At 38.8% G+C, this 121,896-nt stretch overlaps 7 protein-coding genes across 9 annotated transcripts in view; 4 read left to right on the top strand and 3 right to left on the bottom strand.

Moving 5' to 3' along the window:
• The first annotated feature begins 4,481 nt into the window (after positions 1–4,481).
• On the top strand, positions 4,482–12,095 carry tmem33 (transmembrane protein 33). Of its 2 annotated transcripts, none has more exons than XM_034690592.1 (8): positions 4,482–4,591; positions 5,568–5,638; positions 8,205–8,299; positions 8,410–8,597; positions 9,084–9,151; positions 10,114–10,247; positions 10,461–10,544; positions 11,017–12,095. In XM_034690592.1, exons 2-8 carry the CDS (start codon positions 5,588–5,590, stop codon positions 11,144–11,146), a joined length of 750 nt encoding a protein of 249 aa, XP_034546483.1. In that variant the 5' UTR covers positions 4,482–4,591; positions 5,568–5,587; the 3' UTR covers positions 11,147–12,095. The 2 variants fall into 2 exon arrangements, with proteins under 2 accessions (XP_034546483.1, XP_034546484.1); XM_034690593.1 differs by lacking the exon at positions 4,482–4,591 and adding an exon at positions 4,595–4,698.
• Positions 12,096–14,231: 2,136 nt separating this feature from the next.
• bbs7 (Bardet-Biedl syndrome 7) lies at positions 14,232–21,569 on the top strand. 2 transcript variants are annotated; one of them, XM_034690926.1, is made up of 20 exons: positions 14,232–14,379; positions 14,514–14,691; positions 16,335–16,400; positions 16,535–16,597; positions 16,689–16,864; positions 16,969–17,155; positions 17,275–17,347; positions 17,430–17,537; positions 17,732–17,862; positions 18,092–18,176; positions 18,366–18,468; positions 18,599–18,791; positions 18,909–18,983; positions 19,083–19,151; positions 19,301–19,440; positions 19,826–19,990; positions 20,157–20,266; positions 20,358–20,461; positions 20,602–20,725; positions 20,921–21,569. In XM_034690926.1, the coding sequence occupies exons 2-20, from the start codon at positions 14,656–14,658 to the stop codon at positions 21,052–21,054; spliced, it is 2,142 nt and encodes a 713-aa protein (XP_034546817.1). In that variant the 5' UTR covers positions 14,232–14,379; positions 14,514–14,655; the 3' UTR covers positions 21,055–21,569. The 2 variants fall into 2 exon arrangements, with proteins under 2 accessions (XP_034546817.1, XP_034546818.1); XM_034690927.1 differs by having other exon boundaries at positions 14,232–14,691; positions 19,086–19,151.
• A 2,112-nt stretch (positions 21,570–23,681) lies between these two features.
• On the top strand, positions 23,682–27,218 carry ccna2 (cyclin A2). The gene is made up of 8 exons (XM_034690919.1): positions 23,682–24,226; positions 24,954–25,215; positions 25,344–25,450; positions 25,569–25,792; positions 25,897–26,101; positions 26,256–26,369; positions 26,494–26,627; positions 26,716–27,218. The coding sequence occupies exons 1-8, from the start codon at positions 24,005–24,007 to the stop codon at positions 26,765–26,767; spliced, it is 1,320 nt and encodes a 439-aa protein (XP_034546810.1). The 5' UTR covers positions 23,682–24,004; the 3' UTR covers positions 26,768–27,218.
• An 8,945-nt stretch (positions 27,219–36,163) lies between these two features.
• anxa5a (annexin A5a) lies at positions 36,164–68,446 on the top strand. Its single transcript, XM_034690920.1, has 15 exons — positions 36,164–36,338; positions 36,504–36,714; positions 39,713–39,909; positions 40,041–40,087; positions 45,351–45,435; positions 48,410–48,504; positions 52,949–53,062; positions 57,193–57,283; positions 59,155–59,234; positions 59,546–59,596; positions 61,382–61,475; positions 63,493–63,588; positions 63,765–63,823; positions 64,899–65,021; positions 68,070–68,446. Exons 3-15 carry the CDS (start codon positions 39,786–39,788, stop codon positions 68,127–68,129), a joined length of 1,119 nt encoding a protein of 372 aa, XP_034546811.1. The 5' UTR covers positions 36,164–36,338; positions 36,504–36,714; positions 39,713–39,785; the 3' UTR covers positions 68,130–68,446.
• An 8,382-nt stretch (positions 68,447–76,828) lies between these two features.
• On the bottom strand, positions 76,829–78,324 carry fgfbp1a (fibroblast growth factor binding protein 1a). The gene is made up of 2 exons (XM_034690561.1): positions 78,247–78,324; positions 76,829–77,543 (listed from the first exon to the last, which is right to left on the bottom strand). The coding sequence occupies exon 2, from the start codon at positions 77,522–77,524 to the stop codon at positions 76,892–76,894; it is 633 nt and encodes a 210-aa protein (XP_034546452.1). The 5' UTR covers positions 77,525–77,543; positions 78,247–78,324; the 3' UTR covers positions 76,829–76,891.
• Positions 78,325–79,147: 823 nt separating this feature from the next.
• fgfbp2a (fibroblast growth factor binding protein 2a) lies at positions 79,148–80,622 on the bottom strand. Its single transcript, XM_034690572.1, has 2 exons — positions 79,899–80,622; positions 79,148–79,675 (listed from the first exon to the last, which is right to left on the bottom strand). Exon 1 carries the CDS (start codon positions 80,615–80,617, stop codon positions 79,907–79,909), a length of 711 nt encoding a protein of 236 aa, XP_034546463.1. The 5' UTR covers positions 80,618–80,622; the 3' UTR covers positions 79,148–79,675; positions 79,899–79,906.
• A 2,308-nt stretch (positions 80,623–82,930) lies between these two features.
• Positions 82,931–121,896, bottom strand: part of prom1a (prominin 1a) — a 99,039-nt gene continuing 60,073 nt past the window's right edge. The window contains exons 5-28 of the mRNA XM_034690692.1: positions 111,490–111,610; positions 110,781–110,844; positions 110,461–110,550; positions 107,880–108,109; positions 107,500–107,574; positions 107,222–107,285; positions 106,885–107,044; positions 106,473–106,625; positions 105,873–105,996; positions 105,638–105,741; positions 104,790–104,874; positions 101,665–101,811; positions 100,422–100,493; positions 98,974–99,066; positions 96,876–96,929; positions 96,707–96,787; positions 96,559–96,627; positions 95,952–96,041; positions 95,199–95,314; positions 93,907–93,930; positions 93,423–93,491; positions 91,232–91,334; positions 89,978–90,010; positions 82,931–87,096 (exon numbers count right to left, since the gene is read on the bottom strand). Coding sequence (XP_034546583.1) covers positions 91,265–91,334; positions 93,423–93,491; positions 93,907–93,930; positions 95,199–95,314; positions 95,952–96,041; positions 96,559–96,627; positions 96,707–96,787; positions 96,876–96,929; positions 98,974–99,066; positions 100,422–100,493; positions 101,665–101,811; positions 104,790–104,874; positions 105,638–105,741; positions 105,873–105,996; positions 106,473–106,625; positions 106,885–107,044; positions 107,222–107,285; positions 107,500–107,574; positions 107,880–108,109; positions 110,461–110,550; positions 110,781–110,844; positions 111,490–111,610 — 2,155 coding nt within the window. The 3' untranslated portion in view covers positions 82,931–87,096; positions 89,978–90,010; positions 91,232–91,264. The remainder of the gene's footprint in view (positions 87,097–89,977; positions 90,011–91,231; positions 91,335–93,422; positions 93,492–93,906; positions 93,931–95,198; positions 95,315–95,951; positions 96,042–96,558; positions 96,628–96,706; positions 96,788–96,875; positions 96,930–98,973; positions 99,067–100,421; positions 100,494–101,664; positions 101,812–104,789; positions 104,875–105,637; positions 105,742–105,872; positions 105,997–106,472; positions 106,626–106,884; positions 107,045–107,221; positions 107,286–107,499; positions 107,575–107,879; positions 108,110–110,460; positions 110,551–110,780; positions 110,845–111,489; positions 111,611–121,896) is intronic.

Genomic DNA, 121,896 nt, shown 5'->3' with positions numbered 1-121,896 from the left:
ATAATTGTTTCACTAAAGTAAAGGAAATGATGGACTCTTCATTTGCTGCTGTAGAGCAAGCTGCAGAGTGCTCATCCTCAGATCTGCAGAAAACATACACATGGCTTTTGATTATTAGAGGATCTCATGCGATTTATGGTGACTTTGGCTTGCTTTGCAAACATGTGCTCACTTCAAATGTATTAACACAGAAAATCTGTATATTTTGTTACGTGCTCAAAAGAACACCAATTATTCTATTTTTCATTCGTATTTTTTTCAACCCACTCAAAGCAGTAAAATAGATTTTTAAATGTAGCTTAACTCCTGATACCCTTTGAAGTTTCCTATAAATCACAGAGACTTTATTCCCACTGCAGCTCATCATGAAACAATCATCCTGTGACTCTTGTGAAACGCCTCCAAAGATCAGCTTACAAAGACATAAAAGGAGGAGAAGTCTGTTGATAACTCGCTTTTTGTGACTTTAACCATTTAGAGTGAAATGCACCGTGTCCTTCTTTTCCTCCCCATCAAACCCGACTCTTTCTTCCCGTCGTCTTCCTCGCTTGTCCTGATTTCCCTGCCTCACCACACCCTGTTTGTTTTAGCGAATGGATCCAGGGAGTGAGATGAAGCGATTACATGCGCATCCTTTCAGATACAGCACGGTTTATTTCTTTTAGAAAGTCTGACTTTACTCTGTCACTCACTCCCTGCTCTTTGTTTCTTTCTTTAGAAACAGTCCATACAGAAGCTGTGACACATTATAGAGTGTAAAGGAATAAAATGCGCGCAGGTTGGACATGTCTCTGTTTACGCATTGGAGACAGGAGTCAGAGAATCAAATATTACAAGTGTTATTCTGCGCATTGCTTTAATAATTGTATCAGTACTTTTGCTGCATGTTTTAGTGTCCTAACAGTACTACTTTTAAATTAAATATAAGGACAGAGAGCTCACATCAGATTCAACTCATTTTAATTTGCAGCAGCTCACATAAGCTATAGAAATAAAAATATCTAATTTCGATTATTCTTTAAAAAATATTAAAAAGAATTCCTCTTTATGCTGTTGGCTAACTTATAAAGTGTTTTATTGTACCTGTTATTTGTTCTGTGCATTGTCCTGTTACAATGTAAGTTGCAGTGACCCGTCTCTACTGTATAACTTCACCGACGCAGGGTTTTTTTTTATTGCGCATGATTAAAAAATGCTGGAAATTCCCAGAGTGCCATTGTCTCAAAGACGAGTAGTTGTTCCTCTAGAGAAATCTCTAATCAAATAAAACAAAACCTACAGATATTGTTAGATAATTAAAAAACCTGGATGCACTTCTTCATGTTTATTGTTAAATAATCTGCTTTTATTGTGAATATGGATCATTTCAAAGGACTAAGAACGAGATTTTCTTAACAAAGAGGTAAGTGATTTTCCTATAGTATTTTTTCCTTGTACTAAATATGACTCTGATAACCATCTGCACCAACGCTGACTGCATCAATGTAGCCTTACCTCCTTTAAAAAAGGCCTAATCATAATAATAATTACAATACACGTATTAGACTAAATCAATGCCCTGTTTGATGTGGTAGGCATGAATTTTTTATCTCAACATATGTACCTCAGGGTCTGCTCAGAAGCCTGCTCGAATTAAAAGTCAGGCAGAAAACGTGTCTCATTGAAATTCTCAGCTTCAGCTCTCTGGTGACTGCAGATGGTCCGAGAGGAGCTGACGCTTAAAAAATCATCAAGGTCTGTATCTCACTGCACCGTTTACTAAACTCTGCCATGCCCGATGCATTACAAGACATTATAAGGAGAAAGAAACAGATATATTTTTGCAGCAGTTAAAGCATGAATGAAAGATATAAAATACATGCACGACAGGACGCTGCAGCCTTACTTACTCTGTGCTGTGCTGAGTCTCCGCAGTTTAATTACCAGCCCTAATTTCCAAACGCAGATAGTGTCAAAAAACTGCGACTATTTCTCAGAGATTCCCTTTAACAAGTGGAAACTTAGTGTCCTCCTGCACCATTTTATACATGATGAGCCGTCAGTAATGGGATTATTAAACAAAAACGTTTCAGGCGCTGGCGTTAACCTTTTTTAATGCCTAATTAGGTTTTGCAAAGAAATAATTAGATTCTACAGTGCTTACACTGCCTATATTTTCAAATGGCATCTCCAGCAAACACATCATCCTGCGACACTCGTGCCAATAATCTGCGGATATATGAGCAACAGTAGCAGTCAGATGTAAGATTTTAAAACATGTTGGGACCAAATAAGGTGCACTTAAAGCTAAAATAATTATCCAACACAGGCTATAGGCCAACCGGCAGGAGCATGTATAGTTTGGTGCAGTGCGCCCTCTTGTGGCAGCAGCTCTTCAAATAACATTTATGGTACTTGCAAGTCAGGAGGAGCTCACCCGGCTAAAATGTGTTCATGAAAATACACTGTTTTAAATAACAGAAACATCACTGCTCCTTATCTAAGGTTTTCCTTATTGTATGGTTGCTTGATGTAAAAAATACAAATAAAAAGATGGAGTCTGTCTCTTGCTCCAGAATGTGGGCGTCAACCTTAGCGCATGCGCACTGCAGTTCTCTCTGTGGTTCTGTCCCTGTAGGATGCTTAAAACATACTCAGCAGCAGTGCAGCTCTGTTGGTGTCCACAAAACATGAAGAGTCACATAACATGACATTTCAATCATACTTCTTGAGTAAATACATTTCCAAAAGTTGCTTCAATAATGTTAGAATGGGTTTGATTTATTTTCTCGCTCGACATCACAATCAGCTTTATTGGCCAGGTATGTTTGAACACACAAGGAATTTGACTTTGGTAAACTGTGCTCTCTTTGTACAAGGCATACAAATAAACATAAATATATAGTAAAAATAAAAATGTAATAATAATAATAACAATAACATCAGCTATAAATACAAAGAACAACAAATAGGCATGACTAATATGTACAGACTAAAATAATATGATAATAGTGCAGTGGTGAATAGCAGAGGTAGTTTCACATTTAAAAAAAAAGTATACATGAGTGATAGTTAAATAACCCACATATACTTTTCTTTAAATGTTAAACTATCTCTGCTCACTATCTTATTGAAGGTTTTGTTGCATTTAAGTGAAAGTAGGCTATTATGTTATTTTGTGAGTTGTATTATTTCACCGGCTTGTGTTGTTTTCTGGGACCTCGCAATTACAAATATATGATTAAAGATACAGCTTGAAACACAAATCATTTAAAGCTAGGTTTGGAAAATAAAGTTTCTTATTCCATGATGAGCTTTCCAAAAACTGTGCAATGTGTTCTGTAAAGTTGCTCATTTATTTTTGTCTGGATGGTCCTTCTTGAAATCACTGTCAGAGATATGGCATGTTTAAATAAATACGGAATAAAATTAGCTTAAACCAGAAGATATTTTAGCATATCCATAACTCAACAACCATGTTGAAATGATGCTTGAATGAACACGTATTTAAGTATTGCAGGGATTTGATGTTGTGCATTACTTACACACAGTGGAAACCTCTGAGAGAGGAAGATGTGTAAACAGTTAAACAACATTAGAGAAACAAAGATTAAAAAAACATTAAAATTAGGCTGTTATCCACAAGTAGGCTGTACATAAATGGTTTAAATACAGATAACTTTATTACTGAACTTATATATTGAAACACAAATAGTGTGAGGGTCCAAAACCAGGCTGCATAGAGATAGTAAATTACTCAATTCACACACATTACATGGTTCATGTTCAGTGAATGCACTCATTTATACAACTTTTAGATGTTAATTGTTTGTTTGACATGCTGCAGGGAATGTTTCCATATGTGGCATTAACTTTGGGGTTAAGAAATGTAAAGTGTAACATACCTACATCTGGTTGTTTGATTTTGACTACCTAAAATGTATGTAGGCCTATAGTCTATGAGGCCTCTTTCCGCTATATCCTCTGCATATGTGGCGCATGCTGAAACCACTACGCCATCAGCACCCTGCATATATCCTTTTTTTTAAAAATTATATTATCTGGATATTCAATGGGATAGCTGAAGAGGGACAGGGCATGTGGGAAGTAGAAAGTGGGGGAAAGACATGCAGCAAAATGGTTGAGGCCTGGAGTTGGACCTGCAACCGCTGCGACGTGAACTAAAGGCGGCTAGACCAGCAGCACCCTGCAGACATATCCTTTAGGGATACACAATGTGTAGGCCCACTAAAATGTATGTAGGCCGACTCTTTCCACCTTTGCCACAGGCCCTGCTTGTTTTGAGTGCAATAGATTTGTGGAACCTAGTCCACTGCCCTGAAACTACTTAAATAAGAAATTAAGTAAAGTACTTTATTTATGTATTTATTTATTTATTATTTCCTTGTACTCTCTTGCTTTACATCTATAATTGAACGTTCATTGTAGTCCTCGTTTTGACCACTAGAGGGCAGTATGACTTTGAAGGCATCGTTCCGAAATATCGCGAGATTTGCCCTATTGCTTCAGAGGTCAGCTGATCATCAGTAATTCAGTGTAGTGACACCAGCGGCTTGTCACTTTCACACAGCACGCTGACTCGGTACCTCTGGTAAGCTGTAGCATTTTTACTATCACATAATTAACCAACCAGCGGAATCTATTTTAAACTAGCTGTGTCATTCCTCCTGGAGCTCGAAGGCTTCTCAGTGTAACAAGGTAAAAACACATTCTGGAGCTAGGGGAGCAGCTAACGTTAGCTCACATGCTAGTAACGATGGTAACAGAATATTCTAGAGCCACTTGCTGCTAGCTGTAGCATCACGGGCTTCAGAAGTCTTTCTTTATTAATTCCCCATAAACATGTAGGCTCATTGTGTCATGTAAAGAGTTATTTTCTTTGTTTTTACATTAGCCCACTAATCAAGTGTAATAACGAAGCTATTAAAGTGGAGCGGATGCTAGCTGAGCTAATGCTGCCTCATTTTCCTCTTCATGTAGAGCAGATGATAAAGAAAACATCTCCTTAGTTATTGTGCTGGCTTCTCTTTTAAATGTATTCATAAAGAGATTAACTATTACACGTGTGGATTATTATCTGGCAGCTGGGTTTGTAAAATCAAAATGCTGTAAAAAGAAGTCCTTCATCTGTAGGTCTCGTCACCCCTTCAGCTACATTAAGCATTACAATGAAGAAAAGGTCACAAAGACACTCAGAAACCTGATTCTGTCAAATCATATGATATGCTTGATTTTTGCACCAGAAGTGATGTTATGTTAATGAGAGGTTATCCAGATTGTATTTGTTGATGATACATGAGTTAATGTGAAGTAATTATCACATCACGAGACAAAGGTAATCTCATTCCATGTAAATACATGTGTGGTGTTTTCTGTTCTTGTGTCAGATATCACATGTTGGTCATTTCAATATGTTTTGATTTTACACATTAATACAGAAATATTTTGATTATGTATTTTGGGATGTTATTGTGTGAAATGGAACAGAAACTAAGAGTAGGCTGTTTGCTATTCTTGTAAGTATGACTGCTCAGTTTGCTTCATGATGTAATTTTTTCTCTCATTAGAACAACCCATACTCCCAAAGATGGCTGACACAAACCAACAAACGCCTCCCCCACCCCAACTTGGGCCTGTGGTGAGTAATTTTAACGTGCACAGTGTTCACAGAACTGTACAATTACACCTCACGACTATTTCACACCTTCTGCATACAAAGTTACATGTCTCAAATATTACTACTCAACACACATAAATGATGTGCGTACTGACTCTGTCGTCAGAACGACTTCAGAATGTCTCAGACATTCTGTTTATCTTGCGAGACTAAGTGAACCAGTGATACCATATATTTACAATGGATGAATGTGGTTTCTCTACTGTTGTCATTCATACCTGAAAATGTGTCGTGCAATACTCAAGTTTATTGCGGATACATCAAGTGGCAACCCCAGGTCTTAAAATATGAGTACAATGTGGAAGTGCTAAAAACTGCAGTTCATTGAGGATCCGCTTGAGGCTGGCTCCTGAAGTACCGGAAACTACATAATAATAATAATAATAATAATAATACATTTTATTTATATAGCGCTTCTCAAAAACTCAAAGACACTGTACAATTGTTCAAATCAATACAAGCAAAAAACAAATAACACAGATCAAACAAATCAAAAGTACAATCACAAATGAAAAGCTAACTTAAAAAGGTGAGTTTTTAAAAGAGATTTGAATGCTGAAGGGTCAGAGCAGCTTTGGATATGGGAGGGGAGTGAGTTCCAGAGGGTGGGGGTGGCTACTGCGAAGGCTCTGTCCCCCCCAGGTTCGGTGCTTGGTTCTGTGAGGTAGGGGCAGGAGGTTGGCATGTGAGGAACGCAGGTTACGGGAAGGTGTGTGATGGTCGAGGAGGTCAGTGAGATAGGAAGGGGCCTGGTGGTGGAGGGCTTTGTGGGTGAGGAGGAGGATTTTAAACTGTATGCGGTATGGGGACGGGGAGCCAATGAAGATGTTGGAGGACGGGGGTGATGTGGTCACGGGAATGGGTGCATACACACATACACACCAATTCAAAAAAGCCGATCTTTACAGCAGAAATAAACATGTTTACAGCCTGGTACAAAAGACGAGTGTAGTCTGGATAGCTCATTTCTCAATCGGCACACACTGTAAGGGGGTGAATTTTTTTCTAACGCTGCAATTTCAAAGAGATTGAGATTACGGGTCTTCCAATGAGAGGCTGAGTGACTTGATTGACAGGTGGGAACACTGTAGCTGTTGGCTAGGAGGCTCAAAGCCCGCCTCTTTACGTCACAATCGCTCGACAGCAGCAACATGGCGGCAGCCGACGATTGGCCTCAAAACAGCGCTTCAGAAACAGATGGGTGACGTCCATATACGTCCATATTTTATACAGTCTATGGACTCAACCCATATAAATTATGTGTGTAATGATTCCGTCGTCAGAACGACTTCAGAAAATGTCAGACATTCTGTTTACCCTGCGAGACTAAGTGAACCAGTAAATACACGTACAATGGATGAATGTGTTTTCTCTACTGTTGCCATTCATGCCTGAAAATGTGTCGTGTAATACTCAAATATAATGCGAATACATGTAATTTTTTTAAAGGTGTTTTCACCTACATTGGATAAGACAGCTGAAGAGGGACAGGCAATGTAGAGGAAGACAAGCATGAGCCGAACCAGCATCCAGATTAGCCTCTGTATATGTGGCGCACGCTGAAACCACTAGGCCATCAGCACCCTGCATATAACCTTTTTTTTAAATTATAATATCTGGATATTTGTTTGGATAGCTGAAGAGGGACAGAAAATGTGGGGAGTAGAAAGTGGGGGAAGACATGCAGAAAAATGGTTGAGGCCGGGAGTTGAACACACTAGCTCGCCAAAAGTTTTGTTTAACATTTCCAATATGGCTGCCGCCGCCGATTGGCCTTAAAACAGCGCTCAGGAACAGATGGGTGACGTCACAGATACTACGTCCATTATTTATACAGTCTATGGTAATAAAGAGCGTTGTCACGATGCAGAATATAAAACAGTTTTTCAGATTAACGAGCCCGTCTATTTATAAACAATGGAAACAAAAAGGTGGTGATACTCTGAAGTAAGGACACCCTTCAGGAACATGAGATGTTTCACATAAAGAGGATGTTTTAAACTCTTTATTATACAGTCTCAGACATGACTCTTGAATTTTGCGATGGTCATTTTCCAGAATTTATAAAAGACATTTGGAGCAAGATTTTAATTGAGACATTATTTGCTTCAAACTCTGAACCAAAGGAGTCAGTCTCAGTTACAGGAGGGGTTTACTTGGCAGATAACAGAGTAAAGGTATTTCACTGGATACAGCTGCATGTTGTCTCCAGACGTTTGATTGGGGGTTGCTAGAACTAACCGGCAGATTGAATTAAGTTGTTTTTTAGTTTGGTCTGTTTATTTGGACTGTTGAGAGAACATGACCTGAAGTCTGTCCCTTCTGACGACCAATGTTTCAGTACATACAAGACAGAACACTCAGAAACATGACATTTCCTCAGTGCTAAAAACTAAATCAACCTACTTACAGGTGTTCAGTACTATGGTAAATCTTTCACCCATGATATGTTATTATAGAGCCAGTTCAGCATGTATCAACCTTTTCTCCCTGAAGTACTAACTCTGTTCTTTCCTTTCCTCCACAGCAATTTTTAATGAGTAACAAGCTGGAAACTGCAATGTGGCTTTCCCGTCTCTTCACAGTCTACTGCTCTGTAATGTTTATTCTTCCAATTTTGGGGTGAGTTTACTCAGTCCCTCTGAGGACCAATAGCTAAGCTGCCTTGTCCATCTCATTATCTCCCTGTCTGAACATGGGTCAGAAAATGTGTTACTGTTTGTGTCTTTCAGACCTTATGCTGCAGCTAACTTCTATCAGAGAGCCTTGTTAGCGAACGCCCTCACCAGTGCCCTTCGCCTGCATCAAAGGCTTCCACGCTTTCAGCTGAGCAGAGCTTTCCTGGCCCAGGCTCTTCAGGAGGACAGCTGCCATTACCTGCTCTACTCACTCATACTGGTTAACTCCTACCCCATCACGAGTATCCTTCCACCTCAGATTGTACATCATGATCCGATGGATAGTTCTGTGCATCTAGTTAAAATATATAAACAACATTCACTTTTTGTGTTCGTGATGATATTTCCATTGAGATTCCAGTGAATCTGCTTCTCTTTTTTCTGAACAGGCCGTTTTTCTTACTTTTAAGATGCTTATTTTTTATCATTCCCACAGTCCATGTAGAGTTTGTTCTCCGTTTGTGTCTTTTCGGCTTCATGACTGCCGTCTATGCTCTCAGCTGTTCTGATAAGTATCACATGAAAGTACACGATGTGCTGCACTGGGGCTTTTTAGAGGATTTAATACATAACAAGTTCCCCCGTGTAACCAAACCCCATGATTTTCATCATGAAAAATTGGATAACGTCTCATCATCTCTGTATTTGCCACTTTGATAGCTTTTACCTGATGAGTTGTGTAACATCTCTTCAGCCTTTTAAAGTTGATCCTTAACAGCTGTACTTAGTGAGCATCTTTCCAGTCTTCCTCTTCTCCCTGCTTCACGCAACTACGTACACAAAGAAAGTCCTTGATGTGAGTATACGCAGCAGCTGTCCTCTTTTACTTTAAATGCTGTAAGTTTCATATTCATGCTTAAAACTAGGGATGTCAACAATTAATCGAGTATCGATTAATAGATTGATAAGAACCTACTCGAACACATTTTTTTGTTTCCATTTATATCACTTGGAACAAACATCATATGGTCTTTTATTTCGTTGAGCTATCAGGGAGGTGTTTTAAGTTTAAAGCATGTTTCGATGTGAATCAGCTGGCTGACGCTCAGCTGGGGGCTGCGGCCGAGTGACAGGTCTCACGAGTGCTTTTTTTCTCCGCCGCCAGACTGATTATGACCCTGTTGCACTCCTGACTGACACCTGACCATGTTCATGTGCTTCATTTTCTCAATAAGAATGAGTAGACAGGAAACTGGACACTGAGTCTAAAATATGATCCTGTTCAGTTGTCCTGTTGCAGTAATTCCACATGTTGTAGTCTGAGCCTTCACTTTTATGACTGTGTGTCTGCAGAGATTATGAGCCTGCTCCACATGTTGATATTCAGTGTGTTTAACATTTTGAACACCTCAATATGATCCGAAGCTATTCAACGCCGTCAGTTATATACATTGTGTCGTAAAGGAAAATTGTATTCAGCGGAAAATATGCATTTGGTATTATTTTTGACAAGGAAAACGTTTTTTTTAAATGATTAATCGATTCTTGATCGTTAACATTTCCAAAGATCAATCACGGAAAATACTTGAAATTTACATCCCTAATTAAAACCCATTTGCTAAACTTCTTCTTTTACCTCCAAATAAAAAGTGATATAACTGTAACATCTGCTAATCTTAGATAAGCGTCTACGTCAGCTAAAATATAAACTACTGCTCATCTCAGATTTATTTATTTATTTCCTCCACTTTTTTATTTCTGTTGAATTTTTGTTGTGTTTGTCAGCTTCTGATTTCCTCTGTGGCTCTCTCTTTGCAGTCAATGGGCCCCAGCAGCCTGATGTTCATCAGAAACCTACTTGATAAACTCACAACCAATCAGCAAAACATCCTCAAGTTCATCGCCTGCAATGAGATCTTCTTGATGCCAGCTACTGCTTTTATGCTCTTCAGGTAAGTGGACCTGCCTTTATGGTTCAGAGACAGTTCAGAGTCTTACAGTGGACACAGCGGTCTTGATTTTGTTTCAGTAAAACTGAATACAGTGTTTTAAAAGTGCAAACCAAAGACATTTTCTTCCCAATGTTATGGCATGTTATCAGAGTAATGTAAAGTCTTTATTTCTTTTATATATTTTAACATATTCATATCATTTATATCCCATAGTGGCCAGGGGAGCTTGCTGCTGCCTTTCATTTACTACAGATTCCTCACTCTCCGCTACACATCCAGAAGAAACCCATACTGCCGGTAAGATGTTAAACAATACTGTGACAAAGTGTCAGGTATTTACTATTTTAATAATCATATAAAGCAAGTATTTTATACTCCAGAATCAGATTTGAATAAATCTTGTCACATTTGTCAAATATCAATTAAAGCTTATAACCCAGCATGACTAATATTGTTGCCCAATAGCATCTTGTACCAGATAGAGAACAGCAGTAGAGGTATAAATTGGTCGAAAATTTGGATTTCCAAAGATTCTGGCATAAAAAACTAGACTAAACAAAGAAAAAACACTAAAAATAAGGAAAAGTGGGTTATCTCAAATATAGTTTAGATATACCTGTGATCAAAAATGTTGTAGACATTGGGAAGGAGTTCATTAAGGAGTAACATGATCTTATTACCTTAGTGTTCTGCTGTCCCGATATGAAAAATCTCAGAAAGTCTCAACCTGGCCATCAGGGTGCAGTAATGTATTTGTTTTCCACCACAGCACCTTGTTCACAGAGCTGCGGATCCTTTTGGAGCACTTCATCATGAAGCCCGCCTGCCCCGCCTTCTTCAGGAAGATGTGCCTCAGCAGTATCGCCTTCATCAGCCGTCTCGCCCCCACGGGGGTCTGATTACTCCGTAAACGTTTCTTTTCTTTATGTTTTGTTTTTCCAGCATTTAGGATGTGACTTACACTTTGGTGGGAACAGACATTGCCATCAACAGAAGGAACTGTTTTTTGAATGTCAACTTTTCAGTCCGTGCTCCGACTTCTCTGTATGTTTGAGTACAGGTGAAGAGCAGCCAGTAATGCACTGAAGTCTCACGCTGATAGTTTCTTCCCCATCTTCTTAATGTGACCTCATTGAAGCAGTGGACACTCCTCACTTTATGTTCACTGAGCAGAGCATAGCAGACATCAGCTGTGTCTTGTTTTTATCAGCTGTTATTTTTTCCTTCTATGACCTTATTTATTCATGAAATTGCATATTCTATGATGAAACATTAACATTCTGAGATTAGTTTCCTTAATAAAAATGTGATTATTGCGTATGCTCTTGATTTTCAGTAATGATCTCAAGATTGGATAGATGGAAGATGGGGTTTGTTTGCTGTTTCTACATTGTCCAGTTAGTTTTTTTATGTGTGAGGCACGTGATGCTCTGATTTGTCTAAATGCCTAACTATAACTGTATTCTATTAATGCCATGAACTCACTCTTAACAACTTGCATATTCTATGAAGGTATGACATCCTGGGTGATGGAACTGAGAGACAAGATTTCTGCTGTTTTTTATAGAATATTTAAAGGTACCCAATATGTTGCAGTAGGATTCATTTTTTAAATGAGTTGCTCAACGCATGTCATGTTTCTGTATGCATTCAGACTTTCTTTCTGGGTTTGAATGCTGTTTTGGGTATCTAATTCATTTGTGCTATGTAGCTTCCTTGCTTGATGCATGCTATGATTTTATTTTCATGTCCAATGTGTTTATTTGCCTACAAACAAACCACATTTTATATGATATGATTAAAATGATCTCTTAATTAAACCAATAAATAATAAAGAACAAATAAGAATTAACAACAGTATCTTCTTTTCAGAGAGGAAATATGCATCTATTTATATCCTGACACGACTTTTTCAACACAGTTAAAGCCCTAACTTGATGTAATGTACTTCAATTTAGTGTCGTTACCAGTGGTGCACAAAGTACACCGCTTCATCGACGCACAAGTATGTGGTGCTCATGTCCGCGTCGCTTACTGAAGTCAAAGCATAGATACCCCATTTCAAATACTACTCCAATACAAGTGAAAGTTGTTCTGTCAAATTATTACTTGAGTTAAAGTACTGGAGTACTTGCTTTTCAAAATACTTCAATATTCAAAGTACTTCTTTAAAATATCTCTAAACTTTGTATTTTCACAATACATAAATACAGTCAAGAATACATAGGAGTACATTCTCTTACATTCTGTTTCTCTAGAAACCATTACTTGAAATCTCTAAAACTATACCATGTAATAAAAACAGAAACTAAGTTACTCCATCATAGACCACTTAGTTTGAAATTTTCATCTGGAATGAAAGAAATGTTACATAGTACGCTTTCTCAGGATGGACTGTGAATTTTTGTATGTTTCTGCAGAGTGGGAAACAGGGAGAACATTTCAAAGATTTTAAAAACCTCTAACACGGGCTGAAGATATGACCATGGGTGCTCTGGTGGAGAATTATAGCCATCAATAACACCTCTAAATGAACTGCCTGTTCTGAGTGAAATTTTCTGTGTTTGCTCCACGTTCAACCATGGAGACACATGATATACAGGTACGACTAAACCACTGAGACAACACATTTTACTGTCTTAGGGATCAGATTTCAGAAAAGAGAAGGAAACTCATGATCTGACTTCAAAGCAAAAGTAGTGAGTAACTAGAGTACTGATAGAAATGTAGTGGAGTCAAAAGTACAATAATTATCTTCTAAATGTAGTGGAGTAAAAAGTACAATAATTATCTTCTAAATGTAGTGGAGTAAAAGTAATAAGTTCGCCAAAAAATAATACTCAAGTTAAGTACAGATACTCTACAGAAATGTACTAGAAATGTACTTTAGTATAGTACTCAAGTAAATTTACTCTGTAACTGTCCACCACTGGTGGTAACAAACAGACATCCATTAAAACTAGTAGTTTTCTTTATTTGACTACAGGGTTCCCACACATCCTGAAAAACCTGGAAAACAGTTGACCAAATTTCCAGTACTGGAAAACACCTGAAAAATGGGAGAAAAAGTCAAATGTCCTGGAAAATCACAGATTGTCCTGGAAAATTACTCCAACATGACTGCGTGCGACCTGAGACGGTTAAAAAAACACATCCCCTTTCAACATTTGTGGCCATTTTTGTCATTCACTTCTATTTAGGTCAATGTATGCACTGATTATTATTTATTTATTTCAGTAAGGTAGATTCCTTTGCTGGCTCTTTTGTTTTTTACTTATATAATTTTATATTTTTTGACAAAAGAGAAAGCTGAGATGAGAGTTGGACATCATTGTTACTTGGTTGCACTAATAAAGTGCTTTACATCTGTGGTTGCATTGTTCAATTAATTTGCCATAATTTTTAAGCATGTAAGAGATGATTTCATGGATAGCCATAGACTGCACGTCTTTCAATGTAGACTTCCACTGAGAGGAACATATTAGACTATTTAGGAACTAAATTAGGAACTAAATTTAGACTGTCATACCAGCTTGGTCATCACTGAAAATGTCCTTGAAATGTCCTGGAAAATGATCTCTGGAAAAAAGTGGGAACCCTGTGACTAGCTTCAATATACAATAATGTGTTACAGCTGTACAATTCAATCAAATTAAACACATCTGCTTAGTCATAAAGTCTGCTGTAATAAGGCTTGTACAGTTGTTTCTACCCCTTAAGCCAGGAGCCTGTTAAACAATGTTACATTAAGACTTAACAGCATCAATTGTGGTGGAACTGTTGCATATTGTAGTTGTATTTATAAGTGTACTCAATGGCCTGACTGCTGAAGTAATCAGCATGTATGGAAACAAGCACTACATGCTGAATTTAAAACAGTCTACATATATTGAGTTCCTTTCAACCAATCAATGCACAGCTTCAACTTCTTTCATTCAGCTACATCCAATGGCATTGCAGCTTATTACGACATCACTGCGTTGCTATTGGCAACAGACACTGCGTTCTTCCGGTTTCCAAACGCTGCACAGACCGTGTTGAGTCCAGCACTTGTTATAGAACTGTTCAGAGTTTAGTCCCGGGTCACATCAGACACAGAAGACGGTTTACTCGAGGTGTTTTATTAAAAAAGGTGATCAAATATACATGAATCAGAGAATACAGCTGGCGTGGGGATAAACCGTGTTAGCCAATTAGCCTGCTAGCTAACGTTAGCACGTAAAGCTGATCTCCTTACTCTAGATGGTTAATCTCTTTTCGACACAGTTATCGTCTCACATCTCGAGTGGAAATGTTGCCAACAAGCTGCGAATAACTCAAAGTGGACTACAACTACCGATCCCTGCGGTTTGTGGAAGATCTCACACTTTAATCTCTGCTAAGATAAGACAACCTGTGGAGAGAGAAGATGGACATTCAGCTGAACCGAGTTGATTATATTCAGGTAAAGCTGCTGTTACAGTCTGTGTGGTTCAGTGGGTTTATGTCTTCCTTTTAAGATCCTTGTACTCTGGCATGTGATTTTTAAACTCCTGTCTAATCAAGTCACCTTAAGTCACTTTCTGTTCTCAGAATCTGATTTATTGCCAACCAGCTTTACACACATAAATAATTTGTCTTAATGTTTTTGATGCAAGAAACACAAAGGTAGAATGAGTAAGTAGAAAGTTATTTTAAAGCAGCTCCCCTAAAACTACAGTAATATCACACTGACTTGTTCCACACAGTTGTCTTAAGGCTGGTGCTAAATATCTGTAATATCTAAATATCCTACATATTCAATCACCCTCTCACCCCTTTTGGCCTCCTCACGGTGGCGCTAAAGATCAACCCTGTACTGAACCTTTATCAATGTATCACTCTATTGTGATATCATTGTTATTGAGGGCAGGTATCATCTCCTGAATCAGTGGCCTCATGTCCAAAAGAAAATAGCTTTCTCAGTGGAAAATGCAAGACATAGGGCCCCTAAAATGTATAAGACACGAAAAAGTGCCCTCTAGATGCCGCTCTAATGTATAAAACGCAACAAAAATGCCCTCTGGACGCCATTAAGTGCCGTCTTCCTGCCCTTTAAATGTATAAAAACTCGAAAAAGTGCTCCTTGGATGTCCCTAAAATGTGTAAAACATGAAAAAGTGTTCTCTGCCTGCCGCTCAAATGTATAAGAAGTCAAAAATGTGCCCTCTGGATATCCCTAAAATGAATACAACCAAAAAAAATTGCCCTCTAGATGCCGCTCTAATGTATAAAACACAAAAAAATGCCCTCTGGACACCACCAAGTGCCCTCTGCCTGCCCTTTAAATATATAAAAACTGGAAAAAGTGCTCCCTGGATGCCCCTAAAATGTGTAAAACTAAAAAAAAGTGTCCTCTGGCTGCCCCTCAAATGTATAAGAAGTCAAAAAAGTGCCCTCTGGATATCCCTAAAATGTATACAACAAATAAAGTGCCCTCTAGATGCTGCTCAAATGTATAAAACATAAAAAGTGCCCTCTGGCTGCCCCTCAAATGTATAAAACATTACAAAAAAAGTGCCCTTAAGCTGCCCCTCAAATGTATAAAACACAAAAAAGTGTCCTCTGGCTGCCCCTCAAGTGTATTAAATGTACAAAAGTACCTTCTTTTAACAGAATAAAAGTTAAAAGTAAAGGGAAGGACAGGAATATAAAAAGCAGTCAAAATATGAACAAAATAAAAGCTTTACAGTTGTGCAGGAATGCGCAAGATAATGTTGAGTGCAACACGAAAAGCAATGCAAACAGATAATACTTGAGACCGGTGTGTGTTAATGTTATGCTTGAGGTCTAATTTAGTCATAGTATTAATGTAATGTTGATTGACAGTCATCATTGATAAGGCTGGCAGCAGAGGGAAAGAAGTTGCTCACATGATGTAAGTGTTGGTCCTGCTTTTTGCCTAAAGGGAGACCAGGGTCTGTCAGTCTGTGTCTGAGGTGAGAGAGGTGGCATCAGTCTAACTTACATGCCTCAGGGTGCCAGAGGTTTACAAGTTCTGAATCAGATCAATGGATTTAAATAACGCTTGTTCAAGCTCTGACTTATTCACCTGCTTCGTCCTCACAGGTTGGTGTGACATCACAGAAAACCATGAAGCTGCTTCCATCGTTGGGGAAAAAGGCAACACAAAAGGTATTTCAATCTCTAAGAAAGATGTCTGTAATCATTAACAGAGTAATACAAGTGTTTTTAGCAGTCGATTGTGTATTAAGTTAATTGTGTAATATTACAGCAACATGATTTTGGTCGTCTTCTGTTTGTTTCAGGTTGCCATCGCAGATCATGATGGAATACTGACATGTTTTGGGATGAAGAAAGGAGAAGCGGTGGTGTGTGTCCTGGTTAAGTTTTTAAGATTATCATCCTTCATCCTTCAATCCGGGTATGTCTAATGGCCTTCATTTTTTCTCTCTGTTTCAGCCTGTGTTTAAAACACTCCCAGGGCAGAAAATATCCAGAATGGACCTTGGTGGAGCTGAAGGAACCCCACAGGAGAAGATCTTTGTTTGTTCTGGTTCTCAAGTCAGAGGATTCACTAAGAAAGGCAAACAGTTTCTCACCTTTGAAGCCAACCTCACTGAGAGCATTAATGCCATGTAGGAACCATTTCTTCCCTTTACGATTGACTCATACATAATGTTGACTCATTCAGAACCCTGTGATTTCTTTGTACTGAGCTTTATTTGTCTTCTTCTTTCAGGCATGTTGCAGGTGCAGACCTGTTTGTGTGTGCCAGTTACATCTACAACCACTACTGTGACTGCAAGGACCAGGACTACTACCTCTCTGGAGACAAGATCAATGATATTACATGTTTGTCCTCAGAGAACCTGAGCCGCATTGTCCCAGTCCTGGCGTGCCAAGATCGAGTTCTCAGAGTCCTGCAGGTTCACCAACATTATATTTCACTTCTTGATTTCTTCTTCTTATTTTTTGATACAATAAGGTGTTCTGCTTCAAATATATCATACTAAGTTTATTTTTCTATGTTGTTTTTGCACTGCAGGGGTCAGAGCTTGCCTATGACATCGAAGTCCCTGGTCCTCCATCTGTCTTGGAACTATACAACAAAGATGGAGGCAAGTCAACACCAATATATTTAAAACACATTGTTGCTTCATGCAGGACTAGAATCTATTAACATCAAAGATTTCTCTACAGGTGAGGAAGTCCTCTATGGAACTACAGATGGCAAAATAGGATTGGTCCACATCGGTAAGCGATCGGCTGCGACCAAATGGGAGATCGATAATGACAAAAAGAAAGGAGGTATGTTGTTTGCATGACCACACCATGAACTGGCCTATTTGAGTTACATCTAACATTTAACACATTGCAGGAAATGACTTTGCACGAGGTTAGGACCTCGTACAATTTACCTCTACGTCTTCTTTCGCAAACTTTGACTGTTTTGACATATACCATATAACATCCCAGCTTCATCATTTCCTGTGTCCCTTCAGGAATCCTGTGCATTGACACTTATGACATTATTGGAGACGGAGTGAATGACGTCCTGGTGGGCAGAGATGATGGGACAGTCGAGATCTATGGTTTTGAAAGCACCAATGAGCCCACATTACGCTTTGAGCATGTGAGTTTAATATTAACACAACTCATCAAATGTGGAGAGCTTAGGTACCCCAATGAATCTAATGTTTCCAAACTGCAGAAAACTCTAGAGAAACAGTGTCTACTCTATTTGTTGTAACTTTTTCACAGGTTTAAGGCATAAAGGTTATATTTTTCTCTGACCTTTTACAGCAGTGTGAGCCAATTTGCATTGACAGTTAATAACAGAATCCTGTCTTTCCTGCCTTCAGGTGTTGTCAGAGAGCGTGACTTCCATTCAGGGTGGCTGTGTAGGGAAGGAGTCTTATGATGAAATCCTGACTGCTACATACACAGGTTGGATTAAAGAAACTGTTGAGTTTTCCCAAATTGTCCATCAAGTTGTCTATTCAGTATAATGTCCTCCCTGTTTGACTATTTGCCTGGTTACTTCAGTCTTCTTTTTTCTCATAAGATGGTGAAGTTGTAAAAGGAGATCTGAAATGTTCAGCATTTTATATATTTTTCTGCCTTTACCTCTTTTAGGATGGGTGACTGGTTTGACCACGGAGCCACAGAAGGCTGAAGCTGGCCCGGGAGACGAGGTTAGGATGAGTAAGGAGAACCAGTCCAAAGTAGAAGCCCTCAGGTACCAGTAAATTTATGTTTTATTTCTCATTATACACTGTCACCTTTATCTCTTTAATGAGGTTGAGTAAAAGTTCAGGTCGATTTTGAAACATATCAGTTTATCAGTGCGTCATCTCATCCCCTTCCAGGGCCGAGCTGGAGCAGCTGCAGGTCAAAGTCCTGCAGGGCCGAGAGCAGTACCAGCAGACATCTCAGTCCAGCACAGCCGTCTCCGCTGTTCCCATCTTCAGCATCAATGACAAGTTCACCCTCTGCCAGGATGATGCCAGCTACAGCCTCACTCTGGAGGTGCAGACTGCCATCGACAATCTGCTGCTGCAGGTCTGCTTCTTTATACAAAGAAACTTCTACCTTCAGACTCAGCTCATAATGAATAAGTGATACTCTGGATGCTGCAGAAAATGAAAAATGTAACTGAAAGATGAATCTTCTCTGCAGAGTGACGTCCCCATTGACCTGCTGGATGTGGATAAGAACTCAGCTGTTGTCAGTTTCAGTGAATGTGATTCAGAGGTGAGCTGCGCAAACTGTTTTAACACAAGACAGACATTCAAATAAAATCATTACCTTGTTGCTTTTTCTGAAGGTTTGACTCACATATTCTGTTTTTAGCAGCCTAATGGGAACTTTCTCCTGGCCACGTACAGATGCCAGGCTAACACTACCAGACTGGAGCTCAAGGTAACACACACATCACAGCTCTTTATTTGTGTATTAATGTATGCCTTGATGTCAGTGACAGTTCTCATCTTTGTGTGTCAATCTCTTTCTGAATGTAGAAATAACTCTGTTACATGATTTAGTTGTTAAATGTACAAACTTTGTCCTAGGTGAGGTCAATTGAGGGACAGTATGGGACCCTGCAGGCTTACATTACCCCAAGACTGCAACCCAAGACATGCCAGGTCCGCAAGTATCAGATCAAACCTCTGTCCCTCCACCAGCGGACACACAGCATCGACCAAGAGAGGTAAAAACTTCAGCTTAAATATTTAAGATAAATTTATACTGGAATCAGTCTGGAAAGGAGATTTTTGGGGTTTGTTCAGATGGCTTATTGATGGCCAAATATTAAGTTAATGCAAATCCAGATGGAACGGCAGCCTGGTTTGACTCCTGAATAGCTCCACACCTCCGATTTGTTTCGAATGAAAGGACAATCACAAGTTTGATTGTGACGATACTGGAAATATGGATTCAGGGTCTACTTGAAAGCATACAAATCTTATAAGACGGCCAATAAAACATGGCGTTATATGAATAGTAGTATTTACTACTATATATAATAATAACACTGGTTTCCATCTCATGATTTGTTGATCTGCTGTTCCTCTGCCCCTTTGTCTGTCACACAGGCCCATGAACAGGCTCAGTCTGGTGGGACAATTCAGCTTTGCAGAGATCCACTCCTGGGTGGTCTTCTGTTTGCCGGAGGTGCCAGAGAAAACACCAGCGGGAGAGAACATTACCTTTTATTTTAGTAACACATTTCTTGGAACACAGCTTGAAGCTACTTACTGGTAAGTAAAAACAAAAAAATAACAGCTGCTCAGTTCACTGCGAACTAATCTGCTGAGTTGTTAATGACAATTAACAAAGTGTATTATGATTTCAAATCTTGTACAGTGCCCCTAAAATGTTTTAATAACTTCTTAATGTATTCCCATGGTTTGTAATTAATTTTAGCAAAGGGGAGGGTCACTTCAGGTCAGACAACATCTCTACCATCTCCATACTGAGTGATGTTCTCTCTAAGGAAGCTACCAAGAGGAAAATCAATCTGAACATTTCATACGGTACATGTTTTATTTTTCAGTATCTGCTCACATTAGTTAAATGCAAAGTATTTTCTTCTAAATTAAATTTTTTTGTTTGTTAATCTTCCAGATATCAATGATGACTCTGTGAGCCACACTCTGAAAATGATACATCCAAAGCTGGAGTACCAGTTGCTGTTGGCGAGAAAAGTTCAGCTTATTGATGCACTTAAAGTCAGTATCTCTCAAATGTACCAGAAGCCATTTCAATATGTATCCTAAGTGCAAAAACAAACTCCACACTGGTTTGGAAAATGCTTATGTTCATAACTTCCTTACAGCCCTCTCATTTCTCTGATTTCTCTGACTGGTAGGAGCTTCAGGTTCATGAGGGAAACGCTGACTTCCTAATCCCAGAGTATCGCAGCATCTTGGATGAATCCGCTAATCTCCTTGAGGAGTATAAGAAGCAGCCTGCACACCTGGAGAGGCTTTATGGTACAGTGTTTTGCATTTCACACTCTTATTCTGATAAGAACTGAATTTCATACTTTCTTTCTGTGTGTTATTCGCTGGTCAAGACTGCTCCTTTAGCCCCCACATTTAAAACTGTACTATACGAGCATCAATAACAAAGAAGTGCTGGTTGGAGACGGCTGACTATAACATATATTTTTCTTTCTCTTCCCGTAGGAATGATCACTGACCTGTTCATCGACAAATTTAAGTTCAAAGGCCAGAATGTGAAAACCAAAGTGTCTTCATTGCTGGAGATACTTGATAGTTATGACTTAAATTCTCTGTTGAACTTTTTCACTGAGGTATAATGTGATATAGATCAGAGAGTATTTATTTACTTATATGTAACTGTCTGTATTTGTGCTATTTTTGTATTGTAAATGCTAAAGGGTTGTTTTATGATAGATACTAGCATTGGAGAGATGTCAATGTCGTGTCATACCATCCTGTAGATAATATGTGTCTTGACTTTGTTATTTATAATGTCTATTAAATAGCATTTTAAAAAAGGGTGGTTAAAGATAAACCACCATAATATTGCCATTGTAATGAAGGAGTGTAGGTGGCTAAGCTTTGGATGATGTTGAAAGTTTCAGTGACCAAATATAAGACCGCCAAAAGCGCACAGATTTATTTATACTTTTCCTAACATCATAACACTGTGACTTATCTCCTTGAAATGTGAGTTTTAAGGGGAATAAAATAAATACAACTTAATTCTACAGGAAGAAGTACAGTAGCTTTATGTGACGATGTTAGATAACTTGTTCTACATTATGCTCATACCTCATTCATTATCATTAAACTCAGCTTCTAAACCAAATGTTTTGTCACTGTGTCTATTAGAATAGAATATCTTTATTGTCATTGTCACAAGCACAACGAAATTAAGTGCAATATTGTTTCAGTGCAAATAGATAATATAAAAAATAAGTGCTAAGAAAACAGAGAAACCCACAAGACAGACAAACCCACACATACATCTACATTGTACATTCATTGCACAACTCCCTTAGGCAAGATATAGATGTCACAGTAAGTACTGAATTTATGTTTTAGCAACATTCAGTGCAGTGATGGCTGGGGGGTAGAAATGGTTTTTCAGTCTATTTGTCCTACTTTTCATGCACCTGTACTTCCTACCCTTAATAGTTTTATGTTGTATTGACATGATCATGTGTTATCTTCTGAATACTCCTCTTCTTACTTATTTATAAAAGATTAAATCATATAAGATAGATAAAGAGTCTTTAGTTCTTTGAGTTTGAGTAGTGCTGAATAAATCAAACACCTCATTTTAAAAGAAATCCTGCAGGTTTTGCAAAATATACTTCAATATGACCAGTTGCCAGTATAATAGTTTTGTTCAAAACAGCTATATCCGGGGACTTCAACCATTTATTTTCAACATAGCTTATTCTGTCTTCTGTATATACTTGTATTATAATTACAGGGTTCCCACTCTTTTTCAGAGATCATTTTCCAGGACATTTCAAGGACATTTTCAGTGATGATCAATCTGGTATGACAGTCTAAATTGAGTTCCTAATTTAGTTCCTAAATAGTCTAAAATGTTTCTCTCAGTGGAAGTCTACGTTGAAGACATGTAGTCTATGGCTATCCATGAAATCATCTCTTACATGCTTAAAAATGATGGCAAATTGATTATAGAATAATGCAACCACAGATGGACAGCACTTCATTAGTGCAACCAAGTAACAATGATGGGCAACTCTCATCTCAGCGTTCTCTTTTCTCAAAAATTATAAAATTAGCTAAGTAAAAAACAAAAGAGCCAGCAAAGGAATCTGGAAGCTGCCTTACTGAAATAAATTGATAATAATAATAATCAGAGGATCAGTGCATAAATTGACCTAAATAGATCTGAATGACAAAAATGGCCACACATGTTGAATGGGGATGTGTTTTTTTAACCTTGTTAAATTGCATGCAGTCATGTTGGAATAATATCCAAGGACAATCTGTGATTTTCCAGTACATTTGACTTTTTCTCCCATTTTTCAGGTGTTTTCCAGTACTGGAAAACTGGTCAACTGTTTTCCAGGTTTTCCAGTTTTTCCAGGATGCGTGGGAACCCTGAATTATTTGCATTCTATTTGTATTTGTATCTTGTTAATTACTTCTTCTATTAATATTATTCTTAATTATTGTGTATGGGAGAAACTCTGATGACTGAATTTCCCCCAGGGATAAATCAAATATTTCTGTATATGAACCATGAAGCACATATTTGTATAAAAGACGCATCCCGAACTGACTCTCTTGACTGCTGCTGGCATTATAATGCATAATATACTGTATTTTAATTATCTTTGCCATATTATATCATGTTGTATTACATTATTATTGTAACTGCAACTCATGGTCATATTACATACCCATATTTATTTTTATTTATTGCTTAATTTGTCATTACCAACCATAATCACTCCATGTCAACCTGTCACTACTGAAACATTTTTAATACTACCTGTAATTACTTCTATTTAATCTAAATTCCATTGTAACATTGTGTATATCTAAATTATTTTCTAGCTTTATTTATCTATTTTTATTTTATTTTATTTTATTTTATTTTACTTTACTTATGTCTGGGTTGCTGTAACAACTGAATTTCCCCCCGGGATCAAGTAATATCTTATCTTATCTTATTTGCAAGTATATAACTATGAAGTATTGGTAAACATTAACTCGCAGCTGTTCCTTCTTCATCATATTATTCTTCTCTCATTTTTTTGGGTAACGTCTGTCTTTGTGCGACTTTTCCTTTCAAATGTGTCAAACCGGTTTTGAATTTGTAATCAAGCGACAATTGTCCTCCGTCGGCTTCCGTACAACCTAAGACGTCACAATCCGAGTGCTCTGTGATTGGTCCGTTTCAATCCTCGCGGGCTACTTGAACTGAGAGAAAGCAACATCTCTGCATGAATCTGGGTCAGTGGACCGGGGCTAGATAGCGTGTTTGCAGGTTGGTTGTTTCGAAACTTGGATGGTATGGCGACTTAATACGCGTTTAGCTCATTGTAGATCTTTTGTTTTTATCTGCTCTGCACTTCGAGTGTCTTTGCCATCTCTACAGCCTAATCTCCAATCTTAAACCTTCCTAAGCTAATGCTAGCCTCGACATAATCGTCCATTTGTGATCTTTTGCAACCTATCTATTTTTGGAGACCAGGACCACGTCTACCTTGTCCTATCTTTGTGAGCTTTGAGGGCTTTTTTTGTTTGAGAGCAACCATGTCAGGAGCTAACAGGGGGCAGGGAAGCGCGGCTACTGAGCATCACAACCAAGAAAACATGCTGTCAAGACTGAGAGGGTCGTTAAAGTCAAGAGCTCCTGCAAACGAGAACCAAGAAAATCTTCCACCCAAACAAGCTGCAGCCAACAGAACCGTGCTGGGAGCCCTGCAGAACAACCAGAGGAGCAAAACCCTGAACCAGCGCGGCGGATCCAAACAGGTTAGTCTGGGTCAAGATGCTAAGTAGCTCCCCCCAGCTCATGCTAGTGTTTGCTAATGATGACTGCAATCAGGAGGGGCCATTGTAGGTTTTGGAGGCAACTAATCTAAGTTAAAACAATGCTTAGTCAAAGTGCACCTTCCTCTTCTATTAGATTACATTACGTTGTTAATGTCGTTGTTTTTCTGCAACATTTGAAGTTGTATTTAAATTTAAACCCATATGTGATCCAGGTTGTCCGCCATTTTAATTTCAAATGGATACACGTACATTTAATGCTCTATTCACTGTTTTTAATTCAGAAATCATTTCTATTTTGTGCACGAAGTAGCTTCTTGAGTTTTGATTATTTTGTGCTCATTGTAAGACTTCAGGTTGCTTAAATTGTGCACCAAGTTTGTCTCTTGGTATAAATGCTCCAGTCCTAATACAAAATAAACTGCCTCTTGATTCCCCACACAAATTACTTCTTTATTTCCCTAAACAGCTATTAATTTTTATCACATGAACCTGTGTTGCGCTAGCACTTTATGCCTTAATTATCACATGAAGCTGTGTTGCACTTTATCTTTTCTCATGTAAGGGTTTTATGCAACAAAGTCTGAACTGGTGGTTGTGAGGTTGCATGGGTGTTTATGTTTCTCCATTGAAGTAAGCTTAAACAGACTATGTTGACAATTTTCCTTGCTAAGGACAATACAGATTAACAGCTGTTTTATTCTTCCAGGATTCATCGCAGCCCCTATCCTGTAAAAATGAAGATTTCAGCAAAAGCTGCTTTGAAAAACCCTCTGCCAAGCAGCCCGCTTTCCAGATCCACCTGGATGAGCCTGATGGCGCCTGTGCCAAGAAGCCACAGCCTGTGGTTGAAGCTGTCAAAGCAGAGTCCATCACCGAAGAGTCGCCCTTCGCCATTAACAATGCAGTGGCACGGCTCCGACAGCCCCTGGCCACTATTGATATTCCATCAGCGATGGATGTCAGCTTCGGTGGGTTGGGAGCAAAATTTAAATTTTACCATCACATTCAAACTTTAAAACACAAATCATTTACTGCCTAAAATGTTGCTTTCATGAGAATTTGACTCATTTAAATGTAACTGTTTGTCTTTGATCAGACTCCCCCATGGACATGTCTGTGGTGGAAGGAGAGGAGAAACCAGTCAATGTAAATGAGGTTCCTGAATATGCTGCTGAAATCCACACCTACCTGCGGGAGATGGAGGTGAGCAGTTCAGCAGATTCTTTCCCCCTAGCTTTTTTAAAAACTACTTTTACCTGAGATGACTGAGCTGTGTTCTGAGTTGCAAAGTACCTGCTTCAATAACACTGGATGTTTGTAGGTAAAAACCAGACCTAAGGCTGGCTACATGAAGAAACAACCTGACATCACTAACAGCATGAGGGCCATCTTGGTGGACTGGCTGGTTGAGGTTGGAGAAGAGTACAAACTCCAGAACGAGACACTTTACCTGGCAGTAAACTACATCGATCGATTCCTGTCCTCCATGTCTGTGTTGAGGGGGAAGCTTCAGCTAGTTGGGACAGCTGCTATGCTCTTGGCATCGTATGTATCCAACATTTTAATCTTCATTTGGCTTGTCAGATTAAAGTTCATCAAACCTGGTTTGCTTTCTTTGTGAATGACTCAATTTGAATATTCAAATGCAGGAAATTTGAGGAGATCTACCCTCCTGAGGTGGCAGAGTTTGTTTACATCACAGATGACACCTACACCAAGAAGCAAGTGTTAAGAATGGAGCATCTGGTGCTTAAAGTGCTCTCCTTTGATCTGGCAGCACCAACGATCAACCAATTTCTCACCCACTACTTCCTCCACCAGTCGGTCAACAAACAGGTGGAGAGTCTGTCAATGGTGCGTCTGCTGCAAATATCCAAGTGCTTCGATTTATTTTGGACATCCTGTGTCAAAGCATTTAACTGCCAAATTAAACCATCTGATCTTTTAACTAAGTCTATCAACATCAATTTGATTTCAGCTTGGTAATCTGTATTTTCCCTCCCCACAGTTCCTCAGCGAGCTCAGTTTGATTGACTCGGATCCCTTCTTGAAGTACCTGCCATCACATACGGCTGCTGCAGCCTACACTCTTGCCAACAACACAGTGACTGGAGGCTCATGGGTAAGCTTTAATGTCAGACTTTCCTCGGATTCAGAGGATGTGCTTGAAAAAATTTGGGTCCTTTTTTTTTTTTTTTTTTTTTAATTTGTGCAAACATGCAATTTGATTGTTCACTCTTCTTCAGCCCAAGTCCTTAGCAGAGATGACCGGCTACTCCCTGGAGGATCTGATGCCATGCGTTGAGGATCTACACAAAATTTACCTCAATGCTGCTCAGCACGCCCAGCAGTCTGTACGGGAGAAATACAAGACTACAAAGTGAGTAGTCTGCTCATAAACATGATTTTACCCAGTTACATTTCATTATTGGTGCTTCAGATTGATCCAACACTTATTTCTCCTCCAGGTACTCCGAAGTTTCCCTCATCGACCCTCCAACTAAATTGCAGCTGAACTGACCTCTCCCCTCTCCCCCTGTCCATGTAGAGTTGTTACCCTGTTGGTCTTAATTTTTTTTTTTATGATGTGTGCCCCGATTTATGTCCTGGCCTGCTCTTGTTGGAGTAGCGCTAGCTGTTCAAAGTTTTTAATAGTGTTTTTATACATTCTTACAGATGCTACAGTTTTGGTTAATCAGACAGTTTAAATGGTTTGACTTTTAAACAGTATAGAGGACCAATCACCACTTTAAACATCCAGCTTTTGATGTACAGAGTCTCAGACGTTAAGCAGTAAGTGCTGATGGTTCACCTTGAGGTGTAACATTTACCCATTGGCCTCATCAGATGGCAATTAAAGTGTATTTCATCTGTCATGGAGTCAGCTGTGTCACTTCACTGATGTCTTTTCAAGACATCCGTCTGCACTGTAAAATATAGCTCTTGTAAATAAAAATCATTTAAAGTAAGACTTAACGTCTACATGTTTATGGTCACACATGACTCATGGGGGCAGCAGAGGACCAGTTTTGGGTCTGAAGGGTACCATCGCACACATGGGGACATATATTTTTTTTATTACAGTAATGATTTGTTGTGACTGTCAAGTTCTGACTTTCATAAAAGGGGTAAACATGGGTCTGAATATTTCACCTTAAATGCAGTCTGGTGCTTTATTGATCTATGGTGCTGAGCTTTCTATGCATTTTTTTTTTTTTTTTGCCTAAGGCTTGAACACAAACTGTAGCTGAATATTAAAAAGGACATTGGATTATCTCCTTGACTGCCCAAGTGTTAAGGAGCTATTCTATTGGCCTTAAACAAATGCAGTTCTTGTGCTCTCTCATTTTAGTTTTCTAGAGATCAGCAGTCTGAAGTTTCACCAAAATAGTCTAATAGGTTTTCGGGTAGTATGGAAGAAAATTAGATTTTGAGAACATCTGATAAGTTTGCTAGAAAGAGGTTAAGATTTATTAATGGTAGCTTTTATAGTGTGTTTAGAAAGTAAAATAAATTGTTCCAGTCCTAAATACTGGCAAAATACATGACAAACAAGACTTTAAAAAAAGGATCAATCTTAAAATCTCTGGAGAGTTTAGAAACATTTAATAAAAATGTGAAGACATAACTAAAACATTGTAGATTAGAATCCATGACAATAACTGTTTGTGCTTTGAGATATTGGGATATATTAAATACACCAAACGTGGCGTAAACAAAACTTGCCCCCCTCTCAGCATGTTACTTTTAGTAAATGACAGAACAGGCTTGACATTCATCTGTGATTTGATTTACTCTGAGAGACAGCCAGAGGTGTTGGGAGGTATCCCTCTCTCTCTTCTCTCTCTCACTCCCTCACGATAAATTGGGAGGCTGGCTTTGTGCGAGGAGTCTGACAGGAGATGAGAAGGAAAACAGACCAGCTGCAGACAGATTTCAACCATTTCAATAAGGAGGAGCTCAGAGACCATGCTTGCACTCTCAACAGGTTTGCTTTGTTACTGACAGCACTAACTAGAGGATTAAACCATGGGACCAGATGGGAATTCTATAACATAGCCAAACCAGTTGGATACCTGTTTTTGAACAATGGCTCCTACAGCTGCAGCACAGCATCTGCCTAACCCCTGAGAAGATCCAAGTCTGGGGAACGAGTGCTTTCTTGAAGAGGTGGGGTGGCGGGTTGCTGCCTAACCTGATGCCTGCCCCTAGAAAATTTCTGGTGGCGTCCACCTCGCTGCCCCTGGCTCTGGGCTGGGGCTGGAACCTGACCCTGTATGTGGGGTTGCTCCTCGGACTCCTGATGCTGATGCTGCTCCTTCTCTGGATGCTCCTTAGGCAGCTGAGCAACTCAGTGGGAAAATCTGTGCTTCAGCCTGTGCGCTCTTTCAGACAGCCTCGCTTTGAACACAGGTTTCAGCATGTGTTGTGAGAGGAGACGGGGACAGTTTTGCCAAGACACTGCAAGGACTGAGGCTTGCTGGAGTGCTTGAATGTGCCTTTGCAGATTCATGTAAGAAAATGACTTTGGAAAATGATTTATGGACTGGAGCAATTATATTATCTCACAAAAAAATAAATCTCTTCATGTTCTTCATAGAACCACTGTCCATTCTTTAACCTTTATTATTTTACTATATTATTATTATATCTTTTTCTCAGAGATGCATGATACCGGGAGTTTACAGAGTCTTATCTTTACTCTGAGTAATTAAAAATATTGTTATTCTTGTGCAACATCCAAATCTTTTCAAATGCAGTCAGCAGAGCTCAAACATTTAAATGGCAGAGAAAAAAGCACAAGCCAAGATTAAATCTGCATGCTGATTCATACTAATTAAAGTGATGCATTCAGGAGGGCAATTTGCTCTCCTCTCATCTCATTGGTGAATTGGCAGGAGGGATATTGAGAATATGCCGCAGATGACAAATATGAAAGGAACCATGCAGCACATTGTTTCTCAAGTCCTCAGGAGAACAAAGTAAATGACACCCTTGAGGCAAAAGGCTAATATCAACAACGAAAGGCCACAGGCTGGATACTGTTTGATATTTGTCTGGTATTTAAGAGTGCTAACTTCACACAGGCAGGGGTATTTGACACTTCTTCCTTCTCTCAGGATGACTTGTGTGCTCTAAGTCTTCATGTTTTTGTTTTGTTTTCATTGTACGGCCATTAGTCAGACGTAGCCAGGCTGGGTATTATTGAATACCCTGTGAGGAACCAATAGCCATTAGCCCTGAGGGGAGCATTTTAATTATACACTGTTGATTTCCTTATACAGCAGCTCACTAACACAGCTGGGGTCAGACAGAGTGTTGCTGTGTGAAGCTACAGTGAGGGATGATGTACAGTGAGCTTGTCATTGTTGTATAAATAAGACCTGACCCTGTATAGTTGTACCTCACGGGGTGCTATGCTGACATGTCTCCATGGGGTAAATCAGCTTCAATCAAAACAACAAACAAGATATCTTGATGTCGCTAATCAGGTCATTTAAAGGTTTTCATTTTCAGTTTCACTTCTACAATTTAGGAAACGGTTTCATCTTTTAACTTCTTACAAATCACTGACAAAACATATTTCTGTAAAATAGATGTGAGGTTGGAGCCAGCTACAAGTTAGCTTAGCTTAGCATGAAGAATGATAATTTGGTTAAATACTGACCCAAGCAAACTTTTTCCCATTTCCAGCTCTTTTGCTACGTTTGGGTAGCTATTAGCTTAGCATGAAGACATGAAACAGGGGGAAATAGTCCGTATGGTTCTGTACAAAATTTAATTACCAGTACTTCTAAAGCTTACCATAAATCTCCTTAAATGTGTACAAGAACTAACATTTAGAAATAACAATTTTCAAATCATTTTAGCTTTAAGTTAAAGCTGCTGTTGGTAGGAATGGTATAAAAAAGGTTACTTTTTTTCTACTGGGTTTGGAGAAAAGGTCATAATACCCATCGGTACTCATCTGTAAGTGTAGTAATTTGAGATTATGGCAAAATCTCTGTGTTTTCAGTTGCCTTTGTATCAAGCGATGTCATTATTCCCCTCTTACCTGTTATCACCGACCAATCAGAGCTACTCTCCAACCCTCTGTCGCCCTGATTGGCTGGGAAGCCACTTCTTTCTCATAGAACACGCACAGCAATCTTTTTGAGGGCGGGGTTACGGGAGCAGAGAGGGGAGTGGGAGGTGAGTGAGAGGAAATCTGGTGGGGAGGGGTAGTGTTGACATTCAAAATCTCTCTCTGAACTGATGTTTATTTCACGGCTACCAACAGCAGCTTTGAATTTGCACAAGAACTCAAATGTAAAAATGACAATTTTCAAAAATTTCTATTTTTTGAACTAGCTAGACAATTTAAACTAATGAGCTGCTGACTCTAGTATAACCACCTGCATTTCAGCTTACCTTAGCTAACTTGAAATACCAGTGAACAATTAAATAAGCCAGTTGGGCTCTACCAAAAGATTGCAAAATCCACCTGCCAGTACCTCTATAGCACACTCATTAAGATGTTTTATGGTTTTTGTTTCTATCTGACCAAAAAAACAAGTTTATCACATTTTGTAAAATGTATCTGGCGTTGGACTGAGCCTAGCTGTTACTCCTGTACACAGCTATTGTTCTAAGCTGTGTTGGCTGAAGCTACACTGTAGCTGCACAGCAGTCATGAGCACTACATACTTGTGCATTGGAGTGTCTGTGTTGCAGTATTCTGTCTAAATGCTAGTTGGCAGTGTGAAATGACAATGCCACCTAGCAGACCAATTTCAGGGCTTGCTGTCTGCATTGCATCAACAGGTAGTTACATTTTCTGAAGGGAGGGTATGTGAATTGACTTCTGCTTAGATACAGGGCTATGTATGGTGTCTTGACTGTGTAGATGCCATGTAGATCTATAAACCAGACTAAACCTGCTTAGCTTAGCATGAAATAGCCTACTGGAAACAGGTTTTGATGAGGTAGTTTGTCTCTACCCAAATGTAGTAAAGTCAATTTTCATTGCCTCAAAAGCATTCTGACAAATACTTTGTTCAATTTGTTTCAAAACACATGCACAGTGATGATTGTTGGTTTTCTTGGCTGGTTAAACTTCACAGCTGTTAGCTTTAACAAAACAAAACTTAGTCTCTGAGTGTTAAAAGCCACAAACAACCACTGCCTCAAAAGTGCACATAGTAGATGTTCTAAAACATAAGTGCATGAACCAAAATGTACAAATGTAGATAGCTTTGTACTGTGACATGCTAAAATGTTTTTACCTCTTTGTGCTAAGATGGGCTAGCTTAACTGACCAGCTGCTGGCTTTGGTTAAGCTTTAATTCACTGGAAAGAGTGAGAAACAGCAAGCCTGGCTCCAAAAGGTAGCAAAATCACCTACTGGCAGCTCTAAGCACTCTAAAACCCCCTTATTTATCTGTCATGTGCAAATGATGTTAGCCTCTGATGGATCCCAGCTCAGTGTTTTCACCATTTTCAATTTACGTGCTGAGCAGAGTGTGCAAAGGTAACCAGCTGGCTCTAGCTTCATGTTTAGTTTAGACATGGTTCGGGTATTAAACTTTGCATCTAATTAAAATTTTAAATGAGCTGTCCCTGTAAACAGCGGTCTGTTTGACAAACACTTCACTCTGTCCGCACTATTTCAAAACAAGGAATCTCCAGAGTATTTTCTTCAACAGGTCTGACTCCAGGTTATTTCAAAGTAATGACACTTTGCTTGTCTGCTCCCTTCAGCAAGAGACCCTGCAGATTAATGAGGTCTGACACCACGGATACATCCAATAACTGGGATTTTTTTCCACCTCTGTTCTTGAGCTGAAATAGTCTGTGTCCTTTGGCACTGCGTTGCCATCTGTGGCGTCTCAATCCCCCTCTAATAAACACAGTGCCATTTAGTCTCTGAAAACAGCACACAGGCACATGTCCAACAGAAAAAAAGATCCTTATGAACTCAAACATAAAAAAAGCGATGGCAGTTACTGAGACTGTGCCCTCGGAGTTGTAGGAACTGGCTGGGTTTATCCTGCTGGCAGTAGAGAGGCAGCTTCTGCTCAAGAAAAGATGAGGAGAGATTGTGATGTTGTTTTGTCCTCATACTCTGTGTCCTTTCTTCGAGCCTGTGGTTACACTTTCTTCGAGCCTGTGGTTACACTTTTGAGAGTGAGACCTGTGAAGAAGAGATGAAAACACCTGCTTCAAGTTACTAAAATATAAATCAAGGAGGGCTATGCTTTGAGCAAGAGAGAAAAAGAGAATTGTACAGCATAGATGTTATTCTTGTGCTGTCTGTTGAATATTATAAAAATAAATATATCATTTTATACCAAAGGATTAACAGGATTAACTTTCCGTCATGTTATAATGGAAATCTTTCTGTTATTTCAATTGTATTCCTTGATCGATAAGTTCATTTAATTCCTAGCTAATTAACAAACTAATGAATGAGCCTGAGGCAGAGACTGCTTCGCTGTGATAACATAGCATTCGTCATTTTCTCGCCACTCCTGTCCAAATATGGATACTACTTGCTGGAAAGAACCAAAAAAAGCCAAACCACAAGCACAAAAATGAAAGCTCAAGAACTAATAGGTAACATCACAATGGCTTAACTACAGTCTTGTGTAGTCTGTAGCTGTTTTCACTTATGAACCCCCACCGGACATCATGGCAGAGACTTTGTCCAGACATGCCCTTTTGCCCTAGATTTTCCATGTTAGACGAATTATCAATTACTATAAATACACTGCTTTGTTAAGAGGAGGGGATGGCACCTTGGTACAGGATAATGTCAAGACTTTTTTGACCGAGTGGCCTAACTGGGGGAAAAACATTACCATATATGAATAATGGTTTAACTTTAAATACTGGTTAAAATGATCTTTATGTCCCGATGGCAATCAATACATAATGTGCTCTTAAAAAAGAGTGAAAAAAAGCCGCTACCTACAGCCGGAGTAAACCTGGGAAAACACCAACCAACCCCTGCCATCAGGAGCCAAAATATGAAACCAATCAAATCCCGTCTTGCCGTTCTGCCCGCCTCCTGCAAAGCGTACAATTCATGTTTGTTTTTGTTTGTAACTTTCATTATGATCATGTTTTGGTGTTTTCTTACCGCTGAGTGAGACATGAGTTGACGTAGTGCAAAACACAAATGATGTGCTAAGGACCGGTTTTGAATCAGTCACGATCATATGGTCGCGAATCAGCAGCGCTCGTGCATGTGAGGGGGGGGGGGGCGTTGTTTTGGAGGAGCTCCAAGGGGAGGGGTTAGACGGAGTCCCGTCAAGTTCATGCAAGTTTTCTGTGACTACCAACCCTAGCTTTAAGTTTAACTCTTATAGGACTCCAAAAGAAAGTGTTTGCCCAAAGTAATATTTTAAGACACAATAGAAAATGTGTCACATTGAATTGAAAAGAAAGCATCAAGCAGCCGGTTGGAGCCAAACTTACAGGCAACTGAGGCAAGCAGTAAACAATATGAACTCATATTCTGGGTCCACACATCTACTCACTCCAGTCAAATGGGTTTCGTGTTGGGAGGCTGTGAAGAGAAATTTCATATTTGGTTCAATTGACTCAGCTATTTTGAATGCAGCCCCTCTGGGTGATGTTCAGACATTGTCAGGAGGTCAGGGCATTCAGGGTCGGGTTTAAATGAGCTAACCAGCAGTTTGACAAGCTTTTTAACAGACAGCTAGTTTCACATGGTAGCAATATTCTCAATAAGCCAGGAGTCAATTATGTTTCTGTCTGACAGTGAGAAATGCCTTCAGGAAGTTACCCGCTCATCTCATTTTAAAGATAAGTAGATAAAAGCAGTCACCTGCCAGAAAAGTTAACATTTATCTCAGCCAGAGTCTCGCTAAACGGCCTCAAATATTGCGATATTGTGATATTTGTGGATGCTCTCTTAAGGTCTTCAGGGCCAGGTAATATTTGTTGAAATGAAGCCATGTGCATTGATAACACCTGCCCTCAGCAGAGAGGAAGAGAGCAAACAGAGATCAGCGGTGGCTGGGGAGACCCTTTGATTGATGAGAGAGCTTATTGTGTGTCAGTCAGCGCCTGACAGATTGAGCTGTCCACAGCTCTGTATACCAAGATGTCCCTCGGTGCTCCACTCATGAATAAAAAACCTAACAGAGATTCACTTTGAAAAGTGACAAACCGAGGTTGATAGCACAAAGTGAATGCATCAGTCAGCAGTTTGCAGCCTCACTGATGTTTACGACTGGGATCCAATTGATACCTGCTGCTTTTCTAAATCTAAACAAACACATTTTTATTTAGAGAGTCAAAAGGAGACGTTTTAGAAAATAGTTGAGGCGAAAACTCAACTAAAGGTGCATACAAGAGTTCTTCTGGGCTTTAAATAATATCAAGTCTATCTTCCTCTTGACTTCAGTGTATAGTTATATGTTTACTTTTAAATCATTTTCTCCATCTAACTGTGTCACAGAGATATCTCTCTTTTAGGAAACATCAAATCTGCCTTTCAGAATACATATCATCATGTGACTTTTCAATGAGATGTGTTGCTGAGGCAGAAATTCAGCACACCAGCAGTTGTGATTTGCATGCATGGATTAAGGGCCTGTGTCCACTAAAGGCATCATGTGGACCATTATGTGGTCAACTTAATGAGGCATCAAAATGTTTTGGTAACGGTTGAATGAAATGATGAAATGATTGAACTGCATTCAACAAGTGTAAGACCTGTTTTAAGGGGTGTATGGTAGGTTTTCAAATAAAGCTGAGCATGATGACTGAACTTACTTGCCATTTAAACTAAGATAAGTCAACTTTGACTTTTTGTTTTCTCAGGAACAACACAGGCAGAATCTACAATCAATATTTTCATCACAGTCTTCATGTGAGTCATTTTTTCTTTATAAAATCTGCTCCTCTCACATTTTGCGGCGTTTTTCTTTTTCATCGATGTGAAGGTGTTTTCTTTTATAAAGGTTTCTCGCTTTGACACCGTGTCCTGAGATCACGTCAGGGATGGTGGCAAATTAGAAGCAGAATTTTCTTATACCCTGTCTCTCTCAAGGTAGAGGGATTTGTGCTACAGGTCCCTGCTCTATAATTAACACCACACAGTCCCAGGTTGTACTTACCAGCGCTTTGACGTCTCATTCTGAAGCACTCGTTGTGCATCTCATGGAGACCCACAGGATAACCCTCCACCAGTAATATCTCCCAGGGAACCAATCTCAGATACATAACTTTGAACTTCCACTTACATTCATGTGTGTCTTGAGAATGTACAGCATGATTTGGCTTGTCTTTGGTATCTGTAGTTCACTGTTTTAGAATCCAGTACTAATAATAAACTTTATTATAGAGCACTATTCAAAATGCAAGTTAGAAAGTGCTTTACAAGGGCAGCAAACTAAACAAGCAGGTATTCAAGCCTATGCTGTCATGGGTTGATCTTTAGTTTTGTCTTTTCCTTGTGTTTCATGCCTTGCTTTCTTCCAGTGTTTATGTTATAAGTCATCATTTGTCTTCCTTGTGTTTAGTACTCCATGTCTTGTGTTGTATTCCTTTGTGTATTTTCTTGTGTTTCATAGTTTAGCTTTTTGAAAAATTGTACTTTTAAATTGAGATAGTATTCACATTAACTCTTAGATTTTTTTATACGTCAAAGAATATTCGAGCATTTGAAGATCATGACTCGTCTCTGCCAAGAGGGCTGTTGCAATATAAATAGATCAAATCAAAGCATATAAAATTATCTCAGTATTGAGCAGTCTTCCCACCTGTTTGCATTAAAGAATATTACTTATGACTATATGCACAGTGGATGGTCACACACAGGTGCAGGGGAAACCTTCAGAATATGGTTGTGTAACACTGTCAGTTCTTCTGCTCATCTCTATTCTCCTTCTCCTCTTGCTCTCCTGAAACTTCTTCAGTCACAGCTCCAGATTTCCATCACAATGGAGACACAGACTTCCCCACCTGCCTCAGGTGTAAATCTGCAATACAATGACTGCTTTCAAATCGTCTCCCTATTCTACCCAGCATATTGGAAGTGTGCATAAAATCATAAGGATGGGAACTTCTCTGGTGTGAGGTAACCATCACAGTTCAAACTCTTGTTCATGAAATGTTGATTTTATGGGTTGCAATTTGAACCGGACACTGAAATGAAGTCAGGATGATTCATGTGTACTAAGAGATTATTTAATTGTGACTTTTTATTAGCTGTTTGTGTGCTTGTTTGTTTGTACTCGTATAGGAAACTGTCTCGATGTCAGTCTGGGAGAGTGTGAGATGAAACAGCGAGTGTCCGTAACTGGATAACCTGAAGGACGGTGTCCACGTCTCCTCACAAGTGCTCACTTTAATTAAGGTTAGCAGAGAGGAGGGAAGCCATAATGACATGTGAGCAGCATCCTGGCGCTTTGCTTTGCTGATCTCATCGCTCCCATCAGACATTAACATCTCAGGTTTGTCCCCTGTTTGCCATAACACACACACTATTACATTTAGTAATGTAGATTAATCATGCTTGAAAATGTGTCCTCAGAAATGTTGGGCTGAAAACACAAAGTGATTTATGGAGGTTAAAAGGAGAATGCACCTAATTAAAAATAACATGTTAAATTTTGTATAAATGATTAGTTCTAAAAAGGAACACAAAACAAACTTCTCCTGCAGATTAACATGGACGTTTTGACAGACTTGTTTTCTCATGAACCTCACGCTTTTGTCAAAATGTTGTTTAGGCAGTTAAAGAAAGTATATTCATCTAAGAGGAATTTTAGAAACTTATTCTGTTGCATTTCAGTTTACTTGACACATTTGCTTGATCACAATTCAGACAGATTATTTTCAGATAAGAGTCTTTCATCAAAATCATCAGTAAGAATTTGAGAGTTCCCAAAGTCTCCTAACATCACTCTACTCTTGACCTAAGATAATAGCAGCTCATTCACAGGTAGCAAGTTTGTTTCAAACACGTCTGAAATCCCCAAGTCCACCAATTTCTGGAGTGTAACTGCAAAATTTGCATTTTATATTGTTTTATTGGTGCCTTTTTCTGGCATAGTTGCGATGCTTCACTTGTTTTTTTTAACGATAATGGCATGGCTATATGGATTATTACAGATTTTGTTTATTTATTTTGGCAAGAATATATAAAGAAGTTGGTCATGATTCAGAGGGTTCATTCACATTTACTCATGTCCTTTGTTTTAAGATTAATGTGATTATTCACCTCAGGATCAGACACATAATGACCTTTTAGTAAATGAAGCATTCCTTTATGAGTATTATTTAGATTTTACTACTTAACAGTATAAGATGTAGAATATTAAGGAATGGAAAAATGTATTGTAAGAACATAATGTGGTGTAAAATTTCAAAAGTTGTATAGGAGTATTGAGTATTTTGATGTATTGTGAGGTCAATATTCTTCTTCTGACCTTGACTCAAAAAACTTGCCAGTAGTTAATGGAGGACAATCCCTATTAGCATTTTTTAAATCATACAAATTGTGGCATGAATTTCCCAAACTGTGTTCCTCAGTTTAAAAGTCTCAATTGAAAGTTACATCCAATTAAAAATGAATGTTACTGTCAAATAAGTCACAGTTTGTTGTAACTGTTGGAGAAAAGAAAGTGAAAGTACTTTATTTAAAGAAAATCCCAAGGTTGAATGAGAGGCTGTGTCCACTTATACTGTTTCTATGTCTGTGAAGGTTCTCAGTCATCCAGGTCATGGTAATTCAAAGCTTGATCCAAAAAGGAAACTGGACTTTCTTGTAGACCTTTCACCTCTCCTCCAAAAGGCTTCTTCAGTTTTGATCAGACTGGGGAAAAGGTAGAAAATATAAGCCTCTAACAGTCTTGGGTGTGTTCAGGTAGTCATACCTGGTCCTAAGTAGGGTTTTTATTACATCAAATATCAAAATAATGCAATTTAAAAGAAGGTTATTTGCGTTTGGACTCAATGAGTAGATTTTGAGGTTGAAGGATTTCTGACCTGAACAACACAATGGGGGAAAATCCCCCCATGGTGTCCGGACACTTGAGGTGATGATGGCTGATGACCTGCTCGGACCGGATGGATGATGAATGAAGACTGATGATTCTCTGGAGATGATGGGGAGGTGGAGGGACAGGCATGTAAAGACAGCATGAAGGAACTGAAGCATACTTAAAAGAAGGCAGAATGAAAGTAGGCTAGCAATGAACATGTGTCAATGTTCTATTGGATGAAGAGACTACTGATGAAGCAGCAGATGTGAGTGTGTATGCATGAGTGGGAAAAGTGAGAATTATGCTAGTCTTTCCTATGCATTTAAAAAAAGTCTGCATTCATATGACTTTACGTTTACTACTAAGAGAAGCTGAAGTGTCACATGACTCCCTGTGTAACCTAACAACAGTAAGCACTAGCTAGAAGCGCACTTAAGTTGAGTTCATGCGCCCTACCAGCTCTTCAAACTGTTTGTGGACACAGGCCCTAAATGGTGCAAATCTGCCATTCACTCAAACTTTGAAGAAGCTGTCAGGCTCTTATTGAACACACAAACTGTACTAATTGTCGTACTTTTCTTTTTTTATTTGTCTTAAACCCATTCAATTCTTTATTTATACCCTTATGCTGGAAGTACCAGATGAGCAAAGGAGACAGATGTTCCTTTATGGTTAACACACAACTGGAAGATATTTACTCGTCTTAGACTTACATTGACAAACACGTGCAATTCAGGGGACAATTTAAACTACAAAGATAAATTATTTATCCAAAAACAAAGGGGGATCTAAAGGAGCCACTGGAGAGGGAGGAGTATAGCCTCTAAATTTTTAATATTTCTGAAACGTACAGGGAAGACCTTTTAAGTGGTAATGAATCAGACTGAAATTAATGCTTATTCCTCTATATGTCCTACAAGACAAATGAGACTATAAGAAATAAAAGTCTATTTCTTTATGGTTATTTGAAACGTGCCGAACGACTTGGTGTCAAATGAGGTGATGAACAGCACAGAGCAGAGGTGCCTTTGTTTCCAGTTTACACAGAGACGATTCACAGTGAGGGATATATGTGACAGGTAAGAGACAACAGGATGAAGTGTTACAGTATGGATGTACAGACACAATGCGTACCATCTTATCCTCAGAGATCACCAAAATAACAAAAACAATGAGATCCTGTCAACAGCTTTGAGTAAAAGATCTGAAAAGTCCCTCTGCCATCCTCCAGGCTCAAATATATTGGATGTGTGTGTTTTTTATATTAACTTGATCATATAAGAAAATACAAGTTGATGTTTATATAAGAGAGCTCTAAAATCTTGTTTTCTTGTGATTTGATGTATCAGAAACTCAACTGTAAAGATGAAAACATTATCCCTCTGAGGTGTCTAACACAACTTCTCTGAACACCTCTCTCCTTCACACCAGGCAGAAACTTTAACCCCTTGTCACTTCTCTAAAGGACACACAAAGAAACGGAGCACACAAGGTCATGATCTCCTGTTTGACTGACGGCGAGTGAAACACAACACTGCATGTGGATGAGGAAGTGCAGCTCGACAGCTCTTTCCCCTGTGACGGCGCTGCCTCCACAGATAACAGAGCTTCTACCTGAGCTACAGAGTCACCTGAGAGGAGAGAGAGGACACACTTCTGTCGGTAAGAAAACAGACTGACACTTATTTCTTTGGATTGACGCTTGCACAGCTTTTGAGCAATTGAATTAAAGCTTTTAGACAGTTACATCCTCACTCTGTCAATTAAAATCAGGATTTTGTGGTGTGTTGCAGTTTCTTCTTTAGGTTATATCGGCTGTCTCCCATCAGGAAAAGGAATGGTAAGTGTTTCCTTTCTTTGTCTTATTTTCAGTTTGATGAAATATTGAAGTATGTGAGACTTAAAAACAACCTGAAGATGGATGTGTTGTAGCCACAGCACCAGAAATAACCGAAATGTTTGTGCAATGAAGTGTGTCCTGACTCTTCAAAGGTCAGTGCCTCTTTGAGCCACTCTGAGGCCTGCGCTGCATGATCAGATTTAAACAATAAACATCACAAATAACTGTCAGCACGGACCCCAAATTTGCATGACACCCAAGATACGATGTTTTGCAATAATGTGATTGCTTTTTCGTTTCATTAAAGCCTCATCCTTTTCCAATTTCTTATATGCTGTGAAGACTTGATGCATACAGATATCCTGACTTTTAGATGAGCCCTTATTCCCACAGTGGGTTTTTTGCAGAGATGCGCTCATTAGGAAACCATTAGTGAGACTCACTTGTGCCGTATTCTCACTTTGGCACTAAAAGAGAAGGAGCAGCTTCATTTGATACCCTTGATTTGATTTTATCCTCTCCAGCTTGTAGAGGGACCTCAGACTGTCTGATGAGGCTGAGCTGATTTAAGAAGTAAAGTGATGGCAAGAACTTAGTTTCAGCTGATGACGCCGGTCTAATTTGCACCGTATTGTATTACCACATTCATGGAAGCTGTAGGTGTCATTTGTATCCCCGCTGGGCTACAATTTCATCAAGGCACAGTGGGGAGACAAAGACTTCCTGATGGTGCTCTGACTGAAAGAGGAGCCACTCTGCACCTAAGAAGTTAATAACAGAGCCATTCTTCCAGATTAGCATTTACATTTTTAACATCTAAAGGTCCTGTTCAAGAGGGACGGTTCAAATGATTTGCAAACCCAGTAATGCTGTGTGGGAAGCTGAAATGCTGTTAATTTCATACCGCAGTGCTCAGGCACTCAAGACGTTTGGAAATTATTTCAATTTGCTCCATTTTAGATTTCTCTGAAACCAACAATTACAATCTATCCATTTTCATCTTCATGCATAGTCTGAGTTACAGTGGCAGCAGGTTAGGCAAGTAAGCCCAGACATCCCTCTGCCCAGCAGTGTTTTCCATCATCTTATGGGGGATCCAGAGGTGCACCAAGGTCAGGTGGGGTATGTAATCAGATTAGCAAATGGTGGATCTACCTTGGGATCCCCTCCCTGATGAAGCCAGGAAGCATTCATCCTTATCTGATGCTTGAGTCACCTCAACTTGCTCTTTTCTAGGGCAGCTCTACTACTCAAGGCTGAGCCCAATTACCTCGCACCCTTTCTGCAGTCTCCTTCTTTCAGTCACTACCTTGTGGTCGTAGGTTTACGGGTTGTAACATACAGTAGATCGACAAATTAGGAGCTTTGCATATGCTTTAGCTCCCTTTTCACCAAGACAATCCAGGACAAAGCCAGCTTTACTGCTCACACTGAGCCAACACATCTGTACATCTCATGATTCACATTAACCTCCCTCGTGACGGGACCCTGAAAAGACAATGGAAATCCAGGTTTCAGAGGGACAACATATTTGATAACCAACTAGCTAAAGTTAAACATCAGACTCTAGTCCATGCTTACATGAGTGTTTGATAGTGTTTCACAAAACAATGTGTTTTAAATAAATGTGGTCAATATCGTTTAAGAATTGATTTATACTTTTCCCATCATGTTTCAAATTAATAGTAATGTTATAGTGGTTGAGTGCTAATGTTAGCTGTTGTCTCACAGTAGCTAATGGTTATCAAACATGTTATTTGCCTTAAAATATAACAGATCTTACTCCAGATTTCACCATTTATCATCATTGCATTAACATTTCATTCAGGAAGCAGTAAAATGTCAGATTCTCGATGATGTTACTTGCAACATTAAACCTAACAATATGACATTATTACTGTAATTTAGCTTCCTACCCTGAGTGGGATGTCAGAGGACTTTGACCAACATGTTAATACACTGATTTATGATGCAATGAGTAAATTAAGATTTAGGACCTATTGGGAAACATCTATTCAAAGAGTCTGCCTATTTTTATGTCCCTTAAAAAATATTACCCCGTGTTTAGCAAAGTGGTCAACTTTTTGAGGCTGTCCTAAGCATGTTGGCATGAACACCATTTTCTAATCAGCAGTTAACACAAGGCAAGGCAAGGCAAGGCAGCTTTATTTGTATAGCGCATTTCATACACGAGGGCAACTCAATGTGCTTTACATTAAAACATTAAAAGCATTGGAAACATTCAGACAAGCATAAAAGAACATAATTAAAATGACACATATAATAAAACAGAAAAGAAAAGGAAAATTAGAAATATATCAAAAATTACATTAAAATTTTAATTTAAAGTGGGTTAAAATGAGCTAAGATAGGAAATAAAAAAGTCTTAGTCTTTGATTTAAAAGAGGTGAGAGTTGGAGCAGACCTGCAGCTTTCAGGGAGTGTGTTCCAGATATGTGGTGCATAATGACTAAACGCTGCTTCACCATGTTTCCCTCTGACTCTAGGGACTGAAAGCAGACCAGTACCTGATGATCTCAGAGGTCGAGGTGGTTCATAAAGTAGTAGCAGATCAGCAATGTATTTTGGGCCTAAACCATTCAGTGCTTTATAAACCATCAGCAGGATTTTAAAGTCTATTCTCTGACCGACAGGAAGCCAGTGTAGAGATCTAAGAACTGGAGTGATGTGGTCTACTTTTTTGGTCCTTGTTAGGACTCGAGCAGCAGCATTCTGTATGAGCTGCAGCCGTCTGATGGACTTTTTAGGGAGTCCTGTAAAGACCCCGTTACAGTAGTTTAGTCAGCTAAAGATAAATGCATGGACCAGTTTTTCTGCATCCTGCTGAGACATAAGTCCTTTAATCCTTGATATATTCTTAAGGTGATAGTAGGCGGACTTTGTAATTGTCTCCTTGATGATTGTGCAAGATAAAAAGAGAGAAGACCACAGTATTTTTCTAAGTCTCATCAAAAGCTCATCAAATAGTTGTAAAGACATGTTACCCTCAAAAAGATACTTTAACTTTGTGATGAAAGTAAATACAGCGTAAGAATATTATCCATATGTGTGTAGGGATGGTACTTCAGAAACTAAATGAAGGTTTCCACCAGCTGGCAGCACCATAAAAGATCAGGAGATTAGTAAAGTCATAATGTTTTATCTTCTGGGGACCTTCAGATGTTTTCCGACAGGTCATGATAACTCACCGGATAACTGTGAAGATATTACACCCTCCTTTGAACCATAATGTTGCTGTGCTTAAAACTGCTTTGCTATTTACCTTTTGACAGTTTAACTTTCCATTTGGCTCTTTGCAGAAAACAGATTTTGCAATGAAAGACACAACATTGTATAATAAAATAAAGATGATTCATAGCCCAGCAATGAAAACCGAATTAAAATAATGATGCATTAATCAGTTCCAAAACAGGCATAGAGTTTCAACAGAGAGAAATTGAACCTTTATCAAGCGGGCAGGATCAAGGCTGCGACGGAGACATACTTGATCAACACTTCAAGGTAAAACCTCCTGATCTCTGAAAAGAAGGAAGAGGTTGTTCTCTTGAGTACATCACAGAGCAGCTTCTGTGTGTGAAAACATATGACTGAGAGGATTGGGAAACACTATTGTTCCACTTCCTCCACCTGCGCATGAGTTTGAAACGAGGCTGCAGCTGAGACAGATGTTTTATTGCTTTTCTTCAAATGACATTTTCCCTGCAGAACAATCTCCTACAAGTGAGACCCAGGATGTTTCTGTAAATTAGCATAAAGCAGCAGCCAGACTTGATTTAAATGATACTTCCAGTTCTTGACACAGAGTTTGGTAGACAGCAATCAATCCAAAGTGTGTTTTGATTGCCAGCTGCTAGAATTTTTATAGTTACAACAATCATTAACAGACATATTTGGTATCTTTAAAGGTTTTGTGCCCTAAAATTTAAACATCTTCAGTGTTTCTTTATGGGTTTTATCCTTATTGTGTTGTTGTAAAAGCACTTAAAATCCCTTCTGACCTGCTAGGATGACACAACTCACTCACTGTACATTATCCTTAACTCACACATCTTGTGTGAGTAAGGGACAATGCTTGATTCTAATTGGCTGCAGGGGAGTGTTTAATTCCTAGGGAGGGACACAAAGAAGTTCCAGTGAAATTATATGTCTGCAATTCTAAATCCATGCACTACCAAGACAGTATCAAGATGCATCCAGAATAAGTTACCACTGCAACATTCATTCTAGGTGACATATCATGCAAAATCGACTTTTTAATGGTTCTCTACCTGAAATATGTTTCCCTAACATGTCTACAAACCCCCCGAGAATGAAAAAAATCCATTCTGCCCCTGTTCTGATTTCTCCACCTTTCTGTAAATGTGTGTGAAACGAGCCGTTTCAGGCTTCCGTGTTTTTGTTACGTAACAACAATATCCGGTCTGTCACGGAGTCAGAGCTTGGAGCTTGTTCAGCCCATAGACTGTATAAAATAATACTGAATCCCCCCTCCGTGTTTCATTACCTGCACAAATGTGTGCTAACAAGGAGCTTAGGAGGGAGGCATGCTAGTTGTAGGCTGTCTTAATAAACACAAAGGTCGGTTTTACTCCCCATGTCTGCAGATTTGAAGATGTAGTGGATGATTTTTATTTGTCATGGAAAAGTGCTAGCGCTAGTTAGCATAGCCACATAGCTACATGTCGTAGCTGTAGCTGTGTACCAAGACAAACTTCGACATACTGACAAATAAAACAACAAGAAACACTAAATCTGTGACCAATCGTTCAGAAAGGTCCTGCTGCAGGCACCTCTCCATCAGGATCAGATTCTGGATCAAATTCAGAGGGTTGAAGTAATGCGATCTGTGAGCAGCCGTGTATATTCAGCCAACATGTAAACATTAGATCAACGTGCTGGAGAGCCGAGGACACATCCACTTCCTGAGGGGGCGTGGTCAGAGAGAGAACAGAGCGTTCTGAGAAGGGCTGAAGAAGAGGGCTTTTCAGGCATGCCAAAATCTGATTTCAAAGTGTTTTTTTGAGCATAAACTTGAAAGACATGTTTTGGGGACCTCTTAGACCAATATATATTGATGAAAAAAGCGTGATATGTCACCTTTAATAGATTTATGAAAAGATCAACAAATGATCAAAGTAAAGTGCAAAACATATTGACCTCCACTTTAAAAACACAGGAAAGCAGTGTTGTTGTTGTTTTTTAAATATGTTTTACTTTTATTAAAGTATTTCTCTTCCCACAGGAGCACAGAGGCAGCGTCAGACCTTTTGTCAACTTTAACGCCAAACACGATGCTGAACTCCTCCATAAAGCCATGAAAGGAATCGGTGAGTGAAGTCTCCTACACACACCCAACATATTATCATATAATGTTATAGATTATAACATATTATCATTATTAAGATGTATGTATTTCCAAAGACTTAAATCTGCACACACTGGAATATTTTTCTATTAACCTTGTCGTATAGTTCTGTCTATAAAATGAGGCGGTTCATTGATCATTGAAGCTACACTGGGTTTATTTGCCCACATGTGACAGTGCTGTTCTGTTTGTGTCATTAGCAAAAATAAATACAGAAGAGTTTGCCTCGAAAAAGTACAATCAGCAATGTTTTACCATGCAGTTTATTGCTTATTTTGCTTCTCTCCAAAACCAACAGTGACACAGCTGTCAGGGACGTTTTTTCAGTTTGTTGCCCTCAACAATGAGTTCAGTCCACTGGTGCATGGAGTATAACTTTACTTTCCCAATGCTTTTGGTCTAATTAAAAAAGAATATGAGTTTCAGCGAGTTTAAAACTCAATTTTATACAAATACTCTACAGACGTGTCACAGTATGAAATAATTTCCACAAGAACACGACAGTAATGAGCACTTTCAGTTCTCATTACTGAGACAGTCCAAAACTCTTAAAGATCGCCATATTAAGGTGGGTTATCTACACCTGTGTTACGCCTCCTCTGGGATGTGTGACACAGGCAGGCAGGATGGTGGGGCGAGATCCTTCTGATGATGATCCACCATCTGATGTTTAAAACAGGGGCGTAACAGGGGTAACATACTGGCAAAGTTCATACGATACGATACGGTACGATACTATAAGTTACGATATATGTTATAATTCAATAGGATAGGATACGTAACGAGCATAACTGTTTACTTTAATCAAAGTCACAATGTTTTTTCTCAACCTAACCAGTAGATTGGATGTGGAACCTCCCCAAACTGCAACATGCATCATGTTAGAAACTACAGATTCTAACTATCCAACACAAAACATATAGAATGAGGTTGTATTGTTGGAAATAGGTTGATGCTTTTATTTAAGAAACACTCCTACATTGGATGTATAAGGATTACAAGTACTTCACTGGGACTTAGCAAACTTTTTAAATAATACTTCAAGTAATTTTGTCAGTGCCTTAAACCAAACTTAAAAGGGTCCTTCCACACGAAAAGGATTGCCAACAATTCACATCTTTTGCCATGCGTGGGAAAGCAAAGAATTTGAATGACTACTTTTTTGTGTTTGGAATTTGAATTTAGTTGAATCCAAGGTTTTAACTTGAAACTGTCAAGAGAGAGAATGCTGTTAATGTTGATAACTTTTATAGTGAAGGGTAAACCGTTGTGGAGGGTCTGATAAGTCTTCAGACTGGACTTTCTTATCTCAGGGCTACCTGTAGCAGCACAGCACCTTGTGTGTGTGATTAGGTTTTATCAGTGAATGCATAGAGTGTAGGTCCACATTCAACTCACAGACCAATAAAAACCGGTTTTAGAAGATTTTATTATTTCAACTATATTTCATGAAAAGAACCACTTCTGATTCACTAATAGTTTAAGGTTTTAAAGATACTGAGAAGCGTAAGAATTGTATTATTTACTTGTTTTTTGAAGCCAATATTGACAGAAAAAAAAAATTAATGTATTGTTTAAATCAGCATTGAATCAGCTTTTTGGTGGAGCTTCATTGGTTGAAAATATTTGATGAAAATGTAAAGCACTTGTAAAGTAACAGAATAAGTGCAAATAGTTATGATATAGAGGACCCTGCGTGCAGTACCTTAATTTCCCACCAGGGGCTGCTGCCAAAACTCTAGGAATTACTGGTTTAGATAACTGCTGAACATGAAATTAATAATGAGCCTGGTTCAATTGTAATCGGACTGTGTAAGGGCAAAAACACAAAAAACACAAGTAAAAATTGGTTTCCAGGAGTTACTTGTCAAAGTAAAAGCCTCATTGTTGTCACCCACTGGTTTCCAAAGAGGAGTTAAAAAGCCCAAAGATGGTAGTAAATATTTTGGAAATGCACACTCCATCTAACTTCTAGGCTCCTTAGAAACTGGCAGAAAAGAGGAGTTGTGATGGCTTTGCTACAACATGCCCAGCTGTCAGTCAAATCAGACACACCCCTAATTATTCCCAATTATGCAGAACTCTTAAACTTGATATTATAAAAATGGATGAGTCATTGAGAAGAAAGTACAAAAACATTTTGTACCAGGCTGTAAAATAGGTTTAATTCTGCTTTTGGAGCCAGCACCAAGAACACAAGAACTGAGCTGAACTCTTTTTGCTCTGCTGCACTGGCTTCACTGTTGCAGAGCGGAGGTTGCTGCTTGGTTGAATGGTGTGCAGTCTAATTTGGATTATTTTGTAATAGCTTGACCTTTGACTCTTTTCACTCTCTCATGTAATCGTCTTTTAATTGCCCAGATACAAAACAGGAAATCCAAAAGTGTCTCTACGGTCATTAGAGTAAATCAATGAGCCTGATGATTATCATTAAATTAAAGGTGTACTACAGGAGTGAATGGTGTAACGATTAACCCAAATTTAACCTTACTGAGTGACCACCACTACCTTTTTCTCTTTTATCTAGCTTCCTGTCTGTTTCACAATAAAAGTAATTAGAAAAAGACACTCGGCGAGTAAATGTGGAACCAAAAAGAGCAGCCGAAAGGAGAACCATGATAACCAAACTAGACATTGGTTTATAGGAAAAGCTGTCATTAGAGGTCCTGAGGGGTTTCTGGTATAATTATCCTGGACTAATCTAACATTTTGATCCCTCAGAGGGAATTTCATACACTTCTCTCCATCCTGTTTGTCCTTCTGAGCCTCAGGAGCTATTGATTGTTTGACCATTGGCCTTTCCCAAGCCTTTCAAAAGCTGCTTCATGAGGTTGATTCTTCATTTAGGAGTAAATTGCTGATGCTTAAATCCCATTGTTTTAAAAAGTAAGAAATAAGAGGGGATGTTTTTCTCATGTGTTTGTTTTCTGGCTCAGGTACGGATGAAGACGCCATCCTCATGCTTCTGGCAGCACGTAGCAACGATCAACGCCAGCAAATCAAAGCAGCGTACAAAAAGGCGTACGGAAAGGTGAGGCGAACCTTTGGGAATATATAAAAACAAAGAGCTGGTGACAGTCAGCTGTCACTATGATGGATGGTCACAGGTCAAACCAACCACTGTGACCTCCTCATTCACCAACATCACCTGGGCGTCACTCAATACAGCTACACTTAAAGCACAGATATACCAACATTTTCAGATCTTCTACCACCCATTTATTATTTCCTTATTTTAAAGAGTCAAAGAACAAGGCTGGAAATATTCTGTATTTGTACTTGTTGACAAATCACATCAAGCAACCGAAAACCAACCCAGTGTTAGTCCATCTTCAGACACTTTCCTATTCCTCTCTTTTTGACTCTCTGCGGCCCATCCATTCTTACTGAAGACAACATAAAACAGGGACAGCTAAAAATATATATGTCCAAAGCTGTAATTTTTCCCAACTACTTAAAAAGCATTCATTCATGCATGTTTGGGATAGCTGCAGTTTAAACACAATAGGAAACAAAATTGAGCCTTCAGGCTTGTGCCCTTTCAAAAAAATAAACAACTAGCATTACACAAGATAAAACTCCAGCGATGATTTATGTTTGTTGAGTTGAACTTTGTTGCTGTATACGGGCATGTGTCCACTAAAGGCACCACCACCTCATTTTGCAGTGCCTCTCCTCAGTGCTTACTGTTCCTAGGTTACAAAAGCTGTCTCATGGCTCCTCTGGATGTATCAGCTAAGCCTTTTTAAATTGCTCCTCATGCCTCATATTGGCTGTCATTAAAGCAGATTTTACTTACAAAACATAAAGACTATGAAGGTAAACGTGTCCTAGCAGCACTTGGAAATGGCACCTTGAAAACATGAGTACAGATGCATGAGATAAACTGTGCGAGGAAAAGGCTGAGGGAGTATCACTGTTTGATCAAGAGTTGCAACTACTGTAGGTGATGCTCATTTCAAAAGCTTATTTAATAAATGTAGAACATTTTTGTCTGGTCAAAAATACCTGGGTTGTCAGTTACCACTAGGATCAGTTTCTCCTCCGCCATTGTTGTTGACAAAGTTGATATCAAAAGCCCGCCTCTTTTGATTTTGATCTGTCAGTGAGGGAGAAGTGACATAGCCAAGCTCAGGTGCTACCAGCACTAAAAAATGCTGTTAGTGGACACTCAATCAATCAATCAATCAATCAATCAATCAATCAATCAATCAATCAATCAATCAATCAATCAATCAATCAATCAATCAATCAATCAATCAATCAATCAAACAGTCTTTATTTGTATAGCTCCAAATAACAACAAACGTTATCTCAAGACACTTTTACAGACACAGCAGGTTTAGACCATACTCTATGTCAAATTATGAACAGAGACCCAACACCAAGACAGGATAAGACTCAGTCTTAACCCATCTTAATCCACCATGAGCATTGCACCTCCCAGTATTTAGCAAGTTACAGTGGCGAGGAAAAACTTCCTTTTAACAGGCAGAAACCTCGAGCAGAACCAGGCTCATGTTAGGCACACATCTGCCTCGACCGAGTTGGGTCTGGGAAGAGTGATAGGGGAGGCAGAGGGAGCGGTGATAGTGATGAGTAGTAGTAGCTGTTGCCACTGGAGTCCAGCATGTCTGTATCAGCTGGAGTCTGGAACGTCCACAGCAGGAGGACGAACCTATGAGACAAGGGTGCTCAGGGACTCCAGAAAGGTCTATGGTTAGTAACTTTCAATGGGACCGGTAGAGTTAAAGTAAGGGATGAGGGGTTGTGAGGAAGGGGGTGAGATAGGATCCCAGTGTGTCAGTGCACCAGTTCTCCAGGCAGTCTAAGCCTGTGGCAACATAACCAAGAGCTGGTCAAAGCCTGAGCCAGCTCTAACTATAAGCATTATCAAAAAGGAAAGTTTTAAGGACACAGGTCCTTATATGTTCTAAACCTATCAGATTTGTTTTGACAGGTTGAGAACCAGTAGTTTAAGGTGCCTATGTAGTCCCTATTCCAGCAGCGACAGTAATAAACTGCTATTTACTCAATGATGCATGAGCACTTAAGATCTAATTATAAAATGCATAAAAGTAAAGCAATCTCAGCAGCCCTTTAAATGAAGATGAAGTGCTTTTATTGAAACTTTAACTCACTTTATGCCAAATAATTTTTCTACATTGGTCTGACTTTTTTCCCCACTGGCTGCCTCTGCTACGTTAATGATTATTCAAATGACTCAGCCGTCTGAAACATCAGGATTTCTGTCATTAAGAATCACAGAGACAGAGATGACATTCTGCAGAAAGGTTCAACAATCACTCAAGAGAGAATTAGTCACAGAGGAGATGGAAACACCAGCTTCCTTCAGTTTCCACGGTACAGGGAGTGGTGCTGTTAGTTGTCGAAGGCTGAGCCCATTAACACTTTACTGCCGTCACACTGTCAAGTTACTTTATGACCACCTGTGGATTGAAAGCAGCAAGTTAATTTGCTTTCTGTGTGGGTTTACTGAAAGCAGTCTGACTGTAATTGCTGCCTGAAATAAAAATAGATGAAAAAGCTTTAGAGTAAAGAGGAGACGTCAGAAGAATCAAAGTGTAGTTCATTGAAAATCTGAAAATGATAGTGTTTTATTAAAATCTGCACACAAAGAAGCCTATTGTGCTTTTATCCCTTTTTCAGCTTTTAATATAATATGATTTAAAGCACAGTGATGGCCTCATACTACTTATATGCAATGAACTCTTAAATGAGAACCAGTGCCAGAGCTTTAAGACAGAATCTAACATTTTAACAGTTTCTAAATGCTTGAAGGTTCTATATGCTCTCATTTCTTTACCACATCCTTGACAAAATGTACAGCCTGTCTGCTCTGTAACGCAGCTTTTGACAAAATAATAAGGGGGAATTAATGATAACAGCTCTGAAATGAAATGAAAGTAGCCGTTATGTAAAAAAGGAAAGAATATGTGATCTAGAAATAATGGTTTGTCTGTCACAGGGTTCATATATTGAGCTGTTAAGTAGATGAATGTGTGATCCAGTGGTAGAATGAGGAGAATTCCCTGTGCACACATACAAACACCCAACTTAAAGAAGTCCCGACCCCCTTAGCTGCAGCTACAAAGACATATGTCATTACCGGCTGTTTTCATCGATTCAGGTCATGCTGCCAGCAACGCTCTGATATGTGATTCATTACACACAGAAATCAATGCAGATTAAGTTTGTGAGTAACATTTACTCGTTTAATAAGCTGGTGGTTTAAAAAAAAAAGCCTATGGTTTGTTACAATGATCCCTATGTTCACTTTTTCTGTTAATATGAAGAAGAAATCTTGCTCATTGGCGTAGCTGTCCAGCTGCAAAACATGCACATATTGAATGTATCAGTATATCGTTTCCTGATGATGCATTTGAATTGTTTACCACGGAAATAGGCTCTCTTGTAATACAGAAACAAATCATGTGAACTGCAGCATTATTGAAAGTTTGTGGCAGGCATGGATTTGGCCTAAGGTTTAATTGCGGGCAGCCCGGGTTCGATTTCAGCCTGCAACCCCCTTCCTGCACATCATTCCCCCACTCTCTCTCCCGGTTTCCAGCTCTATCCACTATCCTCTCCTTTCTTATCAAGGTGTAAGAGCAAAAAACATATAACTTAAAAAAAAAAATAAAAGTGTTATGTGTGTAATGTTATGTCCTGTTGAGTGGTGGCTGAGACACAATATGAAAAAAGCCCATTTCCTTTAAATCTCAAGCAGCTGCAGAGTCACTGAGTTCAAAGTTCAGAAAATGAAGTATTTATTTACATAATTTAAATCAACATAGTAATGACTGGACAAATAAGGGTGGCTTAATTGTATGTTAATATGGATGATGGGCCTCCTCCTTCATCTTCTCTTATTATGAGAAGTGAAGCCACAAAACTGCTCAGGTGGGGGCAGACATACTATGTGCTGGTGGAGCAGTGGAAAGGATGTCACACCCCTTCCCCGAACAGAAACCCTTAACAGAAACCACAATTTAACCAAAGAGGTGTTGTTGCATGAGATCTGAACTACACAAGATGATAGTTGAGTAAACTTTCTACATCAATCATCCACCCAAACCACTTCCTGTGACTCAAGCTCAAGACATAAATGCAGTGTTTGGTTTATTCTGAATCAAAGTTGTCAGTGAGCATAATCCAGGCAGCGATAACTCAGTGAAATGGGAACAGTTTGAGGAGACATAATTTTTCTGAAAATGTCAGCAATGCAGTGAAAAGTTGGTAATTCATCTTTGAGATATAAAGAACCTGAGTGCTTGATTTTTTCCCGTCTGATAAACAAAAGTTCAGTAATTAAAGACTAAGAATGGAGTGAAACCACTTTAGAGCTCATATGTTCCATCTTTTAAAGGTTACAGCATTTAAATGCAGCTTAATTTTGTTCAGTACAAACACTGCTGCACTGTTGGCCGTCATTAATCATCTTTTCCCTGCAGGACTTGGTCAGTGCGTTGAAATCGGAGCTTGGTGGGCTGTTTGAGACTCTGATTGTGGCCTTGATGACACCTCCAACTTTATATGATGCAACCCAACTGCACAAGGCTCTGAAGGTAACTGAGGGGAGTGTTTCCTTTAATGTTTCATTTAATCTGTGGGTTAAAAGTCAAATATAGGAATGAGTTCATACACTCAGATGATGCTTTTTATTTGTGTTTTGGGTTGGCATTCATGCTCCTCAACTTCTGATTCTTCTACCACTTTATATAAACCTTCTGCATGGCACTGGATTTGATTTGAACTTTTATTTGAACCTGAAAAAATGAGAGATGATCATACAAACAATCAGACAGAAAAAAGTCATATTTGCATAAAACAAAAAGCAAACACCAAAGAAATTGTCAAGCACTTGATGATTTGATTTACATATCTGAAGAGGAGAAGGAAGAAGTAAAAACTAAACTCCAGTCATGGTGATTAAGTGCTTTTGCAAGAAAAAGGCTTCTTTTTGTATTTTCCTCTGCAAAGATTTAAATGAGTCACACACTTGACTCATTAAATATACCAGGAAGAGATTTTTTACAAAACACTCCTTACAATTGTACAGGACAAACAGTTAGGTGGTGGTTATGCCATAGAATCCCGACTGTGTGAGACAAGACACTGAATATTAAAAATCTCCTTCATGTTGTCGAGCGGTGCTTTTTGGAAAGGAACTTTTTGGGCAGACTACCAACAGGGAGAAGTGAAATCATAAATAGTACACGAGATGTGTTGTAGTTCCTTCCCGCGGATCAGTCTTCCCTAGTGTTGCCTTTGCTATCTAGAATTATTAACTGCAGTCAGAGGGTTTTGACCAATCAGAATCAAGTATCTAACACAGCTGGGTGATTAGTAAGAAAGCCTGGTAACAATCAAAGATACTACTTCATCTTTATGTTTATGTCGATGAAAAATACAAATGTAGAAATAATACAATTATCTTAATCATGCTGACCAGTTATCTTTATGTGAATAATGTATTACTATGTATAATATAAGATTCTTAATTATACATTATTCTTATACACTTCTGTATATGCTTACACACAAGCTTTTGCCTCCAGTCTTTTGGTGCCAGTAAAATCCTGTGTGAATTAATAACAGTAATGAGTTCCTCCTTCTCTTTATGCCATGCCAGTGAGCCGTGAGCCTGCATACACAATAAATGAGCCCCAACACTGGCCCACATAAATGGACCTTGACCATTATTAATGATATCAGTTACACCTGTGATAAACAAGTTCAAATATCTGCCAGGAGAAGAGCCAATTCCAAGTTGATATGCCAGCTGAAACTAATCACACCTACAAATCACAGCACTGTCACATGAGCATCACATTTTCAAATTCACTGCTCTTGTTTAGTCTTTATTTTTACATATATATTCTTAATTGGCTTCTATTTATCCCTTGACATATGTTTTTTACCTTCTCTGTTTATCTAGACTTATTTGAGGTATGAACCTGTAGAGATCCATCCTCCAGCTCTGAGGCTACATCATTATTTTAACTCAATGATTTAAAGTAACAGCAGATGGTAAGAATACAAAGTTTTCACCAAAACCAATAGATACTGAGAAATAGAGTCTCTATTGGATGACTGTCTTGCAAAAAACAATGCAGTAAGTAAAGGGTAATGTATAGTGAGCAGGTGGTTATGTCTGAAAGGGTGAGCAGGACGCCAATGTGAAGCACAACTGTAAAAGTTTAGTAGCTGTTATAACTTCTGGTTTTAATATGGCTTTTAAACAACAATAACTTGATAGCAATTGTGTTACTTTATATACATATTTATAAAGTATCTATATATGTTTTTATGCTGGCATGTGTATAGATTATGTCTGTTCTTGTGCAGCACCTTGGTGCAGAACTTGTGCTTTAAAGGAGCTGTATAAATTGAATGAACTTAAACTTTGTGACGATGATAGAAGTTGTCCTCCAATGAGCTAGCCAAAACAACGCCAGCTAGTGTGTTGTTGTGAAGTTCTTTGACATCCTTGTAGCATAAAGAATGAAATAAAAGTTCATAATTTAATGATCTCATCATTTTGAAGAATTGAGGGAATAATTTTGTTGGCTTTCAACAGATTCAGCTTCAAACTGGGTTTTGAAAGGATGAAAATCCAAATACATAAAAAAAAACTGATTACAAAGGCAAGGACACAAACCAATTAATTTGAAGATTCAATTTTCATTTTGTCGCAGGCTTGAATCTGTTCAGGGATTTGTCTCACAAATCTTTCGTTCAGAATCAGATTGTGTTTATTTGCCATGAGGAACCTGTCTTGATGCAAAAACAATGAACACAAACATATAGCAGTACTACAACTATCAAGTAACCTTAATTAGGATACAGTTATCAAAAACAATGTAAGAATATATAAGCAGAACATGTAAAAAATACAATTCATACAGAAGTTGGGATGGAGAGTTGTACATTTGTGCAGGACGGTACCAGAGTGTGAAATCTATCATTATAAACTGTATATAAATAAGTTTGTGTGAAATGTAGCTGTCACTTTTGAAGTCTGGTGTACTTCAGTGTAATGCAATAAATCATAACGTTACTGTGATGTTAGGTGACTGTATGTCAGGTGGATCATGAGGGTGGGGCTGAGGCTTCGTTCATGAGGCTTATAGCAGCGGGGTAGAAAATCTTCTTGTGGCGAAAGGTTTTGGTTCTGATGGACCTCTTGCTTGAAAGTCTTGAGGAGTCTGGGGTGAGAAGGGTCAACCACAATCTTACCTGCACGCCTCAGGGTCCTTGAGGTCCTGTAGAGTCGACAGATTGCAGCCAATCACCCTCTCTGCAGAGCGGATGGTTCACTGCAGCCTGATCCTGTCCTTGTACGTAGATTTCCCTGTCATTTTTGAACTGTAGTGTGTTTTTTCTTAATGTAGTTTGTCTGGTTTGTACTTTTTTACTCAAGAAAAAACAAAATTGACTGTATTTTAAATGAGGAGTAAATTATACGCTCTGACTGCCACTGAGACCAACATACCAGTTGAGTTAACATCTGCAAGCACAACCATGATTTGTGTCCAAATAGAGAGCAGAGCAGAGCAAATGTCATACAAATAATTTCCTCAGAGGATGTTAAAGGGTTGCAGTAATAAAGAAAACAAGGATAAAACATGGAAAGTCATATATAAGTAAAATGTGTGTTTTGTGACTGCTTTACCACCAATCAATCTGTTTGTTTGTTTGTGCTGGTGGCAGTGACATGCAGCAATATACTCAAATTTAGTCCATGCTTAGTGCGTCGAGTCAATGCAGTTGAAGCCAGGATGCAATTCAACAAACAACATGTAGTTCTTGTTCTGCATGATGAAAATCATACTTCATAGGGTGTTGTTTTCATGAATTAGTCATCCTTGCTTTTCTCTGTGTTTCAGATTTATATGTATTGAATGTAAAAAGGTTAAGGCTGGTGTCTATCAGAGATATAACCCTGACTTTGTATCTTGGGGACTGCCTCCTATCACATATTTTGTCTTGCATTCATGATGATATTTCATTGCCCCTGTAATGTGGCTCAAATGAATAAGGCTGTCACACACAATATAAAGCTTTTACATCAGAGTGCATATAGTCTATTAGCTAATCTGTTTTTATAGCTTAGATATTCAGATTTTTTTGTCTTCAGTCTGGCATACATACCTCGGCAGCTCTTTATGTCCCTCTGACGGCTCATAAAGTTTGAGGGAAGTTTGCCGGAGGAAGAAATGGTTCAGCAAACTCCTCATCCTCTAATAAGCTACAGATGGATTTTATTCTACTTTTATTGCAATTTAATCACATTTACATTTGCAGTGCGAGTGCGAAATAAAATGTTCAATCAAAGTGAAGGCAAAGCATTAAGGACTTGCCCTCGACATTCCCATCACACCTCCAGCTCACTTCAGTTTAGCACATCTGATAAATTTCCCTGGAAGGTTAATTGCAGCAAAGAGAGCTGAATGATCTTTAGAGTAAAGCTGAACCCTGAAGCTAATTCTCTTCCGTAGCCTGAGTTTATTCTCTAATGTCACGCCTTCTTAGTGTGTCATCCATTGCTTTAGAACATTTTTGAGCTTTTGTCTCTTTATCAACCTTCAGATGAATATAATAACAAGAGATAAGATTGCTTTGAGGACGCGCTGCAACACAAAGCCATGTTCGCACATATTGAGTTCATCCACATATTGTGTTTTGTTCCCAGGGCGCAGGGACTGATGACGACGTGCTGATTGAGATACTGGCCTCCAGGACTGGAGAACAGATTAAAGATATCATCAAAGTCTACAAGAAAGGTGACTTTCTCCGCTGTCAAAGAGAGAAACAAAAGTGGAGTGACGTGTTTGCTCAGTGAGGTGTCGATTAGTTATTCTGATTCCTCTTAACGGTTTAAGACAACCAAGTATCTTAAACAGGTTAACAACAGTGAGCCTACTACAGTCCATATGATAATGTTTTACTACCAACCAAAATTACAACATGCACATAAACACCAACACTCTCATCCCTGCATACACACATTCATAAACCCCCTACACAAATCTCTCTTCTCCCTCTCAAGAATAAATCCCATCTCTTCTTGTCTTAATCTTCTCTCCCATTTTTGTTTTTCTCTTTTTTTTCCTTTCTTGTCAATCTAATTTATTAATTGTTCTTCTCCCTTCATTATTAGTCTATTCTTCTGTCTGTTTTGTTTTGTTCACTTTTGTTTTGTGATCCTCTTTTATACTCGAATCTGTTTGTGTAACGCTTATGTAGTCTTTACCTGATAACTTGAATCCATTATTGTTTTCCAACACTACTTTTTATCTTCTTTTATGTTCTGTTCAATGTCTAGCACTTGTACAATATTCACACTCTTGCAATTAAAATAAAAAAAACATAACAATGATAATAAAATGACCAAGTATGACTAAAAACTAGCCTGAACACTTATAAGATTTAACAGTTCCATTTGACCATCCATGACTAAGGTCTACAACCATGCTACTTTGCTAAAGCAGCACCTTGAGTGTATGTGAATGCATGCTTACATGTTGTAATAGTCAAATACTGTGTAGAAATATTGGAAACTAGCCATTTTGACCCATTGGTTAAGGGTTGAGGTCATGGCCATCTTACTAACTGAGCCAGAAATCACCATATTTAGACTTCATGATGTTAAACTCTGTCAAACACATGAATCCATGCCTCATAACAGACACTGAATGGACACGATGCTGTCTTAAAACTATCGACTGAGATCACAAACCGGATCAGAAACATGTTTGCTAATGTATCTTATAAACTAAAGGTTGGTCTCACCCTTTAAAGAAAAGTATGCTACTGTTTGGCTCTGAAGCGGGTGATAATACATGCACCTTTAGTTTTGCAGGTACTTGGTTATGTCATATCATTTTATGTGCAAAGTGAAATATTGCCCTGATGATGGCGCTGGATGGAAAGGAAGAAAATCACAAAGTTAACAAGGGTTTTTATTGGGGGCAATCAATATCTGAGCTTAATCTCATGGTATGCTTCCAACAGTAATTTATATATTTTATTAGAGGGGAAGACGTCGGCTCGCCAAACTTAGTAGAATTTATCTTTCAAAAATCCTCAATGAAGATAGAAACTCCATTTAAATCCATCCAATTGTTCCATATCCAAGATATTCACAAATGCTGTTTGCATTAAGACTCATGATACAATATGTATCACAGTATATGGTTTATGATGAATGCATCACAAAATATATTGCAGTATCCTAAGCAGAAGGATGCGTTACACCATACAAGACTTTGTGATAAACCAATGTTAATCTGGTTTACATTAGGGATATGTTTTTACCACTTCCTGTTTGTCATTGCAGTACAGAATCTATCTTAACATCTGTGTGCATCAGTGCAAGAATGATTCTTACATACCAGTGTTCAAACTGCAACAAACCTCTGTGGAAAATACGCAGGAACACAGTCTCAGAGGGCCAAAGGCGAAGAAACTGCCTTATTTGATCTGGGAAATAGAGAAGGCCATGCTGTCTTTTAGCCCAATAATCAAATATCCGCTGTCGGAGATCCTCCCGCAGAATGGAGGACGGCACAGGAGGGTCGATTGCAACCATTAGAGACTTTTCCGAGCTGGAAATGTAAACAATCTTCTGTCCCTCTTCTCCTCTTTCTCCCAGAGTTCAGCAGCAAGCTGGAGAAAGATATCTGCTGTGACACCTCGGGGCACTATCAGAAACTACTGGTGATCCTCCTGCAGGTATAAGGAGGGGCTTGTGTTTCCTTTCCTGATAATGAGAGCCTCTGGTGATGCCATTACAAAGTCATGAGAGGTTTAGGTGTGCATTGGCAGGGGGGAAAGGAGAGGGGGAGTACTGCTCAAAACACCACACTACCTTTAGAGGCAGAAATATTATCTTTGTGTTTGGGGACACTCAGCAGCTAATGTAATCTTCAGGGGTTAGAGGGTTCAGAGTAGGCCTGAGCTCACCGTGTTTCCAACCACACTGACCTACTTTCTCTCTGTTTGTCAACCTATCCCTCTGTCTTTCTATCTGTCCATCTACGAAGGGGAGCAGAGAGGTGGGAGTGGACGAGGCAAAGATCGAGAAAGACGCTAAGGTAAGACGCGAGGACATGAGTAAAACATATGGCTTTTAAAATGTGCAAAATTCATGCAACTTTTACAATCCAAAGCATATGATACACCCATGTCACAAATAAGATATTGCTCTTACACATTCCCTCTTTTCTTGTGCCACAAATCTGTCATCAGACCAGAGTGATAATGTTGACTTAAATCTGCAAAACACACACACACAAAAAAAATCCCCATTTCCTGGCTATGACCAATGACTTCCAGGAGGTTCAACTGGTTGCCTGATATCTCCTGAGGAATATTTTTAATATTACCCACTATTGAAATGTTGAGTTGTTTTTATGAGAATAACATACAGTACGGTATCTCTATGATAGGGCCTGTGACGTCTAACTGCTTTTTTTTTTTGCTGGCGGGGTCTATTTTTTCTAAAAAACTAAACAGTTCAGTATTTTCAGTGCTCCTTGAAAACAGTCTAAACTTTGAAATACCTTTGTGTACGTGGATGTTACTTCTCCCTCACTAACCAATCAAAATCAAGAAGGGGAAAGGACTCCTGGTACCAACTTTGTTGACAACAGTGACAGAGGCGAAACTATCCAGACATGCTTTTTTGATGGTACAACTTCCAGGTCCAGAGCTGCTGATAATGCCAGGACACAATCCCTTTCCATTGATTTCACAGTCGCAGTGATTGTTCCAAGTGAAGAAGAACATTAAGCACCAATGAAAAGTCCTATGAAATTGAGATCATGGGTGCTACCAGCACAAAAAGTGCTGCAAGTGGACACAGGCCCTTTATTTGAAGTTAACTTGCCCCCCCAAGACTTTCATTTCTAGTGTTTGTCATGATAACCAGAAATAGCTGTACTGATGTAATCTTTAAATTTGTAGTCATTTAATTTTAAAGGTACATCAATTTTAATTACATAGATATTAGCCAAAAATTCTTAATTTCTCATTCTGTAAAAAGAAATTCAACAAATTCATGCAAATGAAAAAGAATCTAAGGCAACGCAGGGAATATAACAAAAAATTTATAATGAAATTGAAGATTAGAGTGTATAGATCCAAAGAACTGTGCATCATCCTGTATTCTGCTACTAAAAAGCGCCAAAAATATATATTTTTTTCAAATCAGGGGGCCTGATTCAAGAAGTGCAACCTCGAGACAGTTCTAAACCACAGTTTTTTCTCATTGTTCACAACTGCTGCAATAATCTGTGAATATGAACATACACAGTTAGGTAATTTGTATATGCACCATACAAACAGAACTGACAAAACCAAATAAAAATAGATGATAGATAATCCTCTGCCACATGTAGATAAACACTGTACAACAGATCATGATCTCCTGTTCAGTATCAAGTATCTCATTCTGTTTGTTCAGTAAAGCTTAAGGTCAAGGCTGAAGAGCTAGAAATAGATAAATTAATTAAAAGAGGCAAACCTTTGAGAGTGGCTCTTTGTGTTTCCTAATACAATTTCTAATTATGTATATTGAACTGTGAATTGGGATTCAATGATAACAAAGTGCTCCTATTTGTCTCTGAAAGTCAAACAGGGTTAATAATCACAGTCCATGTACAAAGATCAGTTCATCTTACAAATAAAAGACCCTGAGACTCGGTCTCTTTTCTCTGACAGCAAAGAGAAATCGAGAGAAAAAATCTTTATTTGCAGTTTTGACACAGAATAAGGTCCTACATGCGCTCTCTCATTCCTGCTCTTTCTGTGTGTTTCAATAAATCATGCCAACACAAGGTTATTTTGTGTGTTTGAGTGTGTACAATCTGCCACTGCAGGACTTGTATGCCGCTGGGGAGGGCAAGTTTGGCACAGATGAGGAAAAATTTATCACAATCCTTGGCAACAGGAGCGCAGAGCATCTCAGAGAAGGTGAGCCAGTGAGAGTTTGTCTGTGCCAGAGTATGTCAGTGATATGATGTATGAATGCTGAATAAGAGAGAAGGTTGGAGACAACGTACAAACATTATCCATTCATGTTCTGTCTGAATGTGTTACTTAAATAATTCAGCTTTAAAAGGTCAGCAACTGTTCAAATAAATATGCAGTGTTTCAGACGATGTTCCTGTTTTCACAGGTATCAATATTATTTTGAACTACCTTGATAATGAAAAATTGAGGTGTACAGAGACATCAGAAAAATATTCTTTCTCTCAGTCTGTACAAAGATAAGTAATCAGTAGAAGGCAGAGCTTATAAAAACAGAGCACAAACACTGGAGGGGAAAACAGTTCATGGCTCTCAACTTGTTCAAAGTGAAGGTGCTCTTTTGTCAGGTTTGTCTGCTATGAATCAAAACTAAAATTCCTAAAAGCTGTCGTGAGAAAAGATGGAGTGCCAACAGGGTAAAGAAACCAAAGATGTGATCTGTGACAGAAAACAAAGTCATCAGGAGCAGAAAGTAGATGCAGAATGAAATGTGAGGCATCATCAGGGGGAGTTTGAAAACTGCTGAGTCACAAATGAAGCCACACAAACTGCAGAGGTTGAAGCCATGCTATGCAAGTTTGAATCTTTGAATCTATTACAATTTTTGTAATACAACTAATAAAATAGAAATGCAACTTGACAGAACGTCTGCGGCGTTTGGACTCTGTGGTGATATTTTTGAGAAGGAGGGATGTCTGTTCTGAGCAGCAGCAGGATAAATCCCCCATGTAGTCTGGACACAGTTGGTGGTGGCTGATGACTTGATGGCAGATGATTTTGCAAAGTCAAGGTGGCGATGGGGAGGCAGACGGGTGCATGCATGATCAGCATGGAGGAACTAATTTGGGCTTAGAGCTAATAAATACTAACATTTTGCTTTAACTTACTTACACTTAACTTGTTATCAGGGTTAAATACCATACTAATGTCCATGAATGTGTCTAGTTCACTCTCTGTGGAAACAATTGTAATATATATATATTTTTTTTTTCATTTTTGAAGTTATATTTTTGGGCATTTTTGCCTATATTGATAGGACAGCTGAAGAGAGACAGGAAATGTGGGGAGTAGAGAGAGGGGGAAGACATTCAGCAAATGGTCAAGGCCGGGAGTCGAACTAGTGACCGCTAAGACGAGGATTAAAGCCTCTGTACATGGGGCGCACTTAGACCACTAGGCCTTCGGCACCCCTACAAATAATAATACTTGAGATAAAGTTGAAGTGGAATATTTGACTTAAATCAAACTTTCTCAACATTAACAAACCATTGTTTGTCTGTAATGTAAATGACGAATTTGACATCAACTCAGCAAGTCCACCAAATTCTTGCCAAAGTTTCCAAGTTGTTGTTCTGACTTGAGCAAACAATCACGTTTATTTTCCAACTCAGTAAGTCATTTTCCAATTCATCACATGAATGCAGCATTGGGCTCCAACTGTGAATATAAACACGGTCTGACTGAACCGAGGCTTGAGTTAATTTGACGTCCGTCCATTCAGGGAAATCATTCCTCCAAGCAACACGGGACAAGGAGGAATGACACTGACAGACTGTTGAGCATTTCATTGTACTTTTTTCCACTTTTTGTAGACATTTCACACTTGGATAGCTATTTAGCATATGTGAGTATACTTTCTAGTTAGAAACTTGACTTTCTTATCCAGGATAACTTGATAGTTTCCCCTTGCAGTGGCCATGGTTTAAACAGTATGATGTATTATATTCCACCTTAAACTGACAAATGTTGTATTTTTGACCTGATATTTATTGGAATTGCATTGCAAATATCAGACACATTTAATACTGGCATGTAATTAATCAGGGTATAGACCAATACATACTCCATGCTACTACTGACTAAACTGTGGCAGGTACAACTGCAAAATATCCAACACGTCATATTCTTCTCCCTAAGAGGACACTAATCAGGTTGTTGTTGTTTTCATGATTCTCTTTAGTGTTCGATGCCTATAAAAAGATCTGCGGCTCAGATATCGAGGACAGCGTTAAAGGAGAGACCACAGGGAATCTGGAGAACTTACTGCTCGCTGTTGGTAAGTCCAGTGATTCATAAGGACAGTACTTGACTCTTCATGGAGTCTTTGTATCTGATGTGCATTCAAGGCTGAAACACAGAACAAGTCAGAGCTAATACAATGTCAGATTACCTTGACAAGGACCCCGCTTTGCTTAGAAACCTGTCATAGCCTTGTGTTTCTTTTCTCCACAGTGCAATGTACAAAGAGTGTACCAGAATTTTTTGCTGAAGGCCTCAGTAAATCCATGAGGGTAGGTGTCAGCGTGCCACAGCATCTCTGTGAAAATCTTCAAAATTAACTTGTGTGTTAATTTTGCTTTTTGCTTTTTTGTTCCGTTTTATCCCAAAATGAGACTTCATGTACCAGGAAAAAACTAAGCAAAACCCCAAAAATGTAGGAAAAATATGTTTAATTGAAGTGATACCTCAGCTTTTATGTTCTATTACCTGTCAACCTTAGAAGTATTATACTTGTATAAGTCACCTCCAAAGCAAGTAGTATTCATTAAAACACAACTTAAAGGTTTTTAGGAGAAAATCTTTTAGTATTTTTGTCTGAGGATTGAGATTTGAAGTAAAAAAAATGAAGGAATCATCTTAAAGACCCAAAACAGTGCAAACATCCACCTGTCAATTTTTGCTGGATGTATCGGACTCCAGAAGCAACAACTACTACTATCCGTCTCATCACTATAATCTCTCTCTCTCTCTCTGTCTTAATCTCCTCTATCCCTCTTTCCAACCCCAACATGGTTGAGGCAGATGTCTTTCTTACATGAGTCTGGTCCTGCTGGAGGTTTCTGCCTGTTAAAGGGAAGTTTGTCCTTGCCACTGTAACTTGCTAAATGCTGCAAAGTGCTCTGCTCATGGTGGATTAAGATGAGATCAGACTGAGTCCTGTCTGTAAGATGGGACTGGATCTTATCCTGTCTTGATGTTGGGTCTTTGTTAATAATAGAACATAGAGTACGGTCTAGACCTGCTCTGTTTGTAAAGAGTCTTGAGATAACGTTTGTTATGATTTGGTGCTATATAAATAAAGATTGATTGATGTTGAGTGAGAAAGAAAGAGAGGTGTATACTTAATATGTTCAATGTGATCAAAAATGAAATCAAAATTGAGCAAAAGTCTCCCTGATGTCATTAAAGATATATCCACATCTACACAGCAGGCATGTGAAATGAAGCGCCCTCTGAAAACACAGTCAGTTGTATTTTTGGAGAACACTTTTTCATGAAGAAGGTTATTTTTCTAGCATAGAAAGTGGATGAAGATGTCATTTTAAAGACTGTTGACTCCAGCTAAAGGAAGTTGTTTGTGTTTAGCGTGCTGGAACTGATGACGACACCCTAATGAGGATAATGGTGTCCAGAAGTGAGGTGGACATGTTGGACATCAGAACCAGCTTCAAAAAGATGTATGGAGCATCTCTGTACACTACTATCCAGGTACGACTGATTCAATTTCAGCCTTCAGTAACTCTTCACAGTGTGTCTGTATCTTTCTCACTATCTAATGACGTGTACCAGAAAACAGAGAGTGAAATTCTCCTCACATGTATCTGCTTGATATTCCAAACATACTCATCTGTGCCTCTGCATGCTTAAAAGCACCAGCTGGGTGTATATTGGTTATGCTGCTGATACACCATTCATATCAGTGCAGTGATGGAGAGATTAGTGATTTGCTTTAAACGCCTTGTTCAGCCTGATGAAACTGCTTCCCTGCTTTTCGCACAAACCGGGATGAATTGATGTATTCTTCAGAGGCCAGATGTTCAGGGAGAGTTAGTGCCATCCTCCAATGGAGCTACCAGATAGCCAATAGATACTTGAGATATATGATGAAGTAACATCTAATGAATACAGTAGCGATGATTAAATCTCCCTTTTTAAAGTATGAATTTTTCAAAGTTGCATTTTTCCCAGAGAGACAGTTTCACAAGTTTCCATGATTTGTTTCATGTTAGTGGACCATATAGCTGATATTCAACAATTAAATGTAACCGTCTTGAGCCTTAAGTCTGGCTGCATTCCAGTTATAATTGCACCTCCATGTCTCTGGTTTTGCTCTAATCAAAATTACCAGCTGCTGTAAGGGAAAAACTGAAATGTGGAGAATTATAACAGCAATGATGTCTTCCATGTAGGGACAGAAATATGAAAATGTTAACAAATTAGAAGGGAAATGGCTGTTGCATGGAAATGAAACTATGAATACTAACACCAACACAATCGTTCATAGCATCTAAAAGGAGCTATAATAGTTTGTTCTTGGTTAAAATGGTAAACTAACAGCTACAAACGCAACAAAAGTAGCACATTATTGGGTATCTAAACGCTTGGAAAGCTCTCTTAAACAGTGTGTGAACCAAACATTGTGTAAAACATGGACACAGGCTCGGTGACGCCACCCATTTTATCTCAAGAGGTGTTATGAAACCAAACTATAGAGGCTGCCATGTTGGAAATGCTGCCTCTACCTAACTTTTGGTCAACCTAGAAACAGAAGAGGTGGAGCTGAGGGGAGCTTTAAGCCTCCTGGCAAACAGATACAGCATGCCCACCTGTTGGTCATATCAGTCATTTCAATGATTATACAAAACAATGGATAACTCTTCGCCTTAACATGACCAAAATGGATAAGTTATCAGAAAATGAATCTCGGTAAAGTGGGTACAAATAAAGAAATTCGCTATTCAGACCAAAACCTTGTATTTTGAAGGTAATAAATATGTTACATTTTGTTGTAAAAATTAGCATTTTAACCTTTAAACAGGCTTCCTGGGCTTTAGGGGCCAGGCTCAAGTGGAGACTGAAGGAACTGCAGTTTTTGCACCTTTTTCATTGGCTTTGTCTTTCAACACTGGAGGCTTCCACTTGGTGTGAACATCATCAATCCCATATTAAAACCTTAATACCAAACCCAAAAGAAGGCACAATTTCCATCTAATTAGTACTAAATATGATAATGTCAATATAGTTAAAAGTCTGATTCATACAGCAAGAAAAGTATGTAGCTTCTGATTGAATTCCAGGACATGTGGTCCACTGGAAATACACCAAACAGTTTGTGTCTCACACCCGAGCCACAAGTTCAGGCTCAACACATGGACATGGACATATAGAGATAACATCCTAGTTTGTGAAATAACTGAAGGATAGGATAAGAAATAATAAACCTCCACAGATGTTTCAGTTGACCCCGTGTGCAGATGGATGTCCTGTCAACACTTTTACATTCACTCCTTTTTTAATGATGGTCTTTTGGGAAAAACAGCTTCTGTGCCACAGGCGGATTCTTCACAGCAGGTGCACAGCGATAGGGCCACTGGGTAAAGTTAAAGTAAGGCTTGGTGACAGCGCCCGTTCCAGTCTTTATAATTAATTCAATGTGACCACTCCTATGTGAATGTAATGAGAGTTTACACGGTTTTGGTTCATTCTCCTGAAACTTAATGCAGTATAGGAGAAGGATGTCTATCCATGGGGCACACAGTGCTACTGCTACACTTACTAATTTAAGTCTAAAACAAAGAGTTTACTATAGTGATTGGGACTAATTGGGCAGTATCATGATTTACAAAAGTCCTACATGATGTATAAAATAAAACAGTAATTTAGTGGTTTTAGAATGACTCAGGATTGAAAACAAGCTAGCTAATTGGTTAGATAGCAACATAGCATCCCCAGCTTTTTAGAGCTTTGTCTTTGCACCGTTTCTTCATTCTTAAAAATGCACTTTGTGACACTTAACTTTGGCTTTGTTGTTGCTTTTGTGTACAGTTTTATTGATCCAGCTCTTATCAGCTAGTTTGAAAATGTTCTTAGCACATGCTAAGCTGCTGATAAAGGCTGGGGGTGGAAGGGAGAGGGGGTGGATATTTATGATAACATTACATATATTTTCCAGACACTTTTGTCAAGAGCAACAGTGACAACACATTTTATGTAGCTAACCCATTCAGAATAAGCTCACTATCATAAACAGTAATATAGATCCAGCTTAAAGGAGCTAATTGGCTTCATTTTGTTGCATTATAGCTTGGCCGACTGATAGGAGATGTGGGAGTCAACTGAAGGGCGAGAGTGTTGAGATTCATGACAATATGTTACATCAATTTGGCACTCTGACAATTTTGTTAAGCGCGACAGTGACAATACAAACAGTTCAGGGGTTTATTGTCTCGCTCAAGGACAAACTCTCACAACATGTGGAGAGGAGGAGCAGGCGATCCACTCCTCTGCACTACAGCCGCCCACAGGCATGAAAACAAACAGTGTGCCATACAAGTATCATTGGGACAAATACCAAATACAAGTAGAACATTCAGAGTTATTTAACGTGGAAAAGAAAGAAGAGAACACTGACTATATACTTTCCCGTCCTAAAATCTGATTCTTAACTGTATTTCAAAATTGATCCATAAAATAAAAAAAGGAACCCAGATTTTTTTAATGTTTCATATAATAATTACCCCTGTGTTGTTTTTGCAGGAGGACACAGGTGGAGACTACCAGAAGGCTCTGCTCTACCTCTGTGGTGGGAATGATTAATGGTTTTTATGATGTGTTCAGCAGCACTGAATGAACGATGAGTCTCAGTGTCGCTGCAGGACAAAGCAACACATGAGATGAGCGTATCGATCCAGAGTTGCTGATTCTCTCTAACTTTGGCTTGCTATTGATTGAATTAGTGTGAAATATTCACCTGTCGTTTTGACTTCTGTTAATGTGCATGAGAAGCAGCTTAAGTGTGTTTACTGTTTGTGAAAATTGAAAAAAAAAGCTCAAGCACAGTAATGAGAGTGGTGCTTTATTTTTAATTTAAAGGATGTAGGCAGCTTTGTGTGAAATAATTAAATGTGCTCTCATTTTTGGAACAGTCAACTTTTTTTGCCTCAGTTTTTTTTAAGCAGGCACTGTTAACATTTCTCTTCAGAGCAGACAACATCCGTTAAATGCAACTTAGAAAACACAATACTACTGCTGAATTATTAACCTCTACATGTCGACAGCCCTCCCGCTCTCATTAATTACAAATGGGCTGCTGATCTGGACTTGAATTGCAGCACAGCTGTCAATTATGAATAAGTAATGGGACACTATTAGACATTTGTTGACTCATATAAAGACATCCCCTGCCTCTGTGTCTCTCTACATGAAGAGACCTGTTGTCAAACTATCTAGGTCTTTCGTTCATGGGAGATGAAGTCATGGTGCTGGGGTTGAACCACAGGGGGGCAGCAAAGTCTGAAATGAGCTGACAGTTTCCCGTGTTGCTTTCACTCGCAGTGAAACTTAATTTATTTAAAGTGCTGAAATATGAAACTTTCAGACATCACCTCTGTGGATTTGTGGATATGTGTGGTTTTACTCATACATTTTTATTGAACTGAACTGAACTTTGAAGTACCTTCAAAATAATTTATAGAAACTGTATTCAAGTTTGATGTTCAAACTTTTGAACTTAAAAAAATCACTGATTTTTTTTTCCCACAAATCCATCAAAGTGCTGCCTGGTCCAAACATTAAGATATAAAAACTAAAGTGATAAGTTGATATATTTGATCTTTCTGCTGTTGGATCCACACTCTACTTCTTATGACTGACTTATCTAAATTCCAGGCAGGACACACTGGTAGGAACAGAAAGCATATTTACCAGCTTCACTCTCTCATTTATAAATGAAAATCTGAGTTTGGTTTCAAGAATGCATCCCTGCAGTCACATAGATTCAGCCTGTGTCTAAGAAAAATAGCCCTGAGTGAACATTCACAGACATCTCTGTGGTTCAAAAGTCTCTCCTCATGTTCATAACACTCAGTCTGCCAGACAACGTGTTCACAAACCCCCTGAAGGCTCATGTTAGAAAAATGTTTGCATGTCTTGGCGTGCTCTTACACAGAGGCACATGCGTTCCCTGCAGACATGTTTTCACTTAAATTCATTCCTAAAGTACTTCAAATTGATGTCACCTTTATATTGTAGTGAAGAGTGAAGAGCCACAGGTGCTGTCTGAACTTCATGTTACAGTTCAGCTTCTAGGACATGTTGTTAGGACGTGTTGTGCGAACAGGATTATTACATAATATTGTGTTCAAATGTCAGTGTTGAGTACACAACTTCAAAACACGAGCCAAAGTATAGATACACCTTGTCAAATATTACTCCAGTGCAAGTGTTCAATGAGTTAAAATTTTTCAAAATACTTAAATATCCAAACATGTCAAGACGATGTATTTTCACAACATATAGGTGCAGTAAAGAATACATGGGTGTGCATTTTGCTTGGTTATGTTTGTGAAATGCATTATTGCTGCTACAGATTTCCAGATTTGCAGCTCCAAAATAGGAGCAACCAAAAATACCTGATGACCAGGGAAAATGTCAGCCAGGCTTTACACAGTGAGAAATCATACACATTTTTAAACAGCCATTCCAGTTTCAATCTCAATCAATTAATCAATCTTTATATAGCACCAAATCACAACAAACGTTATCTAAAGATGCTTTCCCAACCAGAGAAGGTCTAGACCGTACTCTATGTTATATTATTAACAAAGACATCAAGACAGGATAAGATCCAGTCCCATCTTACAGACAGGACTCAGTCTGATCTCATCTTAATCCACCATGAGCAGAGCAGCATTTAGCAAGTTACAGCGGCAAGGACAAGCTTCCTTTAACAGGCAGAAACCTCGAGCAGAACCAGACTCATGTTACACAGACATCTGCTGAGACTGTGTTGGGGTTGGAAAGAGGGATAGAGGAGATGAAAAGAAAGAGAGAGAGATGAAAGTGGATCATCCACAGCAGCAGGCCGTCTATGGACGTTTGTGTCCTGATGAAGTTTGTGCGCAATAAACAGAGGGAACATTTCAAACTATACTGATCATTCTTTATTTTAAAAAAACTCAGATGTGGGCTGAAGATACGGCCATGTGTGCTCATGTGGAGAATCGTCATCCTTCTCTGCTGGAGCCATCTTTACCACCACTCAATGAAATGCCTGATCTGAATGACGATTTCTCTGCATTTGCTCCACGTTCAACCTTGGAGACGCCAAACATACAGTTATGGCAAAGTCTCGTCTCTCGCTCCTATCAGTCTTCATCTCTCACTGTGTAATAAAACCAAAATATGTCAAAAATCATTTGATTTAAGAAGCAGAAAACTCAAAAAAGAAACTCCTCTTGACTTTTCAAACTACATTGATACGAAAGAGAAACCTTTCAATGAAACTTCTTGGGTGGAAGTGGAAAGTTTTTGATTTAATTATGTTGCTTTTTTCCAATTACACAGAACAGCGCAGGGTGGTATTGACTGCTGTTGACTGTTGATAGCAGCTCTCTAATTCAAAGGAGGAAAGACCTGCTGAGTCGAAGCTTTTCAGTCTTAATGCTGATGCCTTATTGGGAACATTTCATGAACTCTTGAAAGAGAAAGTTAATCAGGGCTAAGTTCAGTTTAAGAAGTGTTTATTGAAGCCTGCAGAAAGTGCATCATGCTTTATTTTACTTTAACCTTCTAAAAATAGGCCTTAAAAGCTACTTGAAGAATATCCTGTAGTTCTATAATACACAACTAAATCAAGACACTTCATGATTTAGTCTGCTTTCATTTGCAAGCATCTGAAGATTGCATCAGTTCTGTAATTCATCTTCATTTTGGGTAGTTGACACAGTTTTCCATCAGTAAGAGTGACTCAGTGCTTATATGCTCATAAATCACCAGTGCTCCTTCCTTGATGCTCATTTCCACTGCAGGAAGATGATGCAAACCAGCCTTCACTGTCACCAGTCATTGTCAAATAAAGACTTGATGAGGATGTATTATCTTCCCACTGTGCAGTAAGGTTATATAACCTCCTTATCAAAATATGTGTCACAGTCAGAGTCCTTGTGGCTGCTGTTTTCTTGGCTGCGCCACTTACCAGTCTCATTTCAGGCAAACAATGTCATATTTGTGGGGTTTCATTAATTCCCTTTAGTCCTTTGTAACTCCACCAAAGCTCTTTAAGAAGAAAATTCCCATTCACGTTCTTGCAAAGGCTTTTATGTGGGCATGTAAGCCTGGTTTTACACACACACACACACACACACACACACACACACACACACACACACACACACACACACACACACACACACACACACACACACACACACACACACACACACACACACACACACACAAGGCTCACATACACTCTGTGCTAGATCTCCCTGATCTCAGACTAACCAAGGCCCACATTTCTCAGCCAATCAGGAGCTGTATACAGTCAGGCCACCTGTAAGTCCACAGTCAACTGAAGGATGCTTTGGTTGAGCCTGTACAAATAAAGTATGAATACATTTAAAGCAGCAGAAAGTCTGAAAACTGAAGAGTAGTTGCAAACACTAAAAGCACAGCCAGTCATTTTGTTTAAACTGAGAGTCACTGGCAGTCTCAATCCATTACTCGGTGTCTACTACAATAATCCTTATTTTCTCCAAGAATGAAGTCAAAATTGGTCAATTCATCACATTGTGATTGAAATCCATTGAAAAGGAAGCCAATGAGAAATGTAGTATGATCCTTAATAGTAGAAGGGGAACTACATGTTTGGAAGTCAGTGCTGTGTGAAAGCAAAGAAAGAGACACTCTTTGCAAATTCACATCTAAATGCATGGGTAACAACAGATGTCTGTGGCTGGGCCTCACAGCCTGTCATATAGTGGTTTGTAGGAGATAAGACTTTTTATTGCAGCATATAGGACCTAACTTTTCATTCAATCACACGGTTATTTCAAATGAAACAACAGACAATGTTTTAAAGGGATTAGAATTACATGAGGTTTGTTGCAGTGTTGTAATACACTGACTCAAAGGAGTTAGACTTACACCTTTTTCACACAATTCTCCTTCCCTTCAACAATCTCTATAGCTCCTTTCACACATGTACTCAAATTTTGACATTTCTGGGCAACTTCAGAAAACTTGGGGGGAAGATCTTCTGGCAGTTTCAGGAAATTTTACATGCTTGCATTTTCTTACAGGATGAGGTCCTCCCTGTCAAAAGAGTGGTGGTGGGTAGGGGACAGAAGATGAGACTGGGGATGGATATTACATCAAAAAGGCTGCAGGAGCCACAGTATAATGTTAACAACATGATGGCAAATTAAGCAACAAAGCGTGATGCAAAGATGACACATTAGTTTTAACTATATATCGGTGCTACTTCTATGCAAGATGCTTTAGATGTTCGTGTCTTGAAAATGATTCTCCTTCAACCTCAGATGTTTTAATTTGTCCTGTTATATGTCACTCATCCAGGTTAACACAGGTTGCATGATATAAACTTCATCACCCCAAATGTTCCCAGTGAATATTCGTTAGTATTTCCTGCATGCCTTCTCACATCAACTCACCCTTACTTCATGCAGAAATTTAATGAGGGGAACATTTTGCATATTTGCATTCACACATGCAGTTAACCCCAAATTTCTGCAAGTTTTCTGTAGTTTTGTGCATGCTTACAGAAACATTGACATATAACCTCTCTACAAGAAGCTTTGAAACTTCAAATGGAAAGTTGTTACAAAGATTTAGATCATGGAATGAGGCAGTTCATTCATCTTCTTGTTTGCTTTGTTGTTATATGTCTGTTAATGCATGTTGCAATCCTTTTTTGTCGATTCTGAACACCATGTCTTGCCTCCCCGAGGAAATGATCAGCTCCCTCTAACAAACAGCACGTCTCTTAATTATTTAAAATCCAGCAAAGTAAACTTACAAAGTTTCTTTAGCTGTCAATGTTTTCTTTCTGTTTCATTGCCTCAAATAGCTGCACCTGCACCTGCACCATATCTTTAGATGTAATGAAGACTGTGATTTTAATTGAGCTGAATGCAGGGACTGAGATGCCCTCTGCTTCCAGGAAACCATTAGCAAGATGAATCACAGAGCTGCAAACAAAATCCCACATTGATTCACTGGATGCTGTTATCTAGTGTGTGCAACAGCGGCATAATGCATGGCTGACCCTTTACAGTCCACTCGCTGAGTCATGTTATTCACAGAGGGAGCAGTTTAGGTGTTCAATAAAATGTGCCTGGGTTAAAGCAAAGATATTTCTGGTCGTACATATAATTGTAAGCTAAAATATCTTCTTTAGTGCCGTTTTTAAATACTGAAGATAATGAAGTAGAGTTATGGGAACATTTTTTACTGTTCTCTTCAAGCAGTCTTTTGCCTTGCCGAGCTCTCCTGCAGAATAAAAGTCTTGTTTTTTCAGCAGCTGGGGTTTAAAGTGTTGCTCGAAGGAAAACTCCTCCCTTGATGTATTTCTATATTAACAGCATTCCTGCAGGTTTTTTTTTGTGCCTGCCCTCTAATTTTCGTTTTGCTGCAGCCACATTACAGCAGCTGGTCTCCTCTTGCTGTTAAAGGATTTCCTACATGGCCCACAATGCAACATGCTGAGTGTCTGAACTTGATGGATTTCAGTGCTGGTAATACATTATGTTTCAGCAGGAGATGAAGCAGAATTCATCAGGGAAAATGAGACGCTCCCCTCTCTGAAATCACAGTGTGGCCCGAGGCTGCACAGCTCGGAGTGCCGAGCAGCTGTGGGTGGAGAGATTTGCGTCTGCTTCTTACATAAACTCTCTGAACGCCTGCTGACTGTTGTTCTGACACTTGCTGTTTGCTCTGATGATTTAGCCAAATCCAACTCGGGGATCCCATCATGTTATCAGCTGTGCATCCTGTTGACCTCAGAAAAGGATAAGGAAATATCCATTGAAAGACACAGAAACAGACTTTACCAAGGGCTGTTTATAGCTGAGGGAATTTACAGGACTGGATAAACCTTTAGTTATGGGAGAATACACAATAAAACTGCATTTGGGCCAGTTTTATGAACCTTTCATAGCAAATACAAATCATTTAGTGGCAGAAGGTGTTGTAAGATCACAGTCTTCCTCAGATCAACTCAAATTTTGCTATTGAGGGACAGGACAGTCTCACTTAAAGGCGCTGTGAGGAGTTTTTACCTGACTCACTCTTTATTGGGTTTTTGCTACTTACTTGAAACTTTCTTCCACTGCTGCACAGAAGTGAACTCAACTCATTAACCCTTTGAAACTGTACAAGCTACATCTGATGGAAGTCATGTAAGACCTTAATGAAGCTGAACTTTAGAGCGACACACCTGCTTTGGACATTTTCATCCAGTTTACTGAACACAATACACGTGTATGCTCTGATGCTGAAACAAAGTGGAAAGATTAAATGACCCTGTAATAAAAAAGTACATGTTGTATTAACCTTCAGTTTAATTGGCCAAATATTTTCACAGTTAGTTTTATCTCATATTAAATACGACCCTGCTGCACTTTCCCTTTGATAATGCGAGTCGAGCATGTGATGTTTTAATGTCTTCACACAGAGATTGTGGATACAGAGGCCTGTCAGAGCCAAAGTATGCAGGACAAGACCTCTAAAAATCACACTCGCTGCGATTAAATTACTGTGTCAATACCCAACATCTTAATCTCCCAGAAAATGCCCCGAACAGGGCTGTGGATACACTTTTAAGGTTAGATAGAGGGAGGGTTTGATGGAAAGAAATTGTTTTTGGAAGGACAAGAGAGGTGCACATATGCGTAGAGGCCATACAGATAAGAGGAGGTGTAATAATATATGGCTTGATAGGAGAACATTTATGTATCACTGCAATTAAGAGGGAAAATTTGCATTTTGTTTTTAGTTCTGGCATCATCAAACACTTCCTTTTAACAGGCAGAAACCTCAGGCAGAACCAGACTCATGTTAGACAGCCATCATGCCTCGACTGAGTTGGGTCTGGAAAGACAGATAGAGGGGAGTAAAAGAGAGAGAAGTGATAGTGATCATCAACATCATGTATCCTGACTTTGAGACCTAGATGAGTTTTACACCACACATGGAGAGAGGCCAGGCTGCCTGTGCTTACATTGTGTATTGAGTATACCAGGAGGTACAACAAAAGTACTTTCATCATCTTTCTTTCATCACCTCAGGAGAAGTCTTTACAAATCTGAAAATAAGATGTGCAACAGTGAATGGTAGATAAAATATGTTTATTGAGGAGTTGGCCAACATTTATAATGTGAAGAAGTATTCAAAAGCTGTACAAACTTCTCTATTTGGGGATAATTGATTACTTTTTTTGACAAAGCAACTAGAAAAAAAGGTTTAACAAGTTAGGTATCAATGTGCATGAAAGCCCAAAGATGACTTGCATTCATACATTTTATTTACTCTGCTTTCCTGTGATAACTACTTAAATTCCAGTCATCTCATCATCGATAGATAACAAAGCTGTAATTCTATGGAGCTAAGATTTTACAGAATGTTTTGCACATGAAGGTGAATTCTCATGATGAGAAAACCAATCGAGGAAACTAGCACAGCACACTAGGCTAGCAGCGTCACTTTTCAATAGCATTTCTGCCTCACTGTGTCATAATCATGCATTTAAAGAAAACAATGATATACTATTATACTATAAACCTTGTGGGGAGCTTGTTTGATCTAAATGACTCCTTAAACCACTTCAACAAGTGACTGGCAATGCTGGGCAGACTACAGCAAACCATGAGAGCCTGTGAGCCTGAGCTCAGGGCAAACAAACCCTCGACACATACTGTACATTTGTGTGTTGGGTTACAGGTTTTTGGATCACAACACGTATTTGTGGATCTTGCACAGCAGACTTGTAACAGAAGTCAGGTCTGGACTCACAGCCAGTTACAGATGTGACTGATGACTTGTGCGTTTTCAGCTCCTGAAACAAAATACATTAAAAAAGAAGTACCATCTACATATTTGGAGACACATTTGTGGATCTGTGTTCACATCTGTGTAAGTATTTGCAGATCTATTTAGCATTTTCAAGTTATTTAGCTCCATAGGTTTCCCATCCAGACGGATTAATTTATATTAACATCTCAAGATTGCATTTTGCATGAAACCGTGGAATTTTTCATGCAATCTGGAAAACAAATCAAAAGTCTGGTCATTGTGACAGGCCAGACCACAGGCCATGCTGCCATGCTGCCACTGTTCCCACTAATGAGGGGAGTGAAGCATAACTCTATGTTTGTTTTGTGCTTTTGCAACTCTGCTGATATGAGTTATGATTATCTGAAGCTAAATTGAGATCTGGAGAAAGCTAGAGTTAACTTGTCACCATGGGAAAACTAAGTAAATAAAAATGTACAGGTGTATGTCCACGCATGGCTTCTGCCTAAAGAGACAACTGAGTTTCAGTTCTTCACTTTTTTTCTGACTCAGCAGTCATAATCCTGCACCATGGTGAAAAAGAGGGTGCAAAAACTCGACCAGGACTTGTTGCAGTACTCCTCTGCCAGCTTCATGTTTTCAGACTGACAGGATTTGACAGCTCTGGGAGCAGGCTGTGTGGAAGGAGGCGGATCAGTCTTTGTCTGAGTGTCACGGAGTCTAAAATGAGCACCTCTGTCAGCTCTTCTGCACATCCCCGCCCTGACCAACGCAGAGCTGTCCTTGCACAAATTCTTCTGCTTCTTCAGAGCCCGGGTGATTTGCTTCCAATAAAGTTTGACGTTGGAAGCGTACTCTGGACAGAGAGACGGTTTGGAGATGTACTCACAGCTGAAGCTCTTTCCTCCTTTCTTGCAGGAGACTCCAAGGGTGATGATATCCTCACCTGTGGCAGCCCAGGTGCACTCTGACTTGTCCTTAGTGACTACTTTTCCTTTAATGGGCTGTGCAGAGACAGATTTTGGTTGACGGCTCACCTTAAGCCCTGTCCTCTCCTTGTTCTGTCCTCTCTCCACCCCTCTTCCCCTGCGCCCATGACTCTTCTGACAGCTGCTCAACATCAGCTGATGGGAGAAGCAGGCCAAGACCAGCAGGATGGCGACATTTGTAAGGAGAGCCATGAAATCACCAGAAAACACCCTGTAAGAGGATAAATACAGATTTAGATATCTAACCTCAAATCCCTTTCATTTCCAGTCTTGAAAATAATCATTGTAATCCCTTATTAGACCTACATTTTAAAGGGAAACTGCAAGTTTCCAAGCTGAAACACTGAGCTAGTTTGTAGGGCTTAAATATGTGACATTTCAAGGCAATTCAAAGAGCTTTATGTAAGACATAAAGGGAATTAAGAAAAGTTAGAAATAAGACACAAGCAAGACAAAAAGTCACGTATATTGGATTTTACATTTATGTTAGAAAAAGGCGTCTTCAATGAGCTCAAAGGAATGAATCAGGAATTAAAAAGATTCAACATAAATGTAAATAGTTTAACAAAAGGCAGCGTCAAAGAAAGTTGTAATCCTTTATTTAAAAGAAGAATAAATCTGACAGAAGTATGGAAGTGATAATATTGAGAGAACAGAAAGTACTATAGTGAAACATCTGTGTATGAGCTTAATAAGATTAGAAACAGAAAAACAATGAGGCATTTTAATAGACAAAAGCCATACGAGAGCTGTAAGCATATTAAAGAAAAACTTTATCACAAAGAAAGTACTGAAGTAAGAAGCAGCCACAGCACTTATATACACACTCTAATACTACACATCTATTCATATACTAATACCACGGCGATTAGTCTGCAGCTATCATTAAACAAAGCAGTGATGAGTTCACTTACCTGCAGCTGACAGAAGAAACTTTGCTGTGAAGTCCTGATGCCTGACAGATGAGAGTTCCCTTTACCTGCAGCTCCAGTTTGCTGCTTCAGAAATAGCCCTCCCCTCCCCTCCACACGCACACGCACACACACACGCACGCACGCACGCACGCACACACACACACACACACACACACACACAGGGCTTATAAAGTTTATTGAGTTCAAACAAGCCAGCTAATTGCTTGGTCATGTTATGGTTTTAGACACATGTTCATGCTGACTGTGATACAATTTATGACATTCTTAATTCGACAATAAAAAATGTGTCTTTCTTCAAGACACAAGAGTCATTAAAATGTAGTAAGAGGCAAAGACTTTAAAATTGTACTTTTGAATCAGCTTGTAAACACAGATTTGTGATCAGATATTTGGATCTAATGTAATCTTGCCCTAACAGATGGTACCGTCTGTTTCAAGAAGCTTTACCTGCTTTATGTAAATGTGTACGTAAACAAACATGCATTAAAGTAGTCTGACTCTTTGATAACACTCACTGAACCATCTCTGGGTACAGTGTGCCAAAGATAAAGTGAAGTGACATATCTCGAAAGGAGCCAGATATCCCTGCAGGAGGAGAGCACTGACTGCACACTGAAGTCTGTTTCACTCAAACAACAGTGACACCCCAAGGCCACATGTGGTATAGCAGGTAATTTTAAAATCTCATGTTGACTCTAATGATGATTTTTATAAGACATAATGGTATAAAGCAGCTGTCATTGTTAATATTTTAGATGAGTTGCCACAAAACATCATTAGAGTCAAATATTTTTTCATGATTATTCGGTTTGTGTGCAACAAAAACAAAAACTGATGAAGTCAGAATAATTGAGAAAATGTTTTTATTCATTGCATCACATCGCTTTCACATTCTTATTATCGTTCAGTCAAATACACACAGAAGTTTAGAAATTGTTTCATTTTTAGACAAAAATAATCTCAACAATGTAATACTCAGCATGGAGGATATACAATGATATACAAGTCAACAAGTTTAGATACAAAAACTGATGAGTCATCCATCCAGCCCTGGAAAGAGATAGATGTAAAGTTTCATGCAGCTGCAGAAACCTTCACACAAGTCGAAGATTTCATGTATTTTATCGCTTTCTGAGTGAAAAACCTTTTAAAAATCTGTGTTTATATACACTCAAAGACAGGTAGTGTGTTAACCAAACATTTTAAAGCAGCCTGGTTCTCTGTGGAAGATTATGCATGTAGGTTTCAGTGAGACAGGTTACTCTGGACGTCACAGCAGTGCCATCCCTTTGCCTGCAGAGAGTGCTACAGTTCTTTAACTGCGGATGAACAAATGTCTGGTCTGGTTTTTCCCTCCAAGGGCCGCTTTAATCAGACATCACAAGTTATCTTCATCAGAATTGTAAATCTGTGATATAAAAAAAAAGGGGGAAAGCATATACAGTTGTAAATTATGTGCATTTATAATGTAGTTTTAGGGGTAAAAAATAGGAAGGTAAGAGTTTTGAGAATAAATGCTGGAGGCAGACTTGATTTAAATACACTTATTCTGCCACAGTGGACTTAAATTAACCATAAAACAACACAGTAAAATCTGTGTGTTAATGAGGAGGCCATGCACTGCTGCTCACCTTCAATATTAGTTCCGAAACAAACCAATGACGTAGGAGCAGACACCATGAAGTGATCTCCAGCAGTACTGCCGAGCAATCCTCTTTGGGTTGCTCTCTACAGGAGGGGCTGTAGGTTGTTGATTGGGTCTTCGCTGGGTCTGAACTCTTGTTGGGAATCTTGGAATATAGGCATGCCTTGTCAGATCAGGCCTCGTAGGTGCAGGTCGAGGCTGAGGTCGGGGTTGAGGTCGAGGTCGAGGTTGGGGTTGAGGTTGAGGCTGAGGCTGTGCTCCTGTTGTTCTTGTTCCCATCCTGGTCGAAACCTCTGGCCATTGCCGAGAGAAAGATGCGGACGAGAAAACCATTTGAGACTCATCTGTTGCCTTCTTGCACATGTGAGGTTTGATCTGCTTCGGCCCCATGCAGGCATTCTGAAGCTTCCTGAGGCCCCATGACATCTGGACGAAGTAGTGACGAGGGTTTTTGCTGTAGGGTCGGCAGGTATTCGGCTTGCCCAGGTATTCACACCAGTAGGAGCGCTTGTTGCTCTGGCACGACAGCCTCAGCCTGGTGTATTCCCCTTGACCGGTTACGACCATGGTGCACATATCTTTGGTCTTGGTGTTGAATTTGATGGGTTCATCCCAGATGCTTTGTCTCCTGCCTTCGCTCTGGGACTCTGCAGACCAAACACAGCAGGCGAGGAGCAGCAGCAGAGGGCTGGCCTTGGTGCTCATGGTGTCAGACGGATGCTGAGTGTGAGAGGAGAAGAGTAGAAATGCTCGAGCTAAGACGCTCTCCTGCTATTTATTGGCTTCGGGCACATGGATGGAAGTTAGATTGCATTGAATAAAAAAAGGGGGGGAGACTAAACAAAAGTAGTATGGGAGGAGGAGGAGGAGGAGGAGGAGGAGGAGGAGGAGGAGGAGAGTCGTCTGGAGGAAGTGAGGGCAAAATGGGATGTTTACAGTTGTCCTCACGTTTTTCCTGGTGTTATGTACCAAGAGCATAAACCATCACACATTAAGAAATTCCTGAAGAACTCAATTATGTCAATTGCATCCTACAGAGCAATTTCTAGAAAACAGTCAGACGCAAATCTGTCGCCAGAGGGACTTTGTACTCATGCAAACATAGTTTTTGATCATTTTCCTGTGTTTCCCGAGCTCATCTCAATTTAAAACAAACATGTCTGAGAGTATACTGATGCAAACTCTCATCTCCTGCAGCCCTCAAGTTCCTTCTTGTTTTAAAAGCCAGTTGGAGCTCACAACCATGCAGCGCAGCCTATCATTTCCCCCCCAAACATAAACACAATTAGACTGCACAACCACAGGGAAACGTGAGTGGAAGTCACTCACGCATGGCACACTAAGTTCAGAGTGGACCAGTCAAGAAAGAACAAGAAGTGTCTGTTGAAAACAGATCTGTTGTCAAGGCTATTTGTAGCATGGTGTGGGGTACGGTACGTCCTAAGTGGCCTCATTTTCAGGCCTATTTGGAGAAAAAGGCAACACTGTAAGTGGTTAACATATCCTGAATAGATTCAGCTTCACTAAATTCAGCAAAAAGAATTGTAGGGTTAAAAGAAACATACGTATACAGTACATTTCTAAACAAGTGCTAAAATTATACGGCTGCACTCTCGTCTTTTGCTTAAAACAACATCATGTGAGTTTCTTATTGAAGATCTTTCTCTCCTTTTACCTCAGCGCTTGTGTTCCCCTGAGATTGCAGCATTCACCAGCATGCTTTGTCTGATTTAAGTTGCAGCTTGTTTGAATGCATAATATGCTGTCCTTAGATGTGCACTACTCAACACCCGTCTCTTCCTTACGTTCCTTATCCATATGCTGTTGAGAAGAGAAGGACTTGCAAAACATATATTTTTACTCTTTATAACTTAATTTATAAACCTTATGCATTTGCAGTTATTTTGCATTTAAAATGTGTTTGTGGGGTTTGTTCTTTAACTACTATATAGGAAGATGCACATGAAAACTCTTCAAAAACTGCAAGTCACATGATAAAGTAGGAAAATAACAGCAATAACAGATTCCGTTTAATTAAAATACATGTTAGAAACAACATATAAAAGATAGGAGGTGTGAATACTTGACGCTGGAATAGTAAACAGAGCCATAAATTAATGCAATGAGGCCATTGAAATTGAATAGTCTATAATGAAGCAGGATATAGTGTTTTCTTTGGATGCTGTTTACCACTTCTTAATGGCAGTAAACCGCCCTCAAATGTCTCCAGAACACCCTAAAGAACATGCTGTTATTGCACTGGAGCCCCTGTTGATTGTGTTATTGTACGTCTGTAAGCTAAAGATGGAGCGTACATACAGTAATGTACAGCTTGTACTAAATCCTGGAAATCACCATCCCAACACAGCAGCCCATGTACAAATAAACACACCAAAGGCGATCCTACCCAACCACCGCTTGTTTTTCACCAGTTTGGTCCTCATCTGTCTCTTATACGAGCTTATTTAGAAGTAGGAATGAGTTGGCATGTGGTTTAGCTTGGTGGTGTTCATTCACATACTGTTTGGTGCCTGAGAAAACCTCAGAAGAGAGCTTATGGAAGAACATAATCATCTCCTATTGAAAATAGCTGACCAGTAACGCAACCAAGGGGGTTCTGGCCAGCAGTGGCAGCACCACATAAGAATGTGCAGTGCTGTGTTAAGATACACCATGAGCAATATGTCTCATGTTACATGTTTGTCTTTTGCAGAGGTCGCGTTAAAGACTTCCATAAGTGGCACGTTGTTACAATGCATATAGTCATGTTTATATAGGACATAATTAATCATGTCTGATAGTATTTTGTATGCTTTTCTTGTTAAAGTTTTGCTTTACCGCTAACAATAAACCCTTCAAATCCATCTCTAATATGTATTTGACCAAAATTAGACGATAAATATTTGCCCAAATGTTAAGTCATGCTCCTAAAAAATGCACTGCCTAGCTAAGAAAATCCTGTGTCCATAACATGACTCCCCAAGGGCAAGAAACAAAAGAAAATGCAATATAAAACAATTGATTTTCAAAGTTTATTCACAATTTATACACTCTCTGTTTTCCACCACAGTTTCATTCCATTGGCTCCATCAGTGCCCAACTTGAGCATCACAGTTCAAACCATTTACCCCTGTATCTGTCCTGGTGTCACCCATCCTGGGTTCAGATACACAACATCTAGTTTAAGCACTTAGTAAATCATACTGTCTCCCAAGATTGGTCACATCCAGACTCTATCAGACAAGAGAAACAATGATAGTCCAGTTTAATAAGAGAGCACACAGATGCTTTGAAATGTCCATCTTACCAAGAAGCTGCGATCTAAATCAAAAAAGTTAAAAACAGTCAACTAATATTTTGCTAGCTGAAGCCACTTTGAATTTACATGTTAACCTGACACCTTGTAGGCTTTGAATAGTTTGTACAGCACACTGCGTATGTATTGGCCGACTACTTTCAAACACTGTGTAAAGTACTCTACATTAGCTGTTGTGTGAGGAGTGATGGCTAGCTTAATATCTGTAGCTGCTAGCTTATTAGCCTAGGTTAGGGTTGCCACCTTGGATTTGTGAAAAAAGGGACACGACCAATTGTTTGGGGCGAAGCGCTCGGCCACTGTTACCAGTTCAGACTGACCAAATGAATATAAAATTCGGACATAGGACACTGGTAAGCTCTGCCACTGCAATCTTGTCTTCTTCTGGTGAACCTTTTTTGGTCATAAAAGTTGCAATGGCTGCCTGTTTTTGTTTGTTGATACCACAGCTTGATGCTTTTTTGTTTCTGCATGGATTTCCAATGCGTTCAGGATTGTAACTAGTATATGTTTTTTTTTGTGCTGGTGGCTTGCATGTATTTGCTCCATCTCCTTCCTCGTCAGTCGTCTCTCCTCCCATTTCAAATAGAGGCGCCAAAAGTTGGTGAAAAGAAGACCTCAGCACGGAGTAGGTCAGTCAATTCAGCTTGCTGTCTCTCTTTGGTCAAGTTTCCTTCCCTGCTTGAGCGGCTTTGAGCTCTAGGGTGCCCGTGTGACATACGCATAGATGGGAAGAAATCAGAGACAATTTTAAATAGCTGCAGAAGCATGGGGGACCTTTCTAGACTGCTGAACGAAGGAAATCAAATGAGGTTTTTGCATTTTCCCCATAAAACGGGACAAATTGTGTCCCGGGAGAGATTTTTATTTTCCCAGGACAGCTGGTGAAAAAAGAGAACAATTCTGGGAAAAATGGGACAGGTGGCAACTCTAGCCTGGGTCTATGTCTGAAATTCTGATTCATCAAATTATTTCTCCTTAAATATTATTTTAAAAAGGATAGATTAATTTATAGATTCAATATTAGTCTGCAGTTTTTGATTCAGTTGGTTTTGCTGGCTAAGTCACAACTTTGATGCTAGTGTATAGCACCACAACGCTAGAATCACATTTAGCATTAAAGTGTTTCATTAAGCTTTAAAATAATATGACAATATAAGAAGCTTATATACCTGTACCTGATAATGCATACATTAGTTTCTAGGTAAATGTTTTCATTTGTAGGATAATAAAGAAGCTAGCTTATTTAGTTTTACACTGCTAGCATAATCAGACAGTTAGCTAGACTGATAACCTAAATACTTTCGATGTTAAGATGGACATATTTTTCAGTGTGCATCATTTCCATGAACTGTTTCAACCACAAACATTTCTGCTAGTTTTCTACAAAATGATTGACAACACTCACTTGTCCCATGAATGGATTGTCAAACCTTGCTTGGCCATTTTCTACTCTGATAGCAGCTGAAGCTAATCTAACCTGTAAACATGGAGGCGAGGTGGGTCTGGATTGGCATGCCAAATGAGTTAGTCGTCATAGAGTTCAGCATCATTTTCTGCCAACATCATCAAGTCACACAAATAAAAATAGCTCTTGAATACATCCACTTGTTCTATAGTTTTTAAATGTATCAATAGCTACTACGGGGGTGTTAAAAAGCAAAAACAGAAAAGCACAAAGTTGATAGACCACTAAAGACCTGAGACCTACTGTATAAAAGACAAAACAATTTGGCTTGAGAAAGAATTTCTCCACTATAAAAGCAAGAAGGACATCCGTAAAAATGCTATGTTAGTGAACTCGAAATGATAACTTGTCTTATTCAATTCATTTCCTATACAACAATTTATAAGCCTGACACTCTTGTCAAATATTTATCATTTTAAGACGTTTATTAGCTCTGACTCTGATTGTGCAAATCAAAGGGAAAATCCACCCAAAGTTCCTACACTATAGTCTGATGGCCTCATTAGGTGGGTATAATATAGACCCCTAAAGTTTTCTGTTGTACAAAATAAAAAATCATAAATATAGTTGTTCAACTAATGAGTTTGCTGTGTGTACCTAAGATTTAAGGTGTAAAAATTATATTCCAATCAGCCTGTTCTGGTATATTCACTCTTTGGTAAAACATCCAACCGTTCATGAGATATAAAACCTATGTGAAAGGGCCGATTAAAGAAATGCTCTTACGATGGAAACAAATTATTAGGCCCCAATAGTCCAAGAAAATAATCCATAAAGAAAAGTTGATTACAAAAAATAATTCAGTCTTACACCTCCGGAGAAGTATTTAGCCTAAAGGCATTCTGGGAAATGTAGGAAATGACGACCTGGCACAAGTGTGGATAAAACAGATTAAAAAATTAAAACACTGAAAACTAAGTTCAAACCATAGACCGTATAAAATCATGGACAGAACCACAACAATGCAAGAGTGAAGCCAAAAATGTCAGTGCTCCCCCTGGTGACTGGCTGTAGTATATATCTTAAAGCTGGTCTCCTTCATGGGAAAAGCTATCCTAATACGTGCATGCTTTCTGTCATCAAAATAAGCTAATATCATGCTGATGTATGTGCAAGTGTTTATTTTTCACAACTATTTACTTGTAATTAGTTATTTGATGTTAAAAGAGGGAATCTGACATTATGATTGACAGCGCTGTTGACAAATGAGGCTTCTGCAGCGTCCTTTCGTGGATTAGCAGAGCAGGGGGATAACGGCAAGAGTCATTGAATATCCCATAACCATAATGGTACTGACCTGAGGAGTCTCTGCAGTTCTGTCAGTAAGTGAAGTGTGTATTTTGGTTTGCAGAAGGGGCGTTACATCAGTCCTGTGGCTTCAGCAGCCAGATCACTTCTGCTTAGCCTTCGTTTATGTCACCAACGCAGTATGTCAGCACTCATGAAGATGGTATTTTGGCTTCACTCATCACTATGGGAGGAGATAGAGGTGGGCTGTCCATATTGATATACAGGCAATGGTTTAAACACAATGCCACAAAATAATATCTTAAACATAGTTAGCAGTGTAGAAGCATCCATGGGTGTATTTTCCCTCTGAGAACAAGCAAATCCATCAAAATGCAGAGACAGCACATACTTCTGAAAGGCAACTAACCAGTCATTTGCAATTTTCCCAAAACTATTCAAGCTCGGGATGCTTTGAGATATTGTAAACATTTTAAAAAGCATTGCTAAATTTCTTCCTCCTGGGAACAACCTTTTCCTGGATTTTTTATATCATCCACTTCTCACTCATTTAGGTACCAAACTTCTACCAACTCACACATTCTGCGATCAAAAGCACACGCCGTTTTTCACAAAGCAGTCTTATTTTGAAATCACTCTTGCATGCCACCTTTCCTCACAGGCGTATTGACAGGTCTGTTCCACTTTTCATTGCCAAGCTTTTTGTTGAATGTGTGGCATCCGTCCAATGGTAGGATAAACAGCTCGCCATGATCCTCAGATGACCTTTCAGTCTTTTTAAGCACAAACCAGTACATCAGGCATCACAGTTAATGTCATGTCTTCTCGCTGAATGTGGTTTCAGCTTGGTTTTGTGTCTGAACAAATGTAAACGCAGACACAGCAGTCTCTATAAAACAAAAATGCAGAACAAGCCTGGCTCAGATTGATGCTGAGGGAGAAGAGTTTGATGTCCTGCAGGCGAGAGTTTCTTGAAGGGGCAGAGAAGAAGGTGTTTCAGCTGCAGGCTGTGATTCGCCTGGTTGAGGAGGTTGGGTTGATCAATGGATAGAAACACCCTAGGATTTGTGTGTTCTCTCTCTGCCAGTAGGACACAATCTTTTATTGAGCTTCTTCTTTTTCTTCTTCATGGGGTTGTGCAACAAACAGCTTCTGAATAAGAAGAAAGGTAAGTGTTAGTAAATGTAAATTAATAGGTGAAGTAACAATGTGACACACAAGTCTCATGGGAGATGGTGCAATACACTTAAGATGTAATCTACAGCAAGGTTTCCCAAACTTTTTAGCCCGCAACCCCAACATTTTTGTGCCAAAGACTCGTGACCCCACTGTCCCTCAAAGTGACTTAGTGTGGCTTCATTTAGCTGGTCTGCAGAAAATGAGCATACCTATATGAGCTATAACCTACTGCTACTGATGCTTTGATAATTAACTGTTCACTAACCCTAAACTTAGGAGTCATCTGGCAAAAAGAAAGGCAGAAAACTCATTACATTTTCTATTTTCAAGGTTTTATTTCAAGTTTAGCTACTATTTCTATTTCTATTTTCTATTTCTACTATTAACATCCATGTAGATTGGATTTCGAAACCTTACTATAATGCACCTGGCTGTGTTGGATACTTGAGTATGATTGGTCAAAACCCATTAGTAAAGGCAACATTAGGGACAACCTGATCACATGCTTCTCACATATTAACCCTCCTGTGTATGTTTGTTTCTCAGGAACAGCAATAATGTTCCTCGGTCAATTTAATCCAGGGCATATTTACTTATCCAAAAGTGTCAGAACCCCAAAAAAACCCAATAAACATTTTTTAAATCTAATTATTAACTCCATTACTAACCACTTAAATCAATATTACAATGTTACAATGTCATTTAGCAGACGCTTTTATCCAAAGCGACGTACATACGAGAACAAGAACAACACAAGCAAAGATCTAGACAAGAGGAAACAAGATCAGTACGAGTAACAAAGTGCTTCAAGTCCATTTGGATGCAGGTACTGCCAAGCAGTGTAAAGGCAATGCACAAAAGTAAGTAAGCAATTTATTTTTATTTAATAATAAAATAAGGAACATCTACAACGAAGCAACCAAACAATTTAAGACCTTCCATTATCTTCATCAACAATTAACATCATATTGTATAACTTTACAGCAGTTGCATCCATTGTTCTATTTATGTGATATGTGTTTCATGAGAACATGACATGGCTTTATTTGATTGGAGTATCCTGATCTCCCATCTGTGTGTGTGGAGTGGGCAGGGCCTACCAATAAGTGTAGTTAGTCCTTTAAGTTTCATTTTCACATGGTTAAGCATCAGAACTGGTACGCCTTGTCGGTGAGTAATTGTATATTGTCAGTGCTGATGTTTTAAACAAGAATTAATGTAAACTTATAGTGGTTCATTTTGAGTTGTGTTTTCTGCTTACATTGCAGGTTTACAACCTAACTAATAAGAGTCAAATAACTTCTAGCCACCGAGTGTCTGTAGGCAATTGTGCGTTTGATGTGTGAAATAAACGTAAAGAGAAGGAGACTCGAGTTGTCCGCCGTATCTGTACTGACAACCCTTCCAGAGGGGAGTTTATTAAACTATAGCAGGTAGATTAGTAAAATCTGGACAAATATTCAGTGCAATAGTGTTCTTTAATCCCCACAGATCATGGTTTAATGAGGATAACTCACTTTTTTTAAAAATGAAAATTCATGTTAAAAGTGTGTTCGTGTGTCAAGCGGCAAACTCTGGTCTTAAATGATGAAGCCAATGCGGAAGTGCTATAAACTGCAATACATCGAAAATCCACTTGAGGCTGGCTGCAGAAACACCGGAAACCACATAGATATGAATGGGAAAAAGACGATCTTTGCAGCATTAATAAACATGTTTACAGCCTGGTTCAAAAACCGTCTTGGCCCTACAAAGCTAATCTCTCTAATGGCACACACTGTACGGGGGGTGAATTTTTTTCAAACGTGACGGTTAAGAAGATATTAAGATTACGAGTTTTGCCCAAATAAGGACATGACTGACGTGACTCCCGGTCGGGAACACACAGCCATTGGCTAAGAGGCTCACACTACGTCACACTCTGCCTAGTTGAGTTCCGCATTTCCAATATGGCTGCTGCCGTCGATTTGCTTCAAAACAGCTCTCAGGAACAGATGGGTGACGTCACAGATACTACGTCCAATCATACACACACCATAGTGTGTATGATTGGGGTGAAATATGTCACACAGTTGCAAAGAAACAATTAGCATTTGACACTTCTGACTCCTTTTAGCCTTCACTTTGACTGCCGGGTCAAATTAACCCACAAACAGTATCTATATCTATAAGCATGCAGGGGGGGGGGTGGTTGCAAATATGTGAAATCAACCATTTTCATTTTACATGTTCATTTCACCTTTTAAGCCAAACAGAAGAAGTTTCATTTCATTCGTTTCCTATTCAACGTCGTTATGTGCTACGATTATGTGGATTTGTCTCACATACTATTGCTCAAACATGTTCACACACTTCAGTGCAAACAGGAAAAGTTAATGAAAAAATGTTACTGCTGCTCTAACCTGCTTTGTTTCGACGCTCTTTAATATAATAGCTTTTTAATGATGTCAAGACGGATGTATCAATTCTCAAAGAGTCCTGCAATAAAAAATGAATTAAGCGTGTAATCTCACTTGTTTCCAATAAAAATCAACTTGACTGAGGAAATTTAATTATCTCAACAATATTGATCAGCCTGTTTCTGGATGCTGGAAATTCACCATTCAGAAACCAAAATGCTTTGAAATGCAGAACTACTTTGGAGTCTCATTTGTTACACTTTTAGACTTTTAAAGGAGAAATTAGGTTTTCAGAATCAATGGCAGGATAAATTACTTGTTGAATGGACATCTTAACAACAGTGGCTCTAAAACCTTTGTATTCCTTCCTATTGATCTGTGAATCAAACCCCATTCTGCTCCTGGATTGAACTCAAAGGCTAGTAATTCTTAAAAATGCAAAAAGGCACACTTACTGTTGTGTACTTCAGTTCCAGTTTCCGAGGGCACTGAGAAGGCAAATATTAGAGAAAGGGAATTAGAGTTTTTAGATATTTAGCAAAAACATTAAAAACCTGCTGTGTTGGTTTGTTCTCTTTTGAATGGCCTGGGAGAGGAATGCAGCTCTGACTGTGTTGTGGAGTTGCAGAATTGATGATTTAATGAAGCTCCACAGAGAGTTTACAAAGACTAGTTGGTGTGGGGAATTTTCTGTTAGATTTGTGTCCTTTTGAAGTAATATATCCTTTTTTGCAGATATTAAAATGCCATGTAACACTGTATCATTGAATAATCTGTGACATTACATCACATGACTTCAGTGTACCAACAACCCTTTTTATGGAACTCAAAAATGAACTACTTTTTCAAGTATCTCCTGAAATAGCCTTTTTAGGTATTTAACCTTAATTAACCCAACCCTCATTAACATGATTATGTTCTAACGCTGAGTTTTATTTTTGCAATGACCCATCTGAGTGATGCCTGGGGTCAAATTGTATTTATTTGAAAACATTTATCCCAGTTACTCAAAGTCAGAGTCACTTATGAAAGAGAAATATAAAACTTTTCTCGCTCATGTAAATACAAGAATTAAGCTTTTTCAACCTCTGTTGTTGAATTCAATACACAAGAACTGAACTGCAATGGTGTTATGAGTGATTCAGATCAAATATAAACAGCAGAAACTACCTGAATCAAATATGATCCTGTGCAAATTATATTTTTTAGCATACAGGTAAATCTAAAGAAAGTTTTTGATTAAAGCATGAACAGTTTTTGTGCATGACATAACAAATGATGTTAATCTCTATGAGCATCACACAAAGGATCCTAAAGTGAAAATAAGCACATTCAGCTCCTCTACTCTACAGCACACTGACTAAGCAATCACAAGCAGTTACACATAAACACCATGAAGACATTTATGGTTCGTTAGGGAATTCCTAATTTAGCATTTCTCACCATGATGGTTTTCCTGCAAAGTCACTGTGCGCAGAAAAGCACTAAAACAAGCTGCAGAGAAGTGTTAGAGGTTTTGGTTAGAGGAACGGGTGAGCATGGAGGAATAAGGTTGAAAAATAGAGGAGGGAAGGATAGATGGCATGGTGATGGCAGACAAACAGCGAGGCTTGATGAAAGCTGTGAAAAAGAAAATAAATGAGCTGGAAAAAAAGAAGTAATTAAATGGTGTTAGAGACATGGAGGTTTGAGGTGTTGGCTTCCAGTACCTTTCAGGAGCCTGAACCAGAGCCGGCTCTCTGTCACCAGTCGATGTGCCTCGGAGGAGCCGAGGCCCGTGGGAACCTGTTCATGGTGTCATAGGTCGGTATGCTAACGGCACAAGACGCCCACACAAACACACACACAAACACACAAAGGACACAACATTAACAGAACAGACAGATCATTTAACCATCAACATTCTGTGAAACAACAATCTCCTGCTTCTTTTCTTTTTAAGAAGCAGGAGTGATTGACAAGGCAGGGAGCAGAACAGCTTTCAAACATCCTCTGAAGGGATACAGACGGGGCAATGAGTCAGGTTTGTGCGGTCTCAAAGGGCAGGATAACAGTTATTTAGGTCGGGCTAACAGGATGGTTTGTTAATACCACTAATCCAATGATTATTTCAGCAGGTTGTGAGAATTGTGTGTGGCTTATTTATTATGATAAAGAACGTTACTGAAATACAAACTGAATCAACTTAAAACATAAAATGTGTGAAATATTAAAGGGTGATTTTTTTATCCTTTGCCCTGTTTCAACATTTGATGATAGATAGAATGATAATGAGGCTGTAATGTTCCTCAAAATGCCCACGTTTTCTGTTTTACATAATTTGTGGTTTGACAGATTTAATAAAAATATGATTACTAATTATAGGATGAAAAGAAAACAGTGGTTGAGGGAAAATATTCCATAATCTTGTACAAGGCTAGCTACTGCAAAGGTAGTCCATTGATGAAGGTCGATAAAGATCTGAGTTGCTCAGTGCCCCTTTAAAATCATGTCTCATTTTGAACATCTTTTATTCATTTCAAAACATTTCTTTTACTCGGTTGTACAGCCTTTGAGTGAAGAAGCATTCACCCAAAAGTGTAAAACTCCCTCAGAAATTAAACTCCACTCATGTAGCATCCACCATTTTTAATGTTAGATTAAAAGGGTCACTGTGAAAGCCAGAACCAGAACTTTGTGGACTGTCTCTACATTTCAGCTGTTGTGCTCTCTTCCTGTAGTTTCTGTTACGGTAGTTTGACTGCTCAAGCGGGTCCACCGTCCAGATGCAACTTAAACTTTCAAAAACATGCAGTTAGACTTTTAGTTAGATGAGAGGAAAATCAAAGAAGCAGCATTCCCAGCATCACACCAAAGCTTGACATGCTTGCCTCTCTCTGAACAAAACGATCAGGTGTACATTCATTGGATTTTGGCTGACTCTAAATGGAAGGAAACAGGAAGATTTTTTTTTATTCCAGTGTGCACACAGAGCATGCAGCAGGTTAGTGATACAGTAGAGTCTACAAAAACACATAGAAGACCACTTTGCAGCACTGAGAAGTAATGGTAGTTTATAAAAAGGAACACACTTGCCAATAACACCAATCTCAATTTGGTGCCATGAAAGTAGAATTTAAGTCAGGATATGGTTAGCTCATTATCTACTAACCCAAATTACTCGATACATTACAATTCTGCTCTTGGGACATGAATCAGTTCTTTTTCATGGATATCCATTCATTACTTTGTCAAGATGTTTAACTATAAATTAACTTCATGGTTGAGCCAGAAAAATGTACAGGATCACCAGAGTCAGCATGATTCATCCCCTGTAGACCATAAAGAGGAAATAACATCTTTTTGAGGCGTACGACATTGCTTATTGAACAAAAGGACATCCAAACAAGGTTCAACTGTAGTCGTTAGGATTGAGACAAATGGGCTTCATATGCGAGCTTTGGATATATTGATTACTTTATTTCCATGTCATACAAAGCCAGGATAGCTGTTTCTCTTTACTTCCAAACTAGGCTAATTGCTTCTTGGTTTAAGCTCCATACTTTGAGTACAGAAGTAAGAATAGTATCAGTCTTCTCATCAAAATGACAGAAAGGCAGCAAATAATTGAAGTTGTGAAACCGTTCCTTGAAATGTCTTGACAGACTTCATCAAATGTGACTTTTTGACTTACTGAAAAAACACACTATCACTTAACATCTACCATTACTTCTCAGCTTCTCATGGTATCGTTCACTTTGCTGAACTCCTTGTAGCCTATTTGTGTGTTTGGTGAACCAACACCCTCAAAGGCATGCACTGTTTCCGGCCACGTCATCGTGCTTAGAAAAGAAAACCCACTTCCCACCGCATGCCACCATCTCCCACAACATGCAGTGACAGGATTATTCTAATGTTTACCTTGTCATCAAAGGATTTGGGATACCTTGTGAGCTCTCACTATGATAACCATTATTACCAATTTCCATACTGAAAACAAAATATTGTATACAAAAAGGGATGAAAAATGTAATGTGAGAGACACGGCATGCTGATAAAACTTTAAGAGTAAAAATGATCTTTTAGAGTAGTCAAACTTTTCAAGAATGTTATCAGATAGATATATTTTGAGTATAAATCATAGCGTTTTATTTACACTGTAAGTTACAAAAGACAGGTGGATTTGTAAGGTAATGATTGCAAGAGCCCTTCATAAAAGGTAAGGGGCACTTTTTAAAGGTAGCACACAACAAGAAGCCACACCATCCACCCATAAGAGCATTTCCAAGCTTAAAAACGTAAACCAGCACCAAGAATTTAGTAAACAGTTCTATGTACAGGATCCAGAGAAAAGCACAGAGTGAGAGAAGTTGAACGGGAGAGGCAGGTGGGTAAAATGTCTTACGTTTTCATGGGAATTGTCTCAATGCTATGAAGATAAACAAAAGAAAAACAATGTAAAAATGTTATTGAAATGTTCAGATATGAACCAGGAAGTTGTCTGTGATCCAGCACAGGTCACATGGCGGGAGACAACACTGACCGAGACATTGTGTCCTGTTTGTGTAAAGCCATGATTTAAGTTCAGTGTGAGCAGAAGGTCCATAAAGAAGAAATATATATTGACAATTTGTCAATGTTTTTTGTAAAGTGCCAAGTGCTTGACAGAGAGAAATGACAAAAAATAAAAGATATGGAAGATGGAAATAGTAGAAATGGTTATCACAAAGTAAAATGCCAAGTCCCAGACACAGAGGAACTACAAGGAAGAGAAGAGGGAAGAGAATATAAATCAACAATGAATCAGCAGAGCTCAGAGCCTTGACAAAGATTACACATAAAACTGAAGTTTTTTTTAAGTGAAATTAAATAAAAACAATAAAATATAATCAAATAGTATATAAATCCTCAAGTGAGTAAAAAAACAAAATATAGGATGAAAGGTTAAAGGTCCCATATAATGAAAAACATGTTTTTTTCTGGCCTCCTTTGGTTATCCTCCAGCCTAGAGACCTTGAGAATTTAGAAGTAAAAAAAACTCTGCTTTGTTTCTGTAGCCTGCTGACCATGAAAACTATGAGCCATTTGAATTTGCTCCTGTGGTGACAAAACAACAGGAGTGATTTTTATAGGTATGCATGCAAAACCACTCCCACTTCTGGAGTGTCTGTTTACTTCTATGCTTCTGTTGTTCTGCTTCTGTGCTGCAGAGTTAGGATGTCAAAGGTTAGAGCCAGACACGCCATCTGCTTTGTTGTTGGTTATAAAAACCAACACAAATGTCTTTATTCTGTCCCAGCTCCAGGAATCATAAACAACACTGTTACAGTTGGTTTGTTTGTGCCGACCACTTCACCTCAGACTGCTTCAACAACAAGGGTCAATACACAGCTGGGATTGCTTCGACACTGACCCTCATAAAATGATCTTAACCAACAACATCACAAAAAGCTATCTAAAAGGACAAATAAGACATATTATGAAAGAAAATTATGCCATTATATGGGACCTTTAAACTCAGCCTCTTGACTAGCAGCTTAGTTAAATACTACTTGCAGAAGAAGCTGAAGAAAAAGAAGGATGTCCTGCAACCATTGTCAGCATTTTATGAGGATCTTATTCTTTAAGTATAAACTCTCTATAAACAGTTTGTCAAGAAGTAGTAGAATAAGTAACATATAAAATGCAATGACTCACTCATCGTAAACGTCCTCTGTGTCCATTCTGCGGTAATATTTTGCTAGTTTTACAGCTAGGATGATGCTGGGGAGGAGGAAAAGAGTGCTGCAGCCCAGACCCATCCAGAATGTGTTCTGTGGAAAGAGAACAGGCAATAGAAATCAAAATAATATTATTAAATACATGTTTTTGTTGATTGATAGAACATAAATACAGAAGAATTTGGTAATTTATTATTCACTAAAGTCATTTTCTTGCTTTGATTGAATGTGAATGCCAGAAGAGACATGGTTGAGGTGTGGTCTTGCTGTATTGTGTTATTTTCATTGCATATTGATAGTCTTACTTATTGTGTATAGGAGCAACTGTAATGACTGAATTTCCCCCTGGGATAAATTAAGTATTTCTGATTCTGATCTGATTATTGTATAATAAAAATCTATCATAGCACTTTGTGAAAGTAAACTTGTATTCACAAAGATTTGAAAGCAAATATTTACTCAAAAAAAGTATAACTTTAACCTAAGATCCAATCAAAACAAATGTTTCTATGCCTTATATCCACCTTAATAAACATATAAGGCAAGAAGATGAGGTCAGCTACTTGAAGAGCTTCTTTGCAAACGTAGATTAATAAGAGATGCACGACCCAGTTGAAGTGCAGTGCATGTAGCACCCTAAGGAGCTACTGCTAATGTACTTAGCCTTCTAAAACCCCCTCCTACCCCGGTTTAAACACTCTTTGTTTCACCGTATCACCGGTATAATTACCATGGAGTCGACCAAAAAACTGCAGGTAATGATTTCCACCGTGTCCACCATGTTGCTGAAGGGCTTGCATGGTGCAACCTCCATGACCAACTACAAAGAGCAGGATAAAAATGGTAAACATCTGCACACAACTGACTGAGTAATACACACAATAGATCAACAGGAACCATTTCCCCATAAACTGTATGTTAATCATGCTACTGGTCTGAAGCATCACAACACATTGCACAATACATCCCTGTAATTTAAAAGTTTCCCTTAAAATAACAAAAATTATGATGAAATAAAAAAGCTATATTAACAAAAAAGCTCCAGGCTTCAAACAGCCTGTTTTTTCTTTTTACTCTATTTTGAATTCCTTAGGTTTACTACAGCACAAACCAATGAGCCACAAAGCAAATTCCTCAGATTTATAGAGGTTGTTACGGTTATATTTGTCTTCTCTATATATACTCCAAAAGTCTTATATAACATGCAAAGGTATCTTTGCCAGCTCTTTGTACCAGAAGAGTTTGGTTTAGTCTAACACTTCAGATCTGCAGTCACAGTGAAGAGTGAGAACAACAGAAGCTTCAACAATATGACAAATTATCACACAAACACTTACAGATGTTTTGACCCATTCTATGTATTGATGGAAGTAGCCGATAATGGTGGTTGTGTATTTTCCTGTTTCCTGAGGACAATTAAGACATAATGTGAACAACAGACCGTAAAGAAATGCTCATTTAAAGAAGACATTATTCTTTACTTACCTGATTGATTAACTGTGTTGCATTCTGTGAGATGAGGTACTGTGCAGCTTCAATGGCTTCAATAACCGCTAAAACTTTGTTCTGCAGGGAATAAATGACACATTTTATTCAGTTTAAGCCTAAAAATAAGTCTAGTGCCACAATCAGACTCAAGTGCTGGTTTACTCACTGGCAGATCTGAGGCTGTCCTCTCCAGGAACCTCATACTCTGGTTTAATGCGCTCTTTAAAAAGAGAAATTAAGAGAACACATTAACACCAACAAGAGATAAAGTCAGAGGTAATTTCAAAACCTGGAACATACAGCAGTGAAACACAAACGGACCAAGCAACAACAAAAGCGATACTTGATGACCAATAATCTGCTCTCAGAACAAGCATGCTGAAGAACTTTGTTCCAAAATGAAATATCCACATCGTTACCAAATGAATGACTGAACAGAAGTAACATCTTTAAGTGGATATTCGGACATATTTTGGTACAAAGTCCTTCATGTTTAACACCACTGAGCATGTGAAAGTTATGCAAAAGTAAATACAAGAACACACACAGCATACATAGATACATTTCCTCAGAGTACCATCTGCAGCTGTGAGATGAAATATCTCTCTAAATGTTGCAAATAAAGAAATGGGGACACTAAATACACAGATTGGACACATATCTGCTTACCCTTGCTCTAACATATTTCTTGAAGTTGAAAGTGAAAAATAAACAAAAAACAAAGACAAACAGAAAAAAAAAAACTTTTGTAAAACTGCATCACTGATTGTCTGATTTGCTTGTAGCTGTAAATATTTGCTGTCATTCAAGGAATGTCATTGCCTTTGACAGGGGAAAAGAAAACTGAATATTTAATTTGTTTTTTTACAGACATGGCAAGTTGAATGACACATGCCTGAGGGCCAAACACACTCTGCTTTTGATGATTTTAAATGAAATCCTGAAATAAACTTTCACTGTCAAGGATGGTACCACTCTCTTCAGGAGACACGGACACATCGATTACATTATGACTCATAGTTAATAGCTCTGACTTACACATTTACACTACCTAACATTGTTTACAGCTTTAAAGTGATGAGTACAGATAATATTGACAAAAGACTTAATTTAGTTAATCTTTTAACCACTTGGGGGAAGAACAACAAGCTGTTAACATAAACCTCACAACATTTTAAGCTATCTTTTCGTCCATTTAGACTCATGTCTCTAGTTACCTGACAAGTATAAATCCATAATTCACTCTCTCAAACTCTGTTTTTGGTCACCACCAACTTTTGGGGTAAATACTCTGGTTTGTTCACCAGCTTGCCTCTTAAGAAACTTTGTTTAATGGTGCTGGATGTGTATTTTACGGTGGGTTAATCTATTTAATGTAAGTAAGTAACCAAAGTACTAGCTTGGACAGCATTGAGACTAAAACCATTAAAGATGCAGGCAGTATAACCAAAACAATGAGCTGAAAGATGCTAAAATGCTCCATAGAGTTAATTGAATAGTGCTTTTGTCTATTTTTATCAAAATAAGTTGATTAGACCAGCTCTAAGATTTATTTCTAAAACATATATAGGAAATACAACACAAGGCAACTCACAAACCATCTATCATACTAGAATGTGTCTTACAGTCAGTGGGCAAAAACACCCTTTGGGCGAAAAACCCCCACATCTTGTTTTGGTCATTTCTGTCATATGTCTAGGTTTGCCTCACCCCTGCTTTATCTTCCAAGGTAATTTCCCTGCATTCCTCACACTGCCTTTAAGCTACCCTTCAGTCAGAGGTAGGCCAGGGTGTACAGCATGTACTAGCACTTCAGCCCACAGGAAGAAAGGGAGCTGGGATTTTTCTCAACAAAAAAATCAGCCCTCAGTAAAAACACATCAAGCCCTGTAGCTCGACTGCACTCTGGTCTTTCAAGGCCACTGTGACTGAGGAAATTTGGTGTATGCTTCTTCTGTGCTGGTTTTCTGTTTGACTGCTTAATAAACACATAAAGCAGAATAATGTAAAATTCGCAGAATATTAATACCCTGATGTTGTGTCAGTTCATATTTTCTGTTTTGTTGAAGGGAAGAAAGATACTCAAGTACAAAGGGAACATAGAATTAACCACAGAAATGCAAAATACATGAGTTGCATAAGTGTTTAAAAAGGGATGCTTTTCTTTTACAGGCATAACTAGACAGAACATCTAATCAGAATCCAAGAGTTTAGCCAAGCGTGAATATCTGGACTGAAAACAGAGACACAAAGTCTGACATTACCATGGCCTGCTCCATGGGGATGATCTGTTGACGGTGGATCTGCCGCAGAGTCCCGATGTGGCCTTTCAGAGCTGTCTGCAGACCGCCTCTGGGCTGAACACACAAACATGCACAGAAATGTACTCTTGTTAAAAAATAGATTTACCACGGCATGGAAGGATTTTGGGTCTATAAACTACAAAATATGACATGTCTGCTAGCTGGTCAATAACAATAAATCAGTGTTTCTTTGTGTCCAGAAGACAAATTCTGATATAATTTACTTTGTAACCCCAGTAAAGTGATTGCTCTTGCTGCCCATACATCCCCATGTATCTCCATGCTTGGGTATTGTGGAAAATTTTGGGCCATATAGTAGAATATGTAACTTATCGGTAGAACATGTTGGGTCGAGGGAGTAATGGGATTGGTTTCTTTACTGAGCGCTTGTGCTTTCATTAGAGCACAAGTACCTTGTGTTTAGTTGAAGTAAGAGTTATACAGTCATGAAGAGGCATTTGATGGAAAACTTTACAGTTGAAAAGCAGTGGTTAATAGGAATTTATGTTGTGTTTTGCATCATAGATTGAGCTGCACGCATCACCTTAAAATTAAGATACTGCCAGATTTTTTACAACTGGACATCAAACCTTAAAGCTAGGGTTGGTAGCCACGGAAAACTAGCATGAATTTGAATGTAGCATTCCCTCAGGACTCCATCTAACCCCTCCACCCCGCTCACATGCACGACTGCCGCTGATTCGCGACCATATGATGGTGACTGATTCAAAGTCGGTCCTCAGCACATCGTTTGTGTTTTGCACTACGTCAACTCATGTCTCACTCAGCGGTAAGAAAACACCAAAACATTATCATAGTGAAAGTTACAAACACAAACAAACATGAAATGTACGCGCAGGAGGCGGGCAGAATGGCAGGATGGGATTTGATTGGTTTCATAGTTTGGCTCCTGATGGCAGGGATTGGTTGGTGTTTTCCCAGGTTTACTCCGGCTGTAGGTAGCAGCTTTCTTTTGCTCTTTTTTAAGAACACATTATGTATTGATTTCCATCGGGACATAAAGATCGTTTTTACCAGTATAACAAAAAGTGTATCTGAATCTGACTACCAACCCCAGCTTTAAAATTAGTCTCTTTTTTAAATAATTTTTTAATAAGACCTAAGTCACCATTTATATGTCACCATTACATGCTTTGTTCCTTCCCTAAAACCCCTTGAAGGCACAGCAAAGCTGTCAGACTGCTCCCACAAACTGTCTGCATTTAGGCTGAGATGCTTTTTTTAAAACAAGGACACGAGCTTTTGAGACTTAGGACACCCAAATCTACCAAAGTGCTCCCATGGCATTATAAAAAAGTGAACAAATTATGTGCCTGGGAACTCACGAAACACTTTGAAACTAAATGGCGTAGACGTTTGTGTGTCAAACAACAGCAGGGGGTTCTTACCATGAGATCCGTCTGAGCCTCCAGCTCTCTGGCAAATGAGAGCAGGTCCACCACAGTGACTCCCTTATTGACCTGAAGATAAGCAGGTATGAAGAGGAAAAACACAGAAAAATCTTCTCTTAGTGGTTATCTTGACGGCTAAGTACTCTTAAGTCTTTTTTAAAGCAAGTGTCAACTAATATGATAAATCTTAAAATGAACAAGGCTGAGCTGCTCATTCAAAACAGATCAGTGAGGCAGCATTTCATTTAAAACCACATCAGTGCATTACCCTCTAGTATTTTCTTCCAGAGGAAACTTTCTTCCGAGCTGCAAATTACAAAGAGCTCACTTAATTGATGCCCTGGATAAAGTGGGTCTTGTCAGCAGCAGATTGCATTCTATTGATTCAAATAAATTAAGCTGGGTGCCAGCGTAATTGGTGCTTTTTGTGATGTTGACAATATTATAATTTTAACCCAACAGCTTTAATGTTTTAAAATCAGAGACTTGATACTCAAATCTCTCTTACATGTACAAAACATGTAAAGATAAGAGCTGCTAAAATTTGTTGGGCCTGCAAACTCTCATCCTGATATTTGGAGTGTGTGTGTATATATCAGGACAGGTGGTGCACTCGAATGGAGTCCTCAAAGGTTTTTTTATCTTGCCCTCCAAGGAAATAAATCTAAGTGAACCTGAACGATGGTGTTGAAGAAGAAAGGCCAATGCCAAGTCCTGGCTTGTTCCTGCACTCTCTGCTTTGGCAGGAATCTCTTTGGATAATCAACTTTCATCTGCCCTGAACAGAATCTGGTGTACTGTGTCATGTCGCAGCTCCAAAGCATGACTGCCTGCTAAATGTTAACTGACAGCCAAGGAGGAGGCTATTTCTGGTCCAATACCATTAAAGCACAAATGTATAGCACAATCTTTAATCAATATTTACTCTCATAGATGCACTGGTATTTATAGAAATTATATAGCCAATTGCAATGTTGCAAGCTAGATCAGTTAAAGATAACGTCTGACAAAGATCAATGAACCATGGTCATATGTTATAACTATGTGAATGTATTTTTTGTCCTCATGTTCCCGTGTTTTATCAGCTTATCAGTTCGGATTTTTAAATTTGCTTCCCTCCTTTGCCCAACAATGATCATTTAAAGTGTGTTCTTCTTGTGTTTGAACCATCTTATGAGTCTGCTCATTCAAATGTGTCACAGTCCATCTGTTTGTTTCTGAATGAATGGGAGTGAATCACCTCTTCCAGATAGTCTGCATAGTTGATTTCTGACAGCCCGACTTCAGAGAAATCCAGAAGGTTTTGCTTCCCCTCTGCCTCTAACAGGATTATCCCCCTGAGGTCGATCTTCATGCTTTCCAGTTGACCCAACACCTCCTTGGTAAACTGTGAACATACAAAGGTACACAATAGATTTGTCAGGACCTATAGGTAGCTAAAAGCCTTGAGGTTATGTTTTCACAGTTTATGTTTATTTTTTTATTTTCAGGGAATAACAAAAAGTTATTTTGTGGCTTAATGTATATATATAACTTCAAATGTTTTGTCTCTTCCAAAGACTTAGAAAGCTATTAACAGCTGTGTACAACACTAATAGGGAATTACTGTGAGTATTCACAAACTGTGTTAGAATAATGAAAGACTAGCATGAATGCAAAAACAAATGTTGGCACAAGGGCGACCAAAGAGTTCAACTATGTGGTTTGGATGGAAATGAACAAATCCCACTGGTGGTTTTCCTTGATGTTGTTTGTTTGGATGGTCACTGTTTACTTCCACTACTTCTTAGTCTAGTATTTAATCAGAATTACAGTCCTATTTAATATATTCATACACAAAAGCCTGTCCTGTTTTAAAATGTATTTCACAAACAAATTGAATGGCATATCTCATATATCTGTCATAGTTATTAAAACCAGAGAGAAGCAAACTATACCCTCCAATTCAAAATAAAATCTCTACAATGATTTTGTGTCTCAGTAATCTGAAAAACGTTGTAATGATGATAATCAGAGTTTTGTTTTTGTATGTATTCAGAGCCATAATCTTAGAGACACATTTATTGGCAAATATAATTTCAGAAAAGGATGTCGTGCTTAGTAATATGCAATTTTGCCACCAGAAAAAGAAAACATATGCTTTCTTGTGGCAATGTAATGACAAACACGAAAAAAATGTTGGCCATAAAGTTGTTTGTCTCAAAGGATATAGGCAATGTATGCCAGAAGAATTGTTTTCTTCCCTTGTTGCTTCCTAAAAAGTGATGAAAGTATTTTGGGGGAATATTTTTGAAATTGAAAGATGAGCAACTTGAATCCATTGGCTGCATTCTTGGAGCATGTATTCAAGACGGAGTCCTGAGGAAATGCTACAATCAAATTCATGCTAGTTTTCCGTGACTACCAACCCAAGCTTTAACTAAGCTACATAGCAGATGTTGGGTAGTTGTTAGGAGGATAGTGGGATAAACTGTTGTGAGAGAGAGTGTAAAACAAGAATTGGATGCTTATAATAATGGGCAAGTATTCTGTAAGTGTCTAAAATCCATCTTATGGAAAGTGCAAAACAATCCAAGGCACACACAGTGCCATGTTAAATAAAGAAATTTGATTCTGTGCAATTACTACAGAGTGCTTTGACTTGTTTGTTGAAGGTTTTGCTTTTTTGACCAAGTTTAAAAAAAATGCGAATGATCAGTACAAAGACACAGCAGCACTTCTACTCCTTTGCCTTTGTATTCTGAGCTAATCAAGTGTAGCAATAATGTAATGAGGCTTTTTCTTCTAATTATTTTGTCTTTAGATGATGTGAGCGATGACAGTCTAGTCCCAAAGATAAATGAAGAGTAATGGAAACTGATGACGGCACCCCCTGAGCAGAGATACAACATCAATGGGCCAAATGAGGCTCAAACCACTCAATATACTACTCATTGAGGACCTGCTCGACCAAGATCTTCTAAAGTATGTATTTCTAGTAAGTGATGTTACCATCAAGTGATTCATTCTGAAAGTTTTTTCTATTTAAGGAACACAAATGTGATGCTTAATCATAGAAAGTCATACTACAATACCACCAAGCTGATGCACTGTGTCGGAGTTCTTGTGACCACCTTTAATAATGCTAATGTAGAAAATCACAGGTTACTTGGAGTCTTAGGCCTACACCAATATCCCAGTTTTCACTGTGACCTAATACCATAGACTGTATAATTAATGGATGTAGTATCGGTGATGTCACCCATCTGTTTCTGAAGCGCTGTTTTGAAGCCAATCGTTGGCAGGAGCCATATTATAAATGCCAAAGGCAACCTAATTTCTGTCAGGCTAGTGTGAGGTAAAGAGGTGGGTTTTGAGCAGCCTCCTCGCCAACAGCTACAGTATTCCCATCTGTCAGTCAAGTCAGTCAAAAAAAAATTCACCTCCCATACAGTGTGTGAAGATAGAGAAATTAGCGAAGCCGTTTTTTGAGCCAGGCTGTAAACATATTTATTTCTTCTGCAAAGATCGTCTTGTTTGAATTGGTGTGTATGTGGTTTCCGGTGTTTCTGCAGCCAACCTCAAGCAGACGCTCAACGAACTGCAGTTTATAACACTTCCGCATGGGCTGCATATTTTGAGACCGGAGTTTGCCACTTACACATGTATATTTTACCCTTGGAAAAGGCATGTTGTACTCAGGCTAAACACTATGGGGTTTGAAGCTTTGTACTGCAAAGATCAAAGAAAACATTTGTATTTGTTTAAGAGGGCCTTATATATTTTTGTACAGTAACTAGCAGCTTCTACAGGTGATGAATAAAATAACTGCGGTCTGTTTACTGAAATTCTGTGAGATACTATTTGACATTCTATGAAAACTTTCTGCAGGCATCTAATTGAGACAAATGACCTAAGTGCAGGAGCAGATGCAGAGTGAACCGTATCAGCTGTTGGCTGAAACAAGCCAAAAAAGTCTTGCCAACTGGCAGCAAAGTACTGAATGTCTCAGGCAGGCAGACATGGCTGGCTTAGTTTCAAAAAGAAATAGAAACTTACATCAGGGTATTGTCTCAGGCATACACGAAGGTAAGAGCTAAGGCATGTGAAAGCTATCTGCTGTCAGCACACACTTTGATTTAACAGCTAAGAAATCATTAGGTAATACTTATGAAACATTGCAGCCAAGATTGGAGACTTCTGGTTACACTCTAGCATATAAAGCTACATGACCAAATTAAATACAACCATAATTCTAACCTCAGTTTGAGGGTGATTTTTATTCAGATTAAAACCGTGTTGTCACCCCCTCTGATCCTAGTATCTTATATAGTTTACACTTCAAGCTGAACGTTTGCCAGAATGCTACCAATGAGTTTTACTGACCAATGTGGTGTTGAGGAAAGTGGAGATGTTGAAGACTTTGTCCAGACGCATGGCTGAGTATATGCCTTTGTTTTCTTTGCAAGTACTAAATAAAACACACACATACAAACACAGAGGTAGAGAGAAGGGAGAGAACGAGAGAGAATGTCAAATTAAAAGTTTCAGAGCAAAAACATTTGCTGCCACCAAGTGAAACTGTCTGGAAGTACATGACACACTGACAAGTTTCCTGACAGACAACAGTGAAATGTTCCCCCAAAATCCTGAAATATTTGCAGTGTGGTCAAAGATACATTTTCCATGATACTATTTTGGTGACTCACATAATGCACATGTAGTTTGCACTGCTTGCTTTTTAATGGGCCAAGACTTGTTGAAGCTAAGCTGCTCTATTTGGAAATATAATGACTGCGGGTCTGCCATCTCAGCTACTGAGGATATGCAGCTTCCCACTGGAGGGAGATGATGAAAGCTGATGTAATCCCCGAGAAAGAGGCTGAAGAAAAGCAGCAGGGATAGTGTAGAAAAATGATGCTAATTAGCTACTCAAGGTTAATAGCTACTCTCTATCTCATTTGCATCCCCATCAATGGAAATAAAATATTCAGTTGCGTGGTTGATGTTTGACCCAAACGCCTGCGTTAAAAGAAAAATAAAGCACAATGTGATAAACTGTGTAGTAATTTTACAGTCTGTAATTGAATAAATAGCTTGTCTTTCTGCAAAATCTGATCAGTTTTATAACCACATTTAAAAATGACATACATAGATGATAGCTGTGCATTGTGCCTAAAAGGTGGCGACCTCATTTTGGCATCTAAATATATAAAAAAAGGAGTTTGGGTTGCCTGTATAAGCTTTCTGATGTCAGCTCTAGATCGGAGTCATTGTAGATGTAGCCAGGGATGAAGTTTTTCCACTCTGGGTTGACCAAGTATTGGGTGTCCACAACCTGGTGAATCACAGAACAATAAAGAAGAGGTGTGACCGATCATTCTCATCAGAAGCAAATTGGATCTACTGAGATGCTTATTCATGGTGGACTAAAGCACTGTATTAGCTCATGGTGGACTTGTGTCTTGCCTTGAAGACTTCTTTGGTGTGGAACGGTTCACAAAATAGTTTCTCCATATTTCCTCCAGCCAGGAAGATGAGCGTCACCACTCCCATCAGCATCCAAGAAAAGAGGAAGCTGAACCCGACGCCGCTGTGGAGAGGGACAGACAGGCCATCAGGTACAGCCGAATATCAAAACTATACAAAAGACACTTTTTATAATTATCTCAAACTAGACATAACACATACAAAAAATAAATGATTTAGAAAACATTCAGGGGAAAGGCTTTAAGAAGGCTTTGTAATTTTCATCATTTTATTCTTAATATCATTCCCAGCACCCCTGAGTCAACGTCATTTATACCTTGTTGGCTCTAGCTTTATTAAAAAAAAGCACCTAGGGGCCAAAATATATATAGTTTTAGATATTGCCGTGATTTAAAAAGTATATAGTTTTTTATGTTTTAGAAGTACTGAACTTGGTACATTAATGGCAGATACAATAGACTCAAGGTTTGCTGTCATGATAGGAAGACAACTGTTGCTGAAACAAGCATACTAGTATTAAACTTTTTTTGTTAAACCTTCATAGTTTTAAATTTTGACTGTCAGACAGAGCTAACTCACGCCATGAGCATTGTTCCTCCTGTGTTGGAGATGCATCCTCTTGTTGTAGGTGAGGCGTGCTTGTCGTATCCCAGGGTGCCACACAGCAAGCCCAGATAGTTGAAAGCCAGGACCAGCACCACCATGCAGCACAGCGCAATACAGCCTATCCACCTTTAAAGTGACAGACATAGCTTCAGGGTTAGAGCATGGTTAAGTTATGTATTACCATGAGGAAATCCCTCCATGCTTCACTTAATAAAACAGCAGTATTAGCTAAATGGGGTAAATGAAATTGATGCAAAGTGTTTAAAACAACCCATACATCATCTCCACTGCACCATTTAAACTGGATACATGTGCCCACATTAAAACATGTAATTTTTTCTTAGTTTACTGATTCATTTCTATTCATGTCAGGTGGCCAGTGTACCTGTAGAAGTCCATTTGGTCGATTTCAGGGTACTGGTCCTCAATCTTGGCATGGGCGTGGTTGATAAAGATGGTGAAGTTGGACAGGCAGCTCTGCACAGGGAATACCTTAGAGAAGCTGCTGATGTTGTTGCCAATACCATCCACCAAACCCTTTACATCTAAAAGACAAATCAATCTCAATTCATGCTTCTATAAATTCCCAGTTTGAAGATAGAAACAATTAAAGACTCTACAGATGCATCGGTGAGAGAAAATACCTGTCATTGATTTATGTAAATTAGTAGAATAATTACAGACATGATAATTACTATAATTATATGTTTGCTTTCACTTACTTTCTACCACACTTCTAGTTTGTTCAATGACCATGTGTGGTGTGTCGTTCACTGAGGCGTAACCCTGCGAGAAGAAAAAGACAGTGTTTGTAATAATTAGAATAGTCATTTGTTTTGGTAATTATGTCAAATTCAGGTAATTTAGTTAATTACTAGATACCACCAACATGCACAATTAGACAAGGCAGAGAGAGTAAAGTACAGGACATCAGACTCCTAGAGATGGATTGAAGCGGCAACTATGTAAGAATATCGAAAGGTGTATGATTTAGGCTCACCCTCTGGACGATAGCACTCAGGTCAGTTCTCATGACATCATTCACCTTTTCCAGCTGGCTGTTCACTTTGGGTAGCTACAATATAAACAGACATGAGTTCACACACACAGAGATAACGCTCAAAAGTCCATAATCTTTCAGTGATCTCCATCTGTCTTCTAAAATAAAGTCAAAACCAAATCAGTGAAGTATGAAACCATTTTAACATTCAGTATTTGATTCTTACCATATCTTAGCATGGACTGAAGTTGTTTAATTATAATTTTTTCTCTTTAATTTCACTTTCATTGAATACCATTCTACTACTATGAACTAAATAGTTGACAAATCTGTCTGAAGCATTAAAATAGCATATCACACTGCACACATTCATTTTGTACCCTTGTGTAGTTAGCACTGATCTGCAGCTGCGACAGTGACTGGCGGATGTTGCGGCACAGCTGTGCAGTGGTAGCGTCAGACTCCTCGTCATGACAGCCCGGGTCATTGAGGGTGCGGTTCATGCTGGTCCGGACTAGGCTCAGGTTGAAGTTGAGTTTCCCTGTTCCTTCTTTGAGGACCTCCAGACCCACCCCAACGTTTTCCAGGGCCTCTTTTGTTTCTCGCATGGCTGATTGAAAGAAACCAAACATGGGATTGAGAGCATGTTGTGTTACTCCTTTGAAGAGAATTGTCAGAGACCGGACAACTCCCATCTTTTCAATCCAAGTTTCTAGAAAAATGGTGTTATAACGAGTCCTGAATTTTATAGCTTGGCTGCCAAATGTCTCATAAACAGAATTAATATGTGTTGTCTCAGTAACTTAAATCTTTGTATCTCAGTATCCATATTTATTTGTATCTTATATCTTTTAGTTTCGCTGTGGGAAATTCAGTTGTATTATTTTAACACATATTCAATACATTTCAAACAACTCTTTGTCTTTTAAGACACTAAAATAGTAAAACTCTTACATATTGTTCTGTTACCAAGAGCCTGTGGTTCAACTCCAACACAGAAATTGGACAGTTTGTATAATATTTTCTCACGTTAGACAAAAGAACAAACTCATACAGGCAACAAAGTGTGCACTCATTGTAAAAACCAGGCCTGAGCCGAGTACGTCATACCTTTGACTGCTCAAGAGCATTTCTTCCTGCAAACTTTAGCAAAACAGAAAAGGTACGACTATAAATTTTGTAGCGTCTCTTTTTTAATTTTATTTTCTGTGACTAACTCTTGTAACCAGCAATTGAATGCAACACAGCAGCCAACGTTTGCAGAGTAGCCTGCAGCACATTTCTAAAATTTAACAGGATAAAGGATGCAAAAACACTGGCATCCTCGAACGATTGTATAAAAGATGCAAGAGTGTAGGAGAGGAAACGGTGAATTTACTATCACACTGCGTAATGCTGAGCAGCACTGGAGGGATTGAACACAGATGGATGCTGTCCTAGAAGCATGATTGCCATATTCACTTCTACCTATGCCTCGGTGAAACATTTGTTTCGCATTATGAATCCTGATTTACTACGTACAAATATCCTCAGACTTCTCGGCTCAGCCCCAGTAGGACGCTAATAGTAGATAAACACAACCGCAGTCACCTGTTGTCAAAGATTTACAGTCTGAACTATCAGCATGCTTGGTAACTGATATTTCACCATTGATTTAGTTGAGCTACAAGCATGTATATTGAATGTAGTCAAAACATCCATATACAGCTGCTTGCCATCATAAATAAACTAAACCAATAATCAAATGGTTAGTAAAATCGCATGGAAGTGCAACATAGTTTTCCAAGAACTGGTAACACAGCACATCAGTGTTTTGCTTGCTTCACACTGAAGGAACACAACTGAAAAAAATAAGAAGGTTTCCATGGGCAGGGTTAGAGAAGAGCTGGTGATGCCTTTATCTTAAAACTGCACTTAGAAAAATGTAATGGAAAAAGAAACAGAGAGATAGATATGAATAGAGATGAGTAGACAGTAGTTCTTGTTCATGAGAATAGTTGATCTGGTATGAAAACACAAGCAGAATATACTCTGGGGGAATGTTAATGGGAAAATAAAACAAAAAAACTTAAAGCTCATGTGAGGAGTTTTTGGTTGGCAATGAAAAAGGCTTAAAATAATATTGATTCCTCATTATAACTGGAAAAGCAAACAAAACCATCAACAAAAAAGAGACTATTTCTATATTTAGTCACTTTTAAGGTCTGAAAACACTGATTAAGTATCAGGCTAAGAGATTAGCTGCATACTCTTGATGATGCACTTGTTCAACAGCAAAAAACATTGAGTAATTTTGGCCTTTAAAAGAGCACAGGTTGAAATTGTACAGGGCAAAGTCAGCAAGGACCACTTTCTCCACAGGGGGGCGCCAAATCAACACAACCTGAAAGTTCCTCATAGGAGCTTTAAGCATAGCGACTATATATTGGGGCCAAACCAAGTCAGACTTGTGCAGTTTTAAGACATTCATTGGCTGGAAAAACTCAGGAGTCAGATAGTGCTCAAGGAAAATCACAAGGGAACAAATCACAAGAGCATCACTGGTGCCACAGTTCACAGGGTCAGGGGTCACAGAGGATTGAGGGTCATTGTCCAGTCACTGAGTTAATTTTACCTTTGATGGCTCTTTCGATTTTCACTTTATAAGAAAACATAAAATACAGAGATTTAATATAAATTCTGAAAGATTTTCACCTGTTGAAGTTGATTACAAACCTGTTTGTTTTATTCTGAGCTAAATATGTCAGCATGGTGAGTGATTTAATCTTCAGTCGGGCTTGTTTTTTATTTTTAATATCTTAGTCTTAAAATAATATTTGCAAGTAATGCAGGATACTATCTGTTGCCTAACGACTTACATAATCTTTTGTGGTGCAGCTGTCACCTGCATCAGAAGGATGAAGCTAAGAATTACATGATCATATCACAGCCAAAGAGGAAATTAAAAATATGTGGATGTACCTCCAGCCATGGTGAGCGCTCTGTCCAGAGCTGGATTCACCTCCTTATCCAACTGATCATGTATCCTTCCACCCAATAAGGGACCTATATCTGTAGAGCACACAGTATCAGATCAGTAGAAGAAACAGACACATAGACTAATAGTCACTGCTGTAGCTGTCTAGACTTAGTTACGTCACAAATCTGATGAAAAACAACCAAATGAAGGAAGATTAAGAAAAGTCAGGTAATAGACATGATATATAACCAAGAGCAAGAACTCAGTAAATCCTTTCTGTCAACATAATTCACCATCAGGGGTACGGAAGAGGTCTACTTACTATCTAGGTCATAGATGACTTTGTTCTTGGCTGTGGCGTACTGGGATATTAGGTAATCAATTTGCTGCAAACAGGAAACAGAGCAGAGCACAGTCATACAAATGGAGGCAGATAAAAAGGAGTTACAGTCTTGTCAAAACAACAGGCACTCTAAAGTGAAGTGCAAATTCAGTTTCACACAATTTATCAAAATAAAATGGAGACAATGACGAACTACAACACGGGGTCTTCATAAACAGTTTGTGTTTAGCAAACAAAGCACTTTGTTTGCTTGCTTTCAAAACTCAATGAATAAGGATGCCAGTATAATAACATTTTATGGGGTGTAAATTGTGTTTTGAAAATTGAATATGTAGCTGTGCCGGATGCACAAGTGAAAAACGTTCCCACCTCAAAAGGATTATATAAATGTGGCATGACTGCAATCAGTAGCAGTCTGTAATACTTTTATATATCAGGAATATTTCTCACTGGAGTGAAATATTTCTCACTCTTTCCCCAAGTTATTTAACTCACTTTGAGGTAGTTGTCCTAATCAGTTGTACCTAATTAATCTAATTTAGTTTGTTGGATTTTAACACAATAGAGTGATTACATTTTAATCTTAATTACTACATTTTTACTCTTATAATAAGGTGTAATAATGTTTTAAAGCAGCTGGATGCAAAGCATAAGGAAGAAAGGAAATGTTAAAAATCATTTGTCTCACCATTGGCGTGTCGTTAACGAAGGTGTGAAGGTCCCTCATGTTGCTGTTGACTAACCTCCGTATGTTCTTCACCTGAGAGCTCAGGTTTTGGTTGGCAGCATATGCGCACAGCACGCCGATCCTAAACAAAATGACATGAACAAACACTGTGACCTTTTCATCGCTGTGTGCTGTAAGTGACCCTGCTGTTCCCTCATCAGTTAACTCTGTAGCTCAGGGGTTCCTTTTCAGACTAGAGTGATATAATTACATGAGCAGTAGGGGGCAGTGTGCACCACCACATTTAGTCTGGTCTGACATGTTCTTTTCTAACTTTCTCTCAGTGTACCTGTAGAATTAGTGTAATTATCTTGACAGGCAGCATTTCAACTCAACTCATTTCTATTTATATATGGCAGCTTTCATACATTCAAGCATGCAGGCTAAAGTGCTTTACAAAAGAACAGAGACAGAAAACAACATCAATAGGTAAATGATACAAGGCTAAAACAAGATAGAAGAATGTGATATGAAATACTTAAAAAATAAAAAATATATAAAATCAACCAATTAAATAAAATCAAATAAATACCATAAAATAAAATAAAATAATTAAAAAAGAAGAGGATAGAATAAGACAAAATAAATAAACAATGATGCTAAAACAATGGTCATAAAAGTGATAAAAGTGATAATGCAGTCCAGGGCTAAAGGGAAATTACTCCAAGTTAAAAGCCAGATTAAAAAGGTAAGTCTTAAGTTTACTTTGAAAAACACCCAGAGAGCTCGCCGTCTTAATGTCCAGGGGCAGAGAGTCCCACAGCTTTGGTGCATAAACACAGAAAGCTCTCTGGCCGGTGAGTGTATATCTAATAAAGTGGACTAATGTACATAAAAGCTGTTGGGTGCCTCACAAAGCTGAGATCCTTACATAAGCGTGCCCTTTCAAAATCATGCATTGAATGAAAATCGCATTTAAAGTGTGATTTCACAAAATGACTGGAAGCACAAAGAAGGTTATTTCCGCTGAATTTGAACTTCTGTGGGCTATCCTCGACTTTGCATCCCTCAAACCAGGGTTACATTTCAGGATGAGATTGTAATAACTGCAGTAGAGGTAGGTGTATTTACATTAAGCTCTCAAAGCCTTATCTGTATAATGTGAGGTCCCTGGGTTGTAAACATATTCAAATTAAATGTGAGAACACAGAATTGCATAAAGTACACCATTAAAGTGTGTCTCTTGCATACTTCAAACAGACCTGAGTAGCTTGGTGCAAGGCTTAATTAGCCCGGCAACATCAAGGGGAAGACATCCAATAATATTAAGCTGTTTCCATGACTCACTGTCATCTCAGCTGAGTTTACAGCGCGGCATCTCACAGTTCTGTGCATGTTAGTATATGTACGTGGTTTGATGGTTGGGGTTCATGGGGTGGTTATCTTTACCACCAAAGCAAACCTCTATAGGATGGATTGTAGAGTATCAAATCTCTAACAGTGTATTAGGCTGTGATTCTTATTTAAGTTAGATAAGCAGCTTTATGAATGATGTAAGATGAATCGTAGAGAGATACAAAAGGACCGTCTCAGAGGCTACTGGGGAGGTTTAGATCAATGGGGATGAATCAGGGTGTTGTGACTCACTGTATAATAAGGTTGAGGTCTCTGTATGTGTCTGTGTGTCCGTGTGTCAACAGCTTGTGTTGTATGCATGTGACTGCTGTGCATGCTAGGTGAGGCTATGCCCCTTTTATTGACCTGTTTTCATGTAAGAAGAATGCAGTGTGTATTTTTAATACTGTTAATCCAGTCTGAGCTAACCTGCTATATGGTTAAGATAATGTGTGGCACTAGGAATAGTACAAAATATTAGACACAGTCTCTCAGATAAAGCCTGTTTTCCTCACAGGTTTACTTTCTAAATAGGTGGCAGTGTAAATATACATTATCTGTTAGTAGAGTGGAGCTAAAACAGAAATCACAAAGTTAAAATGTTTATTTAATGGATCATTTCACTAATAATGTAACAAGAGTTTCCCATTTTAAGTATTGAGTTCCCAGTGTGACATTTTCACTTCTCCATAAACTTCAACTGGTCCAGGATTCAGCTGTCCGGATCATAACCAGAACCCCTTCTATCGAACACATCACCCCTGTCCTACAACAACTTCGCTGGCTGCCTTTCAAATACAGCATAGACTTCAAGATCCTTCTGCTCACATTCAAAGCTCTCCATAACCTACCACCTCCCTACCTCTCTGATCTCCTTCAAACACACACACCAACCCGCACTCTAAAATCCTCTTCCTCCATGCTTGCTTAACCTCCATGGAACTTCAAGCTTTCAGCCACGCAGCCCCTAGTCTCTGGAACTCCTTACCACTAACCCTCCATAACTCAGAGTCTCTTCCAAATTTCAAATCCCACCTCAAAATCCACCTTTTTAGAACTGCATATTCTCAGTAAACACCTCACATGTACCTTTATTTTATTGCATTTCACCCTTCTATTCATTGTGTTCTTTTCATACTGTATATTTTTTGTTTAAAAAAAAAAAATGTATTATTATTATTTTATCCAAGCAGTGTCGCCCAATTCAACAAATCCTCACATTTTCAAAGTTACATCCCAATTATTCATAAAACCCCCAATATTGCACACTAAACTGAAACATCACCGAACAAAGTGATAGATTTTCCTTGCAAAACAACAAGTCATATGTGCAAGCAGTTTATTTAGGAAACATGCTTATTTTTATACTTAAGCAGCAACCTACAGTGACTGTAGCAGTTATGACATGGACATTCAAGCCCTCAAAAAAAGTCAACCCAGGGAGGAAGTGGAAAGGTATGTCAAGTAAACTCAAACTCAAACAAACTAGCCTTTCACTGAGGAACCTAAAGCTGAACCATGTTGGGTTTGTAACATCGAGTGAGTGAGGACATGCACATAATGTTCCCTATGCCATGTAGGTAATCAGACGTAAGTAGAAAAAGTAACTAAATTAAACCCAAACACATAGCCAACATATTTTCCACCTTTTTCCACCTGGTGCTTGACCTCTCCACCTGTCATGCAAGTCATTTTAGGGAGGTCATTGACAAGCAGCCCACTCTGTTATTGAGGTTTTGTTCATTTCTTACCACTTACACACTCATATTAATGTGTAGTGGCCTCAAACTTGCAATACCTTATCAATCATAGTTAATAATCTTTGTTAACAATATGCTATTTCAACCATTCGTGATGTTGAAAAGACTCATCTGAGTCTGAGGGTTAGCTAGAGGTGAACTTTGAGTGAATTATTGTAGAGTAAAATGAACGCTTTCTTTCATTCAAGTGGAAGCTGTTCTGCAGCTGAGTTAAAGCCCACATGTTAGAGCATCTTTCAATAAACAATGAAGAAAGACCTTGTTAAGTAATGGCTGTCTCATATCAATAGTGTTTACTACTTGTAGTTAACAGGCTTAAACAAGCATGCACTTGTGTAACCCTCAGAGAGAAAATAGGATCACAGGCTGCCCTTTGGGAGAGAGACTTTTCTCATCTTTACAGCATAGAGCTGTGTTACGTCTGGAGGAATTGCACTTTTCATAAATAGGGAGAATGCGGACAGAGTAAACGCTGTCATCGTAGAAATGTAGACTTAATGAGAAAGTAGGTCAAACAACCAGGCTGGGACGCAGTGAAGTGGAGCCATCCGGAACCAGGATAAGATTCAAAATGGCCACTTTCACAACAAAAGCCTTTTGTGGAACTAGCCTCTGCACTGTCTGTCTCTCTCGCTCTCTCACACCCACAGGTCCACACATGCTGTCCTGTTACAAATATTTGATGCACAGACTTTACACTCCTCCTCTCTCTCTCTGTTTTTATCTCATAAGCAGATACTTTATCTCTTTTTTGTCTCTGTCCCATTTGTCTCTCTGTGCTGACTTGTCTGTTTTCATTAAGGTCGCTTTCACTATACCTCTATTGCTTAGCCTCTCTTAGCCTCAGACGTTTTATTGTCTCTATTCCATCTCCCCAGCTTGTCTCATTTTCCCAAAGCACCCTCTCTTCTTTCTTTTCCCCTTCACTGTCTCCTCTTTTGCCCTCAGTTCCCTCTCTTGTTTCTCTCTCTCTACACACCTCCCTCTCTTTTTCTTTGTTTCTCTCTGTTTCACTCTCTCTCCCTGCCGGTGTCCAGCAAGGTCACTGGAATCTGCAGCCAAACAAAGACTCTTTGAGAAAAATGCCCGGCGCTTTCCAACGAGCTGTGTAGTACATGACCGTACACCTTACTTCAGCAGACACAACTCTGGTTTAGTTAAGCGTCTGGTCAAACTTTTGGTATCTTCATAAAACACATAAGAGAGAGAAATACATCTATACTTGTGTCTGAATATTAACATGATCACAAACAGCAAACCTGTGGTAACGAGCAGGGCGCTCCAGAGCTGAATAACAGAAAACACTTAAGCACTGCTGTGTTTGGGAATTAGTGTCGTCTCACTGATGCTTACAACAGGAATTATGTCAGTCTTTGATTCACCTCCTGTGGAGTCACCTTCATGTCACCTTAAACCTGACAATACCTTTTAGTACCCCAGTCTAAATTCCAGCTGAAAAGCTTTTAATAAGGAATGCCATTATGCTTGTTATACAAAAAAAAATGACATGAATTCTGCATGACAGCAGAGAGGAGAAGATTAAAGTAGAAGGATGTGAACTTCAGGCTAAAAATGCATAAAATATAACTTTTCACAAACTTACACCTACTGACAAATTGACAAATTGTTGGTTTTACTTTGCAGAAAACACATTTATTTACTATTTGTCACTGGCACAAACATAAATCTCTGTCTCTGGCAAAATATCCAAACTCTTATTGAATCACTACTCATACAGTACAGCTGCAATGTTTGTTCAATGAGTTCACAACAATATAGTTAATTACCAACATACTTTGATAATCCAATACTTGTTTTGGCGATGCCTTGATGGGACAATAACAGCTTAATTATTTTATTCCAGCTCATTAAAGCTGGGGTTGGTAGTCAGATTTAGATACACCTTTTGTTATACTGGTTAAAATGGTCTTTATGTCCCGATGGCAATCAATACATAATGTGTTCTTAAAAAAGAGAGAAAAAAGCTGCTATCTACAGCCGGAGTAAACCTGGGAAAACACCAACCAATCCCTGCCATCAGGAGTCAAATTATGAACCAATCAAATCCCATCCTGCCGTTCTGCACGCCTCCTGCGTGTACATTTCATGTTTGTTTGTGTTTTTAACTTTCACTATGATAATGTTCTGGTGTTTTCTTACCGCTGAGTGAGACATGAGTTGACGTAGTGCAAAACACAAACGATGATTTTGAATCAGTCACCATCAGCGGCGTTCGTGCATGTGAGCAGGGGCGTCGTTTTGGAGGAGCTCCGAGGGAAGGGGTGGGGATTAGACAGAGTCCTGAGGAAATGCTATATCCATATCCATGCTAGTTTTCCTTGACTACCAACCCTGGCTTTAAATGTGGAGATCATGTCTTTTCTCCACTTTGACAGTAAAGGAAATAATCAGGACAGGAACCTAACCACCGTTAACTATCTCGTAAAAATGTAGTTGCAATACTTGATCTTTAAACCATTTACCAAGTCAGCTTTTCACTGTGGTAGTATGCATGCTCTTGTGTTGCACCATAACATTTTTTTTTTTTTTTATCACCCACTCCGTCAAACTGGGTTCAATGACAGCATGGCCGTATGGCTGCTCGTTAATAATGCATCTCTCGCTAACCACAGGGGACAAATTCACACAGAGCAGGAGGAGATTTTAACCTCCAGCCACTTTGTAAAAGAGCTGTGATCCCCCGTTTGAACAAAAGCCAAATGACACATGAAACTCCCCCTCAAGGTGGAAACCCCGAAACAGCAGATGAAGAAGAGCGTCAAACTGGTGCAGTGTCCAAGTATGTAGGCCACTACCGGGGGTTGGCTAGTGAGAGTTACATGGTCTGGTGGCTCCATAGCTTTTACAAACTTTAACAATAGCCTTCATTCAGTGTGTGTGTGTAGTTGTGAGACTGGGGCAGTAGCCTTCAGGCCTTCCCTGCTTTCACACTGCTGGAACTGGACTTCTATTATCTTTGCTCTTAATAAGAAATGATATCCATAGTCACTTTTATAACTCTAAAACAGGTGATATAGCTTACAATAATAAAATACATTGCTATTTTAATTATTCACAATTTCTTGTGACTAAATAATGGAACTGTGCATGACGTTCGTTCAATCAATCAATCAATCAATCAATCAATCAATCAATCAATCAATCAATCAATCAATCAATCTTGATCTGTATAGCGCCAAATCACAACAGACTTTATCTCAAGACGCTTTTACAAACATAGCAGGTCTAGACCCTACTTTGTGTTAAATCATGAACAGAGACCCAATACCAAGACAGGGTAAGACTCAGTCTTATCTTTAGTTGTACTGCCTTTTTTAAATCACAATATAGAAAATGCTAGCGTTCATATTTGATGATGGCTGTAGCTCAGGAGGAGAGTCAATCATTGCTCAATCAGAAGGTTTTGGGTTCGATTTAAGGTCCCACTGTCCACACACTGTGTCCCTGGGCAAGACACTTCACCCCAAACTACCCCTGGTGGCTGTGCCAGTGGTGTGTTAATGGGATTAGTTAACACTGAATACATAACAGCTTCTGCCATCAGTGTATGAATGTGGTGTGAATGGGTGACTGCAAGTAAAGCACTCTGCATGGTCAGAAGGCTAGAGACAGCTCTGTACAAACACATCCCATTACCATTTCTAAAACATTTGAGTCACCACTTTAAACAGGAAAATTAGTGGCTTATTTTTTCTGCCAGCCTGACCTCAGTGACCCGACTGAATCTCATGGGAGCACACGGATTACAACACAGATGCTTATTTTGTGTTTTTATGGGAGCAAATGAATAGAAAAACGCAGTTAGTGTAGGGATAAACCAAACTACACAGACAGAAAATGTTTCTTCTGGGAATGTAAAATCAGATTTTTACAAGTGCATTGCACTTTTGGTGGCCTTAGGTCAAGTTTACCTCCCAAGTCTAAGCTTAAGGACTGTTTCTGTATTGTTTTGTAGCTGCTAGAACAGCAAGGAAGCTTGGTTGGCAGACATGATGTACTGTACATATAAATGATGGAGAGGGAAACGGTGACTGCTGTTTAAAATATGTTGTATAAATGCACCGGTCTGACATCAGGGTTTCATATTTCATTTTCATGGTGTTCAACTCTTGACACCTTCGACTATCACTAGCTGGCAGCACCACACCTGATGTAGAGCCCTAGTGATGCCCCTGTACACATCATGTAATGTGAAAAGCTTTTAGTGCCTGTTAGTATACTACCTTTCATCCTATGTTCAATTTATGAAGCAAATATTTCACTGAATTGTTAAATCCTCTGTTCGTTCATACATGTTTTATTCAACTTTTCTGCATTTTATCCATTTGTTTACAGACCCATCTACTGCTATAATAAATTTAGGCATGGTAATATTTATTCAGCCACTGTTTTATTCAGTCAAGCCTCTGGTTATCTTGTTTGCATTCAATTTACCTTCTCTTTTCCCCTCAACTAGCCACTGTGTTATCCCATTTATCCACTGCTTTATTTGTCTTCTCAGAGCTTGCCAGGTCACAGTCTGAACTCTCGTCCCAGTGCAGCCCTGTGTCCTATAAAGAATTCAACCAGGCACTGAAAAAGCTTTATAACCCCAGGGCCTTCGCTGTAGGCATCACAACCCAGTTTAGACAGTGCTATTTTCCTCCCTTTTTGTTTCCCTTATAATGACTCTATGTAAGCTGCTGTCTGTTCCAGGCTGCAGCGGTTTGATGGGAGACAACAGGCCATTAAGTCCACAGTAAACAGGAAAAGATATAAAAACTAAACTCAGAGTCAAACAGCCTGTAGGGCTCAGGGTTGTGCAAAAAAAGCAACTGAAGGTCACTGAAATACTGAAATACTAGAAGGGACAAAACATGCTACCTTAGTACCCCCAATGTCATCATTTTTAAAATCTTTCAAACATCCAGACGTGGTTAGACAGTAATTAAAAAGTAACACTTGATTTAACAGCTTGGAGCATTGGAAGATGTACCAGTTGGGATTAACTGGGTCAGATTTGACCCTGTCATACCCATGAGTAACAAAAGTTGAAACCGAATTAGGGGCATGACTCAAACTGGAAAATCCCTGCCTTCCACTAAACACTGGTTCTGCTGAAAGGGTCCAGTCATTGCAGACAGTAAGTGTAATCTGTAGGAATGCATTTGTTGGTACTTTAAAGCTGAATTTTCCTGCTTGTGGGAATGCTTACACAGCTCCAGATCAAACAATCTTAAGGGTTATAATAATTTAACAGAACCATCCTCTGATGTGTTTGTAAGCCAATAACTGACTTTCATGTTACCTGCCTCTTGGTACTTGAAAAACAGAAAGGCAGAGAAAACTTTTTTTTCACAAGGATATCATAAAAAAGAAGAAGATGACAGTAAATCACATTTGTTCTGCAACTATCCCCAGATAGATTAAGGTCAGAAAAATAATTAACCTCTTAGAATAATATTTACAATATTTCATCAAAATAAATGTCAGCTGTCCAAAAGAAAACAACTCAAGGGACTGGATGTTGGAAGAATTTAAAAGAACAGGTAATTTTCTCTGTAAACAGTGAATTCATAACCATTTCTTGAACTCTATTAGCCTCAAATCAAACTTGTGCTTTGAAATTATTCATCTCTGATATGCTTACAGTGTAAAATTACAAGGACTCTGAAGACTAACACCAAAGAAAGTTTTAAACTTCAAGTCCTTCAAAGACTGTTTTTCAGACAACCTGAAGTTTGTGCACTGCCAGTGTTAGCTTTAAACAGATTTAGAAAAACATGAAAAATCTGCTTTCATATCAACAGTGGAGTCTCAAATGTAGATACAAATAATATTTAGTACATAACTTGAATCATTTCACAATAAATGTATAAATGGGCCTTTTTAGACTGCAAAAATAATGATTTATTGTAATGTGTGATCCTTGAACAATTTCCCTGCCTTAGCACACATGTGGAATCTGGGTTTCTGTGTATACACTTTTAGTACCTCTGATTTATTTCACCTTCATTCTCTAAGCTTTAGAAATCAGTGCGACCCAGAAAGGTTTCACTAAAAGTACCTTCACTACCAGCAATGTGCTTTTCACTCAATCATTGTAGAGTCTGCTCGGTCCCATTAGAGAAATCTACACAGAAACAAGTCTTTGTTCTTTTCCACATGAACTTGAGTGTGATTTGTTGTGAACAACAAAGTGATCTGAACTCAATGACATGCAGTTTCATGGGGAAGCATTTCTCTGACATTCATTGTATAAAAAGAGAAGGAAGGCCAAACACGTTGCTGTGTCCATCTGACTTAAGCTTTCAATTCCTGGTTTGTAAATGTCACCACTCTGTGCATGTTTGTGTACATTTTGCACCACAGTTTAGCTTGAATTACTCTTACTGCTGGTGTGATTGCATCCTGTCCTTTCCACCTTATGGAGGATGTGCATTTTTTTTTAGATGCTGCATGTCCTCTTTTTATGTGCAAAAGCTGAAAACTGGTTTGAGTGCATGGCACCTCCTTAAAGAATAAAATAACAATAAAATGTCAGGATCAATGTTTTAGTTTTTACTCCCTACCCTTCTGACCACACAGTTGAAACACAGTGACACAAAGACGTGAAAGATGACTCTATCTGCATTAGAAATGCTGCTATTCCTGGATTTTAAATCCCCCTGGCCAATCGTCCCTGAGATAGAGAGTACCTCTTTGATATAAAAGCCATTCCTGAGCCCTGCAGCTTTGCCTTCTCACATCTTTTCTCTCTCCTGTGCTACAATGTGGCATATCATAACTATTACAACACAAATGTCTCCAATAAATTTGAAAGACCGGACTGTGAACATTGATTAGTTTCACAATTCCTTTCAGACGACTTGTGTTTTGATTTGGGGGGGTGTTCACAACTACAACAAACAGAGCATTATAAACCCCAGGACAAGGAAAATATGTAATTAGTAAAACATAAAGTGGATTTGAGAAATAAACCAGAAATAAGGGAGAATAAGAATGATTAGTACGAGTTAGGGCTCTCCAGGAGATTTGATAAATCATGGGATGTGTATTTCTATCTGACAGCAAACTCTCCAGTTAATTACCTTGGTAGGGATTTGTGTGAGGCTGCAGTTGTGGGATGCGTGTATGTGCTGGACATGTGCTATGTACTTGGAGGTTGAGAGAGATGGGGTGGAGAATGGCTCAGAACCAATCATTAATGGAAATTCAACGTACAACAAGGGATAACAAACACAAAGTTATAACCTATTCATAAATAATGAAG

Source organism: Notolabrus celidotus, chromosome 8 (assembly GCF_009762535.1).
Source record: "Notolabrus celidotus isolate fNotCel1 chromosome 8, fNotCel1.pri, whole genome shotgun sequence".
Classification (NCBI taxonomy): Eukaryota; Metazoa; Chordata; class Actinopteri; order Labriformes; family Labridae; genus Notolabrus; species Notolabrus celidotus.
Note: the sequence above shows the minus strand (reverse complement) of the source record. Positions and strands in the feature narration are given on the sequence as shown.

What these genes read in the sequence shown, in the direction of transcription:
- fgfbp1a (XM_034690561.1), bottom strand. Translation starts at nt 77,524, where the DNA reads ATGGCTCTCCTTACAAATGTCGCCATCCTGCTGGTCTTGGCCTGCTTC.
- fgfbp2a (XM_034690572.1), bottom strand. Translation starts at nt 80,617, where the DNA reads ATGAGCACCAAGGCCAGCCCTCTGCTGCTGCTCCTCGCCTGCTGTGTT.
- anxa5a (XM_034690920.1), top strand. Translation starts at nt 39,786, where the DNA reads ATGTGGATGAGGAAGTGCAGCTCGACAGCTCTTTCCCCTGTGACGGCG. An exon ending in ACAAAAAGGCGTACGGAAAG is followed by an intron (nt 48,505 to 52,948) that starts GTGAGGCGAACC and finishes TTTTCCCTGCAG; the next exon opens with GACTTGGTCAGTGCGTTGAA. An exon ending in AACTGCACAAGGCTCTGAAG is followed by an intron (nt 53,063 to 57,192) that starts GTAACTGAGGGG and finishes TTTTGTTCCCAG; the next exon opens with GGCGCAGGGACTGATGACGA.
- tmem33 (XM_034690592.1), top strand. Translation starts at nt 5,588, where the DNA reads ATGGCTGACACAAACCAACAAACGCCTCCCCCACCCCAACTTGGGCCT. An exon ending in TAACTCCTACCCCATCACGA is followed by an intron (nt 8,598 to 9,083) that starts GTATCCTTCCAC and finishes AGCTGTACTTAG; the next exon opens with TGAGCATCTTTCCAGTCTTC. An exon ending in ACACAAAGAAAGTCCTTGAT is followed by an intron (nt 9,152 to 10,113) that starts GTGAGTATACGC and finishes CTCTCTTTGCAG; the next exon opens with TCAATGGGCCCCAGCAGCCT.
- ccna2 (XM_034690919.1), top strand. Translation starts at nt 24,005, where the DNA reads ATGTCAGGAGCTAACAGGGGGCAGGGAAGCGCGGCTACTGAGCATCAC. An exon ending in CCTACCTGCGGGAGATGGAG is followed by an intron (nt 25,451 to 25,568) that starts GTGAGCAGTTCA and finishes GGATGTTTGTAG; the next exon opens with GTAAAAACCAGACCTAAGGC. An exon ending in AGGTGGAGAGTCTGTCAATG is followed by an intron (nt 26,102 to 26,255) that starts GTGCGTCTGCTG and finishes CCCTCCCCACAG; the next exon opens with TTCCTCAGCGAGCTCAGTTT.
- bbs7 (XM_034690926.1), top strand. Translation starts at nt 14,656, where the DNA reads ATGGACATTCAGCTGAACCGAGTTGATTATATTCAG. An exon ending in TAATGACAAAAAGAAAGGAG is followed by an intron (nt 17,538 to 17,731) that starts GTATGTTGTTTG and finishes GTGTCCCTTCAG; the next exon opens with GAATCCTGTGCATTGACACT. An exon ending in CCACATTACGCTTTGAGCAT is followed by an intron (nt 17,863 to 18,091) that starts GTGAGTTTAATA and finishes TCCTGCCTTCAG; the next exon opens with GTGTTGTCAGAGAGCGTGAC.